The 126840-nt window shown below is 41.9% G+C and overlaps 7 protein-coding genes across 10 annotated transcripts; 1 reads left to right on the forward strand and 6 right to left on the reverse strand.

The window, feature by feature from the left end:
* Positions 1–5311: 5311 nt before the first annotated feature.
* LOC128753938 (alpha-2A adrenergic receptor-like) lies at positions 5312–8722 on the reverse strand. Of its 2 annotated transcripts, none has more exons than XM_053856176.1 (2): positions 8477–8722; positions 5312–8242 (listed from the first exon to the last, which is right to left on the reverse strand). In XM_053856176.1, the coding sequence occupies exon 2, from the start codon at positions 8217–8219 to the stop codon at positions 6975–6977; it is 1245 nt and encodes a 414-aa protein (XP_053712151.1). In that variant the 5' UTR covers positions 8220–8242; positions 8477–8722; the 3' UTR covers positions 5312–6974. The 2 variants fall into 2 exon arrangements, with proteins under 2 accessions (XP_053712151.1, XP_053712150.1); XM_053856175.1 differs by having other exon boundaries at positions 5312–8394.
* A 5306-nt stretch (positions 8723–14028) lies between these two features.
* LOC128754772 (leucine-rich repeat protein SHOC-2) lies at positions 14029–32355 on the reverse strand. Its single transcript, XM_053857634.1, has 9 exons — positions 32270–32355; positions 22570–23593; positions 22063–22200; positions 21870–22000; positions 21592–21780; positions 20195–20317; positions 19894–20031; positions 19693–19810; positions 14029–18163 (listed from the first exon to the last, which is right to left on the reverse strand). Exons 2-9 carry the CDS (start codon positions 23270–23272, stop codon positions 17955–17957), a joined length of 1749 nt encoding a protein of 582 aa, XP_053713609.1. The 5' UTR covers positions 23273–23593; positions 32270–32355; the 3' UTR covers positions 14029–17954.
* A 784-nt stretch (positions 32356–33139) lies between these two features.
* Positions 33140–34410, forward strand: LOC128753794 (BBSome-interacting protein 1). The gene is made up of 3 exons (XM_053855879.1): positions 33140–33239; positions 33752–33822; positions 34046–34410. The coding sequence occupies exons 2-3, from the start codon at positions 33777–33779 to the stop codon at positions 34201–34203; spliced, it is 204 nt and encodes a 67-aa protein (XP_053711854.1). The 5' UTR covers positions 33140–33239; positions 33752–33776; the 3' UTR covers positions 34204–34410.
* Positions 34245–41237, reverse strand: LOC128753793 (programmed cell death protein 4-like). Of its 2 annotated transcripts, none has more exons than XM_053855876.1 (12): positions 41152–41237; positions 40724–40804; positions 39750–40058; positions 38487–38581; positions 37921–38034; positions 37625–37846; positions 36515–36612; positions 36275–36389; positions 35390–35497; positions 35191–35301; positions 34970–35109; positions 34245–34868 (listed from the first exon to the last, which is right to left on the reverse strand). In XM_053855876.1, the coding sequence occupies exons 2-12, from the start codon at positions 40764–40766 to the stop codon at positions 34811–34813; spliced, it is 1413 nt and encodes a 470-aa protein (XP_053711851.1). In that variant the 5' UTR covers positions 40767–40804; positions 41152–41237; the 3' UTR covers positions 34245–34810. The 2 variants fall into 2 exon arrangements, with proteins under 2 accessions (XP_053711851.1, XP_053711852.1); XM_053855877.1 differs by lacking the exon at positions 41152–41237 and adding an exon at positions 41006–41024.
* Positions 41238–41582: 345 nt separating this feature from the next.
* LOC128754309 (RNA-binding protein 20-like) lies at positions 41583–78783 on the reverse strand. 2 transcript variants are annotated; one of them, XM_053856831.1, is made up of 15 exons: positions 78737–78783; positions 78350–78386; positions 53434–54442; positions 53304–53368; positions 52532–52659; positions 52119–52219; positions 47504–47650; positions 46704–46835; positions 46540–46619; positions 45578–46223; positions 45418–45504; positions 44776–45340; positions 44416–44481; positions 42706–42827; positions 41583–42264 (listed from the first exon to the last, which is right to left on the reverse strand). In XM_053856831.1, exons 3-15 carry the CDS (start codon positions 54208–54210, stop codon positions 42196–42198), a joined length of 2985 nt encoding a protein of 994 aa, XP_053712806.1. In that variant the 5' UTR covers positions 54211–54442; positions 78350–78386; positions 78737–78783; the 3' UTR covers positions 41583–42195. The 2 variants fall into 2 exon arrangements, with proteins under 2 accessions (XP_053712806.1, XP_053712807.1); XM_053856832.1 differs by lacking the exons at positions 78350–78386; positions 78737–78783 and adding an exon at positions 59471–59560.
* Positions 78784–82272: 3489 nt separating this feature from the next.
* LOC128753653 (structural maintenance of chromosomes protein 3) lies at positions 82273–96349 on the reverse strand. The gene is made up of 29 exons (XM_053855551.1): positions 96150–96349; positions 95220–95295; positions 94494–94532; positions 94329–94396; positions 94010–94081; positions 93469–93548; positions 93300–93378; positions 93059–93176; positions 92147–92322; positions 91847–91927; positions 91520–91684; positions 90873–90994; positions 90497–90710; positions 90296–90399; positions 89830–89929; positions 89469–89629; positions 88507–88648; positions 88217–88367; positions 87926–88078; positions 86930–87081; positions 86671–86829; positions 85884–85991; positions 85485–85593; positions 84716–84963; positions 83924–84136; positions 83626–83817; positions 83198–83375; positions 83017–83123; positions 82273–82914 (listed from the first exon to the last, which is right to left on the reverse strand). The coding sequence occupies exons 1-29, from the start codon at positions 96162–96164 to the stop codon at positions 82843–82845; spliced, it is 3654 nt and encodes a 1217-aa protein (XP_053711526.1). The 5' UTR covers positions 96165–96349; the 3' UTR covers positions 82273–82842.
* Positions 96350–97109: 760 nt separating this feature from the next.
* On the reverse strand, positions 97110–100562 carry LOC128753927 (dual specificity protein phosphatase 5-like). The gene is made up of 4 exons (XM_053856140.1): positions 100097–100562; positions 99467–99606; positions 99008–99227; positions 97110–97870 (listed from the first exon to the last, which is right to left on the reverse strand). Exons 1-4 carry the CDS (start codon positions 100458–100460, stop codon positions 97458–97460), a joined length of 1137 nt encoding a protein of 378 aa, XP_053712115.1. The 5' UTR covers positions 100461–100562; the 3' UTR covers positions 97110–97457.
* Between the last annotated feature and the right edge of the window lie 26278 nt (positions 100563–126840).

Consider the following 126840-nt stretch of genomic DNA (forward strand, 5'->3'; position numbering starts at 1 on the left):
GCATAAACCTGTCTCCCAGTTTCTCATCTCCGGCACATATTTCTCCAGTCGTCAGAAAGTCTTTGCACAAACAAGTCAGCGCTGCTGTAAACGCCGGCGACATCCGGCTCAGCTGTTTCTTCGACATGCTTAGTTCTCTCTGCAGTCTAAATAATCACATTAGCGAGTCGCGCTCTTGCTCGCCGAGACGCAGACGTCAGTAAACAAACATTTAGGGACGTTCACAAGCAGCTCTCACTCGTGCGAGGACGACACGTCGCTGCTGGAGTCTGTGTTTGGTAAATAGAGACGAGCTGATGCAGATTTGGACGTGACTGACTAACTGGCAGTTACTCGCCGATGTGGAGCGCCGAGCGCTCAGGTGCCACCTCCTTCAAACGCCCACAGCTGTGACCGCTGGTGCAGTCGGAGCAGCATTTTCACACAGAGGAGCGGCCCACTTCACCCCCCTCCACACACTCACAGTGTCATCAACCTCTGAATATTCAACACTGTCCAGTGACACCGCGGCGACCTCTGACCCACGTAGGATCACCACCCTTAAGCACAGGGGATTATTGATTTAAACCCTGTGGTGTCTATGTCGACTTCAGGAATCATTGCGTGGACAAGTTTGTGTTGTTCTGTCATGATGTTACTGGTCACTATGAAGACACCACCAGGGCTCACACATGAGCTCTATGCCATGTAACATGCAGAACCACCGCCGCTCGCCACCAAACTCCACTGCACCTGTGTCAAAACGGCCACACAGCCACCTACCTTTGTGCCTTTGAGCCAATTGTCCAGCAGTTTCTGACGTACGTAATGCCGTTTTCTCCTCTTGTGTCTCGCAGGGTGTCTCCATCTCCGACAAGTCTGGTTCTCACAAGGCTTCTGCCTCAGGTTAACATTCAGTTTCTCTCTCCACAGTTGTCCAGCGTTCATGGTGGAGGAGTCACATGGAAGTGTTTTTAACCTGTCTCTCACCAGTGGAGCCATTAACTCCTTTGACATGTGTCTTATCTCTCTAAAATTTGGTGTAGCTACTTGGTGCGGCGATATTTTAATACACCGTCGAACAAGACACTGCTTTACTGTCCTTCCTAAAACAAGAAGAAAACACGCAGCAGCTGCAGGGGATGGACTTTTCTACTGTGTGTATGTCACTGTATGTTTGTGGGTGTTTGACAAAACACGATTCCGGTGAGGACTGTATGACATTGTGGGGACATTTGGCTGGACTCCACAAGGTTAAGTCTCAATTTGAGGATGAAGACTTCAAAATAACTGGGTCATTGGTCCTGGTTAAGGTCAGCCATTTGTTTTAGATGGTTAGGTTTAGGGGGAGAGGCTGGGGAAAGCATTACGGCAATGCCCCCACAGGGACAGAGAAACAAAGTGTGTGTATGTTCTTGTACTTCTATCTTTGTGAGAACCATTATGCGCTTTCGATCAGCAGAGTGAGGACATTCTTGCAAAGTGAGGACAGTCAAAGTCAGTAATTGGGTTTTAGTTTGGCTCAGAGTCCTGGTTAAGTTTAGCCATTTGTTTTAGATGCTTACGTTTAGATGTGTGTCAATGACAGTCCTCCCTAAGATAGGAAGACAAACGCATGTGTGTGTGTGTGTGTGTTTGACAAAACACTAACGTATGGCATTGTATGGACATTTGGCTGGACTCCATGAGGTTAAGCCTCAGTTCAAGGATGAAGATTTCAAAAAAACAGGTTCCTTACAATTGGGTTTCAGTTTGGTTCAGAGTCCTGGTTAAAGTCAGCCATGTGTGTTTGGATGGTTAGGTTAAGGGTGAGAGGCTGGGGAATGAGAGGTCCCCACAGAGACAGAGATGCAAATGTGTGTGTGTGTGTGTGTGTGTGTGTGTGGACCCATTCCCCACTGGTCAAACTGCAAAGCTTTGTTGTATTTTATTTTATTCATTTGTATTTTTTTCTGAACAAGAGGCAACAGCTCCAAACCCCAGCGACGTCCATCACTCCTGGGTCTAAAAACCACGTGGCATATTGGGAGGCGACGGAGTCATAATGAGCTCCAGGAAAATAGATTTGTCTAGACAAACCATTTTCCGGGGAAGTATTGGATTTCCTGCTTTTTCTTTGGAGTCTTTGATCAAACCCACAGGCACCGCGGCCGGTCTGCAGACACCGGACCCTCCGTTTGGAGGTGTGGACTCCCAGGCTGTGGTTGGTGATTCTGGGATGAATGAAGCCAGTGGAGCAGCAGTGACTCAGCAGCAGCAGCAGCGCCACGTCACGGTGACCCTGCACAGGAGGGGGGTCACGCTGGAAACCAGATGTTCCTTCTGAAATGTGCCTCCTGATATTAACAGTCATCGTCATCGCGACATTTTCACCTGGACACCTACAACACTCCCACACCCTCCATTACAAAAGAGCCTCCTCATCACGGATTTGACTCATGCGACTCGGAGTCAAACGCAGCTTTTACACCTGAATCATCTGCAAAAGAAAAAAACAAATCCATACTGAGTCCTGTGTCCTTGTCTGAATGTTGCTGTTCTGGGGACGGATGTGCGCTTTAACCTCATGGTCCCTGCCCCTGTTCCCAGAGGCACAAATTCATGTGTGTATTTGTTTATGTGTGTGTGTGTGTTGGGCCTTCTGACCTCAGCAGCTGGCTTCCTGCAATACACTGTCAGCCAACACGTCCGCCTGATCGTATCAGTGTGGAGAGACAGGCAGGACAGTCGATCGCTCATGAAACACAAACTTTTATTTTTTTCCCAAGTTTGAATTTGTACAAAAACACAAGCAGATCATCTGGGATGGGAGCGTTGTGCTGCCGGTGATTCTGCTGGAACACGAGGTTCAGCGAACACATGAACTTCCGCCTCAGAATGATGGGATTCGTGAGCAGAACTTAGGGGTCATGTATCACACGTTATTGGAACAAGCCACTGAGACATTTATATGCCTCAGCATCATTTCCCCTAAATATAAAACTGGAAAGTTTATTCATTCCTCTCGCAGGTGCTGGCGCTTTTCAAAGCCAGTGTCGCCATTTGGATCACTATTTTGGTCACTTTGAACCCAGACAGGCTTCATGCTGGATCCAAACCCAAGACCTTCTCCGGGAAATCACAAACTGAAGCTGAACAAACGTTTCTGTTCCGCCGGCTTATCTTGTTTGATAAAACTACTCCATAGATTGAATCTCCAGCAACCAAAGGCAGCATTATGGATCATTCCAGGAAGAAGTCCTGAATGAATCATCCACTCACATCTACATAATTCTGAGAAGAGAAGCGAAAATGACTGTCCCTGTATGTGTTGTTTCGATGTGCACTGCGTGATTCTAAGGTGGAAATATCAGCTCATGTCAAGGGTCGGCTTCCTGACAAGGCTGCGAGCCTGGAACAGAAGTAGATGGGGAACGACTGAGAGTGTTTCTGTGGTTAATGTGTTTGTTTTCAAAGTCGGCTGGCTGAAAAACAAACCTGTGCTCTGAATACAAGTCCGATGTTGAGTAATACAGTCACAACGGGGCACCACAAGCTCTCCATTCCTGTGTATTGCTGCTGTTTTGTGAGAAATAATGACAAAAATCTGCCTCTGCAGGAGCCAACTCAGACATGACTGGCGCTGACGCAAACAGAAGAAATCATCAGGAGATGACTGAGGTATCGTATGCAACCTGGTGAAAAATACGGTGCCACAGACTGCACTAAATCTGCACTAAATACGGCGAACAAAACTTTTAGTGGTTGATAGAGCTATAGATTTTATGATGTTAGTGCAAACCGTTTTTATTTAACCAGTTATTTATTATTTGCATAAGTGTTGCTATTTCATTTTATGAAAATCATATATATATATATATCCATTTATCAAATAGCTGGAATTAATTCATATCCACTTTTTACAGTTTCCCCTCTAGAGTTCATTGATGGCATTATACATTATACATTAAAGAATGCTTGCAACTGGGGAAGATTTCAAGGAACAGCGGTGATGTTTTTGGAATTGTTTCTTGAGCTTATAATGAAAATGAAATCCTTTTTTAATGGTCAGTGTAGACACCATGGTGATTTCCTCTGTAATTCAGAGTGTGAATATGCAACGTCCTTCATCTTCCAGGAACCGCAGGACCAGTGCAAGCGCGTGTCCAGTGGGAGCTCACCCCGACAGCGGGCGCACATTCTCACACACCCTTGCTCTTTCTCACAGACTTGCACTATTTGTAAACGTGCAGGGAGACGCAGCAGTGGAAACACCAGCGCACCACAGGCTCCGGCCAGCGGGGGCATAACGGCGGGGGGTGGGAGACTCCTTCTAGATCTACCAGGCTTCCTGTAGAAGCTCCTGTAAAGATGGCTGCCCCCGGGGAATTGGCGTGGATAGACAGTCTCTGGCGGGGAAACGCTGGACTCTTGTTATTGGTCCGGCTGCCCCGCTTCATTCGCCTATTATTCCGCTCTCAGGAGGAGGGAAGCGTGCAGCTGATACTGGTTTGACAGGTGCCACATCTTTGCTTAATGACGCGTAGACTCTGGCACAGAATAGCAAGTGAGCCATTAAATTTCTCCGCTCTTCCCTTCACATCACATTTGTATTAAGCGGCTTCAGGAGCTGACAGAGGGGAAAGAGCGGAAGGCTTGAAGTTCAGTCTGGTCCTGGACAGAACGAGGGGCTGATACAGGAGGGAGGACAGGGAGGTCGGTTTTAATCATCCTGCCGGGGCCTGAGGAGGGAGAAGAGACAGTGACGGCCCCTAACTGAAGTCATTTCACATGGCCCACCACGTTCATTAATAAGGGAAGTCAATTCCATGCTCAGCGATGGAGGCCTCCATCCATTTTCTTCTGCCTCTATCAGATTTTACTGGCGATTTCCTGGGTCACAGTTCCACACACATAGGGAGCATCCGGATAAGATGCTTGAGTCACCACGACTGGTGACGCTGTGGCGCTGACGTTCTACTTTGAGCCTCTCCTGAACGATGGAGCTCCTCACCTGGTCCCGCTAGAAGAGTCCAGCGACCCAGGTGAGGAACCACTTGCCTTTTGGCTCAGCTCTTTCCTCACTATGACAGAACAATGACAGATCCTCATCTCTCAAGCTCCATCCTTTCCTCACTTGTAAACAAGACCATAAGATACTTTAGAGGACACAGCAGCTGTCATAACATCATCTGCAAGAAGCAACTAGGGGAGCAAGACCACTGAGTCAAGACCAGAGCATAAAGAGACTTTGACCGAGACTGGGTTGAGACCAAAACCGATGAAGGGGCCAAGACCAAGAGCCTTAGGACCTAATACTTAGTTGAGACCAAGACCAATGAGGTGGGAGAGACCAAGGCTGCGTCCCATTTCTCACCCTAACACTAGCACTTGGTTTTGAGTGCCCTCCACTATGAAGTGCCCCCCAACGACGAAGTGAAGTGACTGACGTCCCTAAGAATTGGGACAACACTTCATGACGTCACGCATAAAGACAACATGGATGCCGTGCTAAGTTTCGTTTCCTGCATATCGAGTGTTGGGGACGTTTTGGAAATGCCTGCTCCAATGTTTTTGCAACCTCTTGCATCGGTGCTGATCATCTCACTTGGTTTGGTGTTAGATCTGTTGGAGGTACGAGGATGTTAGCGTTAGCCTGGATGCTAGCCGACTGTTGTTTGTTAAGAAGAAATAACAACATACTGTTGTACGTACAAGTTGTATTCTTCATGTTGTCAGACACAGTAGACCATTTGGGTTGCTAACGTGTGGTACAAGAGAAAGTAAACAAACAGCAGAGTAGTCCCCGTTACTAAAATGTTCCTGTTGTCCTGTCCAACGTTGTTTTTAAATGAAGTACTTTGGTATCCTGGAAATGTATCCACACTTCATATTCCCGCTTTGTTTCAAGTCAGCTCCAGGGCCCACTTGGTTTGAAAAAAGGGGGCCAAAAAACGAGTGCAAAACAGAGTGTTGGGGCCAAAAAAACAAGCGCTAGGGTAAAAAATGATGACCAATGATGGGGCCAAGACCAAGACTGAGACCAACTGAATACATATAGATATCATATAGATACATTCATTTCTTACTGCAGATGAAACTGTTTCATTTCTCTTTCAAAGTAGATGAAGAATTTAAATGCTTTCGTAGGAACAAACAGCTCACTTTGGTCTTGGTCTCACCCTCCTCATTCTTCTTAGTCTCAAACCCTCAAAGTCTTAGCCTCTGTACGCGTGGTCTCGACAACAACCCTCTGCTTTTACTTTTTTATTTATATTTTTAGTTTCACCATTTCACCAATTCAGTTCAAACGGAAACAAAAGGTGTAGCAATCGGCTCTTGAGCAGTATTTCGTGTGTACGGTCCAGAAGTCATTTAAAACACTCTGTAATCAGGTGAGTCAGACTGACGGTGCCAAAGTAGCTTCCTGGTATTGAAGAGCAGCAGTGATCTGTGATCACCAGAGTGAGAACTAAGTGTTACTGAGCCACTAAAGAACAGGTTGTTTATCTTTGGTGTGTCGTTTTGAACCACAAAAAGATTGTTGAAATTGCATTTAATCCGTGAAGATTCAATATTTATTCTGCATGTTTGTCTTCATATATTTGTTTGATTTAATATCTGACTGTTTCCTGGACTCTATGCTACTGAATGTAGGACAAACAAGATGCAGTTTTACAGCCCTCCTCTGACAGACAGGAGTAGAAATGTATTAAAAAAGAATGTACTCTTCCTTTGAATCTCAAACTTTCTCTGAAGTCGCAAAAAACATTCAGACCTGCAACTTTTATACAAGATATTATGATCCAACACGACATAAATCCACAATGTCTGCCTCATTTATAAAAAAACAAGAAGTAATGTTGACAATGGAAACAATGTTTGAACAGTGTTCTGCACCGACAAGACTCCTGACCCAGTAAACACACCGGCTTCGTGTGGTGCTGCCGAGAGTCCAACAAGGAGACGACGATATTGTAAAGCCAGGGAACGTATGTACATGGATTTGAGTTTTGTCATACATATCGGCGGTTGTCCCTCCGGCAGAGAATCTTCTTGAAGGAGCGCCTGAAGTCGTTGTTGAAGATGGTGTAGATGATGGGGTTGAGGGCGCTGTTGCAGTAGCCGAACCAGAAGAAGAACTTGAAGAGGGTGTTGGGCACGGAGCAGGTCTCGCACAGAGTCATCAACATGTAGGTGAAGAAAAAGGGGAACCAGCAGATGACGAAGACGCCGATGACCACGGCCAGGACGAAGGTGAAGCGCTTCTCTCGGTTCTGCCGGCCCTTCCAGCGGCTGCCCTTGTTGCTGTGCGTGCGTTTCGGCGCCTCATCTTCAGGTTTGATCTGGCTCACTTTAGTTTTCCCCTTTGAGGATTTCCTTTTGATGGAGCAGGGGTTGTTGACTTTGTGGTCGGAGGAGGACGATTCTTCGATGTCAACCCCGTTCACGTCACCTTTCTCGCCGTGGCCCCTCCCTTCTTCCTTCCCTATTTCATTAGCCTTCTCTCCGTTCAGCTTCTCCAGGCAGATATGGTCGTCCACCGCCACTTGACCGTTCACCTTTGGGTTGGCGGCTCCAGCGCTTTTGGGGACCACCGGCGGCTTCCGGTCACCAGGCGGAACCCGCGTTCTCTTTTTGGCGATCTGGTAGATCCGAACGTAGACCAGCACCATGATGACACAGGGGAGGAAGAAGGAGCCGATGCAGGAAGAGACCACGTACCACTTGTCGTTGTTGATCTTACACACCGGCTCCTCCACGTTGTTCTCCTTCTCCAAGGTGATGAGCGGTGGGAAGGAGATGACGGCGGCAATGACCCAGACGATGAAGATGATGCTCTTGATGCGGCGAGGAGTCCTTTTCAGGTTGTACTCGATGGCCTGCGTGATGGACCAGTAGCGGTCCAGGCTGATGGCGCAGAGGTGAGCGATGGAGGCGGTGCAGAAGAGCACGTCGAGAGCCAGGTAGATCTCGCACCAAACCTCCCCAAAGTACCAGTATCCCATCAGCTCATTGGCCAAGGAGAAGGGCATCACCAGGGTGGCCACCAGAATGTCCGCTGAGGCCAGAGAAACCAGGAACAGATTCTGAGGGGCTCTGAGGGCCCGGCTGGTGAAGACGGCGATGACCACCAGGACATTGCCGAAGACGATCAGCAGGATCATGAAGCCCACCAGCAGGGTGAGCGGCAGGGAGACCTGGATGCTGAACGGAGCCAGTCTGTGGAGGGTCTGGTTGCTGCTGTTGTCAAACCCCATCAGGGCAGGTGCCCCACGTCCTCCTAGAGTTCACCGGAGGTTAGCAAATATCAAATGGGAAGGGGTGAGAGCGAGCAGCTGACAGCAGGAGGCTTGAATCGCCCCTCTGGGACACATTGGCCGTTCGCCTTGTGTATCACAAGTACAAGCAATTCATTAAGAGAGCTCAGTTCATCTGGAAACAGGACGACAGGAAACAAAATCACCCACAGAGCAGTTGAGGCCAGGCCACTCTTTCACGCCGGGGCTGATCTTACCTGAAGGAGTCAGCGTCTCCAAGTGAGTCCCTCCAGAACTGTCAGTGAGCAACTTCTTCGAAGGCAACCAAACTGAGCCCAGAGGATCGGTGCGGCGCCAGGCGCTGGTCGTGAGAGTTGGCGGTCTCCCCTGGCTGGGTCATGCTGCTGCCACCGCCGCCGCTGCGAGCTGTGAGCGCTATCAGGGCTAATAAAGCGCTAATCATGTTATCCTGGCCGCCGTGCTGCTCTCTGTGTGGCGTGTGAGTCGCTCTGCTCAGTGATACACAGCGCTCCACTCCCTCTCTTTATAACCCGCACGCTGCAAAAAGTGATTGGCTCCGCGCGCGCGCTGGCAGACATGAGGGTCTGGGGAAGAGTCAGGAGGGAGGCGTGGAGGAGAAACCTTTATTGATCTGAGCCCGTGTTTATGAGCGGCGGCGCTGATTTACAGTCACCGAACAGATGAGCGCAGTAAATATTTATATCTTTTCGGTTTATTTTTAGGAGCTCTGCTTTTCAGCACCGTGGATGTGTTTGTCCATAAATCCATCAAGCCTTCATGTGACATTGATACAAAAGTGTCGGTTTCATAGCGAGGTTTCATTTTAAAATCCCACTGGGTCTTGTTCTAGTCCCAGCTTGGGGGTGGTGTGTCGACTGAAGGGTCCGTATCCACCATTCCAAAAGTTGATCTTTCTATTTCCTGGTTTCACTTTAACATTTTGCTACCCATTTAACACTTTTCCTATACACATATTTTTGTATAAAATCAAAGTACAAATGTACATGAAGCTGTAGAAGTACTGACAGACACTGAAAAACAGGTACTTATAGCACAGAAGACAAGCATCGGGACGTGAGAATCAGATACTGGTTCTGATTTAGAACCGTTCCAATATCCCACTTCCATTGGCAACTTTCGCAAAATGACAAAATCATATTGACAGCTTTGAGGTTTCACTCTCAAATATACCATATGGAAAACAAAAAAAATGTATTTTATTTGACAAATAAAGTTAGTTCTACCTGATCTGACATGAAATTCACTGTGGATAAGCAGAATCATGAATACCACACTCGCATCAGGATAAAAAAAAAAGCCCAAGCCATCACAGAGGGACAAACAGATGAAATTAATAATAATAATATTAAAAATAAAAAAATATGCAGTAAAATAAAATAATCCTCCATAGCGCTGTGATTGCTTACTATGTCGGAGAATTGTATTTTTTGTCTGTTTCGAACCAAAATGGCCACATAGTATTTTCATCAGGAGCATCTTTGCCACGCTACATATCAGAAATAGCAGTTCACAGTGTGACTCTTCATCAATCTTCATAAACCAAAACAGTACGTTGGAAAAAGACACCCAGAGGTGTCCGCTATATTTTGAAACTCCTTCCTCCTTCAAGTATTTTAATAAATTATGTGAGTTAAAAGAGATAGCACAACTGTGGAGAACCAGCAAACTATCTTTTTTTCGTTCTGTATAATATAACACGTTTGCTTTATATTGCTTCGTGTACTTGGCAACATTAAAACACAGTCGTCATGTGAGCAACAGACAGACAAGTAAGAAGATCAAAGGAGACTCTGCAGTCTTCCTGAGAGACACATTAATACGAGACACGTTTAGATCCCTCCAGTGGCCACAACAGGTGCTCAACAAGATCAACATCCTGAGACTCATATGAAAAATGTACTATACAATTATGGCTGATGAAGCTTTGCATTTTAACACGCTGTGCTTTGATCTTTTGGCTTTGATAACCGGCTCAAAGGAGAGGAGCGCTTGAAAGGTCAGAGACACACAGGTAATGCCTGACTCTCCATAACACTTGTGTTTTCACTTGAACTGACACCTGCACAGTTGCATCAGCCTGTGACAGTCAGTCCCAGTGTGAGGACTGACATGGGAGACACGAGGAGACTGTAACAGAGCTGCTTCTTGAGTTGGGCTGAAAATCGGCACTTCTCATTTGTACATTTGGGTCGGACGAGACTCACAATTAAAGGAGGACGATTCAAACAAGGGCTACATTTTGGATCAACTGAACAGGAGAAGCCACTCTGCACCAAAGGACCCTCCAGGAAAGAGGGTGAAAAGCCCTCCACGGTGACCTGGATGACTGAGAAACTCGGCACTTTTAACTCACTCAGCTGACTTGGAGGACACTCTGCTTCTGTTGGAGACTTCAGTTATGCAACAAAAAAAAGAAAAGCTGCATGTGAAAGAAGAGCCACGGTCCAGTTTGTTTATGTGTCGCTCGGCGTCTTGTAGCAGGCTTCCTCTTGTCCCGGTGACTTTGTTTGAAGAGTAAACTGCAGGCGTTGGCAGGACTGACATTTTTTACAGCGCAGCAGCTACAGCGGTTGCCAAGCAGCAGCCGGAGCCTCTCCACGTGCACGTCAACATGGACTATTTTGACCCATCTTCGCTCACTATGAGGCAGGAAATGAGAGAGAAGGAAAGTGTGTGTGATCAGAGGGAAACCTGGGCGTTATAGCAGGGGGGTCAAACACAAGGCCCGAGGGCCACGTCCAGCTCAGGTAGATCTGTTATTCAGGCAGAATTTCCTCCACTCATACCATGAATACACTGCAACAATTGGAACTCTTCCTGCTATTTCCCTCACATTCTCACTTCTTGCTTGAGTCACTTAGGTGAAGTGTGTCCCCTGCAGCAACCTGCACCGCCTCCACTGCCTTCTCTCTCACCACAATACGCTTGGTTGTCCCCCATAAACACATCCTTTCATCCAACAGCGGTACAGTTTCTCTTTGGAAAATTTAGAAAATAATCCTGAAAGAGAAAGGAGCTCTTGCTGAGAGCCACACACTGCTTACAACTTCAATGAAAGTCTCGCTATGGGGAGTGTAACTGGGGGTACACAGTGATCGATAACACAAGGAATAATATATGATTTTAAATGTTTAGAGAAGGAAAAGCTATTAAATAGTGAGGTAAATTGGAGAGAGTCAAGAGCTATTTTTCTATTGTTTATTGATAATTGATTATCATGTCAGCTCAACATGCCACCAACAAAATTTATCTGCGTATGAAACAGTTTACCAACGTTTTGTTTAAAAACATTTCCAATACAGTAGAGACATGAATGCAACACTATTACTTTTTTATTATGAATATGTCTTTTTCTCTAAACTGCAGCATCTTCAGGGTTTTTTAAAAACAATATTCTAAAAAATAAACAAGTAAAAATGTAAAAATCTATGAATTTTGAATGAACAGGAAGGTAAAATGGCAGGAAGATAAAATGGAAATAGGAACAAAGTAGTAGGTCTCGACTGAGACCTACTATTTTGTGTTTTGGTTTTCAACAGACAAAACCCATGACATGTGCTCTGCCTTGAAAGAGGTCCTTATTCCTTCTTAGGCAAAGATGAGTGTCATTCATGACTGGCCCAAATGGACTTTCGTCGGGGAAGAAACCACCGTTTCTCTTTCTCAACCTCCTTCACCACGACTGAAGGCCGACCCTCCTCTTGTTGCACAGACGCTTCCCTTGCTTGCTGACCTACATTCATGTCTGCACTGCAACCAGATCGTCCTCAAAGTGAAAGAAAAAAACTGAGTGGTGCCCCTGCTACAAAAAAACTACTTCAGTTCAAAGAAGAGGTGGAATATTCACATGAGAAATAAGACTGTAAACAAAGCTGCTCAGAAAAGAAGGGGTTTATTGAAGACATTTCAATGCACTGTCCTGCCAGCGGGGGGCAGCTGTCGCCATCACCCATACAAGGTGAGTCCACCTGCAGAGCGCCCCGCCTCACTCACACACACTTTCATCGAGGATACATGAAGAAATTCCGAACACAGATGTATATTTTCATTCTAAACGTTGAGTCCTGACAACACACGTTTCGGGCTAAACTGCTGCCACTGGAGATCAGTGTTGTTCCACAGCTGCTGCTATGTGACAACAAACAGAGAAGGGTATCATCCGCCTGTGAGGCAGTGTGTCCCAGACTGTCCAGAAGATTTCACACACTCACGGCTCCGCAGCACCAGTGAGTCATCAGAGGGTTCCAGACAGATCCGAGCCGTCAGGGGAACATCATTTCCCAAACTCTCAGTCTTCCAGAGACCAAAGTCTCCTCTAATTTACCACAGCGGTTTGGACACTCAGACTCCACATTTGCTTCTGCGGTGGGCCTCAAGTCACTTTGGGGGAGGCAGATGGCAGCGAGAGGAGGCGGGCTGCAGCCGTCAACATCACCCTGCGGTCGCTGTGGTCCTCTGGGCCTTCGACGCTCGGTGATTTGGAAACCTTTGTGCCTCTCACATGGTGAACGCGGCAATTAAAAGTTCAACTTTTTATGGTTCCACTTTAGCCTTCGCCTGGAGGAACAGCATTTCTTCGACAGTACATCAAAATAGAAGACATATGAAGCTAAATTCAGTGTATTTCTAGTGTTGTATTGTCGCATCTTGCTGCTTTATAACGACAGCATCTGTGAAAGCGAACATCACGAGACGTAACTGACTGGTTGTAGTCGCTTACACTGAGGATTAGTTGACGGTTGCAAAGCACGTCATGTGCAGACGCTTCGTCGTGGAAGAGCAGACGTAGCTTGACTATCCAGTCCATCTTGTTTAGCGGTAAACATTCCCCGTGGAGAGACGAGTGACGTGGAGGAAGGCGCAAGGAAACCTGGCCAAGTTCCACATGCATAAATCTAAATATGCTCGCAGATCCCCTTCCTCAACAGTCTGTTCCATCAAACATTCCACCAAACAAAAAGCACAAAAATTGCTCTCATTTATATATATATATATATATATATATATATATATATATATATATATATATATATATATATATATATGTATAAGATTTTAAAATGAGAGCAAGCACTTTTTTGTGATATATATATATATACAAAATTTATATGTTTCTGATACTTATATCATCCATCCACATATACCTGTACAGTTATTTGACATTGTAATGGGCGTGTTCATGACATGTATGTTTAATTTTGGGGGAAAAAAAGCCTGGCAAGGCCTGATGACCTGCATCAATCAGGGTGAAAGGTGGTTTCAAGGAGGGAACAACTTCAACCAGTAGAGGGCAGTGTCGCACCAGTTCCAGAGCTCAACGAAGCATCCCATGTATTGATTTAATTCCATGAAAAAAACAACCTATTTTTTATTGTGTCTGTTTTTAATGGTCCGATTATATGTAGGTACGATGGGCAACTTTTAATCGAGTTATTTAATCGGGGTATTCATTCATTCACCAATTTAAGGGGGGAAATAAATTGTATAAGAAGAAAGACAAAAGTGTCATTGAAAAGGATGGAGAGTGATGTGTTCAGTGTTGGTGTGGTGTTCTCAAAAGTGGCCCCTAAAGTGATCCAGCTTCGAGTGAGTGACCATGATAATGCGGTCGTAGATACCAGCTGCAAAAATAACCACAGAAACCTCCACATGGACAGAAGCCAGTTGAGGAAGGTATGTGTGGACGTCTACTGGCTCCCTGGTGACTTCCAAGTTACAGAACAGCCACAACAACTCAGGGTAAAATTTGTAAATATTGATCATTTATTACAGTTAAAAAGATGTATGTACATACAGAACATCAAACCTGGTCACTTTCACCCATTTGCAAAGTAGCACTCTGAAACTAGTTGTCACATGACTTACAATGGGGCGGCATTGATTCAGTATTTACAACAAAGCAGAAGAATCTCTGGATCTGTCCTGCGGTGCAGTTGCAAAATAATACTTGTCATAAAAGGCATGTTTTCCAAAATAAGTACAACTGCTGGTCTCCTGCTGTCGACTTGTGTTGGGTGCACTGGTGCCCTCCGACCGGACGTTGGTCGGTTGGTTGGTCAGAAATGAAGACTCACATCGAGGTAGTCATTTGATCCAACAGGAGACAGGTGACCCCCAACATTCCCGATGTCCACAATGGTGCGGAAACTGAAAGACGTCTGATCACATGGGCATAAAGGTTTGGCTTGGCGTACGTAAGGCAGTCAAGTATACAGATAGTAGTGCAAGAGCCTCAGCGTCCAGCCACCATCCACAGTTCGAGTTCGACTTTTTCTTAGTGATTGGTAAGTAAATCTAATCCTTCCTGTATATAGTCGGGAGTGGAGCTCTGTCCTCTGGCCAAGCCCCCCTTCAGATGTTGTGGACCACCCTCACGTTGGCAAAATCCAGCTGCCATCCTCTAAACTCAGCCTCAACATAATGCAGCACGTGTAGCAACAAGTAAAGGGGCCCTACGCTGCTCCTTGTAGGAGCTTGTGGAGCACTGAAATACTGGCTACAGTTTGGGAGGGATATTGATCGCCATTTTAGATTTAAGCAAAATATCTTTGACGTTAATCTGAAAGATCTGCTGCATGGATGGGATGCTCGGTTTAATGAAAGGTTCTGGGTTTAGACGCGGGAATTCAAAAGACTCGCTGATCTGACTCCAAATTTTGGCCGTAAAATAGATTTTTTTTTTTTAAATTTTCCCGCCACAGCTGTTGCTGTTTCCACTCACCAAGCTCCAGCAACCTTGTTACTTACACTTTTAAGTAGTGTACTTCATAGGGTTTGTTATGAACACAAGTCAATGTGCCGAATTTGTCTTGATCTACTGGAACAAAGACTACAGTGTGTCGGCTCAGACTCTTAGTAGCTACTAATATTACTGGACGTATTACATATGACGCTCAATTCTTCTTGTCGCTCTGCAGGGGGGTGGGCGGAGTCAAACGTTGCGGCACAAATTCATGGAGTTTGTGAAAGTAGCAAGGGTGACGGGAAACTGCCCAAAAATAATGGCAACAACTCAAAACAGAGCGACCTCATGATTTGGCACGACATGTGGAGCAAAACTTCCCACACACACCAGTTGGCAAAGCAGGGTAGGGCCCCTTTAATGGCTAGCTCTGTTCCTCGAAACATTCGCAAGTGTCGCTAAACTCAGCCATTGTCTTCAAAATCCGACTCAAATTTGACACACGACTTGGAAACAGGAACCCCTTCCATCTTTATTTGGGACATTTCAAGAATCCTCCACGGATTATTCAGTGGCCGTCCCGCCCAGAGCTAAACATAAAGTTGTACTGAAATACACAAAGGCTGTAAAATGATGACCAGTCACAACCACCAGGGGGCGCCGGACAGAGAAGACCAGGGTTAATGGATCAGCATGGAGATACGCACCTAGAAGTTATGGTGATGTACAAAACCACGCCGCGGAAATATTAAATAACCACACAAGTGTAGACCTGGCGGAATGGAAAGAGGTTCAGAATCACCACTTTCAATGTGTGATGTATTTAAATGACACAACGTAAAGTGACACCAAAGCAGAGTCATTTTGGATCCAATAAAACAGAAGAGGGGTTCGATAATGGCAGTCTTCTGCACCACTTTCTAAACCGTCACGTGGGGAAAAGAAACGTGTGTGTGTGAATGTAAAAATGGGTCACAGCAGTCACGCTGCATACCTAATGCACATCTTGCTTTTGAGTACATGTTGAAGGCATTTTACAACACAAAGTAAATACACAAAGAAAGTCAAATCTTCCAAAGCTTTTGTAGAAAACCCAGGAATGCAATGCCTCTGACATATCGTTGAGCGAGAACAGAGAAAGCCCTTTTTACAATGTTTTCCGAGTGACTCAACTATATGTCCAAAAACATTTGATCTGCGTGGAAAAGTCGGATCCAACGTGGATCTGACCGCTTTGTGGAACAGCTTTGAGATCAGTCCAGGAAAGAGCAGCCACAGACCTGCTGGTAAAGCAACAGTACAGACCCCCACAGGAGGCTGTCGTGGTCTCTCGACCAGAAGCTGCCACCGCTCGAAACAGACAACACAAACCAGGGAGCGGCAGGTTTGAGGGCAGTGGAGAGGGAGGGGTTAAAAAGGTTTGCTTATTTACCTTTGTTGGGACCTTTAATGTACAATCACTGAAATAATACTAACTGAATACACATTTCATCATCTGAAAAGAACATTCAATGATTCACAATAAACAATTCTGATCTGAACAAGTCACTGGTGAAGAAGAAAAAAAAACAAAAAATAAAAATCAAGATATGAGAATCTTAAAAATATCACAAACCCTTTTACAGTTCAAGAGAGCGAGTGGCGAGGAAGGTCCTCGCCTGCCCCTGCGTTTAGAATCGATCGATACAAATTTACAAGACATTTGTTGAACGGATAAAATACTTCTTTATCAAAACAACATGCCCCCATTCAGACCCCCCCAAAGAGGCGAAACTGTCTCTCTGAACATGGAGAATGCCGATGTCTCGTTTCATTTAAAAAAAAAAAAAAAAGTGCATAACAGCAGCAGCATCAATGCTGGGACAGTGTGGGACAACAGGCATTAAAAAAATTAAATTACAATTGCAAACCACGGGGATATTAAGAGTTAAAGGCAAAACCCTGTCCAAACTTAAAGATGGATATTGACGTAAAAGTATATTATTTGACTTGTGATAATTCCGATATGACGACAGACTGATACCAGCTGCGCAGCCCAACACTGACGATATTACCGAGCGAGGAAACCCCATTACGAAGGCAACAGCCAGGACGTGTGCACACGGAGAAGAACATCCCACCACCCAGGTCTCTGCTTCAAACACGTTTTGTCACGAAAGCAATGTTAGAAACTCACCCATCTTCAGGGAAACAAAGCAACACGTGTGGCGGCCGCGGCCGCTGCGAAACAAAACCCAACGTCGTCCCTTGAGGACAGGAAACCCACGGGTGAAGGACAAAACTGCAGTCATTTAAAAATAAAACCTTTTTTTCTTCGAAACACCACAAAGGATTGTGTTCAGGAATGAACCGGTGGATCACTCTGAACATAGGCACAGTTTAAAAAAAAAGAAAACTTAAAAAAAAAAAGTACTTAAAATGACATACAAGCCACCGTTAGATCTTTGTTCTCTGTGGTTCGGAAAGCAATGAACACATGTTTGGAATTGAAGGGATCATTATGGCAGCAGCAGTAAATGTGGAGTTTTTTTTGTTTTGTTTTTGTTTTTTGCATATAACCTCCTTGTTTCCTCCCTCACAGTAGATGCGTGTAATGACAATATGTTGGCAAAGAGAGGGCGCTCAAATGATTTACAGACCTGCCACACTACCACCCACATATATATATATATATATATATATATATATATATATATATATATATATATATATATATATATGCATTTTGGCAAATAGGTGAAAATATTTCCTATGGTGCGTTTGGAATGAAAGGATAAGCAAGAGTGGGCATGTCCTAAAATGACCCCGATAATAAGAGTCTAGGAAAGTGTCTTAAGCTCATGATGGGTAAGACATGTCCTGTTCCTGAAACTCTTCTTTGCGCCCCGTCGTGGACTCCAGTGAGTCCGATTCCTTTTGAGTGTGTGACACACGCGAACAGGGCAGGCAGGCAACAGGGTGCAGCGCCGCAGAAGTCGGGAGAGTCCGACTGGGACGAAGGAGTTGTGGGCTCAGACCATGGCACGGTAGGGTCCCTGCATCTTGAGGAACTGGATAATATAAGACGGGCCACTTCCCACAATCTGCGGCGGCAGGTGGCTCAGAGGACAGTTCTCGATGCTCATGATGGACAGCTTGCTGCAGAGCGCCAACTCGAACGGCAGGCTGTGCAGGTTGGGGTTGTCGTTGAGGTACAGCTCCTCCAAGTTCTCCAGTGTGCCTGACGACAAACAGCACAATGACATCAACTTCCCAGATCCTCCCATATCTTGAGTATTTAAAATGTTTCGGGTGATGCGCAGCTTAGTGGTTTCCCTCTGTGCCTGTAGTCCAGTATCCATTCATTTCTTTCCCTTTCATGAAAGCCAGGCTCTTTCTAGAATTAAGATTCCTCAGCCCAAAAAAGACACACATCAAAAAATAAAACGAAACACATCAACCTCTCAGACTGGATATACTTAAATGGAATAAAATGGAATAGAAAAATTAAATTAAATGTAAAAAAAAGGCTCGAGTGATCTTCCAGTCCTCCTGACATTTTGCAAATGATATATGATATACCAGACAGGTAAACAAATGCCCTCATGAGAGAACAATAGAATTAATTCAAGTTAAGTCAGTCACACAGTAACACAAAAGTGAGCTGATGCCTACTTAGACTTGGGTTTTGGTTGGTACAAATGCTTACAGAGGCCTGTCTTTGCTTGTGTCTGGTGCTTGAAGCTAAAGGTGAACGGCAGCTATGGGCAGGGCAATATGACAAATAAAATGACAACAATTTTTAGATTATTCTTGATTTTCGTAATGTTGTTTTTTAAATGCCACATTAAGATACGATTTGTCTTATTTATTTATTTTTATTTTAGTTATTTAAAAATCTATTCACATTAAACAAGCTACAAAGCAAATGAAATAAAGAAAACAAATATTTTTCATTCTCCACTCAACAAATGTCAAAAAACAACAAAGCAGGCAAAATAAACTCTACCATCCTCAACGAAAGTTGACCTGAACACCAGTCTCATCGACTAGCTGAATATTTACCCAGTTTTGATTAGAATCACTGTTTATTTGAATATTTCAGAATCAGAATTCTGAATATTTTAATTTTGAATATTTCAAACGTTTGCCATCATTAATCATCCAGCTCTACCTCAATAATAAATCAGATTAGACAGGGTTCAATTTTGAACCCATAAGTCAGTGAGATGTGTGTGTCAAAGCACCAAGTTACCTTTCAGTGAAAAGACAAAGATCTTGGGAAGGAGAAGACATATGAAAGGAAAATGGCATGTGTTGAAGTGAAAACTAGACATACATTATGTAAACTCTCCCCACTGAATTATCATAACAAGGGTCCAGAGGAATCCAACTGTAAATTCTCAGGAAACCACAGCATAATATACAACAGAAAGTTTCAAATAAAACCATTCTCTCATGAGATGCGCTGTGCGGTTGTCTTTGGAACTCAACAAATATAAAGCGAGTCTCAAAACGCCCCTCTGTTGTGAATTCATCTATGCAGGTCAAATTTCTGAAATGTCACTCCTAACCAGAGCCTCATGACTTTGAATGGCGCACCGGTCTCTCTCTGGGTCATCTGACACCAACCTGAATGACTACATTAATGACCTACGAAAACCTATTAAGCACTTCAAACTGGGTTTGATCCAACATCGGAAACAAGGCAGGAGACTGGCTAGTTTACCGTACAAACCTGAAGCACTATTGTTTATGTTTGGTACTTACCAATTTCCTCTGGGAGTTGCTGGAGCAGGTTCTCTCCCAAACCCAGGTGAGTCAGGTTGTTGAGGTGGCCGATGCCTCTGGGTAATGTGGTCAGCTGATTGTTTGTTAACACCAGTTTCTGATGGCAGTGGAAACAATGCGATAAACACATCTGTCCAAACAAGTGCCACGCCGCTGCCAAATCTTCACTGCGAAACTTGCCTGTAGATCTTTAAGATAAGCGATTTCATTTGGTAGACATTCCAACTTGTTCTCCTCCAAGTCAAGCTCCCTCAGTTTTCTTAAATTTCCAATACGATGTGGTAACTTCTTCAGAAGATTATTGGACAATATTAACACCTGCAAAGACGTACCATGTTAGTAAAACTACAATCCACACGGTGAGGTTTCTCGACTATAAATTTGCCATGTGTGATCAGAGTCCTCCAGTCCTTCACCTCTGATACTGTCGTGCAACTCACTGCAGGGAAACAAGAGTGACGGTCAGTGTGTGCTGCTTTACCTCCAGTGACTCTAGACCACACACGTCCTCCGGGATCTTTGTTAGCTGATTGGTGGCCAGATTGAGCTCCACCATACTCGCCCATGTCCCGAAGTCTAGAGGCAGAGATGTTAACTGGTTGTCCTGAGGAGAAGGAACACACAACCAAGACACAACTTAGATTCCACACTTGCTTAGGGTGTCACACCCTCTTCCCTCTTCTTCCCTGGCACGATGTAGTGATCCATTAATGTCGAAATAAAATAACCTGTGATAAGTCACTCACATTGAACTTGTGTTTTTATTGTCCGACCATCCACCTGAGCTAACCTCATAAGACACTGATAGATTAGGATCCGAGCATGGGCACCTCTGATCCAGTGGATGATCAGATCAGTGAGCAGCCAGTGACTGTGTTAACCTGATCGTTGACTTTAGAGGAGCGGAGGTAAACTATATTGACGGTCACATGACAGCATTTGAACAGAGAGAGAGGTTACAGAATCTCATCAACTCATTCAAATATGAAGGCCCAACACCACAGTCAGTTTTATGTCATGAACAGGGCTGGGACCATATGCCTTTGTCCTGATTCAATTTACAATATTTATCATACACATCTAGAAAAAATACATGACTGACAGAACAAAAATGCACATCATGGTTTCCCCCAAAATTTGAGTATTCAAGGCGATGACAGTGTGAGTATTTAAATAAATAATAATATATAAATAAACAAATACACACAGCAATTTATGTGCAGTAACAAGGTGCAGGAACACCTTCTGCCAGTTAACTTTTGGGGCTAAACTGTTGCGGTGATAAGTTGAGAGAGCGAGCGTCCTCACAGACCTAACCAATATCCAACTAATTTCACAAGGATGACAACCACAGAGGGGCGACACTGAGGAGCAACTAGCAGAACGCTAACCATGTTAGCATGATCCTTCAGTGCTTGGTTTGAGTTCTTGTTAGTTTGAAAACAAAGGTTTGCCTCATATATTACATGGAGAGTGTTTTCCACTGGCAGCTCTGTTAGGCAGGTACATGCTTGAGCTTGTCATTCCCGCCCATCAAAACGTTAGAAAATAATTTTGAATCTGGGGGGAAATATTCTATATAATAATGATTAAAAATAGTGCATATATATATTCCCAATATATGGACAGTAGGATAAAGTTGCAATCGTTCATTTTAGTGCATTTATGGTTCAGATGACTATACACAAAGCAGAACTTTGAAACTCTGGAAAGACAATATTGGAAAAGCACTTGAATTAATACTGCACATTTTGACCATAACAGCAGGATTTTCATATCCATTGCCATAACCGACGACTAATAAATCAGTAACAAACGCTGCGAGCTTGGTGACACAGTCCAGATTCCATTAAACATTCCTGTCTCTCCGCCTCTTACCTTCATGTTAAGCTTGCTTAACACTTTGGCCCGAGTGAAGATCCCAAAAGGGATCTTGTTGATTCTATTGTGCTCCATATTGAGAGAGTAGATGGTGGAGAACTGGGATGGTCCTCCAACAGGGTACGACTGGAAGCAGTTCCTCGCCAAAGTCAGACTGGTGAGGTTGACCAAACTGGAGAGGAGACCCTGGTCCAGCCCCACAAGAGAACAGTTATCAGAACTGTGGAGCTTGGGAACGGCAGCACACATGTGAATGACTCATCGCGTCTACTGACCTCCGGCAACACAGAGATATTGTTGTTCTCAAGGTTCAGCTCCTCCAAATCACGACATTTTGCTAATGATCTCGGAATCGCCGACAACCGGTTGTATCTCAAGCCAAGGCGGTTTATGCTGGCAAGGTTGCCTGAAACAACACAGGTGAATTAGGAATCGCTGCTCGCTGGCGAGGCGGCGCGAGCGTCGTACCTATAGTCTCTGGGAGGTCCAGGAGCTCATTGTGCTGCAAATCAAGGTTTGTAATCTGTGTGCAATTTCCAATCTCCTTCGGTAGGTGTTCCAACTGATTATGAGCCACATCCAGAGTAATGAGGCTGCAAAGTTCCCCTGCAGACACAGCAAAGACTCACATTTAGCAGCCAAACAAGCAAGCAATACGTTGCTGCCATGCTAGCAGGAACAGTCCAGACCCATCTTCCCAGAGGCACAGACCAGATCAAGAAGCCAGATCACAGTTAAACCTTGTAAAAGTTGACACAATAAAAACGCACATGCACACAGTAGTTCATGAATGATCTGAGTGAGGTGAGCAAATCCACTTCCTTGGTTTGGGGTCACAACTAGGAATGACAATAGTGTTATTTACCGTACATACAATGTGCCACTTATTCCACCATTAATGATTAAAGAGTCCAGCCGAAGAAAGGTCAGAGCCCGGGGCTTAAAAACGGGGCGACGTCATCAATCGAAACTTACCAATCTCTGCAGGAAGCTGCTTGATCTTGTTCTCGCGGATGCTGAGCATGGTGAGCTTGGAGAGGTTCCGGATGTCCTTCTCCACCGTGGTGATTCGGTTAAATCGAAGGTAGAGGGTGGTGAGGGACGTCAGCCGGTAGACCACTGCGGGAATCTCTCTCAGCTTGTTGTGCCTGAGGTCGAGCATTTTTAGTTTCTTTAGCGAGTCCAGAGATTCGGGTAAGCTGTTCAAGGAGTTCTCGCTCAGCGCCAATGTGACCAGACCTGACAGGCAGCCCACCTCAGCTGGCAGGCTCTGCAGCTTGTTGCTGTACAAGTAGAGTTCAGCCAGCTGCGTCAGTTCCTTGATGGAGGTGGGCAGTATGTGGATGGACCGTTTGGAAAGGTCGAGTCTCATGGAGTTCTCCTCACGGCACTTGTTAAGCTCTTTAATGACCTCAGCATTGCTGGACTTCTTGCGAGTGCCTGGTGCCGGGTTGGGTCGCTTTATTGTATTGTCAACAGAGAAGGCAACACCAAGGGTGGAGCCGCTAGTGTCCTTCTTTCCTTCTTTGGTATCTTTCCCTTTGGTCTTGGTGTCTTTGCCTCCATCTTTCGTTAAACCAGCCAGGGCTTTGGCCTCTTTTTCCCTTTCTTTTCCAGTGGGACCACTTTTTGAGTCCTTTTCTTTTGAATCTTTTTCTTTACCTAAAGTACTACTCATGGCGACGTTATCCAGCCTCCTACAGAGTCACTCATGGGAGTCTCTTGTGAGGAAACTTATTCAGGTAAAAAGGGACAAAGGTAGCCGTAGCGGCTGGGAGAGAAAACGTCCTTGTGAAGGCCCACACATTTATGACTATCTCAAGAGAAGACCTCCAGACACAAATGATACGGTACTTGATCCTTATTCCTTTGTTAACAGGTCATGAGTGGCAGGAAGATGGATTGTGGCATTGATGGACCACATGCTTGAAACAGCACAGAACTCCTGGATATTTGGATTCAATTCCTTGGTGATGCAAACTCCAAAGGTCTATATTTACTGTTGGTGAGACAGAGAGAAAAGGGGTTAGTGGTAGTTGCCATTCCTTTTAAAAACATTGTGTCTATATAGAGACAGACAGAAATTGAAAGACCTTAAATGTCGTTGTTAGTTTGACAAATATGAATGGCATCTCACACACACACACACACACACACACAACTTCACTTGTAAATTAAAAAACAGAGCTAGGTTTTTATATTGGAATCCTACATCGGAATATAAATAGAAAAATCAGCGCCTGATGACAAATATCTTAAAGTATTAAAAAGAGTCAGATCTACAACCTCACTTTTAACACAATACGCAACAGAACAGTAGTGTAGGTAGGTGATATTGCAATAAAATGCAATTCAAAACTAATGACGTCAAAAACGTTTTTTTATTAAAGTAGCAAGTGGTTGTCAATTACTTCAGACTGCGAAAGTGTATAATTCAGTCAATAAAACCTTACATTTTCCTCGCTACATACACTCATGACAGTAAAAAAAAAAGCTTCAAAATCTTCAACAAAAAGAGTGTTCATCTCAATCAGAGTTGATCTGTTGAAAGAAGTAATCGCAATGACAAACATTTCCCAGCAAAACAAGAACGGCTGAGCGGCTGTTGACGTTGCTAAACCTCACGCCCCACCTAAACAAGCAGACAGATAAAAGATTTTCACTATAGCTTGAAGTCCAGAACAAAGTGCAAGCTCTTCAGCCCAGGCGAGTCTCATCGCCTCTTAGCTTATCACTGCATGTTATCAACACTGGCATGTTTCGATGACATCCAGAGAAGAACAAGCTCAAACTTATGCCAGAAATATGCAGTGAGAATGAGTGAGAGCCAAGCAGGAGATGATTTCAAAAAAGGAGGAACAAAATAGAGAGTTATCAGTAGTTATTTTGGTATTAAATCACAATTAATGAAGACAATATCCATTATCTTGTATCATAACTATTGATATTATCAAGTTAGATGTAGTACCACCCATATTTCAGTATTCAGTGATGCAGTGGTAACAGACTGCACGGGGACTACAGATATTCACTTGCTCAGTATTGCCTCACGGACTCATAAAGTTTAATACTGTGTTTAAAATATTGTCACATGCTTCTTGGTTAACTTGGTGGCTACACTTCCTTCTGGTGCAGACTGCGGACAATGGGCATTTGGTTAGGCCAAAAAAATTCGGGTGTTGATGGTGACACTCTCCTTGCTGCAAAGTGTTATAAAACTAAGGTGCATGAAAATGAGAAAACATGGCAGGTCTTCTCTTCTGTGGTAAACAGAATGCTTCTCTTCAGGCTTCTGCTGACCCTCACAGCCAACAGAGACCATAGTGCTTGTGGCTGTTAAGATCTGAAATGCAGCCATCTCTTAATTGCGAACATGTAACTCAACATTCTCACCAGCTCCATTTTAAAAAATGTTTCAGGATGGGATCTTCTGATCCACTGAATGTGAATCGTGAACTTGAAAAATGAAGAAATAAAATCGGTGTGTTATCGCCACATATGCTACATTTCTTTAAACAAACTCTCATTTTTGATGCCATTCTCCACCCGTGACCACCCGCTTTGTAACTGATCAAAGGCAGAGCCTGGATGGAGCTGAATCCCATAAAATAAATGGATTGTGTCACTACAGAACAGTGATTCCTACTGTTTTGAAATGGTTCAAATGAAGCTGCTCCATGGTGCTTTTTACATGCAAGTTGAGGTCCCATGGGCCTAAAAACAGAAGTAAACCTTGCACAATGTGGGCCCTTTTAAGTTAAAACTTAAACTTTTTTTTTGCTTGCCTCACTTCTTCTTGTATATGTGGTAAACGTTCACATGTACATAGTAGGGCTGGGACGACATGCACGTGGCCCGATTCAATACTTTTCCAATGTTTGCGTGCTGATTCAATATACAGTATATCGTGATTGTGATTTATTAAATTAAAAATAAATAAGAAAAATGAGCAAGGTTGTTCACAGAATTTTGGTCAGTCAATGAGGTCAATGATTTGTATGCTTGTTTTCTTTGTTTTATGAGTGATATCTCCAATATGCAGACACCCTCAACTGGTCCCATTTTAATTCCGCCAACAGCAGACGTGCTCCAGTCATTTTTTTGTTAACTGGTCTATGTCAACGTGTCGACCTCAGTGACTGTTGCGATGTTTACACCTCATCTTATTACGTGTCATCATGTGAGATCATTCTAAAGGCATTGGCAGCATTTTTATTTGCGATCGTTTGCATACAGCAAACATCTGAATCACAGAGGACAGAAAACAGACAGCCTTATTTGTTCTCAAAGATGTCCTTAAAGTTGAACAGCCCTCAAGATATTTCTGTGGTCATGGTTACTGTGTTTAGTCGTTACGCATACAGTAATTCCATCAAGATTTTACAACAAAATACCCGGTGGAAAAAAAAGAGTCAAGGGCAGATCAGGATAAAAGCTATGGGAAAAGGTTACCACTGCTAAGAGTGATCTTTAGAAGTGGCTATTAAAGCACTGAGCCCCCAAACAACAGTCATATGACCTTTTGGGTGAATAGCATAGCAGCAGTGGACCTTACATGACAGAATGCGTTATGTAACGTATCGTGAATAAAAGAGCTATGCAACGTGTTTTACACACCTCACTATTAACGGGAAAGATGTCCCACACCAGCTGTATAAGGCATGACTGTTTGAAAAACAGTCACATATTTCAACTGAGGAAAACCAGAACATCCCAACAGCCCAGAATACAGAGACTCCAGCCTTTAAAGGTGACACTCCACAGCCAGTCTGGCTACCTTTGCGGTTCTGAGTGAGGGATACAGTTTAGCTCTTCTCTTCTTTTCACTTGGACCAGTATCTTCACTGGACTAGAACCATTGCATCCTTACTTAACAAGCCAACAGGCTCCATCTGGCCTTGAGTAAATTTCCCAGACACCAACTTCCCATGGTTGTAGGAGTGGACTCCTTTTTACAGTGACTTAGAGACTAGGGGGAGCTTTTACTTTAACAATCCTCTGACCAATCATGGATCCTGATAAGAAGGAAAGGCAGAATGCACCCAACAGATGTTGGTACTATATAGGAACAGCGCCTAGGATTTATAGATGCTGATCGTCATTTGTAGCACTATTAGGCCTGCACGATTCAGAGGAAAATATGAATCACGATTTTCTTTTGGTAAGAACTGATATCACGATTCTCTGCAGCAGCAAACAGATGACGTTTGAGGTGCTGATAAAGATTTGTGGTGTTACCTGGCGGTAACTGCAACGAGTGAAAGTCTTGCAAGTCACTTTCAACTGACCGGTTTGAATCCAAAATACAGCCACACAACCAAATGCGAGCCTTTTTTTGGAACAAGTTTGTTTTGAGACTGATTGGTGGGCTGATTCTCGTAACTAGTCCGCGCTTTGTCATCCATTTTCCTTCAGTTTCTGTCCTGTCGCTGACCTATTCAATCACAACCGCGTTCACGTCACGAGTGAAACAGGTGACTACACGGCGCTTTGTCATTGGCTGAAGCTGAAGCCATGAGCATCGCGGGAACTCAGAAAGTTACACTTGGGCGTGTAACACCCACAAAGGAAAGTCGCATTTGTGATGCGAATCCAGGCGGTTTGGAAATTAAATACAAATAGAAGTTAATCAAAATTGCATTTTTTAAATGAATATTGTGCAGGGCTAAGCACAATACTAAGTGATGGCTGGAGATACCAGAGTGAAGGCTGAACAAACCTTTAAAAAAAACTCCACTCAAAGTCTTCCACCTTCACTAAACGACAAAGTCAGGGCACTATGGAAGAAACTCCTGCCATGCCTGCATGCATATGCAACAGAAAAAAACACGTGCGGGGCTTCGACTTAACACTTCACTCCATATTCAGATGCCCGTTTCTAATAAACTCAAAACTGTTTTTCATTTCAAGCTTCATTTCAAAATTGCTCATCTAGTTTGGCCAAACTAGCCAATATGAAGCAGAAAAGAAAAAGCGGCATGAGTGCTCCTGTGTAAAATGTACAATAGTATAAACATTTTTATTGCACGCATTATAGTCAACTGATTATTTTGATTCATATTATAATCACTATTATTCAATGACTCAAGATATTGCTTTTACTAAATATTTGTCAGCTGTGATTCCACCCCTCAAGCATTTATTGTGTGATTTTTCATGAGCTTCTTTTGAGAAGAAGACACTCCTATGATTACAGAACTGCTGTACTTGAGCTATCTTTCCACATGCAGTGTGAGCGCATGGTTTCACCACCACTGTCTCAGGTTAAGCGCACGTGACTGTTCTTATAAACTTATCCACTTCCAAATCACCACTGGTTTTCAGAACATCTGCAACAAGCAGCATGCAATTTGTAAAAAATATTAATTTATTTTGGGTGGGAGTCTTTCTACGTTCACAAAACGCATCAATACATCATTCTACTGCATGACCATCATACCATACAACATCTGATACGATCAACATAAAAACACCTCTCCCCTGTAAGCCAGTCCTACATATAATGAAATAATATGAAACAATGCATACATTGAAATGAATAACATCTTTATATAACTATTGAGCCGTAAAAAGAAAACTTAAATCACTGTTCAATATTAGTATATATTAGAGTAAAGCCCTGCTGCACATGGAAATAAATAATTTAAACACTGGTCACAGTGTTGAGGGGCATCCTCACATGAGCAGTGACACAATTGTAGTGGTATATGTCATTTTGTAAAATATCGTACTGTTTCAAATCTGATACGGCATTTTACCTGAGTATATCAAGATGGGCATTTAAGGCAATATCACCCAGCAATACGTTGACCTTCAGCTGCATCACATGATGTGTTTACTGGTGTCTGGTGAAAATGAACAATAACTCCATTAGCTCCATTAAAAACACTCCAAACCAAGTATTTCAAAATCCCCTGCGCTACGAATATTGCACTTGCAATCGTGTTTCCATTAGGCACATTTGCCCCATCTAAAAATCCAGCCCATTTAGGTCCTACAGATCCAGCTCACGTGCATTACCACAACTCCTCTCTCAACAATAAGTCCATCCAGCAACCTGTAGACATTGACTTGGTCCCTGCCAGAGTAGCAGAGCTGGACAAATTCAATTTACTGTTTACAACAGAACAACTTGAACGGTGATGTCGTTGCTTGATTTTCCCATATTCCAGATGAACAGCATGAATTGGAAGATGCTACTGTCAAGCTTAACAGGAAATCTAATCACAAACAGAAGGACACTTCTCTCATATCTGGAAAAACATTTTCCTTTTATTCAATCATCAGGTATTGGCAGGGATCAACTTTAATTGCTTCATTGGGTTGTTGAGGTTAGGCTGCTACATGGAAGGTAACTCCTTGGTATTGAGTAAAAGGCCATTCAACCTCTACATTTTCAGAGGGATTAAAAACTGGACTCAAAAGGTTCACTTTTCTGTCTCTCTCCAAGACTTTCTCCTCATGTCAACTGATAGGTGGACATCATGTGGCAGGTTAGTGTTTTCCACATCTAAGATAGTCTGTGAATTATGGCAACCAAATATCAGACAATTTAGTCTACAGTCTGCAAGAAATGCAAACAATAAAACACATTGTCAGGTGTTGAGTTTTCAAGCAATGCATGTAAAAAACGCATCACTTCCTGCAATCCTTAAGAGATACGTTAGATCACTAGATACAACTAGAATCTACAAGACATTAGCTGCTTTCGTTTTATATATATATATGATGACATCAGATATTGATTCCAATTTCTGAAAACACATTGACATGAACATGAGCAGGGGCCATGATGTTATCATCAGCTATTTGCAACAATTGTTTTTCAGCTCATGGGCTGAAAACATACAGCCATTGACTAAATAGAAGTACACTGTCCAAATGAGGTAGTAAAAGCACAGGTTAGCCATGAAGTAGTGATGAGACTTCATGAAACAGTGTCCTAATTTTCAGAGGCCAGCAGATGGGGCTCTTGGTTAAAAACGATGTGAGGTTTCATTGAAAAGGTTGTTTGAATCCAAAGATTTCAGAGCATAGAGTGTGAAGCAAAGAATTACAAAAGCAAAACACCCAGACTGCAGGTGGGATCTGGTTAGAGGTGCAAATAGATTTTGTGGCATGACTCTTCGCAAAATAAAAAATGATGACATAAAATTAAAAAAGAAGGACAAAATAAAATGTATTTTCACAAGGCTTGGTTTACTTATATTTTACTCAATTACTTTGGCCAAACCTCCCACCTTTGCCATGATCTGCGACCCCCGCCGAACACTCAATGGATTCTACCAACTGAGTAAACCCCAGGTCATTGCCAGACGCTGCGATGTGGTTATCTTATTCAACATATTTGCGATGACTTTAAATTTCACAGTCCTTGTGTTTGAAAGTGGTTGAGTCTGATATTCATTTTGAGCAATCTCTCTGCAGTCTCTACGGGAGCTGGAGCCCTGAAGCACCGCTCACTTAAGCAGAAGCCTGTGGTAGCAACAAACCCGAGTGGAGGAAATGTCCAGAAGACCACAACTCGACATCAGTGAAAACAACTCATGTCTTCTTCAGATTTTCTGTTACTTTGCCTGTGTAATTTCGTAATTCACGTAAATCATTCTGTTGGACTCCAGCAATGCTAAACCTTTTAAAGTCAAATTTCATTGGCATTTTATGCAAATTCATCATTTGTCTGTCCAAAATGACAATATATCACCATTAAAAAGGGATTATTGACATTAAATGTGAGTCGAGAGTAATTTTACTGTCCAGTTTCTGATTTAAAAACTGAGACTGTGTAACTTCGATGTTCAACATCTGCCAAATCTAAGATCCTCCATCATAAATCAAGGTAATATCTGTCACGTGAATGACTTTGGAGACATTTTGCTGCATACGTTGATGTTAATTCATTAATCTGTGGGTTACATTAGAGATTAGATAGAACTTTGTTGATCCTTTGGGAAGACTGCCACCAGGAAATGACAATTCCAACAGCACGGAATAGATTTGTATCACATAAAGTATCAAATATGTAAAAGACCACATATAAATCAAAACTATTTGAAAATGGACCTTAAACCTAAAAGTTGGTTAAAAAAAAAAAAAAGGTTTTGTAGTATCATTTTCTGCAGTAAAATTTGGCTAGAACCTCCACTCCCAGCCAGTCAAACCATGCCCATTCATGAAGTATTAATTCTCAAAACGAGTCCTGGATTATAGGTCTAAAATCCAAAAATAAGTCTAAATATAGATGCCCATTTTGCCATTTACTTTTAAGCCTACCTGACTTTGAGGCTTAAGTTTTCTTGACATTTATGTTCAAGAAACAGGTTTGTAAACTAAGAAAGGAATTCCTTCATTTGCAGAGCAAAACACAAGGTCATACTGTGCCTGTTGTTTTTCAGTCAAATTATCATCGAACATGTATGTTGTCGTTGATCAGTCATATTTTTAAACTCAGTTTAATTTTGTGAGAACTTCATATTGTGGTCCTGGTACCATTTTGTGAGGTTACCATTTTGCTACATCCATAGTTCTTGTGAGAACAGGACGAGGCGAGTATCAGTAGCGTAAGAAACTGCATTTAATATCATCAGGGAGCCAGTCCAGCATGTCATATGGAACTGTCAACAGTGAAATATAGGTCATGAAAAAATCCCCAACATTTTAGGGTCAGTAACATCACTCCTGCATGGCAGCCTTCCAAAATGTATCTAATATACATTAAAAAAACAGATATTGCAACCTAAACTGCAGAATATATGTAAGGCAGAGGTATTACACTGTAACTACCAATAGGCTCATGTGGCCAATTCTTCACTTTTATCAAGGGGTTTTACATATAAGCGAGCAATATAACACATTACCTGTCTTCATAATTCATTACCGTGGATTTGCGTTGTTCCTGGTTTGGGTTAGTACTTATTCACACTGTGACGTAAACGTCAAGCAGCTAGAGATTTGAACAGGCGTATTCTTACTATGCATCTTAGAATTAAAGACACAGCAGCGGGCCACTAAACAACAGCGTCGCCATGGCAAAAGCTCCCTGTTACAAGTGAGGTGACAACAAGACATATATATGATAGAAGCTAAGCCAAAGTGCTAATGCTAACGACAGCTAGCCCACTAGCTTCTCCCATTAAACCACTGTAAAACAGCCCAAACAAAAGTCTAGTGGACACATTGCTTTGACGAGACGCTGTAGCACACGCTTTAAAGTGAGATGCAGTGGTTGTCTTGGTTTGGTGTCGGTGTGCTGGTTTATTTTCAGCCTTTGGTGATGCTAACTGAGGAACAGGCCCCACAGAGCAGCTATGGGACGTGGAGCCGACAGGAGAAACCCCTGCTGCGGCCAGCTGAGCAACACAGACACCCTCACTAAACATCACGGACAGAAGGTCGGCCTCGGTGTAACACGCCTTCCTTGAAACGTATCACAACTCGAGGGTGTCCAGGCCGCCTTCTACTGTTGAAGACAGTCACGTCAAAAAAGAAAACACTCCTAAAAACAGCGGCCATTCCGAACAAAAGAGTGCGTCCGTTCTCGCCATTGCACGACGACATTTGACTGGAATACGGGACGTAGCAGGGCGCACGGATGACGGCCTTCAGTGGCCACGCGCGGAGACGCGCTGAACAAGCCCGACAGTCCGCTGGTAGAAGGAGAGAATCAGTGTTTTACCTTCAGAGGTGTGACTCCGCCATCCTAGTCGCTGCTGCTGCTGCTTCCTCCTCTGATCCTACACTGCCGCTCCCCCTCCCCCTGCCGCCAACCTGCGTCATTCTCACGGCCGGCCAATAGGAGCGCGCGACAGAGCTGCTGCAAGCTGAGGAAGTGACCAAAACACCGCACGAATAACGTTTCTGTGGAAGGGGTTCGTCAGCCAGAGGTCACCCCGGAATCACGTCCCCCTCTTTTGTTGCGTGGCCTGTAAATGCACCAACTAAGACCCTTAGCCCTGTTCGTGCTGTCATACAATTACTATTCACAATAATAATCACAGTTTGTCCGTCAACGACGTGAGGACATCAAATATGTCGAAAGCCTAATAAGTAGTTTTTGCTATTCAAAATAGTTGTTGTTTAAGAAGATGACTTAAATGATGGCATAGCAAACCTCCAGGCCAGACTGGTTTCACTGAAGAAAATCGTTTTGTTTTCAAGTATAAAAACAGAAATAAGGTCTCTTTGAAAACGTGTTATGTTTATTGGGTTAGACATACATTTAAACTGGTACTGAATGTGTTTTAATAAGTAGTCACAGCAATTGATGCAAACTCCTAACATCTGGACCAGTTTCACTGGTGTGTCACTGGTGTTTATGAGACAAAGGGAGCGTTTCACCTTCGTGAAAATAACATGAAAACATTTATAAGGCGAAACAACTTTGAATTGCCAAAGGAAAAGAACAGTAAGCATACGGAAACAACACGGAGATATATATATATATATATATATATATATATATATATATATATATATATATATATATATATATATATATATATATATATATATAGCGCTAACACGGAATAAAGTTTCACCACTATTCCATAGTGTAAGAGTCCCAAATGTCTCCACTAGGTGTCAGTAAAACACTGTTTTGAGGCGTAATCCAGTTGGCTTGGCAACGGCTGCTATCCATGCTAAAGGTGGGTGTATTGGAGTATTAAACGCCTTGATCATTAATCGTGACCGTTATAAAAAGCTACTTGTTTGAATGCATTATAGTGTCAACGCCTGTGCTTTACAGGACCACGTCAAACGATGCTGTTTTTGTTGCTCGCGTCTTTAGCTTAGCAGCATGCTAAAGTAATTATCCGTTGACAAACATTAAAATGCCTTGCGACAAATGCTGAAAAAGCGCTTTAATAAGGGCAATTCCTCGAGTTATTTCTTTACCAGTTTACTAGTCCGCCGTCATGAATAAACGTGTATGCATGTTTTATTTTCTTGTTTCAGTTTCCATCTTGTGCGTTTTAATGCCAAGTATCTGCTGGATCAGCGATATATGATAACACGTCATTCATTTGTATTTACACTCATCCTTATAATGTTTTTATCTGGCATGCTGACAATATCTAACCTGTTTGAGTCAAACCTGATTTTACTTTTATGTCTGGTCTTTTTTTAAATGAATCCTAACAAGACCTTTTGTTTTCAGTGCTGCTGAGCTGTAACAAAACACAATGCCAGAAGTGAAATCGACGCTCAGGGAGGTTCTGCCCAAACAAGGTTGGTACTGTTTACCAAGTGTTTTTTCCTCCGCACTTGCATACCATCTCAAAAATGTGCTCACTCCTCAAGAATGGGTCAGTGGGTGTGTTCCCGCTCTTCCCGTGCTTGAATACATTCATTGTGTTGCTCCGGACACCTAAACTTTAAGATTGTTTAACTGCAGTTTAATAATATGTGAATAATAATGTAGTTGATGATATATTTTTGGCTACATAAAAAGGCCAGGTGTCCATGGAAGAGGTCCCAACAATGGTTCTGTGCAAACCGAAGCTGCTCCCACTCAAATCTGTCACCCTGGAGAAACTGGAGAAGATGCAGATGGAAGCACAAGACGCCATTCGACAACAGGAGCTTGCAATGAAGGAGGAGCCCAAGTAGGATTGTTCAGCAAACCAGTTGCACCCAATTGACTTCTCAAACACAAAATGGCAGAATAGGATATTTATTTTGAACATGAACAGAATATTTGTAACATTTAGAAAACAGCCTTCACATGTTTCTTTTTTTTAATAGTATGGATCCGTACACAGTACTTTTTGAACACCTGTTTCTTCCCAGATACAAAAATAAAAGCCAGAAAGACGACTCGGTGGCCCTTACTTCCATCTTGTTCACATTGCACTCTGACATATTTGAATTTCAAAAGTAAAATGAAAAACAAATCACAGCATTGGAAAGAAAGCAGCTTATTAAAGGGGATCTGTGTTGTGTATAAATCACTGAAAAAGGAAAGGTCGGCAGTGAACTCAAGGGGAGCAAGTACAAAACAGCGTGGAATGACTGACATTGGCGGGTGGCACTTTACAGGCTAGCTTATGTAAATATTACAATGGAAACACTGGAGACAGTCAACTACTTGAGCTTCACTCAAAAGTGCATATTTAAGCGCAACTGGCTTTTAAATCACCATCGTGGGGAAAGGTTACCCAAAGGTTTTGAAAAAATATGCAAGTAAAAAAGTTTCTTCTGACATAAAAATAGTCTTTCAGCTTTCAAGTTTAATGACGCCGCCGTCTCCCTCGCTGATGAACCTCTTCCGACCTCTGAGAAGACAGAAATGATTAAAGCAACCATGCATCCATTTTGTACACAGCCCTGAGTGAGTCGTGTGTCTGTGTGTGTTTGAGTGAGCGAGTGAACTCACCGAGAGGGACAGAGATCTCGCAACTTGATGTCCACGACTCCCACACTGAAGCTGCAGTCCACAAACTGCTCCAGGATGAAGTAAGCTCGAGGAACATCAATGTTGATTTCAGCAATATCCAGGTAAACTCGTTCGTATCCCTGAAAAAAAAAATCACAGTGAAAGTCTACTGTCGCTCTGAAGGTGCAGTGCACGAGCTCGAACACTAGGTGGCAGCTTACCCTTCTCATCTGATCCACAGTAATGATGGAGGACTCCGAGAGAGACTTCAGCAGCTGCAGAATCATTTTGGACGTCTTCTCTCCTTTCGATTCCAGCACCATAATAATCGCCTGAACACAACACCAATATTAGTGTTTACGACACTATTTTAATGCGCAGGAAGCTGATCAGTCTGAACATTTGTTGCTTTGTATATACCTCATAGACAAACTCGTGGTGGAAGTGGGGGACCTCCAAGTCTTTCAGGCACCGCTCTGCCTCTTTGACATCTCCAGACAGGACAAACTCCTTCAGTAGCAGGTTCATCTGACAGAAGAGCACGAGACAGGATTTAATAATCAGCCTCATCTGCCACATATATGCCTTTATATATTCAGCACATTGAAATGAGTGAAATGACACTCATTAAACAAGGAAACTGGAAAAAATAAAGTGCTGTAAACATGTTTATTCAGGAAAACTAACTGCAAAATAAGAGGACTCATGCCATTATTGTTATACTACTATGGCGCAACAGCCGCTAAGGCGTATTTATTATGACATATTATTAGGGCTGCACCAATACAGCCAAAATTACGGTCTCATTTTTTAATAAAAATATCTATCACGATTAATAAGCACTTGTTTTTTCTTTCAACAAAACTCGAAATATTGATCACAGATAATTAAAAATATAATTGACTTCATCCCAGCCATTGCTGGTGAACGACATGTTTGCATCAGCCACTCACCGTCCTCAGGTCACCTGCTAATGATTGGCATGTCTCAGTCAGCGCTGCATTGTTATGTTAAATGTGAAACTGTATCAGTCTGTTCAATTTTAGCATCCAAAAATATCCCACAATATTTGCCCAAAATATTACAGATCACAAGGAGCTGTTATTCCACAGCAATACCATATGGACTCCAACTTTGAAGACGTCAGGATTTCTTGTCTCTCACCATTGAGAGATGACATCAGAATCTCAAGTCAAGAAACCTGTAGCTGACGAACCCCAGTCTGGGAAACGCCTCCAGACTGTGGGCTTCACGATCTAAATGCACTTTTCTATCCAAATCCTGTGGTTAAAAAAAATAAATCACCTCCTTGATGAGCTGTGTGACGGGTCTCTGGCCGCCGCCTGCGCCCCACTTGTTGTCCAGACGAAGACCACCCATGCTCATCTTCAACAGCACCGCCGCTCGGTCCAGAGCCGCCCTGCGAGAGGGAAACCAGTCCGCTGAAGAGCCATCCACATTATGCACCGCTGCTGATGTGATGCACACGCAGCAACAGAAAACCATGGCAACAAGTAAACACTTCGGCACTCTTCGATCACATACCTCGTATATTCACAGTCCACTCTGCCTTTGTAGCTTTCAACGAAGCTCTGAGACAATATTTGGTCGCCAACTGCCCGAGCGATGAACTGGCCCACCAGCTGCAACACAAAAGCAGAAAAATGAAACACATTTCATCAGAATACAGACATTGAAACCTTGGGCTCTGAAAACATTACCAGTTACATGAGCTTAGTGCTGCTTTATGGGACGTGTGAGTGGTGAGAGTGCTTTTACAGCAGCCATTAAGAGGAGACATTTTGAAATGCCAGGCCTCCAGTTTGACGCAATGAACCAGGCTTGCAAATGAAGGCAGCCGCAAGCCCCAAAAGTAACTTTTCAATTTCATATAAGCATTAAATACTGAACCGTGGAATGGAAAAAAGTTGGAGTTGGGTGTTGAGAGATTTCAGAGAGACTTTGCTGGCGCTGCAGTTATTACGGACCATTGTTCACGTTCAGACAACTGCCGACTCTCATCTGACCGCAGCACTGCTGGCACACAGGCAAAAAAAGAACAGGGAGCTGAATAGAGAAAGTGAAGGTTGTGGAGGGAAAGTCATGCAGAGAGGGCAGGGTCGTAACCCTCCTCTCAACACACAGATTTGTGAGAAAGAACCAGTGAGGCAGAGAACGAAAGGCGGGCTTTTAGAACGCACTGCTGAGTTTGCAATTTCAGAATGTAGATGTGGCAGAGTGTCTACACAGCACGAGTAGTCAAACGCAAAATTGTCAACATCAGCTCCACAAGTGCAACAAGAAGTACTATTAGGACAAATTCCAAAGAACCTTTGTTGGTGCGGAACTACACACTGTGACTCAAACACGAGGACAAAACTGTTCCCTTCATTTTCTACATATTAATTATGGGTGGGATTCAAATGAAAAAAAAAGGTTTGAGATTTCAAGTCTCAACATAACACTCATCAGTACTTTTTAAGGATCAATTGCTGGCTAATGTGGTGCAAATACACATATGAATGAGTAGTTTATTTAGGGTAATACATTTTCCCAAAAGCGTGACCCACATTTTTTTCTGAAATTAATAAGGTGAAATTGATCTGTTTCACCCTAATTTGAATAGTTGGTGTGAGACTTCTTCTAGCCTCCTACCTGTGGGGCGTCAGGCGTGTCTAGAACCAGGTCAGGGAGCTCCCGTAGGAGCCTGTCGAAGGACTTCTCCAAGTCATTGGGTAACAAAACAGATCCACAGAGGCGAGCCAGCAGCCTGGAGGTCAGTTCCCGATGGCTGGCTTTGGCTTCCAGCGCCAAAGACACTGCCAGTGAGGGGACATCGCTCCTCATAGAGCCAAGGTTCAACTCAGCCAGCATTTCCTGCATGTGCACAAATGCTTTAGACAGAAATGCATAAAGAGAACACTAAGGGGCGCTGGATAAAATATACATACCAAAACTTCATTCGTATCGCCGTGCTCAAAGTACTCTTGTACAATAGGGACAACAGTCCTCTCAAAGTCCCGCTCATCTAGAGGAGGAACCACAGTCTCGTACACACAGTTAACCTGCAGAAAGAGTACATTTTTTACTATACTTGCTGAGGTGCCACTTGCTACACTCCCAAAAAAATAGAGGCCCTTCACTTGCACTTCACTCATATGAAAATTGTTGGATTACTTTTCAACTCCAGTGATTTGAGAAACTGCTAACACTGCTGCACACGAAGTGACACTTCTGTGGTACATCATGTTACTACCCTTCAAGTAGAGGGACTTTTATTTCACTATCACAAATTTTTGTCATCAGCTTATACCCTGTACCTTTTTCTATAGACAATTGCATGCCTTTGAGAAGAGAACCAGTAGTGAAGCCCTTTGAAGAAGAACAATTCAAGGTCACGGATGACTATTTTAATACTTTGTTTTTCTTATTGTCATTGTCGTGGAACTCTACAAGTGCTTGCTCATGAAGATACTCTGACCTTGACTGTGAAACCCGTTATCAGCACATGTCGTACCTGGGCTTCGTCATAGTTGGGGTCTTTCTCGTCCACTTCCTCTGGTTCATAAACTTCCCCTGATTTTCCCCACACACCTTTGCCTCCAGCGCCACCTGTATGCAAGAGAAGTGTCATCACCCCACTGTGTGTGAGGGTATACTAAGCAATGAATGGAAATCCAGACATTAAATAAGGAACCCAAAGGATCAAAAAGCTCTCAGTCCTTTCCACCCATGCAGACATCAACACACACGGAAACATGTGACACGCTCCAAATAATCCTCAGATAGATATGTCAGAAATAAAGTCACGCAGGATCTGCACGACTCACTGCTGCTATTTATCACTCAGAGCTCCAGCATGGGTCCAAGTCACTTCTGCTTTCACTTCGCCGTGTCAGGTGTCTCAAGCTCATCTTTTGGAACGTTGCTTTAGAGTCACAGACGAAACCTCAGAGGCTATTGGTCATAACACTGTTTTGACAAGCATGGAGTCAGATTATTAGAAGACCAATAACAGCAATACCCCCTTTAATAGTTCTGCTTAGCCACATCATACAATTGGAGTCATAATCTCCATCCATTTGAAGAACGTTGCACTTGTCATACAGACCAGCACCAGCTGGTTGAAGCCCCGAACAGATTGTAGACAGTCTAAGAAGCCAAACAGCAAAGCTGCTTGTGCGACAACCTTAACCCTCCATTAGTCCAACTAAATATGTGACATACGACACCCGTCCTTGTGGGTGCTCCGTGATGACATGGCAGTTATTACCAGAGGTCATCGAGGGATATCATGTAATTGCCTTTCAAAACAACCAGGCATGGGTTTCTTTTGCAGTCATTTTAATAGCTATGAAACCTGGCAACCTTGGGAGGGAGGCCCAGCAGTCTGAAAGGGCAACTTGCTGAACTGAAGAGAACTATATCCAATATCCTCGACGAGACAGCAGGGACGGAAACTGAGGAAGGCATCACACGCCTCAACACTTGAGCATCACTTGGAAGTTCAGTTATATTATCACTCGATCACTCACTCATACACGTCACTGAATATCACATGACATCAGCTTTTCCAAAAGACGCAACACCTCATTGTTGAGAACCAAAAGCTTAAAAGCTTATAATTTTCTCTCAGCTTGATTTTACTATTGCTGTTGAAACTATTAAAAAGCATCATTCATGTTACTGCCTAGCAGCAAAACTCGTAGGCAGAATCATTTCAGTGCCCCCTCTATTGGTGTACCATTGATACGAAAACAGTCAACAATGAAGAGCGTACCTTTCTTTGGCAGACCTCTGCCTTTGCCTGGTCGAGATCGTCTGTCCAGCAGTTTGCTCTTGGGACTGTTCGGTACCGTGGCCGTCCACCTGATCACATCCCCATTATCACTGAGGGAGTCACCTCTTCCCGAGTCCCTGGAGGAGTTCTTCCTCAGCCGACGCTTGGCTTTCGCCTTGAGCCGTGCCTCTTGGATGCTACTGCAAGACGAGGACATCCAGTTGCCATTAATCTCATTGATGTTCTTGTTGAGAGACTTTCCATTGTCTTCATCATCGGACTGAAAGGAGTCACTGAGGTCATCAGCTTCTGCATGGGGAGAAGAACACAGAGTACAAAGGTGATGACGCGGCAAAGATTTGCACAGTTTTCAATTCACTGGCTAAAATAACAAATTCAATACAATCCAAACAATGAGACAAGACTAGACTTTTACACTCAAGCTACACTTTCTATCAGCAGAAGAAACATAGACATATTAAATTAAAATTCAAAACTAATAAAATACTTAATGGGAGGTAAACAAATATTCTTAAACCTGGTAAAGTTTATTCCTTGAGACTTGAGTTGCATTGTCATCACTTTTACACTTATTATCAGATACCATCTCTTGTTTACCGCTTTCTTTATAATAGTATATATGTTCGCAATACATAATACAGTTTACTTGTGACCCTAGACTGTGTGTCTGTGTATCACGGCACTGAATTTCCTCAGGAAATAACGCAGATTCTGTTGTATCTATAAAGCTCGACCTTTAAATGTCAGTCACTAGACACCTATATATACAGTTGTGTATAACGTTATACACGTCTGTCACCGTGTTTCACACCGTGCTGCATCATTATTCGATGGCACTTTAAACCCATTTGCTTCAGCAGTAATTCCGAAAGCGAGAACATGACTACGGGTCCATCATCTCCCCTCGACAAGCGCCCCAGTGACACACATTCGTCCCCGACAGACGAACTCACCGACTGGGTTCGAGTTCAGCCAGGCCTCGCAGTCAGTAGCCATTTCGACGGTACTTAATAGCAAACGAAAAACACTCGGACCTGCAACATGAAAAAGCGTTGAATGAATGATAAAAAAGGACAAACGTCATACGCAGCTCGCGACACCACCTCCCATTCGAGCTAGTGTTGATAAACAATGACGTCGCGCTAGCCTGGATGCTAACTGCTAAATAATGAGTGCGACACAATCCATAACTGCACAATGTGTAAATTCAAATCGAACACAACTGTAAACACTACCTCATATTAATCGCACAGTTGTTGCTTTCAACAGAAAAACGACAATTACTTAGATTTCGCTCCTACGTTTTTGATTTGCAAGTTCGAAGTAACAAACTGCATTTCATTCAAACGAGTTTCGTAAAAAATATTCAAGTTTAACTCACACTTAAATCTTCTTCCGTCTGGAGAGCGCAGCTCCGAACACTGAAGATACTTGTGACTTCTACCCAGCAACTAAAAATCGCAGGCCTTTGTTTTGTTAATCTGATTGGTCTATGAGTTGGGGGCTTTAAAGCCACAGCCAATCAGAATCCAGAGTGGCAGCTTCTTCTGGTACATTCTGTGGTTCCATTTGCAAATCCGTGTCCTAGCGGCGGTATTTGGAACAGCGCGTTTTGCATCGAAGTAAGTTTTGCTTTCATGTCAAATGCATTAGTTCCACAGCACACATTAAAAAAAAATATCGTAATACAAATGAGCTGTCTTTCAGTTTAGCAGCAAGAAAGAGGCAATCGACGCCAACTTGTTTTTGAAATGTTTATTCACATTGCAAGACAAAAATCAACAATATTCACAGTATATCAAAAGTCAGTTATTCAGCATCTCTTCAAAAAGGAACAGCAAAGAAACCCTTCATGTTACAAAATGTGGTCCAGCTGGAGGTCTCCAAATTAAGGTATTACATGTGCTGGCAAATAATTGAGATGATTTGTGAATGACCCTCAACTTCTGTATCAGTCGATGAAATGAATTTACCTGACTTTGAATTGAATGCAGTGCAAACAGTCACAGGGTCGTGTGAATGTAAAAACACAGAATAGTTTAAATACTCATCAATAAATAGTTCAATCTGCTAGAGAAACACGTATTTCCTGAGAATCAGCTCAGCCATTTTTACTGAGAAATAAAATCAATAAAAACCCACACTAATTCATTAAATTAACCTTTGCATTTAGGCGTATTGACTTAATGGGTATTTCAGTAATTATGAAACATTGAAAATCACCCTTAAATTGAAATGACAGCTTTATTCTGACAGTTGTAATTAAAAGAAGAAATGCTTTTATACAGCATCAAAGTACTTCACAGAGACGTCAGCATTTCTTTACTTAAAAAAACTAAATGCAAAAAGTCAAGTTTTGACACGTCACATTATTTGTTCCTGTGGACGATCACGCACACTTTTTGGTAACATCAAAGGGAGGAGGTCAATGTGTCACCGCAGGTTTGCTCAGTTCCATCATCAGACTTTGCTGAGCCAGCTGGGACAAGTATTTCTGAGAAGAGAGTCGGAGAAAAATACACGTTACAGACACAGTCACAGCTTGATGGATAAACAGACTGAAACAATGACAAATGCATTCACAGTTGTCCAAATTAATGCACAGCTTTGACAGACAGCACAACTGCTTTGGGCATTTTGTCAGAGTGGAATGTAATATGTGAAATGTTGGTCTTCTCCCAGCTGAGCAGCTGGTCCAGAAAGAAACGCAAGATGGCCTGATGCTGAGTGGCCAATAATCAGAAACCAAATACACATCAAGTGTGTTCGCTATGTGTGCGCACATTTTACACATTGTTCGTCAAGTGCACCTGTGACATGCTCGGCTGGTCCGCTGCACTTACAACAAACTTACACACGCCTGGAAAAGTCGGAGTTTGTCTTTGAACAAAAGAAATGCTTCCATTCAGCAGCAGCGTCACTGAGGGTTGTGTACCTGTAAGTTCATGTAGTGTATGGTGCTGCGGCAGTGAGCCGACTTCGCCGTCTCTTCGCTGGTGTAGAAGAGCCCACAGAGTTTGCAGTAGAATCCAGAACTTGGGACCACAAACTCCACTCCTGTTTTCGGCACATTAAAACCAAATGTCACAAATTTAGAGAGTGCAGTAACAACACTGCAATACTGTCATTTTCTCTTTTTTATATCTTAAAAATACATTTTACTTCAAAATAGTTGTGTTTGTAAGATGATATATACATAAGTTCTACAACACTGAATAGTTTAGTAAATACTGTGTATTTCAGCAGCTAAAATGAAAACAGCAATATTTGAATACAATTTAATAGCTGGTTGTCATTAATTGACTTCCCCATCACTGGTTAAACAGCGATGAGAATACAATAAATCTAGTAGCAGAAGTTAAAACTACAACCTACAGCAAAGGCCTATGCTGATCAAAATCATGAATTTGATCCCTAAGGTTGTTTCAGTATTAAAGAGCTGCTGCTCGTCCCCTAAACCATTACTTCAGTGATATGGAGGACTTGACAAAACTTTACACTAAGCCTCTTCACAAAATATGGTTAAAAAGTTGTTTATGTTGTAACCTTAGCTCTCATCCTAACATAAAATATACTGTCCAAGTGGTAATAAATTGTTTAGTAATTGAGCATCCCTGAGGCAACAACACCTTTTTTCACCCTTTTGTGTGACACACCCGGTCAAAGGAAGCAGCGCTTTCAACAAGCAAATTCACACATCCATGTAACAGAAAACTGTTCTCTTCAAACCTTTTACATCCTCTGGAAACAGGTGTTCTCCTCTCTGTGACTTGACTAGGGAGTTTTTGTATGAGATAGAACTGCAAGCCTGGACATTGTGTTTTGACCTCCACAAGAGGGGACTTTAAGGCAACAGCCAATCAGATGCTGAACGATACTTGAGTCGTACTGTAAATCCTCAGTAGCTAACACTTTAAACCTCATGCCATATTTAAATACAGAGCAATGGCAACACACAGGTGTTTTACAGAACACAGAACTTTTTTTTTCCGTCCCAGTCGGAAACATCCAGATGATTGAGACCTTCTAGACCAAATAGGAATGAAATGGTAACAAGCTTCTTCTTTTCCTTTCGGCTTCTCCCTTCAGGGGTGGCCACAGCGGATCATCTTCCTCCATCTCACCCTGTCCTCTGCTCCCTCTTCTCTCAAACCTACAGACCTCATGTGCTTTGAACTTTCAATGTATGAATCCACAGCCATCAGCAATAGCCAGATGCACTGACGTAAGGTCGACGGTTTCCCAGCTCTGCTCTGCTTCTTACATAAGGCCCCATGCAACAGGTCCCGCACCATGTGCTGGGTCACATGATTCCAGCTCTAATGATAATATAAATACTCTCCTCTCTGGGGTGCGTTTCACAACCTGCTCATAGATATAGGTCAGCATGTGGCAGAGCATTTCAGCCAATTACCACGCTAATGCATCAGACTGTCAGTGTCCTTATTAGTGGGGCTCTTAATAACACCTTGTCCTTAGTGCTCAGATCACAGGTCCCGGGCCCCTGACATCTCGTCTGTTGGGTTACCACAACATCTGGAGGGAGCTTAGTGTTGCCGGGATACACAGTGAATCATCGTGAATGGCTGCATAACAACAATGATAATACAGAACCTAACTAACAGTCCGCAGGAACAGAGCTTACCCAGGGGGATGCTGAGCTCACTCACAGCCTTGTCTTGCTCATTGGATGAGGTGTGAGCCTCTATATCTGAAAAAACAGGAGAAAATGGAAATGTTGATCCACATTTTAATACTGAACAAAGGAGGAACAAAGGTGTACAAGTCATTTGGAGTGACCTTTATGTTTAGTGTCACACTGAGCAACATGCTACAGCAATACATTTTCACAGTGAAGGTTTGTCAACAGTGCTAAAATATTGTCACCTTAATCTGATGGAACATGACACTGTTATGAACTCCATGATCGGCAATAGAGTATTGCATGGCAAGACACTAGTTAGGTGTCTTCATTTAGCAGTAGCCTATAGCGTACAGAACTTACCTTGTGTAATAACTAGCTCCTTGTGTTGTGTCCCATTAGGGACAGGCTCAGTGACTTGCTCAGCACTGGGTGTCTTGATGTCTTCTGGTGCACTCCGCTTTTCGGTCGTCTCCTCCAGTGACTCACAGTCGGTCACTTTATCAGGAAGACAAGTTTCCTCCAGTGCTGTCTTGAACTCATCACCGGGGAAGTTACTGAGGTTCGTATTTGATGGTTCATGAATGACTTTTTCTTCTGCACACGTTGCCTCAGACAGAACTCCGACAATGTTCTCAGGCATGTCCGTCTGATTTGGAGAATCCACACATGGCTCCTCGGTCTCAAGCTTTTGACTGGACACGTCTTGCATCTCAGAATTGGACGTGGGAGGGATTGGCGGCTCGGTGACAATGTTTTCCTCAGCGGACTCCTTGGGGCAGCAGGCTAGCTCGTCCAGCTCGGGCAGGTCTGGTTCAATTATGGAATCCTCTTCTCCCCCCACTTCATCCACGGTGACCAGTTCCTCCATGTTTTTAGGATACCAACATTCTTCATCTGTGTTCTCTCCACTGTCCTGCTCCTTCTCCTGGTGGGTTTAAAATTTGACAATATAAAAATGGTTCTATCCGCCCTGTTGATACTCATTTTCATGTTTTCACTTACCACAACTTTTTGCTTAGCAGAGTCACTCATCCCACTTATCTTATTGTTCTTATGAGGCGAAGTGGATTTCTCTTTTGACTGTCGATCCTGAAAGAAAACTTGCTTAGCAACTAAACATGGATATAAACACCAGCATGAAGATAGAGGATTTGTCACTCACATTCTTTCCAGTGTCATGCTTCTCTGAGGGGCTGAGCTTCCTGCCTGATCTTTTGCTTCGACTTCTGCTGGGCGAGCTCTTCTCTTCAGGCGACAGGCCAAGGTTCTCATCAGTCGTCTCAAACTGCCTGGACCTGGAGCTGTGGTGGTCATCCTTCCTGCGTGACTTGCTGTCATGTCTCTGGTAGGACTGCCTGCTTGGCTTGTCTGACTTGTACATCGGTTCCTTCAATGGGAAACCATCATCCATTCTCCTGTATGAGTAATCCTGAGGGCTGCTTCGTGGATACCAGTCTCTGTTCCCTCTCACCCCGTCATCTCCCCCACGTTCATCAGCAGTTCTTGTAAACTCAGAGTACGCCTTCCTACGTTCACTCGCTCGTCCGTTCGGCCGATCATCATCCACACCGCTGCCGTTCCTCCAGGGCTCAACCCTCTCCTTGTCCTCATCTGCCCGTCTCATGTGCACAGATCGATCCCAGGAGTTTCTGCCAGGGCCTGTACCATTGCTGCATCTTTCCTGACCCCTGGGTGGCACCCCCTGAGGGCTGTGCACGGAACTACATGAGGTAAAACTGGGGCTATGTGAATGAGGACTCAAGGAGCGGCAAACTGGGCTTCGGGAACGAGCTCTTTCTGGCATGTAGCTGGAGAAAGAACACACGAGAGTTACATCACGACCTTTAAAGAAACACACTTCACATCCAAGGGAAGAACAACTTAACACCCACTGATTCAGTCTTTGCTGACCCTCAAGTGGTGTGACATCTTACCTGGTTTAAATGTCGAACAGGTTTACTCCAAAAGGGCAAGCATACCCACAGCGGTTTGAGTGTATCACAGCACAAATGAGACCACAATTTGTGCTTAACCAGAGAGGGCAGCAAAACACCGCAGATCAGCCTGGTGTTAAGTTACTCTTATGAGTCACTTCCCATTGTGGAGCTATTAAATTTGTCTTACTGCTCAAGTTCTTGCATTTCCTCTCTATCCCGCTGGGAGGCAATGTCCTGTATAATGGTCTGAACATCCTTTCCTGGTTTCTAGAGGAGAGAAATTCAAGTTTTTTGGATGAAAGAGTAAAAGAAAACCAGACTCTCTCTCTCTCTTTTCTGTCTCCACCTTACCTTCAGCTGCAGCTCTTTGTACCTTTTAGACATTCGGATCAGAAGTTTCTGATTGTTTATCATGGCTGGGGTGAGTTGGTAGTACTGAACCATGGCCTGCGCTGCTTCAACGTAGGACAGCTCCAGGAACGCCTATTGGAAATACAGAGTTAACGAAACCACTGGTCACGTCAAGCTCAACAATATGGCTAAATTAATTATCATTATTATGAATTACTAAACATCACAGTGCTGATTTAAACAGATTTACATAAACTCATCTGAAGTAGGCCTTTCAAATAGAGTTGAGAGATTTTCAAGATCTCTAAATAATAATATGGGAATGGATCTTAGATGGATTTAGACCCACAACATGCACAGTTTGACAATCCAAAGCATCGTAGTAGTAGTAGTAGTAGTAGTAGTAGTAGTGACTGATTTCTTGGGAGTCAGAGAGACATGGAAGCTCTTATAGAGCTGTCCTATTTCTCTCTATTTGATTCAGCTATATGGCCTTGTGAAACATCACATTCTATATATGTGACAGTTGAATCCCAACCAAAGATGTTCAGCCATTAAGAAGCAAATCCATATGAAAAGTATGGCCTGGCTTCCACTGTAAACTCTTGAGACCCTCCCTTGTTTTGTATTTCACTTTCCTTATTTTGCTAGCCCTTTCAGGTTTTAAAAATAATATTTTCCCATCATAATTTTCTGCAACACCTAACTAGACACGAGTAAAAGGCTCTAGAAAAAAATGTTTGACAACAGTTTTGTATAGTTGTTTATGTGTATGGGAAATAACAGCCACTGTGCTCTACCTGATGCGTGGATCGCATTAGGATGTATTTGGTGACTTTTCCAAAAGGGAGTCCCAAGTTAATGACATCGTTTTCCGTACAGCTTCCTTCAGGGAGGTTGCAGATGTGAACGACCCGCCCTGCTGTAGCTTTTCTGGGTGGAAATACCTGTTGGAATACAATAAAATAAACAGTATAACAAACATAAAGACAGACATTCACGCAACACATGAACATACTGTGACTGTGTTTATACTGGATACCATGAAGAACACAACCAGCTGATGAGTATCACTTATGACTATGGTTATAAAAATAGAAACATCAGTCTTGTTATTAATGTGAAGCGTTTTATCAATTTGGCCAGAAGTCAGAGTAGGAGACTTGTCTGCAGGACATCAGTGTGACACCACCACACATAGCTCTTGCTGGCTATTAATAGCAGCCTGGCAGCGGTGCACTGGTGATCATGAAAGTTTCTTTTTCGGATTTGCAGACTTGTTAACTGGCAACCCACAGACACGAGTGACGCTTTACCCAGGTCCCAGTGAAGTACTGAGTGCACAGTGTTGTATTTAGAAATAAGGTCGAGTGGGCTCATTTTTCAACATACAAGAAAGACTCTCCTTTACTTTTATACTGGATTAGTTTAAATTTCTAGTTGCTGATATCTTGAGTTGTCCTTAGTTTTTTTATCACTACGGATTTTTTGTATTTTTGTTTGTTAGCGGTTTATGTTTTGTTGTGTCTCCTTTTGTGTGTGTTTTTTTGTGGGGATCATTTTGTTAATATGTTTTGTTTTATTTTAGGGGAGAAAAATGTAAGATTTTTTTTCCCATTTGTATATTGCTCTCGTATATGTTGAATAAAAAAAAGTGAGAAAAAAAAGAAATAAGGTTGAGGTGCTAGGAGTCCAGTAAGGAGCCAGTCACCCCAGATGAGAGAGTGAAGAGAGGCGTCCATCTGGTCCCAGCTTTGCCTCAAGGTCCTTCTTTAGCTAAGAAACCGGCTGGAAGATTCATATAGTGCCAGAACTGGCCCCTTATCATGTCGGGTGACTGCTATTGGCCCCTATTTTGTTCTTGTTTTTTTTTACAGTATTTTATTTTTATGAAGATCAGAGTTCACTTATAAGATGGCAAAGTGCGAACCTCCTGAACTCCTGAAGAAGGAGAACCTGCATAATCAAAGGAATACGAACATCCATGAGGAGTAATGACTGTCTGGACAAAACAGTGCATCAACATGATCAAAATCACAAATGAATTCACTCATATTTTTCAAGTTATCAGCAGTTGTGCGCTGGCTGTCTCTAACAATCTTCACTTAAGTTCACTTGAAGGACTCTGGAAATAAAAATGGACTGGATTAACTGTCTGGGAAAAGACAACAAATAAGAATATTTATACTTCTCCCTTCCATTATAATTGTTGCTGTACATCTGACGTGAGAATGAAATAAACTGATTTTACGAATTAGGATAGTGAGGTATGTGCATAAATGTGTTGGAAAAACAGGGAACAAGCCCCTGCTTTAAGTGCCATGATTTCAACTCAAGTGCAGAAGAATTCTCATATTATTGTATTACAAGTCATGCATTCAGTGTCTGTCCTCTTTAAGTCTTTGAGACAGATAAGCTTGACAGACAGTTCCATGTGTGCCACTGACTACAGCCCAAGTTGATCTTGACCCAGCAGGCAACGTCTTTGTTTTATTAATCAGTAACTTCCTTATAAACCGCAACGCTAACATTCACAGCCAGGCTAGTAGCTGTAAAGTTGCTACAGTAGTACGCTGTAATCCATTTGTACGTACTAATGGCGTAAAAGATCAATATTGATTAAACCTGACGGAAACCTCATATCTTGACAGAGCATCCCGGAATATTTGTTGCGACAGCTAAATGGTTTCTGGCAGGCAAACCGAAATAAACAGCCACAGACGCAGAAGTGATAATTCTATCTAACAGCATGATGCCACTGCATGTGCCACCACCAGAATATATGAAGGTCAATCCAGGTTGGGCTCAATAAACAGATCCAAGAATAGGCTGTTTATGTTCTTGGAGTATCAGGCAGAACAGAATTGTTTGCTTGTCACTCCCCTCACTCACTGCTGTCTGACCTGTGAATTGTCTTCTATTTCTAACACACTTTGCACGAGGCTTGATGTGCGGCAACTGAAAAGAAAAGAGCATGTCTTGCTCCTAAAAAAATGCCCATATGTTCAAAGCGTACACATGAAGAACTGAGTACCGAGCATCCACAAGTCTGCAGCCATGCTGTTGAGACTGCACAATACACAAATATATTCCAGATTATTTCTTTAAGTCCCTGAAAAGAACTATGGACTCTGACTCCATTCAGCATGACACATCTAAAGCATGCAGGGTTTGATGGTACTGAACCAAGACTGATGACTAGGAGATGGAGTTGAAAGAAACTTCGAAGAGTCCCTAAACAGGAAGCGCCAAACAGCAATTCAGTAGCAGTGTCAGTGAATCAAAAGCAGGGGTGTGAACACGGACACATCAGGTCAAGACACAAACAAAAGGAGCCAAAAGACTGGTCCCTGCATTCATAAGCTGTTTCCAGAAGGGATCAAAGAGTGTGCATTTGTTACCAAGTAGGTGCAAGTTAGCACCTCGCCGGAGCCTTCACTGCCACGTTTTTGACTTTCCCATCTCCCTTTACACGGCCGGCATAAGCTGGGTTCAGATTTATGAGGTTGCAACGTGTTCTGATAAACGACGTTTCAACATGTGTGAATTGAAAGAGCGATGTCACTACAAAGTTGTAAATGACGCAGAAACCACTTTGTTTGTTACATAGAGTTATAACATGACTGACGGCTAAACACAGCAGCGTAAAACTCTCAATAATCACATTTGTAGTCACAGAGACTCTGGATCAGTGTTGGTTCTCTTAGATAAGTAGTCAAAATCTGTTTTCTCATGTGGGTGTCCATAAATCAGACCAACACATGCAGCTCTGTTGCCTTGGAAAAAATGCTGCCTGCCGCACTACATTCTTCCAAAAAAAAGTCTCACAACAGCAGCAACAGATGTTGATCTCACTAGATGCATTCACACAACATCTCAGCTGGTCCTATCATTGACTGGCAGGCAACAAAGCAGGCTCACTGACCTTCATAAAGACCAATACATGATTTTGACTTACAGAAGAACTTTTTCCAAATTTCAGTTGGGTTTCTTGTAGGTGTCATCATTGTTCAATTACAACTGGGAGCCTCTTGTATACCATTTATATATGAAACAAAAAGTTCCACTGCCTCTCTGCATTCAAAGAAGTGGTGGCATTGTGCCACATGTTCAGTTCAGACGAAAGCTTCATACACCAGTTCACTAGCTGCACTGGTATCAAGTGGTTAACTGGAAAAGAAATATTTCAAACCACACTTTCTTGTTTTCACTGACACGCTATAGACTCACACCTCCAAAGAACGTGTCTGTTTATTTGTACAAAGCAGGATCCATGTTGGTGGATCCAGGGAGATGGCAAGTCTGGTTTCACAGTCTCCCTCTACGTTCCTAAACAGATACTCACACTCAGATCATTTTACCAGCCTCTAACCAGTCTGAAATTTTAGACTGCTGTAGTCTCGGCCTCCGTTATACTGGTCCTTATGTTAGTGCTTCTGACGGCATTAAGCAATAATCTGGTGTTTATATGTGAGGGCTGTTTTCTCACCGAGCTACCGTGAAACTGTCTACCGTTTTGTTGGGCATTATTGACACCATTCTCTGAAATAATGGCAAGTACATACTATTCGTCCCACATTTCAATTGAAGTCCTCTTAGACATTCACTGGAACTGTAATAAAATTCTATTACTTCCTTGTTTGATGTAATGCAGTCATATTAGATTCTCTGTTCATTTGGCTGGAAATACTCCTTAACTGGTTGTCAACACTTGTGCAACGTAATATCACTCGCAAGAAAAAAACATTACACGTCCGTGTGAGTGAGCGTGATCTTTGGCCAACTGACGGCATCTAAACTGTAGTAAAAAATCCCACACCTGTTATGCTTCAACAGGCGTGTCTGGTAAATAAATAACATTAAGCTGACGTAAACAAAGATTGAAATGAAATGAGTTTAGACTTTAATAAAAACTAAGCGAGGCGGTGCCATATAACACCCCCGGCACACAGGCACTTACAGTAGTAGCACCTAGTTGTGCTGAATAAAGCAGTGATTTTCAGAAACATAGTGCTGCGGCAGCACGTCTGGAGCTGTACAGAAACTGTTGAAAGCTGGTGCAGCACAAGCTTTCCTTAGCTTTGCAGGGGCTAATTCCATTTCACCTCCCTCATCATTAACACTATGCTACTTTCCCAGACACTTGTCGTAGCTTGGGAGGTCCATCAGCAGCTGCTGTTTTTCAAACTCCAGTCAGCAACCAACAAATTTGGTCAGGTATTCCAACCGAGGCAGCAGTTCAAGTAGCAAACCCCCCATTGAATGAAAAGGAACTAAATGAATGAGCTGCCATACCGCAATACTTCACTATTACTGACTATTTAACAGATAATAATAAGGATGTTTATATATTCAGATAGATGCTGAGTCTATTGTACCTCGAAATGCGTAACTCAAAAACAATGTTAGCCTGACCTTTGACTCTGGCTGGTGTGCTGCAAATCCTGTGTTTGACAGTGGATATGTGTTCATGGCTGCTGCTGGCAAATATGCAGCGCTGGCTCCTGAGGATGCATCTGTGAAGGCAGACCGTTGACGACTAACGTTAAAGAGTCAATAGCTCTGAAGAAAAACACTCGAGTCATTAGCACAGCATTGGTCAAACTGCCAACTGCGTGGCAACATAATCTTTACAGATGCAGAGAAGTTCAAACATGCCAGGAGTAAATCAAATTATGACAAAATAACTAATGAATTTATTTATGACATTGAATTATTGATTGAGACATTAAATATCAATAATAGATAAAAAATACATAAACAATTACTAATAATTCAGCTAAAACAAATTCAGCATATTATATGAAAAACCGATGAATTTTTCCTACCTTGACTTGACAGAGTGACTTGACTTGCAGCAGAGTAGATCATGGAGTTAGTTCCGCCCGTGCAGTGACTGACATCGGAGGTCCGGCCAACTGTGAAGTGAGTAGCTCCGGCTGATGACACCGACGAGCTGCAACAATCACAGAAGTCTGATTTTAGCTGCAGCTCACTTCAATATCTTGTGACAGAGATTATATTCATACAAGCCAGCTGTATATAGAGCAAGTGAAAAGCAAGATAAACTTCTTTCAACCACTTTAACAGGCTACCGATTAACGGCGTATTCTGGTGAGCGCATCATACCACATATAATGCAAGGGCAGGAAGATATGGGTCATCGCAAATGTAAATAACACACTGTCTTGACAAGAAAGCAGCTCTTTAAGATCCTTGAAACCATTTGATGATTTCAGCAGCAAAGAAACTAGCATCATGGTGGAAATCCGGACCTCCCATGATGAAAGAACGCTGAGATAGAATTACAGGTGCATGACAGAAGTGGAAAACACATTTGTCAAAGCAGAAATGACCTACTAAAAAGTCTGCCTCTGATAACCCGCTTAGCTTTTTCACATTACTGTAAGGGAAAAGAACTACTTCACTGAATGACGGGTGCATGGAGAGCAACCGCTTCAGGAAGCTAAACCAAAGCTCACACACAATTATAATGTCAAATGCACTCTACGGATTTTTCAGTCCGTGCACAAAGCACAGCCCACCTCAGTTTTAATGACTTCTTGAAGATGTGGCGAAAAAGCAATGTGAGAATCTCACCTTTCGCTCGTGTACAGGAGCTGGTTCTGAAGGTGAAGCTTTCCCTTCACATGCTGGTCCCAATCCTAAAAACAAAAATCTAAATGACTGCAGTTCAGGTTGGTGTGAATTATTTGAACTTGTTATTCACCTTGAGGTTGTAAACTTTTTTGTCACAGATGCTACATTGGTGTGGGAGTTGAGTGGGGATGACCGCATGGTAGTCGTTGACTTGGTGAGGCAGAAGCGTCTTACTACCTGAACACATGGTTTCTTCACCTCCATGTATGGGCTGGTAGCTGCTAAAACCGGGTCTGCTGATTGAGCTAAAAGAAGGAACCCCACCCTTGGGATTAAACTTGAGGTCAGAGGTTGGTTCCTCTGGGTTATACAAATCAGCTCTGGGCCGCAAAGGCTGTCCAGCTGCCTTCCACACAGATGCTGCTTCAGGCACCATGTCCATCGCTCCAGACTGAGCAGGTTCTTTCCACTGCTCGGCTTGTGCCACTGAGTTGTAGAGATTTGTGTTCTGCTCACCGACACGGAAACCAGTCTGCGGTCTGGTAAAGTCTTGGCCGTAGAAATCTTGTTTAAATCCCACACTGTTCAAGTGTTTTGCCTGATTGTTAGACGCTGAGAGGAGTCCATCCTTTGCAGCCGGAGCTTCATACTGGAGGCGCCGGTCTGTGTCAGAGTTGTAAGTCAGCCCTGATTTTTTGGGAAAATCTGCTACCTGTTGACTGACTTGTGTCCCTCCACCATTGTGGTTCAGTCTGACGTTCCCAGGGCTTTGGTTAAATCCTCCAGATCCCAAGGCTCCTAAAGCTGAATTCGAAGAGGGAAACCCCAGCACTCCAGTTGGGAGGGCACCTTGATGGTTCCCAAGCATTGTGGAAGTCCGGAGGTGATTGAACAGCGGCTGAGACATGGCCACATTGGAGAGAACCTGATTGAGAACGTTGGCAGCGGCTGCAGTGTTGCCCCCCTGCGCCAGTTTAAGGCGATGGAGTGTAAGTTGTGCCTGGAGTTGAGCAAGCTGGAGGCTGGCGGGAGTCAGAAGTAGCTGCTGGTTCTGCTGCTGAGGCCCCAACGGAACACCAGCGGACAGCTGGCCACCAACCTGGAGCCCCTTTTTATTGATGCCGTCAGATGGGAGCCCACTGAATTGGAAGGAAAGGAGAGAGGGAAACCGATCAGTAATCTAATACACTATATATTCTGCTGAAAGAGATAATGATGAGCATTGAAAACTGCACAGATCAAAAGTACTCTAGTATTTCAACACAACCTTGTTCGAGTACATACGTTTGACCTACAACTATTGTGTTTAGTATATTTGCAGATTAAATGATCACGACAATAGTTAGTTATCAGCATACATGTTTAGATTTACATAGTTGGATTACTGCTGTGAGAGATTACTAACATATTGGGAGAAGAATGTGGCGGCTGCGTCTTTTTTGTGAACAGGTGTTGAGGCATAATTCAAAAATTGTCAAGGAAGAATTAATGTATGTGAGGCAGCTGTTGGGAATTATGTTCTTCCCATTAAGTATGACATCATTCATGTGACTCCATTATTCTAGCAAAGGGTTTAACTTGTGGATGTAAAGAGGACAGAGCCATAACTCCAGCAAAGGCAGGTATTCTGTAGATAAGCTTTATCTTCGTCACTGAATTATTACTTGTCAGCTTACACGATGTACATGGAACAGGACGTACATGCTTTCATTAAATATATCTTGTCTGGTTCAAGTATCAAGCGGTTAGCAGCGTAAGCGCTCTTTCCAAAGGTTCTGCTTTGCTGAGGATCAGCTCCTGTAACCAACAGGGTGTCGCAGTGCTGTAACCTCATTTGACTGGCCAATCCTTTCAATTTCTGATGAATGCTCTCACATGCCATCTAAACTTAGTCCAACTCAACTATTCATCATATCAACTATGTGAAGCACCTGACAGCGCCCTATCGTGCCACAGCTCCCGCTTGCTAACTGCAAAATGATTTGCCAATTAGACTGGACCAACAGACCCAGTGGCTGTCTGTCGACAGTGTTATGTTTAAAGGGTCTTTAGCGCTCATGTGTGCAGGGCTGAGAATGACTTCTAACGTCTTCGTTCCTGAATGATTTAGGTTGCAACATTTATGCACTAAAATCCTGTGTCAAATGGTCACTCCCTTGTTCAACGCTGCTGGCTCTCAGAAAGGTGCGTTGCCTTGCTAAGAGAGTGTCACATCAAGTAGTATAACACCAATTTCAACTAGGGATGGCTTGCTAAGGACATTCTGGCTTGTGTTAAATGGGAATTAATAGCAAAGCTTTCAGTTCTATTGCAACCTCCGCTAGAACCTAAGAGGTAAAGTTCTTAAGACCCAAGCCTCTCTTGAGTTTTGATTTTTTCAATGTAAGATAGGAATTGCAAAGAAGGAGTCAAGTAGTTTTGGCAAAGAAAAATGTCCTTTGTGGACAATTATTATTCATAATGCTGTTATCAAGAATAATTCTTAATATATGCCAGATTTCCAAGTCACATGAAGTTGGACAGTTAATTATAAATATTGTATGCACAAAAGATTAATTGTCAAAACTTGAACAGAAAATTCTATCCTTGTCTGTTTTCATTCAGGAGTTGGTGCCCGAGTGTCTTTGTATGTGTTTGCGTTCCTTCCTTGTTTTTTTCTCACTGAAACGGCTCTGATGTTGTTGCATCACAACAAGCTGATGTCCCTAAATGTGGCGAGTTGATCAACATTAAAAACATATTATGGCAGGGTAAGACAAAAATGTAATCTGCACATATGTGGACACGGGGACCGAAGAGGTTAATATGAGCCCAAGCTTATCTAAACGTCCTTCTTTGTGGCTTCATTATTTTTATGAGCAACATAACGCTTCTCTTAAGTGCCCCATGATGTCCATATGAATCAACACCCAACATTTCCTATTAAGTCAAGAGCATTCCAACAAACAACAAATTTCAACATTCAACTTTTTTTTTCTTTTGGGCAGAACCACAACTTTGTTATCTGACTCAATCTGCTACATTTTTTAACGCAGCATTTTTTCTACAAAACATACAATTACTGACATAAAAAAATGCAAAGCAAATGGTAGCAAGAAGAGTAGTGTAGTTTTGAGAACAAAGAAAAAGTTTTGATGAGCCAGAAATAGACTGTGACTGTAGATTGTGGACACTTTAGCTGAGGAAACATGTTAACTATTAAACCAATTACAAGCTTGTTTAGAGTTAATGGTCTGTAATAATTTTTTAACCTTCGGTGACCATTCCAGTGCAAACTGTAGACAACATTAAGTAGTGTTTGGTAATATATGTTCCCTAATCTGATGTGTAGCCATGCCACTTAAAGCTAGATCATGTGGAGTTGAGTTTTGTTGTGTTTCTTTGTTCACAACGTTAAAAAGCCTCTAAATTTCACACGTCTCCATAAACAAGGTAAGGAAAGTGAAAAACAGCTCCAGCAGTAAGTGACAGCTGTGGCTAAAATATTGAGCGCCATTCTCAGTAATCAGGTTTCACTCCATGTATTTTGAGTTTTTCAGCAAAGGACAAGAATACATGCAACTTATTTCATCCACTGTGCAAAGAAACAAATGTAATTGTATAAGCAATCCTTTATATATTACTCTTGCATTTTCAATGAAAGGATTCAAGTCTTTCCTGTTTTAGATAACATTAATTTAGACTTAAACACAATCACTGAGACGTGCAGGTCGGATCAGAGCCGATCCTTCTCATTATTTATTTTAAAGTTGATTCTGAAAACACTCGTACAGTTGCCAGTCATTTTTGTATAATATTTGCATTGTGCTGTGGGTGGAAGAAGCGCTGGACACATGCAAATGCATTGGGAATAAATGGAATTAAAGGGATTAAGGGTTCCTCCTGCATATCAGTTTTTCGTTTCAGTTCACTGGACAACGGTTGACCATGAGCTAGAGCAATTTTTTTGGTTTAAAATAATATCTTTATTCAACTGAAATGGATCGTGCAAAACATGAAGGACACATTTTTATCTCATCTATAAAAGAACATGAGAAAAATATGTTGACATGATGAGTAAGTAATGCCCAATATCTGCGCAAAGACCAAATCAAAGTGTTTGACTTTGGACAATTGTCGAACAGCAGCATGCATGCAGATGGGTAGATATACACTTTCACCATCCCAGCTCATGACTCAAAGCTATAAATACAGGAGTCGCCCTCTCCCATCACCTCGGTGTTCTGACCTGACTGACTAATAAGGGCTCAGCAACACTTCAGATCTTCCTGTAAGGACACACGTTCTATTGTGTGTGTTAACAGCAAACAGGTGTTGACATGAAGTCACATTAAGAGTGTTTGTGACCACGTGTCACTCTAATGACTCCTGGTGAGTGTAGAGTACATTCAGATATTTTTAAATTAGAATTATTATTTTGACAGTGAATTGAAATTAAGCAGTAATTGTCATGAACTAACCTTTTTCGCAACGCAAGCTACACTAACTACAATTCAAATTCCGCAACAGCAATTCATCTGTAGCAACCACGGAACATTTCACAAATACATCAAAAAACATCCACTCCGTGTCAGTTCCCAGGGTTAAAAACCGGCAGCGCGCCATGACAAAACCGACTTATGGTAGACGCTAATATCAAGATTCTACAGTCTGGTGGCAACAAATGAGTTTTCCGTGTGACCCGACCCGCTAGCATCAGTTTAGCACACACTTCTGCAGTAGCAAAATACATATTATGGATGATAAATGATATTCCCCCAAGTCACTTATCACATGACTGATTATTCACAATAATGAACAATGGTGAAACAAGAAAGACACAAAATCAAACACAATAACATGTTCATTATTTTTTAAAGCACTACAATGGTGACCTCTGCTATAAAATACAAATATAAATTTATTTCTGCTTTAGCAGTGGCCATATGCACGCGATTGTCAGTGAAATTAGAAATAAAACAAAAGAAGTTTACTGCCAACAGCTATTACGTATTTCTGCCCTGGGATAACAGCTTTATCTACCACTAGTTTAACATGGCATGTAAAATGTGTGTACAATAGTTTTTAGCCACCAAGTACTGTGAACATTGTAACATCTAATATGAAAAACAAAGTTGCATTTTTGTCTATCAGAAAATACACAAATGCTCTAAATGAGCAAGAGTGAAACAAATATTAAAATGCTAAAATAAAAATAAATGATAAGTAGCAAAAAGATCAAGTTTAAGGCAGTATATAAAAGACTCAAGTGAAGTGTAGCTTTCATCTGAAAGAACTAAGTATTTAGCAAATAATGCAAATGCTTATTAGAATTTCATTTTACTCAAAACAATGGGTAAGGGATTGAAGCGCTAACGCTCTTCAAACGAGGCAAAATCACTTAATGTTTTTATATACTTTATTTATATACTATGTTTTTTATTTATATGAACAATTTTTCAAACATTTGTAACAACCGGTAGTTACTCACCGTTTGTTAAATTTCTCAAACTCTGAAGAAGTGAATAATAGAAATAGTTATATAAAAACATACTATTGATATATTGAATTACATTATCGCAATATTAACGGAGATGCAATCGCAACAACTACATTTCTGCGATTTTATTTACACAGCTAAGAATCTATTTACAGGCAGAACCAGCTGAACAGTGTTTCACCACCTTTTTTTAGCATTGATTCCCAACACATTATATTATACAGTATGTTACTTAACGTTTATTAAAACATTAAAACAACTACCATAAATGTTTACATGTTCACCAAACAAAACAAGTCTTTACATAACTAAAATGTATGTTACAAGTAGACCTATTATTAATAAATTCACACAGTTTTGGGTTTTTTTCAGAATATGTAGAACATTAGTGTGTTGCGACTTCAATTAGGCACCATTTGTTCATAACAAACAGCTTGCCAGTCCAAACACAAGCCCAAATGGTCCACTCAGTCAGTCCATTGAGCCTCGCAGGAGGAAGCAACAAATTAGCGGAAGAATTCCAGCCCGGCCACAGAACCGTCTTGCACTAAATATCCCACAACATCCACACTCGGCACCTTCACAGTCACAGCTGTAAATCCTCCCTCATAATACATGCGAACAGCAGATAAACGTCTTGAGTCTTTGTAAGGAGTCGACAATCGTCGACAGTCGACAGCAAACCAACCTTCAGTGGAAGTCCCGGCTAAATCCCAACGGGTGAGGCTTGACCTCTGCTCAGGAGCCGAGGCTGTCGCGAGACGCAGCAGTCTAAGAGCTCTAGCAGATGTACACTGACATAACATAACCGCGAGTGGTCTTCACCCTACGTGAGTGACGCAGCGACCCTCTGTTATTAGGAGACAGGCAGTGGAGACACATGTGATGAAAAGCCACAAGTGGCTAGTGTGTGTGTGTGTGTGTGTGTGGGGACGGGGCCACATCGACACAAAGGGAGGACGTCAGTGTCGGACAAGGGAGGCCCTTTAGAGGGTTTGATGACAAACAGGTCAAAAGAGAAGAAATAAAAGGCAAAATAAAATCTTCATAAAGTATGGATTTGAGGCGGAAAAATGACTTGTTTGAGTAGTTGTTATTTATATTGTACTTGTAATGCAGTGAGTTCACTAACAAAACAAAGTGGATCTTCATTAGCATTTTAGTTTAGCCAGAATAGTGCAATATGGATGTGTGGCGGTATTATTAAAACATATTTTAAGTCTTTTCTTTAAATAACGAAATTTGTAAAAATCAAATAAAAACAATGTCTAGTAAATAAATAAACCGCTTCACAGAGGAAATCTCAATTAAAGCATTTCTCTGGATACACCGATGAACTGACTCACAGACAAATCATTGTGAGAGCTTAACAACGATTATGTTAGTATCACTTACCAGTGAGAAAAAGGAACGGTCCATCGAAAAACAAAAACACTGTCCAAATTCTGAAATCCTTATAAATGTACTAACAAACATGGCAACACGCATCTGCAAGCATCAAATGTTATTTAAAATTGGAAACTCTTAACAGTCATTTCGCTGATCCTCAACACGACTGAGTAAGCGTGGTCAGGAAGGAGTTTTCAGAAAAGCGAACGTTGAAGAAGGCAGACTGAGACCTAAGAGATCTATTAAAATAAACTTTGTATTGTGACCCACTAGGATCCAACAACATTTCAAAAGCCCTTAAAATGAGCTGGATATTTCATTATTTAATTTATACCATGAATTTACATTTATGAGTCAATAGTAGCTTCATCGGGCAATAAGTGTGAGGACAACTGCACCATGTCTCATCTGTGTCAATAGGTTTATTGTTTTTATGTTTAAGTTTTTATTTTTGACACTTTTTATCTAACTCAAATTGATCTCGAATACATTAAGCAAACAATAGTGATAGACAAATAGTTATAATCATCAACATGCTGAGGACTGCTTGTGTTTCGTGTTCTGTTTTTAAATGATCTTAACTAGTCAATTAATAGTTGCGGCGTATGTTCGTTGCCGCACCAGTAGGTGGTGCTATACTACCAAAGCTTGCACGGAGCAGGTCAGGGATTTAAAATCTACCGTTTGAGGCCGCTGCACACTTACTGCTCAAGTGTTCCTTCATGGAACTGAGACAATTTAAACTCCGGGTATTTTTTTTCTCGTCACATTCATATGATGAGAGAGAAAGCGCAGAGTTGGTCATTTAATATTTAATTTTCTCTTCCATAATTCTCTTTTTCAACATGGCGGTCACAGAACTTATCCAACAAACCTATGAGCGACCGCGTCATGTGAGGGTGAGGAGCAGAGTCAGGTTGTCTTGCACCACATTTGGCCCAGTCACAACAGGAGTTTGAAGGCTCTTTCTGATTTACGGGACTCTGATGGGGCGAGGTATCTGCGCCTCTAAGAAATAGTTTCTGTCCCCTGACGACCCCCATCAGGCTGGCGCTACTTGTCACGGGAATAATTTTGATTCATGGGTACATCTGATGATGCTTGTAAAGTTGCATGGTTTATGCAGGGGATCAGTCACAATGTTTTATGGGGCCATCAAACGATAACCTTTGGTCTGCAGGGTTATGAGACGCTGAGAGAAGTGAATCTAGCACAGAGTGACTCCCAGAATGAAAATGATAACTCCCAACAAGAGCAATGACAAACATCTCTCCAACAAAATGAAATGTATGATAAATCAACTTCATAAACTGTTTCAACAAAGTCCATAAAAATAAATGAAAGACACAGTTCACATAAGTTAGAGGTCGATGACGATAAATGGTTGTTCAAATTCAAATTGTAAGATACTGAAATGAGGCCAAGTAATAACCTCAAAGCTGTTTTAATATAATATTGTAGTTGAAGAAACGCTGATTCATTTCTAAGATTGGCTCCTGTGAGGCCGCATAATACAACAAGGTGAAAATATAGAAGACATTTTATATTATTTCAAATAGACGAATGGCATGGCATCATTTACAGTTGTGACACAGCGTCGCTCTTTGTGCCAGCGGTGTAAAAGATCTCAAACATTTTGTGATTTCACCGACCATGTATGCCATTCCCTGCCCCCTGCAGGTTGAAGTGACCCTCACCCCCGCACCATGTGAATGGTATAATCCTGGATGCTGGGGTCAACGAAAAACACGCAGGTCAAATGAAACTTCTGACTTGACAGCTGCCTTCCAACTGTGGAACTTAAAGAGCATTCCAACAAATTCTTCCACGATTAGAGAAACTGCAATGGGTCTTCAGAGAAGTGCTGACCCAGGAGCCGAAGCCGGACGGCAGACTGACACCTGTTGAACGGAATTCTGAAAGATTGATATGTGAATTATTCTGAATAGTTTAATGTAAACAAACAACCTTAATATCAGCGTAGTAATATGACCGTATTCAACTGGTGAATTACTGTCTTCACTGCAATGCTTCACAGGAGTGAGTACAATATATAGCAGTGGCAGGTTTAACAGCTTATATGCACAGCAACAGAGAATGTCTTCATTTGGAGTTTCTAGTCTCGTGTTTAGGCTCCGTCAAGTGATATTACAGTCCACAAGTGCAACAAATAACAGTGACAGAAGGTTAAGTGGAAGCGATTGAACGACCCGAGTAAATCAAGATAATGATCAAGTATCAATAAAGGACTGCTTCCTCATGGCACACAGTCGGTCCAGAGTCTTCAATACAGTCATGTATTGTATTGTATTAGGTCAAAACCAACTTGGGACAAACTTTATTTAAAGCGGCAAACCTGACTTGTCTATATCTTTAAAGTGCTTATTAAAGTGGAACTCCTATCTCATGAAGTAAGTGTGTGTTTAAGTTAACCCTCAGAAATAGTCTGGCCACATGACATTCGATTTCGAGAACATCTGCCGCCACAACCTCAGGAAGCACATGAACTGCAAATTGGCAGGTCTCCAGCGTGCTGTTCTGCACAGCACAGATATTCTATCTGTTCAAAAAAATGACTGTCACCTAGGCTCTCAATTGCTAACAAATATTCAAAGAAACATTGTTGCTCGAACTTTACATGACAAAATGAGTACAAAGTCAGACTACATTGTTCAGAATAGAGACTTTTCAGGTTTTTATCACATTGATCACAAGATGAATTAATGAGTTTACACTTCCTCAAGTCTAAACTGGCATGGACAGAGAATAGAAAACAAAATATTACCAAAGAAAATGAATGTGGGTCTCTGTCATGCATTTGTTTCCCCTCATCGTCTGTTTTTTTTTTCTTTGTTTTGAGCACAGTCACCCTCACACACGTAATCCTTGACATTCTGGAACTGATCCTCAACACGACTGAGCAAGCGTGGTCAGGAAGGAGTTTTCAGAAAAGCGAACGTGGAAGAAGGCAGACTGAGACCAAAGAGATCTATTAAAATAAATAATAAATAAAATTAAAATTTTTTTTACGATTTATACCATGAATTTACATTTATGAGTCAATACCAGCTTCATCGGGCGATAAGTGTCACCCCAAAACCACCAATGGAACTTGGAGTTGCCGACAAATCTGTTCATTTTTTTAACAGTGACAAAGCACAGAGAATCAATATGGACTCCACACAGAAAGGAAGGCATAGTTGACTAAGTTCATACTTGTGCCATACCTGAGGTCATCAATACTAAATTGAACAATCATTCTCTTCTTTATGGGCTCTGGAGTGTTGTGACACGAGGTGTGCGAAAAGCCTCCAGTTCCTTCTAACTAAGTGCTGAGAGCCAAATGTCTCGATACAGCTTACTAAGATAACAGACAAAGTTGCATTCAGCATTATTTGGGAAGTCAGATGTTCTGCTGGCAAAAAGAGCGATGGCAACCACACAGATGGCACAGATATTTTCAACCAAAGTTTTAGGCCACAAGTAAAAATAACAAAGTGGTCGGTGGCAATGATATATAAAGACAAAACCTGATACAGCGAAAACTTCAGCACACTGAAAACATGTCATGTCTGGAGAATGAATGTTAGCTTTGACAACTGACTCTTAACAGCCATATTTCCCTGCTGCCCTGAAATACTTATTTATAGATTTTGCTGCGCCGTAGACAGATAATTTCTTTTTCACCGGCCTCTGTTGAGGAGTCCACTATCAAAATCATAAACAAGATTCCGATGGATTACATGGTTTCCCAGACAAACACAGCAAAGAGCTTGGACCATTTTTCAAAGGAGAGTTTTCAGTCAAGATTAGAGTGCAGTTAAAGTCTTCCCTAACTGTGGTCAGCAACATCAGAGCTATATTAGTACAGAAGGTGACGTCGCCCCATTTCCCACAACCCCTCCCTCAGTCCATCCATCCTTCCTCACATTTCACACTTTCTCTCTGTTCTTACCTCACTCCCACTCTGCTTCGTCTCTGTCCAAATCAAGCGAAGCATTTTACCATCTGTCACAGCTCTCGTGCTCACTGATAGCAGTCACACCCCGCGACATCGTCCCTCTTTAACCTCCCAGCCAATAGAAGGTCTGGTTCCACCTCACCTCCCCATCATTGTTTAAATTTCAGCCGTGCATTGGAGGCAATTTTAGAGAGACTAACATTGCTAGAAGTCAACGGAACGGCAAGTTGTTGAGCCAAATACATGAAACATGGAAACAGACTTATTATCGTATGACACCAAACAAAAATCTATTTAAGTTAGCAGTTTTGCAGCAGGACTTCCAGTTCAACATGGTACACAGTTCTCTCTTTACACCGGACATACCAACTGTGACAATAAGTATAATCTTACAAACCTGAGATAATACATGTTCTGTCTATCTGAATGATAGTGCTGCATTTATAAGCCCCATGTTTAAGGCTGGCTGTGAACAACTTCTTAGCCTATATCATTGATTATGCCACCATGAATGGTTGTCTTGGAAACACAAGAGGAACAATGAGGGAACATATGAACATCAAATGTTTAGAAAAAAATACATATAATCTAGAAACCTTGCATTTGTCCTTCGCCCTGTAATATTTTCTCAAAAGCTTGAAAAATGTCGGTCATTTCTATTTCGATCTCTCAACATTTTATCACTGTGGTAGTTGTTTGTTTTAAGAGATTACACTGGCTTAAGCTTCAATTTGTGGATAGTGTCCCCATCATTCCATTATCTTATTAATCCCTATTGAAGCTTGTCTAAGTTGGTCAATGAATGACTTCATGGAAATGTTGACTATGTGACACACTTCTAAATGTGAAAGAGCTTACCATCATTTCGCCTGAGGAAACTGGTTTTATTTTCTTAACCTTTATTTTACCTGCGTAGAGTACTCACTCTGGTTCTCTTGACTGTTCACGTGGACACACTGACACCTACGTTCTGGAGAGTGTTGCTCATCTCCACCTGGGAATTCTGCAGTCATCATCAAGGTCTTTTGGTGTTGAGGAGCTCAACAATCTGTTCTTTATATTTCTGTTCCAGCTAGCTGCCTAGTTGTTCAAAATATTGGAAGTGATTACTCAGCATATCTAAACATACTATTGAATGTTTCTTTGGAGGGTCGGGGGAGAGTTTATATAGCCCTGCTTTAGATCAACACAGATCATTTCACATCCCTTTCCTCGACACATGAAAAAGAATTCCGGCCAGATGGTCCAGCACTTCTCCCGTCAGGAGGCATCCCAGGCTGCTATAATCATTAACACTAATTCGTCTTCACCAAAAAGGTGCGAGCTACTTCCCCACAGCTGCTTCAGGACTCTAAAGTGACAGGGATTTCAAGTGAAAGTTGGAAGTCCAACTCAAGTGAAAGTGAGAAACTTTAGTCAGCAGCCACGTCCCACTGTTCACAGTAATGAATGCAGACTCATTTATAGTTTGTTGGAACTCATATTTCCACCAGCAGCGAGTACAATTATGAACCATTAGAAATAATACTGATGGATCACGTCCAACTTTTGTCAACAGTACAGTTCAGCACATGATCATTGATACGCACATTTATTCACGGTGTATTAGACAGATAACAGACGCCTGCAAGAATTAATCTTCCACATCTGTCAATGACCATTAAAACAGATTTGCAGCATCTAAAGTTACACACAGAGATAAACAGTGGATATGACTGTATGACTGTAGTGTGATCTATTAAAGCGCTTGTCTGGCATCAACTGACAATGTCAGAAGAGCTTTTTCAACGTTTTCTTCAGTTGAATTATGCCTTATGGCGGTAGAGCAACCAATAAAGTGAGACACGTTTCGCTGGAGCCACTCAAATGAGTAATGTGACTTGTCGTAATGTCGAGAGGATTCTAGACATAGACTGTGCCAGTGGAGATTGGAGAAATAGTGAACTCTTGATGGGTTGGAACAAAATCGGGCAGTGACCCCAGTAAGTTCTGCAAGATAGTTGCCCTTTAAGAGGGAGATAGCTCATCAATATAGCTACAGGCTGCTACAAATAAAAACCACTTGCATCAGCATCAATGCCACAAATAGGATTAAAATATGAAGGCAGAAAGATTGTTGCTCGGTGAGTTGTTGCTCACAAAAAGTGCAACCAGCACTTCATATGTTATCTTTAACATCTTTTGCCGCAGTTCTGAGGTTGCACTAGTTGCATCTTTCCCCTTTATTTATTTATTCACGCAAATATTCTTTACATTTAAACAGCTAAATAAACTGAGATGAAAGTCAAGAGAGAGTAGAGACAGTATGTAGTGTATTTAAATAAATAAGTGAATGTGTTGTACGACATTAAGCAATTAAATTCATTCACAATTGAAGCTTCAGTCGACAAAAAGAGTTATTGTGAGATTTAAAAAAAAGAATAGGATCAAGTTCTCAGTGAGTGATAGAATTACTCAAAGACTTTTCGAAGACAAGGAAATACTAAATTAAAAAAAACAATATGTCTGCAAAAGTTGAGTCTTCCTAATTAATGCAGTGAAACAATTTTAACAAGTGTTGATATACCTGTCAACAGACATCAAGGGTTATTGAAAAGTACATTTTTTCAGAGAATGGTTGTTCATCAGAATGAATACAAATAAATAATTGGCAGACAAGACACACAGACAAGACTGTTGATGACTGCGAGCTGGAGGTAACCAATAAATCCACATGCTGCTGCCGAGCAGGAACAACACTGCCTTCTATTTTCACGCTCATGACTCAGTGACAGCTGGGACGCTGCAGATACACAAAAGCATGAATGTGCCTTTGTTTTAAGACAAACATTGTCTCTGCAGATTAAAGTTATGACTGTACGATTGACACCATTCTTCTTCATACGCGCATCTAGAGCTAGACCCCATGTGCTGCCCTCCCTGAGGTCCAATAGATCAGCAGCAAAGTTAATCAGTAGGAAATGCACTGAAAGCGTTTAGCACTGCGCTGACAAACAGAAAACCTCCAGGCGCTCCAGAAGGTATTTTGGTTGGAGCAGCATGTCTGATTCTAATCTGTTTCACAAACTGTCACAGCATGAAGACACCCGTCTAACATCCCCTCCTTCTGTTTATTTACACAGCCCCCTGTCACTGCTGCTTTAGCTGTGACCCCCGCGCTCTGTCCAGCCGTGACACCCCTGATAGTGGCATAAGAGGTTGATAGCAGCTGCCAAAAATAAAGGAAGCAGTTGTCCTCTCCTTGAGTCCAGAATCCTACGAGGTTGGAAGCTTAGATTCATTTTGTTAAATGTATATGCACGCATTATCTGGCAGCGGAAAATCAATGATGACGCACTTCTGCCACAATCAAATAGACGTATTGCTTAAGGTCCCTAATGACAGACGTAGGACTGAGTCATTTCAGACAAAGGAGTACGTGAATGAATCATAATGTAAATGCTTTTCACTAAAACACAATGGTGAAACTCAAGTAGAGTAGGCAAGTAAGAAAGATGCTGCGGGAACTAAGCCTCACTACAAACAGACTTGGCCTTTACCCAAGCACATTTTACGCACGTAACATGATTTTACACATAAAAATGGTCTTGTAAATTATATATACCTTCAAATGAATTTGTAATGGATTATATTTATTAATACAATGAGTGACGGGTGAAAGCGTTGCTATACATTTTACATAACACATTGTCAACAAGTTGAGAATCATAGTGCAGTTGATATATTTAGTTCAGTAAAACTTGACTGCAATGGTGAGGAACCAGTATGGCACTTCAGCAACTGCTGGCTAATTCTATTTTTTCCATGGAAAGTAAGGGACAAACACATTTATACACTGCCACTCACTCTGAGCAATTGATGGGGCAGTGACTAAAAAAATCTTCTCCTCAGAGAGCGCCGTCGCCATGCTCAAATTGAATTAATCGATTTGGCAGCCACATTTTGACTGAAGAACTAGCCAGCGAGTAACAAGATAGCAAAAGTGTAAACTAAAAGTCACGATATAATGTGCTAATGCAAGTGCATGCCAGTTCAAGCTAGAAGAAAATGCTGTCTGTTGAGAGATGACTGAATCCGAGGGCAGGTCTCCTGAGACTGCCTCTTCCTGCAGTCATGGTTTTGTGCTTACATGTAGTGATACTGTAAATCTGGTCAAACATTCTGTTGAATTCCACTCGTGTGAAATCTCAGACGCAAGCATAACACATATTTCGAGCTAAGAGAGATGCAGATGTACAGTTTGTGAAATGGCAGCTGCAATGTTTCAGCAATGAAGAAATGTGAACACCACCCTGGGGATTGAAGCTCATACTGCTGTACAATCTCCACAGCGTCATCATCATTTATTGCACCATTTCTGTACTGAAAAGTGACAACTTCATCCAGCTTCTGAACTGTCAACAAGGCTGCGGCAGACATCTAACATTTCTGTTCATAAACACAGGCATGCACTTCAAAATCTGTTGAGTTTTAAGGTGAAAGCTTAACACCAAATGCCATTCGCGGAGCACTTGTGAATGGCACCTCGTCCCTGATGTTGTCATCTCATAACCCTGGCAAGAATTTTCGAGAACGTGTGATAGTGACCACGCAGCTCCACTGCATTCGTAGGGAGAAAACAAACAGGAATGAGGGACGTCAGCAACATGATCCTCAGCCCCCGCCATATAATACGTCTAACTATAACTTAATGTTGCCACAAATCATCACGCTTTTCCACAGTGACACTTACTGCCACATACGGTCACGATCAAACAACCATTAGCAATTCGGAATACAAATTGTTCACCCCAGAAACAATTGTATTACTTATTATTATACATTAATTATTTAGAACAAAATTACTACTGTAAGTACAAAAAAGCATATAAAATACATATAAAATACATACTCATGAAGGTCCAAACTTTAAATTGTTACATTTTCAATTTATTACTTTATTAATAATTTATGAGAGCAACTGTAACCACCAGAAATGAAACAGAAACTAATAATAAATATCAATAAACTTTCCTTTAATAGACAATACACCCTAAAATAAAATGGATTTATATTAACAACTGTGTTGGAATAATAAAAGCAAAGATCATTATCTTTTATGGGTGTTTATTCAGTGATAATGGATAAATGTTCAATAACAAAAAATAGATAAATCAACCAGTTCAACATTCTATTTGTATTTGGTGATTTAATAACTTCACACCACAATTTGAAACAGAGAGAGGAAAGTCAACACTCGACTGGTTCTTAGCACACAGTCCATTACAACGCATTGGACATCTTAGCACATGATACAGTCATCAGAAGACTTGACACAGCATTATTGAATTAATAACGCTAAAGCCTTCACCAGCTGACAGTCACAGATTTGGAAAGGAGTCAATGGAGACCAGATACTTAACAATGCCGGAGCAAAGGAGCACACAAAGTGAATTATCACCACAGAGGTGTGGTTCTGAAGTTGACCCCCACTTTCTGCTTTTACATGGCACAAAAAGCGGTCGGAGCATCTGTGTTATTATGGACCTATACATAGCAAGATTCAAGCTCAGAGGGCAGACTGGCTCATCCTTCCAGTGACAGTGAAAGAATTCTTGTTATAACTCGATAATCACCAGCAGTGTACTTTGACTTAAGAGCCAAACAACTGTCAAATACCACATTTAAAAAGGGATTTAAATATAACCTATGTTGAGAAATTCCTTCTTTTGCCTTAATGGATGTTTAAAAGAAAATGTTTGAACACAATTATGACAGATTATCACAAGGAAGGAATGCATATTCGATCGCTAACACAATGTCATTGATGTCACCAGAAAACTTTGAGACAAGCCTTCATATAAACAAATTTTTATCTGATCTGAGGAAAATTATTTTGATCCATACAGCCAGTGCTGAGTGCAATGTTTGTGGATATGTCCACAGCGCTGTAAAGATGATTTAACATTACGGTTACACTATGCGTGCACACACCCACAAACAACATACAGTACAAGATCATGTAAGGAGATGCCAACATGACCGTGGTAACTATTAGCCATAGGTGACCTTTGGCCTGTGCCACGCAACTGTCAGCCATTTAACATCAAGCTTCAACACAGTTGTTTCCCCATGTCAACGGGGCAGTGGACATGTGGTTCAGGTGGTAGGTCTGGAGATGTATTTATTTCATTTATACGGTGCACAATATACATGCATATGATGCAGAAAAGTTTCAAAAACGTTTTACCAATTAAATTTAACAAAACTTTTTTTTTAACAATTAAGTAACTTAATTCACAATTGTATGCTATGTCACAAAACTTTTCTCAAAGTGATTGTTTGTGTTTATAAATAAGGTCTCACTTTAGTTTAGGGACCATATATTAACAAAAAACAAAATACAGATTCCTATGTACATATTCATATACATTCACTAGCTATCAATAGGATGACATTAGCCATTAATATTATAAATAAATAAAAAATACCTCACAAGGAATCTCAATATCAGTATGAATATTTACAAATACATCAGAACTACTGAAGTCACAGAGTAAATATACTTTTCTTTGTTTGGTTGAATAGATAAGTAAATTATCATAACAGCATAACAGGTAAATGACAAGGCAACACATTTCAGCATTGAACTTGAGCCCTCGATAATTTCCTGACCCCTGGTGTTGCCTTGCATTATTACATATTAATTTATGCCTAGAAAATAATCATGCAGGCATTTGATAAAAACTCAATTATAACTAAACCTGCCTTTCAGTTGACAATAATCACGACTGTACTGTTGTCCAAAGAATGCCAAATGAAAATGTGTCACATTACATACAATGGTAAAAGCATTTTGAAAAAAAAAAAAAGCTACAGTATTGACAAACAAATTCAACAGCATAAAGAGGCAGTAGACAACAGAACTGAATTACCTTTCCCGAGACATTCTCTCTGGCCTATGTATTAGAAGACGCTGCGCGGCGTAAAACAGGCTGTAAATTGTGATCAGACGCTGAACTGGTGTGAAGACTGAGCTATATTGAAGCCATGTGTGAAGTCTGGTAGGAAGTCAGGAGCAACTTTCTCCTGTGTGACACGCTGCCAGAGTGATATAGGGCCGGCAGGTGGATCGGGGGTAAGACGAGGAAAGTGAAACATGAAAAAGGTTAAAATAATGAGACAAACCATGTTAGCCATGCTCAGCCTATCCCTCCATCATAAATCTGTACACCCTTCCAAAGATAGTGTTCCACAAACAATTAGAAACCTTAGGATTGTTGAGCCTTGACATAACAGCTTCAGATTGTGTGTTGCGACAGAGAAATACATTAAACAGCTTACTTACAGTACTTAAGTTTACTTAAGTCAAGATAATTTGGTTACCAGTGTAAGTCCTATGTATTCCTTTATTTTATTTTACTTAAAAAAATTAAATGCATATTTAAATGTTATTTTTTTCTATTAAACATCATCAATTGAATCATTAGAATGTATACATTAGGGTTGACGGAGGGAGCAAAGTTTCACATCTCAATATTCATGCCTAAAAGCTCAATACTGATTCAATATGGCTATGGGTTTAGTGGTTGTTGTTTTTTGCATCAGCTGTGGATCAACCGCAAGCATGAAATGACATTGGAGTTTGTCTGGTTCAAGCAGGATATTGAAGATTTTGTGACATATATAATATATAATACAATTTCCATATCACGGTATAGATATGATAATGACATATCATTCAACCTTAGTATGAATATTTATTGTTTAAAATGGCTGGCAGTGAATTATTTAAATTGAATACACATGAATTATTTTGTTAAAAGTTGTCACACGCACATGACGTGCCTTCCTATATGAAATCCCTCCACCACACGTGGTATAATAAAGATTTACATTCCTGCATCAACTGAAATCCGTGGAACAAATTGGTCATCCAGCCATCCAGCAGTAAACAACATGTGTGCAGTCAATAAACGTCCGACTCTGCGCAAATTCCTCTTACCTTTGAAAGAGTTCACTGCTTGTCTCTGATGGGGATCCACCATTTTGTCCTTTTCCAAGCATTTTTCTTTAGCTTTGGGAACACTTCCTGTTCAGTCCGGCCGCTCATAAGTTAAGTTGAAGGCGAAGCGAACTCCCTAGCACCACCTAACTCACCCCTCCCTCGGAAATAAGTGCCACAAATCTGAAGCAAGCAGATCCTGATGGAGCAACTTTCCCTCTCTTTCACAGCCTGGAGAGGACTGAGAAGCCAGTGCAGAAGCGAGAACTATTCTTTGGGCACTGAACCCTCAGCTACTCCTCATCCACAGCAGCCGAGAGAGGCAACCCCCGCACCCGAGCTTTATCTCTCCTCAACAGCCTCTCCAACAAACTACGTTCCCCCAAAACTAGAATGATGCCCAACTGGAGCGTCCTCAAAAGGTACACATGAGGTAGACTGGCTGGGTATCCGAGGGAAGAACTGAGTAGGTGGACTCAGGAAACAGAAGACCAGGGAAGCTGAGCGGAGCAGGACTAAGTGGGGGTCCCTGCCCTGGACAGAGCCACAAGCAGAACAGCGGGAGAAGAGAGTCTCCTAATTATCACCTCAGTAGTCGCTCGCCAGCGCACAGACTGCCTCAGAGGCTGGATTGGGGGACTCTGGGAAAGCCATCAGTCACACGGAAGGTGTCAAGATCACTTGATCTGCTGAATCATTGGAAGGCTCCTCTCCCCAGCAGTGTCAGATTATTCACATTTTCAAATGGTCTGGCCGTCTGAGGTTTCACATCTGTGAGCCAAAAGGTGGGGCGACCATATATCATCATGAAAGGAAAAAAACTGAGTGAGATCACACCAGCAAGTCTCACGGAAAAGATGGCACCTCCGTGACAGCTCTGAGAAGAGCCAATTCAGTTTTCAGTCAAGTTTTAATGTAAATAGTACCTGCTGGTCGAAAGTCCTATGAACAGATCAGAATCAAGACTGTTTATTGGAAAGAGAGGAGGTCTTAAACCATTTGCTGTGGACTCAGGTCCCATTAAAAAGACCCAGTCTCAGTGGGGGGTTAAGGATAGAGTTTATTAGGCGGTAAAGAGCTGTTTTCGGACCAGGAGGCTTTGGCACTTGGTGGGCATCAGTTCATGCATCACTGAAAGACGATCATCCTCACAGTAGGACTAACAACTCAATGTGTTCCAGTCAGTGACAGTTGCAGCAGAATACTGTGCAGATATGAGAAAGAGGGTGATATTGAATGTAATGATCAAGAGTAACATCGTGAGTAGTATTATCTATGAAACATACAAAAAATGATTGTAATTGTAATTCTAAACAACATTCTAGACAGGTATCTGATGAGGTATTTGAATGAATTTGGTATATTAGTGAAACTAATGATGGACCCATACATAGATTTACACAACAAAATATTGTTTATTTTGCATCAGTTTGACAATGGCACAATAAATCACGGTTCAAGTTTTTATATCACCTTATTTAAACTAAAGCTCTTCTAATGTCTTGAAGTATTTGTATCAGAAAGTCAAATTTATAAGAATTTCAAGTCCATTCAGAGTAGTGGAAACCCTGGCCATTGTGTAGTGAAAAACCTCCCTGAACAAAAGCAAACAGATGCTTTTGTTTGCTTTTGTTCAGGGATTCCTCCACGTTCGTTGGTGTTGTTATCATCCTAGCTGCCGCGTGTCTTGTGCATCAGTGGGATCAGTGGAGCAGGAACTCCTGCACTTACAAAGGTTCCATGTTGTCTGCAGAGCAAACTATTAAATTAAATTAAATTTAAGTAAAACGATTAAATGTGATTAAAATATTTTAACGTGATTTTTCGTTGTAATAATTAATTGTAATTAACTCCTTAAAGTCTCACCACTGATATATATATTATATATATATGAATGTATAGAAGATTGAAGAGTGACTTTCCAACACTTGAAACACAATAAAAAGAACCTGATGCCATCGACCACTTAGGTAGGAGACGACATGCGATGAGCAATTCCTAGTGTTGTGCCATCTTATTTGAGCGCTATGCTCGCTTACATGTTGATCCCTGCACGCTGGAGGACGACTAAGACTGGTATGTTGTAAACATAGATTAATGGCTGTCAGTCCTTAACTCTGCCAACTCTTGACTAGCCCAGCAGCACTTAAGAACCTGGCTAATGAGTCGCACACACTCTCAATGAGATCTGAACCTTCTTAAATGATCTGGGTGGAGATGAACTGGATTGAATGTGAAAGTCCGGTATGACAGCTACACGGATAATAAGGATTTGTGAGACGACAACTTAGTACAATCATGTGACTAGACTCCATAAGAATCTCTACATGTATTTTTGTCCCCGTGAGACGCATATATCACTGGGGGAGGGCACGGCGAGGCTTGTGCCAGGGGGTATGCCAGAATAACTTAATGTGTGAAGTGTGACAGCAGAGTTGTAATGCTGGACTGAATCCTTTGACAACCTTACCACAACGTTTATTGGGATTTTAGCAGGAACATTAAGTCTAGCAGGTCATTCCTGCTAGAAAGTTCGCACTGGGAAGTTCGTAGGTTGAATTGAAGAGATATTTTGCAGATTACGCTATTGGTATTACAGCATCATGATCAAACTGAGGAGGGTCCAAGACGGTCCAATAGAAAACTGATCCATGCGGACAGAGGAATTCATATTTCTGGATATTTGTGCTGACCTAATGTCATTTATGTCGAATCTATGATCTTAGACGACTTAAGTTTTATTGTTTTACCCACTTTTCTAGAAGTAAACCACATTTTCAAATTTGACAAGATCAACTCCCAAGATTTAAAATAAATATTATGCACGTAACCACAGGGCAGCCTCATGGTTAGCGCTCTTGAGAGTACAAGGAGATAGGTTTTTCTCTGGCTGCTCCGGTTTCCTCCCACAGCCCAAAGACATGCTCAGTAGGTTATTTGGACGGTCTAAAATTGCCCCGAGGCGTGTGTGTTAATGGTTTGTGTGCGCCCTGCGGTGGAGTGGTGACCTGTCCAGGGTGTATTCCTGCCTCACGCCCAGTGACCGCTGGGATAGGCTCCAGCACTCCCCGCAACCCCGAACAGGACTAAGCAAATTTGAGTTCTTAAAAGATGACAATGAAGTTGAATGTCAGAAGCCAGATTGTTGAGTGATGCAAGTTCAGAAAAAAAGAAATATGTAATTATATGTAATTGCTATATCTTCTTTGAATCTACTCAGACAGTCACTATGGCAGGGAGGGTAAAATTATATCCATCAATTTCAATGATCAATACACGGGTGCAGGAAGAAATTTTGATACAATTCAGTAAAATTACTGGGGTAAAAAGTTTTATGCAAACCTGTATGATGGTATTAAAAAGGTAAATAAACCTAACTTCATAATTCAACATTAGGCAGGCGTGTGAGCAAAAAGACCACAGGGAAGGTCAATTCTTGGAAATAACAGCCTTACTTCACTGCTTCAGCATCACCGTTGAGGTGCATTACACAACTATTCAGACAACAAAGCGATCAATAGATTTCAAGCAACCATTTGTCAAATTCCAAACTAAGTCCACGCTTAGTAATAAGCAACTCCCCTTCCAGACGATCAGTTTTCCAGAAAAAGTCCATGGTGCAGCTGAGAATTCCAGTCCGGAGCAGAGCATTACCATGAGGCAGGGAATGTTTATCTTGCAGTGGATGTGGGCGGACATGAGTGAAGCCTTTAAAACAGCTCAGTGCGTTAATTGAAACCTTTTGATATTCTACCTATCGCCTCTTTATTGCAAGTTGAAGGCATATCAGGCTGCAGAATGTTACAAGACAAAGTACGGAAATTCAAACATGTGACACCCACACACACGCCAAGCACCCCCACACACACTGAAGGTCAACTGTGGCTATGGTCATCGCATGAGATGAAGGTATCCATTTCACCAAGCCGCTTTTGTTTAGCACACATGCCCGCAAATGACACAAATACTGTTGAGTGGGTTTACTTCTTTGTTATATTTCTCAAGCTGTGAATATAGCCTTTATAGGGTAATGTATGTATTTAATTCATATATCAGGAATACAAGATAAATTAGTTAAAATAAGGTATAAAGCCACATATAAGCAGAGCAAAGCAATGTGATAAACCAACTCGTAACAGATGTTTATTATTAATGTAATATGATAACTATAATATAGTCAGTACAATCTTCTGACTAAAGACACAAATTGTGATCATCACTACCGCAGTTTGACTTCCTTTAGTTGCATTCACCAAAAAGTAGTTACACCTTTCACCCTATACACACGTGTTAGATAAATACATACCAACTATATTCATGATTTCATTATGCTCCGAGTACAATTGTGTTCAAGCAGCAGATAAGTAACTGCTAATCCAAAGACTGCTGTACGTGAATATTTTTGAAATGTCTTTGACACAGAATAACACTGGACTTCTTCTACAGGTTCATCTTGTAAGCCACGTTCTCACAAGGCAACTGTCGGAAGACCGTTTGCAGTATACGCTGGTACACCGGTGCCTACACATCAGAGGGTTCGGGACGAGGCGTCTGCCTTTGGCCCAAGATCTAAAGAGCATATGACCTCATAAAACCAAGATAAAAAGGAACGAGGCACCAGCAATCGCTGACAACAGCTTGTAAATTCCACTGTTCACAACAGGACAGCAGTTGCATTTTCTTTATTGCTGCAACTAAAATTAAACGGTGACACACAAGAGAAGCCTGTGATCCAATCATGAGAAAATGTCAGGTTTTAAAATTGGAAGTGACGAAACCCAAGCCAGCATGAAACCTGCGTTTGACCACCATAAAGGTGCATGTTGTTAACCCTTTAACAGCCACGAATTTGTTTTATAGACTTCCAAACACAAGCATCAATTCAATTACAGACATGTGTTGGAGTAAACATGGGTGTTAATGCGTGTTAAATGTTTACCACATTAATAGAATTATCGCTACTTTTGTCAACATCAAAATAGCTTGATAGAGTTAATGATAACTTCACATTTTTACACATTAGAGCTTCAGTACTATTACAATTACAAGTAGCTTCAGAGACTCACTCATTTGAAGCCCCAGCGCATCGAACTGGATTTAACTGTGGCCTCTTTAAATATCCTCAGACATGTGCCAAAATAAAACATTATCAAGATGAGAAAATTGTTTAGTGGTAAGTCCACAATAAAGGACAGAAGACATAAGGTGAAGTGCAAACTTGAGCGAGAATCTGGTACTGGGCAGTCATTCATAAACTTTCAATTCAAATGTGGTGTGTGTCTACCAGGGATGCTATGCTAATGGTTAAACATACAATATATCAGATTGAAAAATCAAATTTTGCATAGTGGCAACAAAAATTGCTTAAAATGTTGAATACATTTTTAAAAAACATGAATTTAAGAGTGTAGAACCCTAACCTTAACCCTAAAGTAAGAAGGAATCGATTGTAGTAAATCTATGAGCAACTATGGGTTCTGTCTTTTGAACAAGAAGACAGAACCCATAACATGCTCCAGTCACAGAAGCTAAGACAAGATCAGGTGTGGAGGTCACGACTGGATGTTTCACTCACTGTCGAAGTCAATTTAAGAGATGCGGCATCAATGCCAGCAGCAACGCTTAACAGCATTACTTCCTGAATTGATTTCCTCTCCTGACAGCAGAAAAGCTGCAGACTACAACAGACACAGTGCTGAAAGTGGAGTACAATTTATAAGCAAGACACACAATCACAGACTCTCACAGCGTACCACACCTGAACAGAATTCAGGAGCATATAGCTGTAAACTTTCATACCTTTGAAAGCGTCAACATGCTGTGACATACAACTGACAAGGTCACACGTTATCCTTGTTTCAGAGGCTTTCTAACTTCTACCAGAACCAGATGGAGCACTAGACTAAAGTACAACGGATAAAATACTAGAAGATTTTCACTAATATGACCTTGTGCTGTGCGCCCTTCTCTCTGCACCTAAGCTCAGACTGGTCTGATCTAGAATGCTGTGGCATCACAACTGGACTGACAAGGAAAACCTACCAAGAAACTAAATAGGTTATGTCAAAATTCTCGCCAGGTTGCTTGCAGAAAACTCAACAAAGTGTTGACGACTGCATTTCCTATTTGACATGTGCTGTGGCACCAAAGACCCAATATTAACGACTCAAAAAACTGTGCATAACATAGGTCATTGACTATTATAACTGCGTTTTCAATTCAGTCATGCTTACCTCTGTCAAGACTCGTGGTTTCCCAGTATTCGGTGTCCTGTAAAAGTGAAAAAGCAACAGGTGGAGAAATCATAGTTAATGCCTCAACCAAAGACGCTAGCAATGCTAATACCTGAAACACCTGTTTTCTAGCTTTTTCAGCGGGTTTTACAGTTACACAGACGAATAAAAGAATGAAAAATAACACTACTTTGTACAACATTAATTTCTGATGTAGACACACCACAACATTGATTTACATAAATTCGTTTTAAACAATTCCAGTTGGTAACACATGGTATATTACAGATATCATTATAGCCGCGAGCTATAAATACAAAAATATATAAAATATTAATAGCAGTATTTGGGTCAACGAGCATAACGAAACACAGTTTTGGAACGTACTGTTATTTTGTTGATGAGAGTCACGTCGTGTTATGGTGGTTTTCAACGGGACGTGTGCTGCCTTCAATGTCGGTGGGACATTTCAGTAGATTTCAATGGCGAGCTTAATGTGTCATTTCGCCATGAATAAGTTAAGGTTTTGCACCACGCAAACAATCTGACATTTATCTGTGGTGTTACCAACTCCTTTTTATTAAAAGTGTTGTTGGGTAGGCGACATTGTTCGTAAAAAAATGGATAAGTGGAACATGGTTTACATCCATCCATCCATCGTCGCCCACTTATCCGTTGCTGGGTTGCGGGGGCAGCAGCTTCAGGAGGTCACGCCAAATGCCCTCCATCCATCAGCTCCGACTGGGGGATCCCGAGACGCTCCCAGGCCAGCGTAGAGATACAATCTCTCCACCTGGTCCTGGGTCGACCCCTTGGTCTCCTCCCAGCTGGACGAGTCTGGAACACCTCCAAAGGGAGGCGTCCAGAGGGAAACTTGATGAGGTGCCCGAACCACCTCAGCTTTGTGGGGAAAATATAAAGATTTATTTATTTTTACTTATTTGTTTTTTATTTATTTTTCATTTTAACATGAGTAGTTGTGTTGATTAGAGGACAATAAAAAACTTTTTTCATTTTAGTTTGTTCCCCATGTGACAGACTAGAGACCTTTTTATTGACTTTTTTTAATCCAAACTTGATCGTGAGGACAAGCATGAGAGGCCAAACAGGAAAGACATGCATCTCTTCTTTAACAGTCATTGTACCCCTGAGTGAATAAGACTTCTGTTCGAAAGCAACTGCTCCACTTCCGTTGTAGCTGTACGAACACAATATGTTTCCACTCCCGGAGTACAAACTCCAGCTCACAACTGTGGCAGCGAGACAGGCAATGACAGATGACGGCCCCGACACTGGCGGACATGGAAATGACTGTGGGCAGCAGCGAGAGTGGAACCTTGAGTCGGTCCGGCCCCACTGGCAGATGGACCACCATGAAGTGCAAGGACAGGGCCCGCCACTTCAGGGAGCTCATCGCTCCTCCTCCTCCTCCTCACACCCTCCACTGCAGTCGTACGCACCTGTTAGAAAACAAATTAACTTGTTGGCTGTAAAAAGCAGGACAGCTTTATGTTTGTTTTTATGATAAGGAGCTTGATCGCAGGAGCCGGTGTTACATGTTGCTCATCTTGTGACAATGAGAGCAGAGCAAGAGGGCTGGCAGGTTGAGATGTTTATGCCCACAGAGACCATGCCAGGAGTGCCACCGGTGGACGGGTGAGGAGAAAACAGCTGTGAAAAACTGTTGATGAATACGCTAGTGCACAAGGGAGGGCAGTCACAGGAGTCATTGAATAGAGCGGCAATATCATATGGAAGGCAGTTGTGCCTTTGACTGGAAGCGAGCTGAGCCAGAAGCCAGGAATATCATTTCATATCATAGTGAAAAGCAGTAAAATATAAAAATTACAACTGAATTCTTGGGCACATCCTTCTGAAGATAAGTGAGGTGCACCTCGGTTGTTACCTCATAATAACAGTAGAAAACATGAGACCATAAAAAGAGCAGATATTCACATTGGTGAATTTATGGTAGCCTTCGTTCAGAGGAATTGAAAGCCATTTAAACAAATATATTGCTTCAAATACTATGGCAGAACAGGGTGCAAAGTTGAAACTAGATTCTGAGTCTATTCCAGGTGTGTAGTTTTTATTTGTGACATCATCATGCTTCCACATTAAGGGATTTTTTTCCTTCACTCAATGAACTTCGATATGCTGTAGTCGCTCCACTTTGCTTTTCAGTTGAGAAACAAAAACAACCATTAACTTTTATTAACTTCTCTGCTCTCTGTGAAGATGATGTATTACAAAGTTTTAAGGTGAAATAAATGGAATTTGGTGGGTGTCACTTATAAACTTGAAACCAAAAGTTGTGTTTATCCTACCTAGACTTATGTGCTGCATGTCAAACTACAATTTGATCATTAGCTACAAGAGTTAGAACTACGTGCTTCTATAAAGCACATGCGTCAAATGACCGGATTATTGTGGTTAAAATAAGTTTGGATCAGTTAGGATAACTTTGAGCAAGAACAATTTTGTATTTTTACGAAGTTGCAGAGCGTGGTTTTGCTTTTGTTGTTTTTTAAAAAATTAAAACAAAAGATCTTACGTGGAACCAGAAGCTTGATAAAAAAAAAACGGTGGATACTGAAGGTTTGTCTAAGATTTCAGCTGAAAAGCTTAAGCTGTAAATCCGATACTTGACAGCAACTGGCTCAAAGGCGAGCGGCAGCAACTGCAACCGCCTCCAGTTTAGTTACAGCCGTGACTCAAAGACATTTCCAGCAGATTTGTCAGCAGATAAGCGACTTGAAAGAGTGAATGTGCTGCAAGGGGAATTGCAGTTTTAATTTGGTCCTACACCACCATGAGCTATCTTTACGTTGAGCGATTGCTCCACTGAGAGGCTGTGCATTGCTGCTTCCAAATTACTTTTAACACTTGAATTTGGTAAGATTCCACTGCTTCATGAGTTTAACTCACTTTTAAAGGTGTAATACTGTACAAATCTTATTTTCTTTCTGGAAAACAATTTTTAAGATTTCATTGTAGCCTTTTTTTTCCAGCACTTTTTTTGCCTTAGAATGAAATGAAACTAATTTTGGCCTGAATTTAGTAAATTCAGTCCAATGACATGAATAGATATGAACTTTTCTGATCATAGATGTATTACAAATACTCAAATCACAAAGATTTTTCAGATGAAGTAGCCGTTTGCCAATTCTCCTTCTCAGTGGAAAGCACAACCCTTGACATCCGACCAGCGAAGATGATAATGTTGTGAAGATTTAGGATGACCCCAGGCAGGCTGTGATATAGGGCAGCAGAGTTGTTGATGTGTGGCAGGCAAAGCCACAAATCTGCTGGCATCAGAGAATGATGAGGTGCGCTGTCAATATCACACCAGGCTTACTGACACGTTGGCATCTGCACCCTAATCCCCCTTGACCAAACGGACTGTGAGGCCAGCACTGTTCACATCGCAGCCGTCCGCTTGGAGAACTAGTCGAAAAATTTAATGGGCTGAATTTCGGTGGGGGAAGAGAAATCAATAAGGCTCTTTACTCTGTCTTGTTGAAGAACCATGAATGGCATTAGAACAGTCCAGAAAAACAGTGCGCCCAGTGGTGGTAGGCAAAGATCATACAGCAAAGGCTAAAGTTAACTGAAGAAGTATTAAGTTACTGGTAACTGTTAGGACTACAGGCAATGCAACTGAATATCGAGGGAAATTTCATGTACAATGATGCAAGTAAAAACAAGCGAATAAAAACTGGCAGGACAATCAAAGAACATTAGCCTATCATGATACTTGCTGCATGTCACACGACTTATTTCATCGTTCATGAGTGATTGCTATTGGAGATGTGTTACTGTACTGTCATTCAGAGCATTGTGGTTTTTCGCAATACCGAGTCTTGGTATCATCTCCGAGTGTTAGCTTAGCGCCACCTAAAGGCCAAAAGTGGTAAACAAAAGACAGGATTATTTATTTGTTTATTCTACTATGAAAAAAAAGGAACATGTAGTACAGTTGAACGTTTGAGACTCGGTACAAGAGTCACATGACACAAGCAACACATTAAGAGTAGAACTGTACTGCAAGATAGGAGACATCATGTTGGGTCAATGAAGGAGCCCAAAACAAGTCAACACCATGGGAGAACTTTCAAATGGTGAAATTACAAACGACTTAATGTGATACAGTGTTATGGAAATGCTTACGTTATAAAAATGTCTTGAGGAAACAGCACTGTTACAAAAAAGTTAACACTATAAAAAGTACAGAATTAGAAACCTCTTCCACGGAGCTCTGAAGCTTCACGACCAAAGCACTTCATTAAGTATAGGTGAACTATATATACAAGTGTTTAAGTAACTCGAACTGTCAAACCAGGCCACAGCAACAAGAGGAAATAGTGAGCAAATTACATTTTTCTGCACCATTAAAAGCAACTTAAACCTTTAACAAAATGGAACGATGACTGTGGCAGACACTGGACTTGGTAGTCCCAACAGATGTGGAGCAGGTGAGGAGCTCTGTGGTCTCAGCCATGGGTGGTGTCGTCCTCCACGAAGTCTTTGGCCTGCTCCGCCGTGATCACATCAATGTGACTCACCTGGAGTGAAACGTACAAACATTGAGCATTTCATGTGCTTTTGAGACATTTCTGGAGTCACGTGTTCCACGTCTACATCAGCAGACCGAGTCAAATGCTCACCTTGTTCCTGAATTTGACACCATAGAACTTGTCTGCAGACTCCAGCAGCTCGGGTCTGAAAGTGGTGGTGATGAACTGAGCGTGTCCAGCCAGCTCAACAATCATGTCTGAAACAGTCGGGAGATGGAAGGTGAGAAGGCTGGGGTTGAATCCACCTCATCAACACACCACTGCTTCTTACCAGAAACAGCCTTCCTGTGCTGCGCATCCAGCGCCTGGTCGATCTCATCAAAGAGGTAGAAGGGAGCCGGATCACACTTCTGGATGGCAAAGATCAGAGCCAGAGCCACCAGAGACTTCTGTCCTCCAGACAGCTGCTGCATCTCCCTCATCTCACCTTGTTTGCCAGTGAAGGACACCTGCGGAGATGGAGGTGGACCCAGTTAGCTGCAGCCAGAACACCAGCAGAGATGCAGTAGCGGCAAGATTGTCTGGGTCAATAAAAAACAAAACCCTTGCTTCTTGAGTGAAGTCAACTGATTTAGCAGAGTATATCCAGCACATCCCTGCTGTCTGACCGACACAACAGAGACCTTGCTACAGTCAAATGGAAGAACTGCACGAAGGCCTCGTCCCTCTGCAACACATCAATAATGAAAGGGTGCTCACTCTGATTCCTACTCCAGTGAACTGGTCGACTGAAGGAACACTGCTCTGCGATCCGGAGCCTTTCTCGCTGTCGGTGCCCCCCTCGCTCTCATCCTGAGACTGACTGCCCTCTGCATCACCTTTCTTCATCACCAACGTGGCTTTCCCTCCCGGGACCAGCTTCTGAAACACCTCGCTGAAGTTCTTTGACACCTGACACAAGGATATTTAGAAACAACATCAGTCAGATGGATTGAATATAAGACTTTACAAAGCAATGATGCGTTTTTTTTGTCTCAAGGTCCTTGGTGGCACCGACCTGTTTAAAAGTCAGCTGGATGGCTTCATACTTGCGCAGCTCCAGGACATTCATGAGCTCCATGATGGATTTGTAGCCGCGGTCCAGCTCGTCCTGACGCTTGATGAGCTTTTCTTTTTGCTCAGAGAAGTTAACAAACTGGTCCAGAGCCTTCTTGTTAACATGGCTGTACTTCTTTAGCTCTGTGTTGCACTGCTCCAATTTACGGAACAACTAGTGGATGGACAAAAAAAAAAAAAAAGAGACATTTAGTAGTTGAAACCAAAGACGGTTCCTGAAAAGCATGCTTTCCTCAGAACTATTGAGTTGTCGAAAATGGCAAACACAATGGCAAAGACATAGAAGAATGACCCACACGTGAAGAAACTGAAGTGATCAATTCATTCAACCTAATCTGAATTCAAGGAGAATTGGAATGTGAAGTGAGCTTTAGCCGTGCAGCCAACTGAACCTGGTGGCAGTGTCATAACTGCATGATTTACTGCTCACAAGGTTTGCACAAATAAAACTCTTACTGGATTGAGGCAGCTTCTGAACAAGGAGAAAGACACTACCTGTGACAACACTAAAATCCCAGAATATAGGAAAGAAAAGGTGTGCAGTTAATAATAATCTTCATTTAAGGCACTCTCGTCCCTTAAGCCCATACATTTGCTAAACAGCTAAATATCTATTTGTATTCACCATATTCACACAAAGGACTAACTGTTTTGAGCAAAGCAGGTCTACATGAGAATGTTGTATGTGCAACAAAGTGATGTGGAACCTTTCGCTTTTGGAAGACAAGTATACCTGTTTGAGTGTGAGAGTCTGGTATTTCTCAAAAGCCTCCTGAGGCAGCGAGCCCAACTCCCGGATCTTCTTCATGCACTCCTCCTTCTTCTTCAGCAGCATGCCCTGTCTGTTGGTCATCTTCTCCAGCTCCTTGGTGTCATGGTTGATGGCATCATTCTGTTCCTTCTCGATGTTCTTCCAGCGCTCCATGCTCTTGATGTGGTCCTTGATCTCACCCTCCGTCTTGTCGATAAGTGCATCCAAATCTGGGAAAGAAAAAAAAAAAGAATGTCCATTCATCCTGCGCTTCTAATTTAGACTGGCCTCACTCAAACCATCAAATCAGCTAACATTTTACTGCTCTCCTGATTAGACGGAGAAGAAAAAGACTTGATGAAGATATGCTCTTTGTCCAGTTCAAAATGCAGTTTGATCAAAGGCAACGAGACACCATTTATTCCTCAAAGAGAGGATTTCAGTAAAAATCTATAGGTATCTCTCACAAACTACGCTAAACAGTTGGAAAATGTGATTGGCTGCAAACACATTTAGGAGGGACGTACAGACACTGAAAAGATCATTTGTTGGTTCAGTACAGAAGGATTTGTCCAGCAGATGGATCTATTTACACAGCTTTTCAGAATTAATAGAAAGGAAGAAAGGCTCTGTCTTCCTTCATCAAGTTCAGTTTGTACTTCAGCATACAAAATGTCATCATGTATTTACAAGCTGATTTTCTAAATCTGAAGCATCACCAAGCTTGACGTTTCTGAGTGAGTTTACCTACCTTCTGATCGTGACAACGTGTCTTTGACACGTTTGTTGATGCCATCCAGCTCTGACGTGGTGGCTGTCAGAACTGTTCCCCCTTCAGTCTCACGCAGTTCATTGAGCTCCTGTGTTGCAAAACAAGAGCAGTTATGTTCATCAATGTCTTCTGACAGATAATGTGCATAATTCAGAACATTTGAATGATGACGTCTCAAACAGACATACAGTTGCTTCAGTGTATTCTGATCGAATGTGTGACGAAACTATAGCATGCACAACATCTTTATCCAAACTGATATGTTCTAGGAAACCTCATTACTTGTAGATTAAAGTATTGTTCACCAGACTTCTTTTAATTCGTACACCAGGAAATCAAGAGAGACTTGTTTTACAGCAGATCAGAATAATAGTTTACCTGCTCGACTTGGTCGAGTCTTTTCCTTAAATTCTCATTAAGGTACGTCTCCACTCTGGTCATGATTCCCTCCAACTTGATCCTCTCGTTTAACAACTGCCTGTTGTCCTGTAGGAAGAAAGGAAGACGTTTTCAAAACATGCCAACTTAAAAGACTGCTGTGGTTTATGATTATCATGAATAAAAGGATAGAGAACAACTGGTTGCAGGTCATGGGGTATTTGGTGCACCTATTATTATTACTCCAAAAGACAGAGACAGACGCGATGAAAATAGCGGAGTGAATGCATGTAATAGATCTGATGCTTGTACTGAAGACGTTTGTTTTGTAGTGTCATCCCACTCAAACGCAGCTGCGCGTGGACATGAAGGCATGAATGTTGTGGGGGTGGAGTTGTTGTGCAGGACAGGGAACAAGAGGGAATTAATTCAGAGTGCACCTGCTTAATTAGACGAGTACAACTCCCACAATCAGCTGCTGTTTTTACCTGACAAGTTTGTTTCACATCATCCAAAACAAGGGCGACGCCTGGAGCAGGTTTCCACGAATAAACACTCAGGCCAGTGCATAAATAACAGAGTATCGATTTGTCAACCGATCACAGATGTGATCAGTTTCACATATTGTTATCAAACGATAATTCACTTTACTTAATTAGAAATAGTTTGTTACATTTGAGGTTTGACAAAATGTGTGAGGCGAATTTTCCCACATCTTTGTTGTTCAACACAATTTCAATGACTTACTAATAAACACCCGCTAGTGTGTTTTTTTAATGTTTCTGACCTGCTGAAGCTGACGGATCTCATCATTCAGGTCGTCCACACGCCTCTGATCCTCCAGGCTCAGCTGAGAAAGCAGATCCGTTCCAAGCTCAGCCTTGAGAGACTCCCGAGTGGACTCCATGGCATGGAGGCTGGCCTCTAGACTTTGAAGACTTCGTTGCTAGTTGGCAGCACAGAAGAAAAATATCTAAGCATCTTGCTTGAACAGGTAATGAAGCAACAGCTATATAATTCTGATAAACAGAGTCGGGAAAACTTACTTTGGGCATGAATGTCTTCTCTGACTGCTGCCTTTTCTCTTTTAGCATTTTCATCTCTGACAGGATACTATCCCGAGATGCCTTGAACTTTCTCTGCTGCGTCTCGATCTGCTGCATCTGGTTCATCAGTTGGTCAATCTCATTGTTGATGCGTGAAAGCAAGGTCAAGGACTATTGCTATTGCTCATAACAGGATATTACTGTCACAAGAAAATGCTAAGAGAAGACAATAAGGACCTACGGTCTACCACAAATAGTGTGTAATAAACAAAACATTTGGTATGTGAAACCAGTTGGAAAATATGTAAAATGAAAGTAGAAATGACACATAAAAATATCAGTGATGGATTTACATTAGTAACTTTTTCTCAACCATAATGATCATCAAGACGAAAGGAAACTGAGTCATGAATTTCATCAGCAATCACCTTTCTTTTGACCTTCCCTATTTTAAGCAATGTTTTTTGCCTCAGGTAAAATGAAGTCAAGAACTAGAAAAAGAAGTGACGCGTGAGACCCATGACGGAAATCTCAGGTGTGTTGACAGGGCAGCGCTCCAGGGTGAAAAACAGCCTTTAAATAATTGATTGGGCCGGTGACTCATCGCTGCCTGAGTGACGGATTGGACCAAACCATCCGCTCAGTCATCTGTCTCTGCCTACTCACACACGTAACGACTCACCAGGTGTTCACATTACCCCGCACCAATAGATTAGATTCACAGGCGGCGTATCAGAAACAAAATGTATCAATAGATAAGGACAGACTTTCATTAGTTTCCCTGTTTTCCATCTTTAAATAAACTAGCAGTTGCGACTACAGGATCATCGTAATTTTTTCTCTATCATCAGGTCACAATTATTTAAATAAAAAATATGAGTAAAAATATGGAAAAACACGGCTGTAACAGTAGTCAGTTACAGCTAATCCAAACAATTTAATCAAAGGGAGACTACCTAGCCAACTTCAAAAACAACACGCTTCACAAAAGGATATGTTCAATGTTTCTGCGCAAATTCTCGTTGAGCTTGGCCTCCAGCTCGCCCAACTCCTCCTCTGCTTTTCTCATGTCCTTTTGCAGCTCCAGACGAGATTTTCTGGTATCATAATAACCTCCAGTCAGAGCTCCTCGATGGCTCACCTGGTCACCTTAAACAGTGAAACACATTGTCTGAAGAATCACCGACACTAACAGTCAAGTCATCAAACAGATCAAAACTGTTTCCATTATCAATGATGATTAATGTTTGCTTTTAATCACCAAGTAATTGCACTGCATATATTTACCTTCGAGCGTGATACAGTCCATTGTGAAGGCTCTGGCCAGCTGAGTTGAAACCTCCATGCTGCGGCAAATCAGAGTCTTTCCAAAGACGTGCTTGAAGGCCTTGTCAAAGTTCTGACTGTAGCGGAGCTTGCTGATCATAGGTATAGCATCCTGTAGGGACAGAAAAGATACTGATGTCAAGTTCAAAGCAAATACCATGCTACCTGTTATCATAAAACAGACTTGTAATTTGCTTGTAAATTGGATTACATATTCTTGTACAAAACTCCTTGTCGTGTTGGAGGCTTACATTGGTCTCAGGGTAGGCAGTGTCTCTGACATCCAGCTTACTGAGAGGCAGGAATGTAACTTCTCCTGGGAGGTTCATTTTGTTGAACTCCATCAGTATTTTTGTGCTGACTTCATCGGTCTCCACAATGTGGTAGAACAACCTAGAGGACACCAAAGAAAAAGGCAACAAAATCACCCCTTTGTAACAAATACAAAAATAGGGCTTCATATACATTAAATAAAAAAGCAACAACTATGGCAACACATGGACCTACTGTACGACACTTTTTGTGACAGCCTGGATATTAAATTAATATTAACTCGCAACATTAATAAATTAAATCATGATAAAAATAACCTCTTTTTAGGACCCTAGCCAGCAAATAATCGAGACGGGAATCATGTTTTCCATTTAAACATTTATCTAGCACATGATGCAAATATTAATGTTAAATCACGCCCAGCTGCTGGCATTTCCACCTTATTTTAAACAGCCTTTCAAAAGCATTTCTCCATCATGTTCCCCAGGCTGGATTTTCAGAAATTCTTTTGACTATTTTAGGCTTTTCTTAATAGCATGACCTCTGCAATGACTAGGATAGCACAGGCCTCTCACATAAGCCAACAAAGGATTTTCCCCGCTGAGTGGATAGAATCAGAGCCAAACCCCAGTAAGACAAAAGACTGCATCTGTCCAAACAACAACGGCTGAAATAAACACGGAAGCAGTTGGCTCCAGTCATGTTTTTATCTGTTAAATACATTTAAGGCCACCAGATCTCAAACTTGGAATGCAAGTTTCTTTGTTTCACCCTGAACCAGCTGTACCTCTAAAACTAGCCAGCAAGACACAGCAGAAGCAAGAAGCTTGCCTCTTTATTATGTCCTCAAAGCCAAACGGAGCTACACAACATCACTTCAAAGAAAGTAATTTCCAACCAACCTGAAAGTTACACTGAGAAATAAAAGGAGGAGCCGTACCTGGTACCAGCTGTCACCTCCACACAAGTGTAAAAAGCAGGTTCACATTCAAAGTTATTCATGACGATGCCATGGTAACCATTGATGACATGCTGGTTTATCCCTTTGCGGCGGAAATGCTCCAGGACTTTGTTGATGCTATCGATACCGTTTAGAATGGCCTGAAGGGGGAGAAAAAAGAAACATGAAGCATGCTGGAATTGTACCCAAATAATCAGATTCATTAGATCAATTCTGTTCCTGAGAAAATCATTATGTTTGTGCGGGACTACAGAGAATAATACTTATCTATTAAATAATAAATCATGGTTAACCCAGATGTGCTTGCTGTTTAACTAGATATTGATAACAAACTACTTACCTTTCCTGTTGCAGCTCGAAGAAGCTGCTGTTTCTTTTCCAGGTCCTCACGTTTGGCAGCCAGGGCTTGTTGCTCAGCGTTTTCTTCACGCCACAAGTAGCTGCACAGTCACAAAAATACAGGCCATTATTTAAAAAAACTCTATTATAAAACTTGATGTGATTAGACATTTTCATTTATTGGTGGCTGTATCAAAACAAAAATGGTAGTAGCATATAGTGTTAAGCAACTCAACTTCAAGACGAGTGGTAGACATTTAAAAATACATAATAGATGATCAGACAGCAAACATCTAAGAAGTAGAAGGCTAAACGCCATTTTCAAGGGACAATAGTATAAGGTGAATAAATAAAAATAAAGGTGAAGCAACAGAAAAAGAAATCAACCTTTTACTGTGTTGTTATGTGTGTTATGAAGTGTAAGAAACTGGACATTCAAGCAAAAGAAGTAGGGAAATCAGTCTTACTTTCTTTCACTCTGTAGTTCATCCTTCTTGTTCTTGACCTCATAGTACTTTTTATCCAGCTCCTCAACACGGGTCTTGACTTCATTAAGGTCTTGATCAAGTTTCTGTAATTTAAGAAATAAACAGAAATAATGATCAAAATGTGTATCGAAGACAAACTACAAAAATACAGATGTATAACTTTTGTTTGCTTTTTCTTACACTGTACTGCTCAAGGTTCCTCTCCTTGTTGGTTTCTGTGTCCTCTAGGTCTTTGTTGATCGCTGCTATCTGCCTTTTTTTATCGTTGATCGCTTGGTCCAACGATTTCAACTCTTTCTTGATCCACTTGTCTCTCTCCTCTTTGGAGGTGAACTGACTCCCACGTCCCTGCTTGGCATACAAGTCTGTTCTCTCTTGGGTTGCCTGTGCCAGTCTGTCAAGATAATAGGAAAAAAAATGTTAGTACTTGAGCTCACTCTCTTGGAGATATTGTTTACTCTCTTGTATGTGACATGACTACTGCAATCTCTATATAATTAGCATGCACACACAGTAGTGTGTATCTAGTCAGTCAATCTGAGTGAGTCATTGCTACCTGGAGATGCCACGCTCCTCTTTCTCTTTCACCATGTTGAATTTGGGTTCTGTCTCTTGAAGTTCCTTTTGCTTCTCTTCAATTTTCTCTAGCAGTTTTTGGCGTTCTTTGAGCAGTCGTTTCTGTGGGGTAGAAATCAAAGTTAAGAGGTTACTACGCTGAATGGCTTCATGCATGTTGGCTTCATGAAAAAAACATTTTTGATCACCATGCATGTTCAAACACATAAAAGACTACACGTGATCAGTGAGCCACACCGGAGCACAGCCTGGAATTACATACATACAATGTCACAATACATTTAAGTAAGGTACAAGGTTCTACAAAGTTACAGCAAAGAATAACAAAAATTTTTAAAAAATCTAGGGAGACGCTGGCAAGTTCGACTGTCTGAATCATTGTAAAGGACATTAAATGATTTTATGCATATATTTTAAATGTAAATAGTTGAGTGGTGACTTGAGAACTGAATTTTCGGGTGCAGAGTATGAGTAATTATATCAGTCTCTAATATATTACAAATACAAATTAATGGAAATCAAAAAATATTACACACAAATGTCAGATGTCACAAGCAGGGTGGTGCAGGGCAGGGAGGTGTTCTGTGCACAGACGTCAGCGGTGACACAAACGGAACAGTCACATACCCTCTGTTCGCTGTTCCCTGCCAACTCATCTTGGAGGTCCTTCGCCTTCAGTTCCAGTTTGGTCCTCTGCTTGATCTGCTCCTGACGCTCGGCTGATAGTTGCTCCCTTTCCTCCTTCATGGCTGAGATCTTAGATTTCAGCTCCCTCACGACACGTTCCGTCTCCTAAACAAAATTGATTCAGAGAAAAAAACTAGCTTCGATCAGGATTGCAACAACAAGTCAAACGAAATTCCCCATTCTCTTTTTATCCTACCAAGTCTGACTAACTGCTGTTTGGTGGGAAATTGCAAATATATTGGCCAAGGAAAAAAATAAAGAACTTACCTCCACTTTGTCTCTAGCATCTTGCTGAGCATCCCGTAGTTGTCTGGACTTGTCCCCACAGGTCTCTCTTTTGCTGGACAGCTGAAAAATACATATACATAAAACTTTGGCCCCTCTGGTGAAAATGAAGTCTGTATTATACAATATAAGAATTTATGATATACATTTACAATTGATCAAAGACAAAAAAATGAAATTGAAATTATCAAACATGAACATGAAACCACCATTCTTGAGTCTTGACCTATGTCAAGTCAAAAAAATACTTCAACAGAAAATGATAAAGATGGTTTTCAATACCTCATCCAGTTTGGCACGGGTTTCATTCAGTTCCTGGTTGTAGATTGTATACTCCAGGGCTCTTCTCATCTTGTCCCACTTCTGATACTGAGCCAGCTCCTCCTTCTCATCCTCCAGGGTGTGCAGCCGCTCCTCGATGTATTTCAACAACTCATTGATCTTCTCTCTCTTTCCCTCTGATTAACACACAAATGGTTTTAAAATACAGAACTCATGAAAACACTGTCAGGCGAACATTGATTTGGGAAGAAAAAGTGCTGACAGTCTGATACAAACTTTTGAGAGTTGAAATTCCATTCATGAAAATTACTTTTTAACAGTATTGTTTTGACAAGGTAATTTATTGAAGGAAATCAAATTGTGATTCACAATTTTATTGCAGGTAGTGGACATGACACAAGAGGTGCCTATCCATTAACAGGGGAAGAGTATATAACAAAAAGTAAAAAATGAAGACCCTTGGTTTAATGGAGAGTTGAAATGTCTTGATTAGAAGCTTGCACTGCATTTCAGTTTTATTGACATTTCATCTGTTGAGTAACCACATAGGGAGTTACATTTTAAATGTTGTGAGGGAAAACAATTAAATGGCAACAGACTTCTCATACAGAGCTCATTTATTTGTTATTATTTCCATTCAGTTAGCATTACTTTAGTGCGTAACATACATCTCATTCTCAAAAAGCCAATGGTGGTGTGTTGGTGAACTGCTGGGTACAGGATTTTTTTTTTTAATCTTTCTTTTTTCCTTATGTTTCTTGCTTAAGTTGCTAATGATGACAAAACAAAACTGACTGTAATATAGATAGTAGATCACAGACACCAAACCAGAGAACAGGAATTCTAAAATGTAAACAGCATGGAGGAGAAACATCTTGCATCACACTTCTTACTTAACCTTTCATGGATTACCTGTCTCTTTCATAAGAGAAATGCTCTCCTCCTTTCTTTCATCATACACTCGTGTCCCAGCCACTTCCCTCAACAACTTCAGACGCTGGGAGTCCGGGGCTGTGGCCATTTGGTTGATCTACAGAGAAAAAGCAAGATGACGTAAATGATAATGCCAACACTACACCAACAAGACAACAACAGGCCCCTTAGGAAAAGAAATAAGGTCACATTAGTACATAAGACAATGTTGGTGGCTTACCTTTCCTTGTTTTACAATATAGTATGGGTTGCTGCGGGAGAAGCCAGCACTTTCCAGAAGGTTCATGACATCATTTTTCCTACATATTTCACATAATCAAAAAGGTAAGTTGAATTAGTTATTAATTCCAGTAAAGCCAGAGGCTGCAACCAGCCAGTGTGATACTTACGTCACCATCTTTTTGTCCAAGAAATACTGGTCTTTCTTGGCACCAATTACACGGCGAAGAGAGACTTCTTCTTTGTCAATCTGAAGCAAGAAACATTAACCACTGTTCATAAGAAAAGCTATGATGTCAAACTCATTTCTGGAGCAGCAGAGACGCCATGCCTTCCCGGTCAGAATTATCTGAACATTGTGTACTCCAGGTACCTGGAGTGCGACCATTGTAGAAATTGAATTTTCACAGTCAGCGCTGCGGTTGGCAAAAAAAGTTATTTAATCATTTTCTCTCCAAAACCCTTTATATTAATAATATCTGCACTGAATCAATGTTATATATCCGACTAGACAATGCAAAATAAGAAGTATGAACACAGGCGTCTATTAATAATGAGCTGGAATGTTACTCTCCAGTATGTGAAAACAAAAGTCACACAAATTTAGTGATGTGTCTGAACGAAAGTGCCTTACATAAAGAGGAACCTTTTAAAAAAGCAGCTATGCAATGTGAAGAAAATGCAGATTTTGGCATATGAGTCAGTTCTTACTGGAAGACGGTTGTCAGAGTTGTCAAATATGATCTCCACAAAGGCTGAAATGACACGAGGACCAGTTCCCTCCTGCAGATGACAAAAGCAACATGTTGTATGCAAAGGAAACCCTTAGTGCATGGTGGTCTGTGATGAGATTTTAATGGTATTTACTACTCAGAATAATGCACTTAACTTGATTTATTTTTAACATAGAGTGACAAATCTGCACATAAACATCCATCATATGTAATATTGTATGTAAAAATTTTTAGCTGTGCTATTACAAACCAACATCTAAATGAGATTGTTTTGCAGGACACATTCTAGTACTTACATGGAGCAAAGCGAGTCGCTGTTCAGGCCGAAGATGGCTAAACTCATCGCTGAGCACAAACTGAATGGCTGAGGAAGAGTTAAAAATAAAGAAATCAATCCAAATAAATCATACAATTCCCATGTTATACTGCAGAATACTATAAGGTAAAAACAAATGACTCACCATAGAAGAAGTTACTTTTTCCAGATCCATTTCTTCCAACTATAGAAAGAGAAACATACCGATTATGTATCCTAGAAAACACCTTCATATTACATATTATGTACGATGAGTTGTAATTATTTTACAAAACCATGCATGGAGTGGTAACATCACAAAGGTCCTAACACAGTCATTCGTATATATCGCTTCTGTCCTGAACTGAACTGTGACTTGGAATGAAACACAGTCAAGAAGCGCACCAACTGATATAGGATAGGAAGCAAAAGAGGGCATTTTTGTAGTAGCTTTTAACCAAGAGAAGTAAATAAATATCACTCATATGCAACAGCTCTCAACCGGTATGTTCCTTGATTTGTCCGGGCTGTATACACAAACTTGTGTTCTGTGTGGAGTGCTAGCGTTAGTTATTATAATGTTTCTCTCTGGATATTTTTTCCAGATTAACCAGTGCCATTGATATGTGTTGTGCTTTCATATCGTTGTGACGCTTAATAACAAGTGACCATGTGTCGTCTGGCATGGAGCAGCCCTTCTCGATTGACTGATGTCGGTCAGTGTGAAATAACAAAAGTAAAGTAAAGTAAATCCAATACATAGCTTCTGTTTTTGATACTAAATACAATAATAAATAACTTAACAACAATAAGTAACTAGCTTCACCCAAGTGACAGAAAGCTGAACTTCTAACAATGAAGTCAACTTATATTTTATTTTACCGATGCTTACCAATAACATTGTGCTTTGGACTAAAAGGGTCCACGACCGTCTGGTCCCTGTAACTTCGGAATCCTTGGATGATGACCTATATTAAAAAAAAAAAAAAGATAATTAAAAAAAGGAAAAATAAAATGTCTGTATATGGGACTTGATCACAGCCCAAATGTATAGTCCAGTTGTATTTTTCAAATCCCATAGGCACAATGTTTCGTACAAACACGTTTACCATTACATAAATGGTGACAGGCAGGCGTCACAATAGCCAATACATAATCATTGGAAATAGTCGAATCAGACGAGTTAAAAATATGACAAGAATGGGATGGCACTTAACTAAAATCATGTGTTTTAGTCCAAGGATGAACAGTGAAAATGGATGTGATTTGCCCAATATATTCGGTAAAAGGGTCATGTGTACCATTACTTGTTTTTTGTTTTTTTTAAAATGTTTTTTAAACAGCTATCACGTAGTATCTATAAAAATATTAATAACTTGGTGCTACATTTGCTCCAATTAATGTGTGTGCACGTGTATAATGCAAATTTAGCAAATGTCACCACACTGTCAGTGGGTCAATGTGGATCAAAAAACTGAAATGAGTACAGAGCTTGAACACTGGACCGTTTGCAGAATTGTTTCAAAATAGCCTACAGCTACATGTACACTCAAAACAGCATGACAACACTAGTGTACAACGCTTTCTATGCAACTGCACAAACCCAGGCTTGTTCTTAGCATTAGCTTAGCATTGCTACTGGGGGGCGGGTTATTCGCGCCTGCTAATATGAAATATGGGGATTATCTGTCGTGCACTCGTCATTTGGTAGATGAAAACAAACTTCCCCGTTAAGCTGTGTACGAGGTGACCGGTATGCGCTTTCATTTGAGACTTAACCTACTTTAGCAATGATGACCATCGGCGACCATCGCTAGCTTACCTGTTTGATGTACATGGCGGCCTAAAACGTAGTCCCTGGCTGAACAGAGAGAATTGCAGCCACTCCAAAAATTGGAGGCGACAAATATGTAATGACCAAAACTGATTACTACCCAGACAAATTAATTCATTCAAATCTGACAAAATACAGTACGCTACAGAAAAATAACATCGAAAATGGCGGCGGGGGCGGGCTGGAACGGACCGTACCATAATGCGGATAAAGTGCACTGCTTTTTTGTAGATTAAACATGATTCAGATATATTTTCAGGACACGTACAACCATACAAAAAACTCAGTTGTAATATAACCCACATCCACGACATTTAATTCAGTTACACGATCGAAACCATTCATATGTGTAAGAGTCAACGCCTTTAACCCCCTCCCGAAGTTAATAGTACAACCCAGTGTCTCTCTTCTGGGCGCCAAAGAGCAGAAAATGAAAAACCCATGTGCATGTGTTCTGCAGAAACAATAAGTGAATCGTCATTATTTTGGATGTTTGTTGACTAGCTCACCAACTATATCTTTCAGTTTTTTTTTGTTTCCTTGCGCCAAAAAAAACATTACTTCACGTAATTCAACGACACTGTAGAGGTCGCTGTTGCATGCTTTTTGAAGTACAGAGGTGCTGAAAAAGGTCGTCCCCAAAAAATTCCATGAGCGCTGAATCCTCCTCCATAATAAGTCCGGTGCATATTAAGAAAACAGTGAAGAAGATAACCAAAATATATATGTGATATAATATTAATATCTGACAAGTAAATCAACCTTAAAGGATCGGATAACAAAAAGCCCATCACCAGGTTGGTATTGTATAATGGTGAAAAGTCGAAGAGCCAAAGCCAAGATGACATTTTAATTCATGTTTTTATGCCTCATTTTGGATGGCTATAAACAAAATTCTACAACTTAACCAATAAACATGCTGAAATAATGACATGAGAAGATGTTTTATTTTCAATGTGAAAACATTTAATAAACACATATTACATCAACATGATTGGTAAAAATCACAACGACACATTTTTAATAAATTAAGTCCAAAATGCCTGACTGCATTGGAGTGAAAGTTTAAATCACAATGTCAACCTAAGGCTTGTATATTGCAGTTCATCACTGTGCTGTGTTTTTTGGTCTCTGCAGTTCAGATGACAGAAAACAGCTTCACAGAATTCATAGACTACTTTGAATAAATACTACGAAGACCTGTGCTTCTGCCGATCTCTATTTGCTCTGATGGTTGAACACCAGGCACAGATTGAATCTTTTTTTTTTTTTCAAGTAAAAACTACAGGACTAGTTTTAAGGCAGTGCAGTTATTGGGCTCAGGTTCAACTGATGGTGCACTGGAGACTTCAGGCAAGAGGTAGGGAAGGTGAACACAGATGGGTCAAAGTTTTTGGTGTTCAGTGTGGTGGTGGTGGCGAAGTCATTGGCAAAAAAGGAAGCAGATTCTGGGATGCAGGGAGTGACCGGTTCCGGTGTGGCTGCATGAGCTGGAGCGCTGGAGAGAACCTCTGATTCAAACTGCAGCAGTTGACCCATAAAACTAAAGTTGGGTGAGATGACGGCCCGGCGCTGCTTGATGATGTCGAAAGCTGCATCCAGCTTTATCCTCTGCGTCTTCATGATGTAGGCCATGCAGATGGTTGGGGAACGTGAGATGCCAGCCTCACAGTGGACCAGGACCTTTCCTCCTGATTGCTTGACATGATCTGGAAGAGGACAGAGCGTCGACGTCAGCCACATCTATGAGACACGCTACATTTTTGCATCCAGTGTTGCTTCTAATTCTTCAGAATGTGAGTCTTCACATTCACACCACTGAAGTAGAGTTCTCAATGCCACACTGTAGGTGTAATATACCGATGTATGTTCTAATTAAGGAGTGCTGCACCCCCGCTCACAATCTAAAAAAGCACAGACGCCTGCACAGTGACGTGGTTCCGGTCACCAATGTAGCACCCATGACATTCATGCTCCTGAAACACGGAAACCGCAACATAAACACCCCTGCTCCCTGTATGCAGTCTCATATATGCTGCTCCTCCTATACACCAATGTTAATGGTAAATATCAAGCACGCTATTTATTGGCTTTATTTTCTATGAAAAGAAAAAAAGAAAAAAACAAGCTAAATGCATAATGTAGAGAATATGGAACACCCCTAAATAGTGACCATATGGGGTGAGTTCCGTCTTTGCCTCTGCCTCACCATTAATAGCCAACAGCTCATCCTTTGGTACACCTGCTTTAGTCTGACAATGCTCTCCCTTCCCTCGCACTCTCTGTTCCACATTCCCTGCCCTCGGGACATCATCGATTCCCACCTGCCAGCTACCAGACATTGAGCTTTTATTTTCCACTCAGCGGTCATGCGCGTATCAGTCATCCCACGTCCTCCTCCACCCGGCTATTACTAAACATAGACAGCTCACCGAGTTGTCATCCTCGATGACCACACCCGGCAGAGCAAGTTGCTGAGTATCTGCCTGCAAGGGTCTTTTCAAGTTAAGACCAGGCGATGGAAAAGGAGGAGGGAAGGGGGAGGGAGAAAATCCTGAATGGAAGCAGAATGGCCAGGATGTGAGGGGGGTTGTAGAAAGGCGATCAAGTTAAACTGATTAGACCTGAGTTTCCTAATGACTTCTACTTGGCAGGAGGTGAGAGCCAGTGATGACGGGTGCTTATTTGTAGCCGCGGCGCTAAAATACACATCTATGTATAGTTGTCTTTTTTGCCTTCGCATGCGCAAGCCTTGGTATTTTTGCAACCTTTGGTGAACTGGTATTCAAGGCCCTTTATTTCACGTCATCGCCGGTGTTAGAACGTAGATTCAAACCGATACTCACCGATAAACTCTATGGCTTCCTGAAAGTGAGAGCTAATGTCCGCCATGTGGTTGTCCTCAACTGGGATCCACTTGTAATCGAAGCCGCCTTTGGTGGGCTGCAGGTCCCTGCGAGACACGTTGAGCAAGGCTGTGATGTGAAGGTCACTGAGATAGTCTTGTCTGGAGGCATGGTAGGCACTGCCGAGGTAGAGGAAAGGCAGGATCTCCACAGGTGTACCCTGAAATTTAAGGACGATAAGAAGGTAAACAAAAACGCACAAGACATAACACATGATCAGAAGCAATGTCGCTGTCGGTTTTGGGAAGACCAAGACCGGACAGTCTTAAAGGATGAGTATGAGAGAACACAACAGGAAACAATGATCCTCTGTCAGGTAAAAGTACCATGATGATCAATACACATTGTCAGTCGGGTTTGCGAGTGTCAACACAGAGGGGTGGTGGGGGGGTTTCATACCTGATCGTAATCTGGTTTGTTGCGTGAAAGCTTCCCGTTGTGGTTGATGACTCTTCTGTCAGTTTCACTTCCACTTTGGTCGACGCTTTTCACCTCAGTGCAAAGTTCAGGGTATTGAGAGTGGAAGTTCTCATATCCACCTGAAAGAAGGAAACACGGGCTTAGAACAACTCTCTCTCCCCCCCAGCCGAGACTTGTGAAATATCCAGCGTTTATGAAACAGTTTTATCTCCGGATTATGAACCTTTAGAACCTGATTATGAGCGAGTATTTATGAACAAGGTTCCGCTGTTGACGGGCCGCTAATCCTTTAAGACAGGATGCAGAGGTGACGGACGGAAGAGTTTGACGCTTCGCCTCAACCTTTTGATGTGTATTTGGTCAGGGCAGGAGTTGTTGATTCACTCGATGAACCATCGTCCACCTTTGTCTCCCACTGACTCATTCGCTCCGTTTGACGCAGACATACATCCCCCGAAACAACATACGTATATATATATATATATATATATATATATATATATATATATATATGTATATATATATATATATATATATATATATATATATATATATATATATATATATATATATATATATGATTTGAAATTGAGGACGCAGTCATCTCACCTTTCAAGAAGCAGATGTTGGTCCCGCTCCCCAGATGTGACAGGGTGTTTATAACCATTTGTGCTACACTGTCCTTCTTCAGTTTTTGCCAGTGGGACGTCCGGTCATCCAGAGCTACAACTGCCGAAATGCTGCCCTCCTTCAGTCTGAACAAGGCGTTCTCATCCGGGATGATGAACTGCAGCGGCACGGGTCCTCCCCGGGACCTCCGGACCACCACGGAGTTGAGGTTGACGTTGACAGAACCTCGGATGTTGGAGTTCGTGAATGAGAAATACGACCGGCAGTCCACAATAAGGCAGTTCCCGTACTCTTTCCTGATGATCTTCCTCAAACGGCGGGAGTCGATGCTGGACACCTTCATGTTGAGGATAGTTATTGCCTTCAAATACGAAAGAGATGGCTCCCTGAACGGAGGGAAGTGAAGCGCCCCGAGAACGTCTGAGCCTACATTTCCTTCAAGGGGAATCCTACCCAGCAGTTTTATGTGAATGGCACCTCCGGTGAGTGACGCCACGGACCATATTTGGGCATGAGAGAGGCGTGATAGCGAGACGGGAACACGCCCACAACGATGACTGTGGCGCGTGTTTCTCCGCCCCCGGTCTGTGAAACACACATCATGACCGCAGTCAGAGCACATTCACAGCTTCTCATCCAAACACAGACCAGTGATTCAAGTAGATCGGTTACCTCCTTGTCAGGTTACTGTTGACTAGGAAAATGTGAGCTGTCCCTTGTGGTTCTTAGATAGATAGATAGATAGATAGATAGATAGATAGATAGATAGATTGATAGACAGACAGATAGATAGATAGGTAGATAGATATATATATATACAGACAGACAGACAGACAGACAGACAGACAGACAGATAGATAGGCAGACAGACAGACAGACAGACAGACAGATAGATAGACAGATAGACAGACAGACAGACAGATAGATAGATAGATAGATAGACAGACAGACAGACAGACAGACAGACAGCTAGACAGACAGACAGCTAGACAGAGACAGATAGATAGATAGATAGACAGACAGACAGATAGATAGATAGATAGATAGACAGCTAGACAGACAGACAGCTAGACAGACAGACAGATAGACAGACAGCTAGACAGACAGACAGATAGATAGATAGATAGATAGATAGACAGACAGCTAGACAGACAGACAGATAGATAAATAGATAGATTACTCTGTTTTCATTTGTCACAAATTTCACCAGTGTTTTAATAGGTACATGTCCACTAACAGTATTTCTATTCATGCGATGAAGGTATTCTTGATGTTGCTATTTATTTCTGCCAAGGAGGATTTTTTTGGGGCAGTGAAAGACAGAAAAATCTGCTTTTTGATTACCGACCTAAATGCATCAGGTTAGCATCTTCATGGCAGACGTCAGGACCCACATAGCACCCAGTCAGAGCATAATGGAACAAGGTGTTAAAACTCAGATCTCCCTCAGACCACCTCTGTAATTTGATTGTCTTGGCCGTCAAGCAGGCGTGTTTGCTGCTGTTAGAGGTGACAGGTTTTTAAGTCTTTTATGAGTATTGATTTAACTAACCGAGTTACTAATAAAATCAGTTGTTTATTTATACATCTGTTTCATTTTGTTATGCCTTTAGGCAGCTCACAGAGCTGGCAGTTAGTGCTGCAGGCAGCACCAAGTGGGTTCCAGCTCGATGGAGTGCAGCTCTTAAGAGTCGGAGCTAACCCTGTCCACGGTACACCATCACAAACATAATCTTACTTACAGTACATTAGTAATCTGCCCTTGAAAAGTGCATAACACAGTTGCACGATGCCAGTTATCATGACTAATTGATACTATTTGCTTGAGAAATAGGATTCAACTGCGGGTGAATAACCCTGATGTTGAAATAGATAGACTCCCTCCTGGTTTGATGATTCTGGGAATCAGATGGACAGAAAAACACCAGCTAGAGGAAAAAAATAACTGACAGGGTTTATTTTGTGTTCAAATTATGAGGGATTGTCAGACTTAAAACTGAGAGTGCCGGGTTGGAGGAAATAACCATATAAGGAAGTCAGTACGTCAAACTCCTCCTGAGCTGAAGAAAATGACAGTTGATGTTCATAACATATAAACACGACAACGAGAAGAATAAAATTAACTTTTTCTGTTGACTTCCTGGTTAATGTTTTGGATTGTGGAAAAAGGTCAAAGGTTTTTGTGTCAACTTGATTACTTTTATTACTCTGTAGTAATAAATAAATGTACTAAGTGTTTTATAGCTGGGCAGATCCCTGCATACAACAACAACAAAACAAAAAAACAGCTCCATTTTCATCAAAATTTATCCATCACACACAAACAAAACACTGATAATGTCAATATAAACATTTTTATGAAACTTGGATGGAAGGATTTAAATATGAAAAAAAGACTTCATAAATTCCCTTTTAATACTGTATTTTTCGCGGGATTTGGCAATTTACAAATTGTAATTACACTTTAAAGTGACGCAGAGATGTTGGAAACCATTCAAGTTAAATCTTAGATTGCGCCTGTCATAGCTTACACAGTAGAATGGCAAGTTTGGATGGTGCACGGAGCCAACTTATTATATAATAAATCTTGAGCCGCATGCCTGAAAACCTAGTAGTTGGATGGCTTTTGCTTGTGTCTACAAGAATGATGTATGCTGAACCATATCAGTACATATTCAAAAGTCAAATCATGTTTACATCAAATCGCTTAAATTGAATTAGAAAGAAAAAAAGAAGTCTTCACTGTCCACACTTTCCGTTAAAATGACCACCACAGAGACTGTTCAGCACCTCCATTTTAGCAAAGATGATGTGCACTGATGAAAAAAACATATTTTGCTTAAGGCCCATTTACACTGCGTCAAATCCAACTGGATCAGGCGTCGCTTCGGTGCAGATGCAGCGCCTCCTTTTCACTGCTGTCGCTGAAACCATCTGGGCACACTTGCTTATACAGGCGAAAATTTCAGAAAGTGCTGAAAAAAGACCTGTAACATTGCTCCCAGGGTTCCTAACTTAATAACAAAATTATTGAATTTGAGTTTTGTCCTCGCAGGAACATGCTAAATTACTTGTTTTGGAAATTTCCCAAATTAAATATTACCTGGAGCAACAACTGGCCCTCTGAAATAAACAAACTGCGGTGTACTCTCTTGAAAGATCACTTTTAGCTAGCGCCCCCTAAACGTAAAATAAAAGTTCTTCTTTTGAGTGATTTATTTTACATATTTGTATATAGGATGATCAATTGATCATTACCTCCAGAACTCTCATTATTGTTTCAGCTTAAAATAACTAATTAACTAATTAAAATTATTATCTAGATTTAAAGTAACTCAAAAAACAAATCGGAATATGGCATTATCCATCTATTTACAGCAACAAACGCAGCAGTGTCTGTTACTAAAAAGCCTTTTCGTACTGTAGCTTGACTTAATCTGACACCTAGTACTCTGGATTGTAAGTCATTTGGTGGTAATGCTGGAGTGGACAAAGCTGCTGAGCGAAGCAGCCCTCTAACTTCCGCCTGCTCCAGTGGATGTAGCACAGTGAACCTGCTTTAGATCCTCGGGTATGTCTGTCTAATCCGCCAAATGAATTAACAGGTTTAAATGTCACCCTGCGTGCACTCACAGGACGCGCATTCAGTCCTTAGCTGAAAGGTTCTCTTGTTTTTGTGGACCATTGTGTATTAAATCACATGTGCTGAGTCAGTGTGGACACCAGGTTTGCTTCTGTTTTAACACAGTATCAACCCGCAGCTTTAACATTTGCAGTAAACATCAGCTGCTCTAGTACGTGTTGGTGATATCAGTGGTCTTATGGTTAATAAGAGAACACCATCTATTTCCTTAGGTTAGAAACTTTGCATATCTATATTTGTCACAGCTGGTTGATCTGTGGTTCAGTGAAAACATGACTGAAAGAAACACGTTTGAGTCGCAGTAATGAATTAAAAATAAAAACATAAGACATATTTTCAAACACCATTGGACTTCCCAGCAAGCACAGTGTTCTTTTATGAATGGGATGTAAGACGATGGCAGAGAGTGGATGGGGATGAGGCTTGTCTGGGGATTAGAAGGACAGCAGGCAGTGCGTCATCTGGCCTGGTTTAATCTGGGTTTGTGACATCACGACGAGCCGGGAGGCCCACCATCCGCTCTCCAGCCCTCATTTAATTATTGGCTTTGCAAGTGCCAATTGTAAATAACAGTAGTCACAAGATGTTGTCTCATCACAAAGTCAACTCTGCATCACATCTCCTGGATGTTTGTGTCGCAGACTGTCATTGACTATCAGCAGATATAAAGTCACAGGGTGACCGGCTTGACATGAACAGTTTTGTGTCGCTGCACTCGCAGTCAGGCTGCAACCAAAACAGCTTATCAGTTATGAGCTCCATGGTGCTTTCTCAAGTGTGTCATCTGTTGACTGATGTCATCAGGTCAGAAGTCAGTGTCTCGCATGATTACGCTGGATTTGCCTGGTTAAATATTTGTCTCCAAAGGTGATGTTTCAGATGCAAATGGATTTGTTCTTGCAATTATTTCCCCTGTACGTTCCTTAATATTTAACCCTGGAAAGTTAATGTCAGGTGACGAGCAGCCACGTCACGGTGGTCACAGGATTTTCATTGTGTTGCTGTCACTTTTCATATGTTTTTGGGTGACTTCCTCTCTGATGTTATTGTTGTTCTCCTGCTCCCATCCTTCATTGTACAACAGTCACATGGTCATGTGACTTCACTAGTGGTTCCATAATAAATCAGACCATCTTCCCCTGTGAGTACAACATAGGTTAAGTTAAGTTAAGTATTAAACTGAGGCCATAGGATCACTCCGTAAATGGGAATGGTCCGGGCATTCCATTGATATGATACATGGCATAAAGAGAAACTCCTCAAGAGTGGTGCCGCTTCAAGACTTCAGACTGTCAACATTCTCCCTGTGAGTAATTTTACACTTTGAAAGCAGCAGTGCCAAAATGTGACAACTGTGATGAGAACTAATAGACTCTCAGGTGCTGAACAAAACTGGATTTGGGCCGGCGCTAGCCTTCGATGTTTAAGCCGACAGAAGAGACACAAAACCTCCAAAACTGCGAACACAAATTCAGCCAGTGCCACCGTGATATAAGGAAAAGAACGAAAGAAGTCAGTCAAGAACGTGGAGAATCGATTTACGCTTGTGGTTTGATTTCATCTGTTCATTGTTTTGTTTTGTGTTTTGGATTCTCACTCACGGACTCTCGGCCATAATAGATCGGTATGTGCATGTGTCAAGGCGCTTCCTGCTCGGAATGTTCTTTTTTTCCTTGTTACTTATAAAAAGCACCCAAACACAATAGCTTCGTCTCTGTGGGATGTGAGCTCCTCCCACCTCCTCTTCACCCTCCTCTGCCTCGGCAGCACAGGTGCTTCCTGCTGACGCGGGCCTCGAGATGCTGATGCTGTTTCCCGATTTGGCCCAATTACTCATCTATCGCTCATCTAGCCTATACTCTTCTGTATTTCACGAGAAATAATGCCTCAAAGCCGCATCTGAAGCAGCACCTGCAAAGAAAGGAGTCACGAGCGCCCGTTATGGCACTTAAGCCCGTTGAATATTTGATTTTAAATCTCATTTTCCAACTTCTTATTTTCAAAAAAATGCTTTCTGTTTCTTCTGTAAATGAACTACGTGTACTTTCTACTTTCTCTGCCACCCTCTTTATTCAGATGAGATTCCCACAACACATCTTTAAAACATGAGGCTCTATAACTGTATTGTACAAATATTTAAAAAAAAACCTTAATAAAATAATATTTTTTCACTATAGTTCACTATAGAGTGGTAGAAGAACTGGGGAACTGTGGGTAACTGTAGTTTGATATGAATAACACAGAGTCTATTTATTTGTTTGTTGTTGTCAAAATATCAACATTTTTAGTTGCTGTAGAATGAACTAGAGTAGAAGCAGATCGGATCCGCATTATTATGTTGCTGCACACCCGCCCTTCCCTTCCATTCCTCACGTTTTGCTCCCATCAGAGACAGAGAGAATCAAAGCGCTTCATTAACGTGTGACGTATTTTCACCAGCACACCTCAGGAATGTTTGGCATTCTGAAGATCAGGTCACGATGCGACGTCACAGATGACACATGCAGAACACGTACTCGCACACACTCACACTTGAAAGGCTTGACTCACCCTTCGTTCCACCCACTGATAGCCGCCCTGACTCTTTCCAGACAGGCAAACCTGAGGGAAGGAGAATCAAAGTGACAGGGACAAAGAAGGACAAAGGACGACAAAAGGAGAGTGTGTGCCGCTCTAATAGGACATGTTCACACGCGCTGATTTTTGGACATAAAAATAGACTATTATGCCATAGTGTGAAGCAACACATTATGTCCAGAATGGGTCACACATCAACACAGCATTTTATTTTTAGATACCTGTCTTAAAGCAAGGTGAAACTATTAACATAAAGGAAAATGGAAAAGCTAAAAAAAAAACATCTTTAAAAAGTAAATTAATATTCGTTTTCAGTGGTTTAAAAACCAGAATGTTTTTATTATATTCATCAGGGAATCACATCTTCTGCCAGCCACATGACTTCTCTTTGCTTCCTCCTCTTCAGCCCAGAGATTCGTGGTCCTATTTCTCATCGTTCCCATTATATTAAGGCTATCTTGAAACCCAGGCAGATCACACAATTGCACATCATGTACCGTTGCTAAATTCAGATTTTTGGCTCATGCCAAACAAACCAGAGGTGACAGGGTTCAGCGACAGCATTGCATCATGAATTCTGAACTTACGTTTTTGTGTCCGCGCTGTATTGCAATCCAATTGCTTCCAGAGAACCACTTGAAAGCTGAACGCTCTACGCCGCTTTAAGTGAGTCGCCATTAAAATGGAAGCTCAATTCAGGAACAATCACGTCTTACTCAGATTTGAGACAGAAATCTTCAAAAGCAATTAGCGGAGTGGATGAAAGGCTTGTCATCACATACCAGGAGGCCGCAGCAAAAAAGAAGGAGAAAGAAAGAATAATGATTCAGCTTCAATTACAACTCTAATTTCTGTATTTCAATGAGCTGATATCCTTCCAGCTATATATAACTCGAGAGCCTGATCATGAAAAATAACACGCCTTCTCTCTCTTAGTCTTCGTGGTAGATATTCCATTACACTGACTGGTCAGAATATTTGGAAATCTATAGATACTAAAACTGGATTGGCCTCTATAGGTCTGTTACAAAAAGGAATCAAGCACCTACTTGGGCTCAACAGGTTCCCATGTGTTTACTTGTCGCCGCCCTGTTGATGCTGTCACTCACAGCTGTCCAATGCCAGACTAATACAACGCACTACGAATGATTAGTACGAAGATTCCAAAACTGACTAGAGTTGTCAAAGCTGCTGATTTGAGGATGACCATCCACATCACAGCACAGGTGGGCGATGAGTCTCCTAAAGTCGGGGTAACATTTCTTACTACGGAGAAGGCACCAGCAAACGTCACCTGTAGCTCGAATCCTGCGAGCTGTGGACAAAATTGATCACAAAATCAGAACTCATTCTAAAACTTTTCCAGCTTGACTATATTTATGTATGCTGGAAAAAAGCAGGGTGACCTGTGGAGCAGCTGCTTCGGATGTTATGTCTTGGTTTAGCTAATATCTGAAGGCTGCTACACGATAATGCTGGTGTATCTGCTGGAGAGTGTGTGTGTATGTGTGTATTTAAGCATATCTATCCCAGTGTGTGTTTGTATAGCTATCTATGTGGGGACTAGTTCTTGGAAACCCACCTACTTCTGGTGAAATCTTTCATTGTGGAGACATTTTTGCTGGTCCCCACAAGTGTAAGCCACAATTTCAAGGAAACAGGGTCATGTAATTGTTGAATATAGTTCAGAGTCCTGGTTAAGGTTAGTCATTTGTTTTGGATGGTTAGGTTTAGGGAGTAAAGCACCTCTCAATGTCCCCACAAGGACAGAGCACAGCACGACAGGAGCAAAGAAGGAAGCGCTCCAGCTCAGTCAACATCTGTCCCTAGCCTTACTGTCAACATTTCTTGAAAATTTCACTGAAACACATTTTCTTTCTTTCAATATTTGAGTTATTTTGCCGAGTTAGATGAACACGAATGATAACTTCACCTCCATGGAGGCATTTATTTGAGGACAATGTGCATTTAATGCCAACATAAAGAGAATGATGTGTTTACTGTTCAAGCATTATCCATCCATTCATTTTCGCTTTCTAGTGTTGTAGTCTACACACTCGGGTAAACAGGGCATCTTAGACTTTCCTGCCCTTCCTCAATTATCTGACACACATTCTGTTTGCATGCACACACACACACACACATGCATCACACTCTCCCACTCAGGCGGGCGGAAACTCATGCAGAGGCTGCAATGGAAAGATGAAATAGATTGCAGCAAAGGATGGCGACAAGGTGGCTACCCATGTCAGAGGAAGCAGGTACAGCTGCCGCACAATCACGATGACACACACCACACGCGCACACTATCTCACGATCGACTCATTGATATACAAGTCACCTTTGCACCACATTTATTGAGTCGGCATGTGTTATACTTGTCACTTCTGGCGTCCATCCCCTCTTACAGCTTGTACATTCTTGTCCGATTTACTGTGAACGGGGAAAAACATATATTGACCTTTATGGAGTTCTTGTCCCTAAGTATTGCTTCGCAAACCGTAATGGAGTCCGGTATTTCGTCGTGCTTGGATACCAGCGGTCTGACAGGTTTTGACATCCTCCCTCTAAATGCTTCATTAAGAGTTTCTCAGAGGAGTTGAGGAAGGGGACCGGCTGGTGACTCATACCCTCCATCCTACCTCCCTCAATTTAGAAAGACAGGAGGGAACAATGTGGGAGGTTTTGCTCTCAATTTCTTGTCTAATTTCTTTTGCTCTTCACAGCCTCAACTCTCCAGGCTGCCAAGATAATAAAGTGGCTCGGCTTGGAAGATCAGCCAGATTGATTGAATGGAAGGACGAACGTCGTAGGTTGTAGAAGACTTCACTGTTCTTCAATCCATTCCCTCAGAGAATGTGCATCTGGATGTGGAGGGAGCAATTTCTTTTATCTGAATTGCTAACCGAGTTTAATACAAGCACAATGGAGGTGCCAATAAAAGAGGTTATTCAATTATAGTAATGGTATAAAGAAGAGTGTTAAAGGATACTGTTGCAGTTCAAGGTCAGAGTCGGGTTAAATCATGGGTCAGCTGTCCTTCTTTATCATAGTGATGTAAAGGTGATTCATAGCGACAGAAATTTGAGCTGGAAGTCCAAGCTGGAAGACAAGACGCAACGAGAAGCTGGTGGAAGAGTATAGATGAGTGAGCAGAGGAAGTGAAAACAGATGAGTTCTGTATTTGGGATCAGTCATCCTGACTAATTCTGCCATTCAGAGAAGTGAGGACGAGGCACGGTGGGATGTATGGTGAAGACTGGAACGGAGGTCTGCGACTGAAGAGCACATGGTGCGGAGGGACGGGGGACATGTCGGTTCATGGATGTGGCAATGGAGGACATGAAGAAGATAGGTGTGACCTGGGAGGTCGATGGAGAAAGGTTCGGATGCTGGAGGTTGAATTGATGAAATGATGAAAGGAACCTGTGGACATTCACCCTCATTATTGCCCTGGATCCGGTTCTCCCTGCGCTGGGTCATGTGCCCATGAGAGAGCACGTTTGGTTGTGCATCCTCATCGAGGTTTCAGCTTGTCTTCACTTGCTCTTTTATGTACTGAGTGAAAAAATGCTCTGTAATTAAATATCCATTTGAGTCACATTTTTTTTTAGCAATAACTCACAAGTGACAGCGCAGGGTCAAATATAACTGCTCTCAGTATTGTAAAACGGGTCGCAATTTTTTTGATGGCTTCATGTGTGCCACTCCATAAACAGAAATCCTTGAAGTGTATCGATGGTCCATCTGACATGTCACGCTGCCCAGCGTCCACATTGACGGGACAAGTCAAGGACCGATCAATCCTTCCCTGCCTGCGCCCCTCCTCAAGGTGCCAATCCTGATGGTCCGACAGCATTGATGTTCCAGTTCATCAGTCAGACACTATCAATCTTATTTCAACCAGTTATCTCCGTCTGTTGCTGGTGCAGGGCCTTGCTCTGAATAGCAGAGAAGGGGTTTTTCAAAGATCTGGCTTTGGATCTCAGATGATTCACTCACACAATAAACAAGAAGATTATTCTGCTGGTGAAGCCACTGCACGTTGAGGACTGTGAACGGTGCTGCGATGACTCACCAGGGTGAAAAATGAAGCACAGTTTTAGTGGGAAAAAATGATGAACGCTAAATCTGTGAAAGAAGCCCACACACACACAAACACACTCAGAGATATATTCAGACAGATGAGATAATCACATGGGAATATAAACGCAGAATATTTTCTACCACCAACAGCAGTTGAATAGAAAGTCGGGGAAGCCTAACCATCAACCTATTGTGATCCACAACCGGGAGTTCCCTTTCTCATAAACAGGAACCATTAAACCAAATTTCAATCGCTCACGTTATGACACACATTTCTTAGAATAGAAACCTTTTCACAGCAAACAGTTTGGAAACCCCTGGCCAGTGTTGCAGTTCACTCAGAGAAAACTACAGAATGTTTTGACTGTGACTTCAATAATGGCAGTTAACTCCATTCAGGTTTAAGACACACAAACTCAGACCCTTCAAATGACAAGATGGTTGATGAGTCATTGCAGTCCCTGCTGACTAGACTTCCCCCAACATCATACGTTGGGACGTCCGGATGTTGCATTGGCGCAGTGTATTGCATAAACGGATATATCTCAAGAACACTTTGAAGACTTCTTAGTCATTGCGTTCTACAAGGCATTTTACACCTAGTAAATATGCCCTTTGTCTTGGAAAGTCACTTTTTCTCATTCTTTCTCCATGCTGACATGACATGAATGGACTCAACGACCGCCTTTTGTTACACTTTTGGTGTCATTCTGTTCAGGTCAGTCCATGAAATTGTGAACGATGCATGGACTATAATGTTACTGCATGGGCTTCAAGTAAATTCTTGCTCACTGTAATCCATTGACTGGACCCTGCATACCGTGACATCATCACAGTGGATATGAATGTTTCATGTGTAGTAAAATTGCTTTTGAATTTTTAATTTGATGTGTCATTTTCTGATGAATACATTCAACAAAAATGTGCATAACAGAGTAACATCATCAGAACATGGCAACCTGGATACATACTGTCATTGTGTATCGTATCGTAATTGAAAAGCGATAAGAAGTAGTTGCAGAGAAAATATGAGTGTGAGTCTCATAGTTGCATGATGATTCCCACTTCGTGTTTGTTATAATGTTTTATTATGCGATGACACTGTTTTGACCCACAGACTCGCATATCGTTTCAGCGACAGTGGGCAATGTAAACTTTCGGAGTGGCCTTGACGGTCTTGAGAAGACGCGAGACAACTCACTCCCCATGCGTCTGAATAGCTGTGACTCAAGTCACAAGACAGGAAGCTGGTGAGACATGTGGAGCGACCACATGTGCGTGGGTCAGTGAAACTAGAGTGTCGAACAATCCTTCCCACGACTCGGGGCCACTTACACACTAAAGCAGAGTCACCTACTTTGCAACCTCTACACATGGTATGAATTGGCAACGTCAGGTTAAATATTGAAAAAGGATTTCATAAGAAATGTGATGACCAATAATACACATTTATATGTATTTTAAGGGAATTCACACATCAGGTGATTTGGTGTTTTATAGAGACAAGGAAGTGTCAACCTAAAACCTGAAATGGCAAGGAAGTGTTCAAAATTAAATTTTAAAAATTTAAATTCAGAAGTGAAGTCATGACTCTTGACGCTATTCATACATTTAGAATGTGCAGACATGGAGACTCAGAGAGCAGCTGCTGAATTGCATGCATTTTCATCTCCCAGAAAATGAAAAATTGGGTTTGAAATTGCATATTCATTGTAGCAAACTTAGCTTGGGAAGTGACAGTTTGGAAGATGCAAACCAGCACGTTCTCTTCATTCCTTGCTTTTCCTTGTTTTTTTTTTTTAGCATTACTAAAGTAGCTTTGTCCTCAACTAGCAATACCATCAATAACAGCAGAGTAATTATTGCAGTAATAAGTACAAACACGCCCTCAACAGCAACAGCAAAGGTGATCTCATAAGTGAACCACAGCTCAACAACAACAAACGGCTGAGACGTTGCTTGCTGTCAGTCAGCATGCAGCAACAATTTTATTTTCAGGTTATTCACTCATAGGTATCTGAATCAGTGTGAAAAAAATGGAGCAACACTTTGAAGGCATTGTGAGATTGTTGTCAAGGAGATGATGAAATTTGGCCTTTTTTTCTCGATTTTCTTTCAGCCCAGAAATGAACTGGAGTTCGATCATTTGAAACTATTTACGGGGATAAAAGGCGCTATAAAGGTTACAAGGCAATTTTCTCTCTCCACCCAGGAAACGGTGACGTAACAGCGGCTGGCTTTTAACATGTTTTCTCTTTGGATTTGTAAACAACAATGCTGCTTCTGGAGCTCACTCCTCTTTATTGCTGTTTGTCTTGATTTTATCAGCAGCGGCGCGAGCTCAATGTCCCCACATCAGTCCACTCAGGGCTGCAGCCGGCAGAAGTAAAAGAGGTCTAACTTGATTTGATGCGAAGGCTCCTGGATGTCTGTTGGTTTAGGAAGCGATCAATGGAGTGGAAATCAGCCGCCCTACCTGAATTCAATCAGTGATGCAGGTTGAGCCTATCATTTAGTTCCTCAGGCCTGATGAAAGAGGAGGATGGAGGCAGACGTCTCCGGCTCTCTGGAGTTGGGCGGGGCCTGAGAGGCATTTCCCTCCTGAGAGGAATTCCTAGAGAGACTAAGTCTACATTCCACTTGGCTTAATCTGTGAACACTAGCCAAACAAACCTAGAATAAACAATATGGAGATCAGCCTCACATTCTTCCTCACCCCACACAGCTTCATTCATACCTCTGAAGTACTGCTTGGATCATTTGTTATTTTAAAGTATCTCACTTGTTATACAGCACAAAACAGAGTGACAACATGAAGGAACACACGGCCATAAATAAACTACTTGTTCAAGCGTGTACTAACCAGTAAATAATATTTGCAATGTACAGATTAGCTGCTTGTTATTTTACTGGATATTTATCATAAATAAGTGAGTAATTCATTTATAAATGGTTAATATGTGTTTCCCTAGTGTCACCAAAGTTTTCTATTAATTTATTAACACAGTAGCCGCACTCCAAAAAAGTCAACAAAATTTCATTTCATGGCGATTCCTCCCACTGTGACCTTTATGTCTTTGTCACTCATACACGGTTCCACAAATATCAGTTTTGATTTAGTTTCACACACTTGTTCAGTGTCCAGAAAGAAACCAAATATTGAATAAATATTCATGTTGTACCAAATTTTTATTTTCATTTATAAACACAGTAGCCGCACTCCAAAAAAGTCAACAAAATTTCATTTCATGGCGATACTTCACACACACACTTGTTCAGTGTCCAGAAAGAAAGCAAATATTGAATAAATATTCATGTTGTGCAATAGAAAATGAATCCAAAATGCCTCATCTGTGATTTTCCAAGCTATTTCTTGCCAATTGTCCAGTCATGAAACCAGACAAGTGAACAAGAACAAGAAGTCTGTTGAAGTGAAAGCCTTTTAGGGAACTTCCACTCCAGCTTTGACCCAACTCATTCAAAGTTTTTCATTTAAGACCGAAACTAAATAGTGAAAATAAAAGCTTTGACTTCCAGTTTATGATCTCATTAAAATATGCCTGCTCACAGACTTGCTGAGGTTTGCTGCTTCAGTTTTCATTCCAAGATAACGTCAGTAGAAAAGCACTGAGAGAGAGCAGACCTCCGCCAAGCAGCTTGTTCCCATGTTTTTTTTCATTTAAAGTCCATTCTTCCACCATATGCCCAAATTGGCACTTACTACCTTACTACCCAGAGATGAACTAAGGATGCAGTCTGTCGGCCAAATCCAATGCAATTCAGTTCAGTCATACAGACCACAAAGGCTTTTTATTTTTAACCAAACAACAAACAGGAACAGTCATTCTGTCAAATTTGGCTTGACGGAGGGTCACAGGGTCGACTTTCACAAGACACCTTGAACAAAAACACAAAGGCAAGCTCCGCATGACTTCACCACTCGCCACAGAGCTTCTTCCAAGACCGACAAAACAAGTTTACTGAGAGTTTAGCAAACATTTTTTTCTTACTGTAGCAGCTACTCCCTTCCCGTACTCAATGGAGATTGTTTTTTGATAGCATCTTTCACGTCCATCATACAAAAATAACATATGAGACAGACAATAAGTTCTGTTATTAACAACTGAGCTCCATGTCATCTGTTAGCGCAGTGTTGACTTTTGAACCCAGAGGTCATGGGTTTAATACCCCGTAGAGACCATGAGTTCTAATCTAAACGAAAAGTTTCAAAGGAATATGTATTTTGCTCACACAAAATTGTTCCAATATCTTCCATCCATATGGACTCCAGATATGAATATGCATATTATTTCTATTTTGCATTTAATAAACAACACTTATTTGTCAATATTGTTGCAGTTATTGGAAAAGAGTCTTTCAACGTAAATACATTACATAATTGACCACTGAAAAATGTCTGCATGTCGACCTGTTTTATTGAGCATGAAGCCCTAACCACCATGCAACTGGAACACAGTTGATCAGCGAAGGGGATGAGGTCACACACAAGAAATATACTGTCACTGTCTTGATGTTCTGCTGTGGAAAAAATAGTCACATACTGTGCAGTTCAAACCAGTATGATACTTATGTTGTAAAATGCCAAGCTGTGTCATGTTATTTTATTTTTTGTCAGCCTCTGTGTCGATCTCCGTAAGCCACCAAGTCTAGCTGCAGCATGTTGGGATTGTTGCTGCATTCAAGTGCTGTTGGAACATCCAACTTCCAGACTTGGTAAGTCTCCATTGGCTATCCAACAACTATTGCCACTATGGCCATGCGGAAGTTTGACTGATCTGAAGTCTTGTTTTTGTCTTGAACTCAGGACGATGCTCGGCAGAGTCCAAACAAGTCACTGATGAATCCCTCAAAAAAAAGTCCCTTGTTCCGGGATCTTCAGAACACCTCCAATATTGAAGCATAAGTTCTCTGTACTGCAACCATTTTCCAGAAAATGTTTTTCAGAAAAAGCTATTTTTCAGACAGATAAACATAACCACGCCCTGCATCTCTGACAGCGGCTGATGCTGATATGACTCCCACCCGGCCTCAAACCCTCCTCTGGGATAACATTAAAAAAAACTACAATGGCTTTCACTCAAAAGGTTATAATTTATCCTGCGTATCCTCCACAGGCTACTTCCTCACATGCAGTCAAACTCTGGAGTCAGTGCCGCTTCACTCCCACAGTAATTACAGCAATACATTTGGATAGTAACCCTGCTATTTAAACTCACACCTGTCATTTCTGTCCAGAAATGTTTGACCCGTTCTGTCTGTTGCTGCGATGCATCTGCGCTAACTCTTATTAGCAGCTGCCATCATCACCTTGTTAGTGACGCTGCTGACCTCAGCGCCGATGAGTCACATACGGTCGTGTCATTTAGATCACTCGCTGTTCGCCACGTACGTACACACTGCGCTGTGAAGTTGAAGATGACATTTCCATTTTATGACTTCTGTTCGATGTGGGATGACTTCCGTATAATAGCAGGAGCAAACTACTCCTCACGGTGTTCCTACGCCAGAGTGCTTTATTGTGCTATAGTGCTCCATCTTGGCCTTGTGTGTTGACCGGTCCCTTTGAACAAAGTTCAAAAGTGCAGAATCAGCACATGATGAGGACCCTGTGGAAAGGTTGTTCAAATATTTGCCCCAGTCAGTTTGACAAGCTGAAGGAAAGACTTCCTGTTGGCGACCACGTCTTCCTGTTCCTCTTCACACGAGCAAAACACAAGCAGCTTTGTATTTCCTGGAACACAGGAAAGTGTGTTTGTGTGTGTGTGAGACTGAGGCAGCGCTGTGAAAATACAATCTACTCACCGAAAGCAAAAGCAAACACACACACACACACAAATAAATAATATCAGTTCATTTAGGCACTGAATAAGTCAGGCGCAGCAGTGTCACCAACAGGATATCTGAGGTTTGCTGGGAGAAAGCTAAACCATTCTGTGTATGTTTTGCTGTCCTTTGTTGAAGGGACTTTTCAGCAGGATATCCTGTGGGAGTTGGAGTACGGTGAGCTAAACCAGCTAACACAGGCTATTTGCTTCCTCACACCGTAAGCAAAGGGGACGACTGCTGATAAACGCTTCTCCTTCGTAGCAAAGCTTCTCAGTGAAGCCAGAGTGGAGAGGACCTTGGTTTGGAGGCCTACGGAAACCACTTTTTGCTGATGATGTTAACCATTTGTGACCTACTTCTTGAGGAGTGAGCAGCAGGGTTCAGACAAAACAAGAAGCTAAAATTATTATTTTAAAATGTATCTTTGTCCTACAACCCAGAACAGACGTGGGCAAAGTGTGGCTCGGGGGCCACGTGCAGTCCTTTGGTTTTTATTATGTGTCCCACATGAGGTCAGAGCAAAACTGCCCCAAATATTTTAGTTCTTGACGTATCTCATCAGTTATTTCTCGGTCTTGGGAAATTTTTACATTTTAACAGTGTCTCTTAACCCCCTGAATACCTATATTTATATGTATTTTATGTTTATAGTAGTGTGCTCTAAACGCAGTTCTCTCACCAAGATATTCAAAAGATCTTCCCGTATTTATGATTTATATGGATATAAGCTGAAATGATATAGAATCAAGTAATACTTTTTCAGCATATAATGTCATGGCATAATTCATTTCCCCAAAATTTCCCTCTTTTTGTACCTTCTTTTACTAACAAAATTTAAAATTTGTCTGGCATGACGGCCCCTCACAGACACACTACATAATGTGGCCCCTAAGGAAATTTACTTGGCCACCCCGGATCTACAACAAGACAGTTTGGAGTCACCATGTCTGACAACAACAAGGGTTAACTACATCTAATCCTGGGTGCTACACTAAGAAGAATGGACATCCCCAATCCCAATTTCCTGGTCTTATCATTTGACTTCAAAACAGCAGTCACACACCTCGTATCGCTATTTGTATGTCACCTTGCACGCAAATCAGTAGGGCAACTTTAACACCACAACAAATTGGAATTACACGGAAGTTGACAGGTTGACATGACTGGCCTTCAGTCACCCATCTCCCGAGGCAGTTGAGTTTGTGTTGGGGGGGTGGACGACGTTGAGGGAAGATGGAGCCACGGTTCAGCATGCTCCCACTGCCTTTGAATGTAAATAATATATGGACATAATGTGAATCGATGCGTGAGAGAGAGCGACTCCTGGGACTTTCATGGCTTTTTCTCCGACTCCTGCTGGACTTCTTAGACCACTTGTGTGGGGGCAGCATGGATGTCCCTCTTCTCAGAAACCCGCCTGTTTTATATCGTGGAGCAGCCCAGAGTACCACCTAAGGTGCCACCTAAACTGTCAGCACAGGTGAGTGTTGGACCGTGGATCAATTTGGAAGGCAAAAGTGCCGAGTTGACTCGATCAGAGCTGGAAAGACGCCGTCTATTACACGCATTTTAGCATGTTTTTCTTTTATAGCCATGTATATTTTCTGTTTACTTCCACTGCATTGTCAGTAACACCTGTTAGCGAGTAAATTTACTACAAAAATAGAAGTCATAGTTCCTCTTCTGGATGGAAGCTCCACAGAACGGTGTCATCATTTCAGGTTTGTTGTTGCCCTCGGGTTTTTCTGAAGAGGAAACACTCCTTCCCCTGCGGTGCCACGGCGCGCAGGTGTGTGTTTGTTCCTCAAATTCGCTGCCGTCAGAAGTACAAGCGCATTGTTCTGCCGCCGCGTGTGTGTGGATGGTTCTCGGGCTCGGTGTCGGGGTGCTTCCCAGAACTGGATGCTGCACACACATTTCATTGTGCAGGCGCCAGAGACAAACACGTTGTTGTTGTTGATCAATAATCAGGAAGGAAGTACTTTCTTAAGGCACATCCTGTTCCTTTTAAAGAAGCCTCTTGCTTGTCTACAGACCGTGAAATCATTTGTGTATGCAAATATTAAAACCGATGACCCCGAGAGTCAAGTCATGAGAGTCGTCTCATGGAGTGGTGAATGAAGGCTTTCAGCAGGATCATCGCCTGGAGCTGTCCGATGAGTCCCTCTCCTGCTGCTCGATTCACTTTATTGCTTCTTAAAATTTGGTTTCTAAGCTGCAACTTTGTAACTCTTGAACAGCACAAGTGGACTTTTGTTCCGTTATCTACATGTGGGATCCAAGGAATTTGGCGTTTCATTGGAGCAGATAAAGACATTTGTAAAACATTGTACTAAAGATTGTGAAAGCTTGTTAAAGTTACTTGTTTGTATGTCTGCAATATGCGAGACATACAAAGAAGTGATGAATGACACCACTATAGCTCTATTATTCTTTACTAAGAATTATTTTCTGAGTGAATTTGAATTTGACATGGACCAGCTATTGTGGGGTGTCAGCATTTTCTATGTGTTTCCTCCCAAAGCCTGGAAGTGTATGTCGGGCCGCCTTCTTCTGTCAAATTTAGTTCGGCTAAGTGATGCTGAGCACATGTCTTCGTCCTCCATGAGATCAGCCCATGGGCCATTTGTGTCAGGAGACAGATTTATTGGCCCCCTGCAGGACGCTTCGATGTTCTGGATCCTGAGGGGAAGGAAGCAGACGAGCTGGCCCGGATCTGGGCCCCGCATTCTGCCTGTTTACAGACCAACATCCTGCCCAAACAACCGTGCCTCGGAAGCAGACAGGCGTCTGCCCCTTCCCTTCTGCCATCTCTAGTCGTGACGCAGCAGAGCTCCAGAGGGTGAGGAACTGGATGATATGGCTGAGCTCTTCACTCTTCCACAGGTGCAAATGGGAGTCCATCTGGAAGGAGTCTCTGAAGAAGTCTGAGCGTCAACATGCACTATGTTATGGCTGATGTGTGTTTATTTACGACGAATTAAAGTGAAGGAAGGCTTCTGCTGAATGTTTAAATAAAGTCAGGAAGGCTCGAGGGAACAACAGACTTGAGGTTACTTAAGGATTTGTTGTCGTTGATGCTAATGAAAGAGTGATTATATCCATGCGATGGTATTTAAGGGCACAGAGGAGTTCTTCATCATCTCACTATAGAGTTTTAAATTCCCCTTATTCTCTTCTAAAGTGAATGATTTTAAGCTGTTTTTTTAATTCTGGAATGACAGGCTCTCTCCATGTCTGCATCTAAGCGCAGCAATGCCTCATCTATCATGGGCTTACATTGCACTCCCCTCCAGAAAAGTGAAAATCTGTGATCTAGCATCTGGAAGGAGTCGACACAGCCAGCATGATCTGTCTGCTTAAAATGTAACAAAAATAAGGAGGTTGGTTGAGCCTGCAAGTAACATTGGTTTGAACCAGGTGAAGCCAAATACAGGGTTAAGGGGATCGAGGTATAACTAAAGAATGGATGTTGTGAGTATGCTGAATTTATCTTTAAAATGCTGCTCACATTTTAAGGCCAATAATAATATTTGCAATATAAACAATAAGAATAAGAATAAGAATAAGAATAAGAATAAGAATAAGAATAAGAATAAGAATAAGAATAAGAATAAGAATAAGAATAAGAATAAGAATAAGAATAAGAATAAGAATAAGAATAAGAATAAGAATAAGAATACAAACATCTTCAGAATATATTGGGGTTATAAAGGGGGCCAGCATATCAACCAGCATTAGCAAGAGGAAATGTCACCTTAACAATACTTAAATACAGGAGAACAAGGTTCATCCATTTCCCGGTTATTGGTTTTGGAAAATAGGTTGTTGACATGATGGAGGCTCAGTGGAATAAGCTTGATTTTCAAGACGGCAGTCGTAGCTGGGTTGTACCAAACTGACATGAGCTGCTATAATGGCATCCCACAGGAAACTTCTCCTGCTGAATTCAAGGGCTTCTTCTCTGGGATCTGAACTATTATGTACATAACAATTTGTGATTCCATCTTCACTGGTGCTGCTGCTGCTGCTGCTGCTGAAGTGAAAATGACATGTGAGTCACTTTTGTTTTTATTTTTCACCAGTTGAAATTCGAATGGAGCCACTACATGTCTACACAACATTGTCGGAATCCATGGAAAACCGCATCGGCCATATTTGTAGTCCTTTTCTTATAGCCTTTTAGGGCAGTCATTATATAAACTAAACTAAACTAAACTAAAAATACAGACATTTTCTATGTTGTTTTGATGCATGGCTACTTGATACGGATGTGACATTTGGTTACAAAAGACCATAAAAAATAAAATAGAGCAGGGCTCATTCATAGACAATGAAACCGCCTTAGCGTGTCTTCCACCTCAATGTGCTTATAGTCATGTGGAATTAGTCAAAACAGGTTTGGCTGACTAATATATGCGCAGTGGTTAAGTAGTGACACATCAGATTGACATGCAAATGTTGAGGGTGCGAACCTGCACCTTCTGTGTGTTAGCAACTAGATAGAGGGACAGACAGACAGACAACCACGATAACATCTGAAAAGTGAGGTTACGTCTTGATATGTAATGTATGTAATGTTCCAGTAACACTGAAAAACACAGAGACACTGCTTGTTGCAGGAAGGCGTGTGTTCCTCGAATACTAATTTTGGCAATCCCTGAAAGTGTTTGTGTCTCAGAGTGACTCATAGGTGTTGTGTGTTATTTCCGTGAGTTAATAGTTTGGCCCAGCAGTATTAGTTTCGATTTATTTGTCATCACAAAGCAGGAGATATTATCTGGATTTTTTCATGTGATTAATTCGAAACATCTTTCAAAGACTCATTTCCCTCAGCCTATCCCAGCTACGTGGGACGAGAGGCGTGGCGACACCCTGGACAGGTCACGTCCAGATTCTCCCCACTGCTGAAAATCTTGAGTCAGCCACCTGTTTTGGAGAAGAATGTGGATTTTCTATGGAGCACAGAGGGACGATACAAACTTCCGGAAGAGTTGCCTTGAGCGGGATTTGAACACGCAACCTTCTTGCCCCACCTTCCTACCTGAAACTCGCTGTTGTTGTTGAAATGAAGACAGGCCACGGCATGTACATGATTCCACCAAATACGAAACCCATTTCTTTTTGTTCCACTGAAATGTGTAACAACTTTATTTTCCAAGAAAGACTCAGTTAAAAACCGCAAAGTTGAGCTGTTCATTGTGTAGTGGAGAAACGCCTGATGTTGACCAAATAAAAAGAAGACGACAAACAGCGAGGATCTATCCAGAGGAGCGTCCTCATATTTCCTACTTTATTGTGAGTCACTTTGTTCACACCTTCATCGAGGCAAGATAAATGAGGAGGACTTGTTGCCTGTGATTAACCCCTGTAGGTGTATGAATATGTGCAAAAATATGTGTGAAGCAGATGTGAACAAATCTAGGGTGTGCGTCCTTGTATGATGCAGACCCGACAAGCACAGGCGGGGAGAAGGGAACTGCGTTCTTTTTGTCACGACAGTGAGATGAGTTCACATCAACTTCATAGTTGATGTCTGATCATAGCTTACAGTCGCTATTGTTATGTTGTTTTTGTTTTCGCTGGGCCTTCAGATGATGATGATGACAAAATAACAGCGTGCACACTCGCATTACACACGCTGATGTTGTGTCACTGTGAGTAAACCAACAATGTAGTAATTACACAAGAAGCTCGGTAAACAAAGAGGGAACGACATGAATCACAAATGGCCCCGGACAATGTTCAAGGCGTAGTATTTTGCATAGATGCGTTGCTGAAACACGGAGCGCCACCCTGGAGGTGTGACCAAGGTGTGGCTGCATTTCTCTGAGTATGGACTGAAGGATTGCTCATGTCTATAGTCTATCACTCATACAGACACACGTTTATTTTCTGCTGCAAAAGAAAGTCATGCTGTTCTGTATTCAGCTTCATCTTAAGTGGTCTTGACTTGGTCTCTGTGTCACATTAGACCTGTTTAGTTTGGGCTTGTGTTTGTGATTCCCTCTGCATCACACAGCCAAAAATCATCAAGCGATTCCTTCCATGTATTTATACATCGCTCTCTGTGAGAGAAAGAACATGGAGAGAAACAAAAGCGAGGAGGAAAGTTCACCCGCCGAGGCTGCAGAAGTATATTTTAGAGCGATGACTCATGCACTTTTGTCACTCGCACACGCGCACGGCTGTATCACTTGGTTTTTTTGTGTTCCATCACCTTGAGAGCGGGGCGTCCTCCAGCAGCTGGGACGGCAGGGTGATGTAAGCGCACTTGACCTGCTCACTCCCCAATGAACCGCCGGAGGAAACTCACACAAACACGACAATCCAGCCCCACAGTGCAGACATGGGTTTCTCCCCGGACCCAAGTTTGGCTGTGGCTGGCCCGATGAAGGCGTCTGCTGGACGTGAGGGCATAACGAAAACACGCTCACTCCATCTGGACACTTTTTACCGAAACAAGTCCCAGTTTAAGTGAGAAGTAGAAGCAAATAATGCTAATGCTACAATGCCAAACAATTTTCAAAACCATATCAGATCGTAGCATGAGCCAAATTTTTACTTATTTTTTATGAGTAGTTTTAGGGTTTATTTTCCGTTTATTTTGCATTGGGTCATGTATACTCTCTCATAACTATCCTGTGTTTCATCTTTAAGGACAAGTTGAGTTCTGAGGTCAGAGCAGCAAAGAAAGCAACCACTAAGAGTTCCCAACTCTGACTCGGCTCAGACGACTTGCTTTAGCATTTGACCTGTGCCAGGAGGATGTAGAATGTTCAGGTGAGGGCAGAGGGAGGAGACAAACCCAACTTCCATCTGTCGAGGTTCCTATGACATTTATCAGAAGCTGAACAGATGCGGTCCCTCAGGAGCCGGCCCTCTGTCCTGAATAATGAATGTGTGTGTGTCACCACTGGAGAGGCTCCTCGCGCCGGCTCAGGATGATATTTATCCTCACTCGAAGATAATGAAAAGTCCCTCCTCGGCCGGAGACTTCATTCCCGAGATCTCATGAAGATGGGCGCAGGCGATAGGAGCGGCCCGACTCTCATTTCCTGTGGCTCCGCAGAGACCAAGCTGGACAAAGACCGAGACGGAAGCCTGGGACGCGTCACAGCAGCTGTTCTCATTAGTGTCGCTGCATGTGATGCTGAGGTGTGAGTGACGCGGCGCGCGTGCACGTGTGTGTGTGTCAGGCGTAACTGGCCCGACTCTCCCGTCTAATTGGAGCGGTGGCAGCTTTCTCATCCTGTAAGAGGACGGAGCTCGGTTTAGTCCGCTCATTATGATGAAAAACTGACTTTCGCACACGTGACGCGGTAGAGGAGTCACACACTTGTGATGGATGCAGCACTTCATTTGAATTCCACTCACACGGCTGATCATCCTCCGCTGGTGTAAGTGACAAACCAGCGCAACAATGAGCATCATCTAAGCTGCTTCTCCGCAGGAGACCAACCTTTCAAGTGACTCACTGTCTAAGTCAGAATGCCTGTACGCTCCTGTCAAACAAGATGGCAGCTGCCGGAGTCATGACACACCAACGGCTCACCATCGCCACGCGTGTATCTGCGACACAATGTTCCTCGGGATTCTGCGGATGAAGATTCCAAGGATCTGCTACGGCTGAAAGTGAGAATCAGAAGACCAGTGTCAGGCATGTTAATGTCAGGAGTGACTCATCTTCCTCATATCACTGGTCATTTCTCACCTCGCACTCAGACACAGGCTGTGGCGCGTTCCGCTTTCTCCCTCCCTCAACACACAGCAACACAAAAAATATCTCACCTCAGAAACTGTGAATCAACCTAACAAACCCAGAAGTTAAACACATTAACTAGCCAGGAAAAAAACAATGACATCAATATTTAGCACCAAATAAATACATAAAAAACATTTAAAGAAACACAAAAAAAGGATCCTCGTGCTTTCTAAGCCATGATCAAGTCAGTACATTAAATAAAACAGTGTTTGAAATAGCATTTCATTCTGTGAAAACACATGGTCTCTGCTAACCGCGTCTGTCGATAATTGCGTGTTTGAATGGAAATTAGGAGTCACACTATCAGCAAACTGTCATTTCCCATGTCGCAACAAACGCCTTGAAGCACTTCGGCAAACAGGGAGGAGGGGACGTCGCTGATAAGCAACACAAGGTTCATCGTGACTGACCCTCTGTCACAGTCTGAGTGTGGCAGGAAGGAAACACTGAGTTATCAGTCACATGCCGACCTCTTTGTCTGCAGGTTGAACCCACTCCTGCTGGTCATGTGACTCCAATGCTAAGCATCAGATTACTTTCACCCTCTGTCTCTCCAGTTTCCTCCCTAAGTCTAGAAACATATGAATGTTTCTAGACTGGCCTGGCTTTATGTAGCGTCTGGTGGCTCTGCGGCCATCTTCCCTCCCAAATAGCAGGCCCCTGTAACTGTACAAGGCATGAGTGAAACGTCAGGCCCGGGGGCCGTTTTATGTGGCCTTGCAAGAGCTATAAATACACCAACATTAGGTACCAAAGGTGATTCTGGGAGAATGGAATTCAAAGAAAGAAACATTATACCGTGGTGGTGAAGAAAACATGTATGCTTTGAGATGCTAATGCTAAAATTAGCCACTGATAATTTGGAGAGCATTAGATGTACCGTTCCATCAGAATAGCCAACACTTTATCCTCCCCTCACTTGAGAACCAAAGTACTTATTGCAAGTGGCAAGTGAAATTTGCAGTGGGTCTGCCCCAGGGCTTCCTCCCAGGCAGGAGCTAAAAGGTGGCTACTGTCTTTAAGTCATTGAAAATTGAAATTGAATTGAAAAAAAAAAGAAATAAAATAGTCTCAACGTTCATTAAAATATTTTGGGATTCAGCTCTTGTTCGGCGCTGAAATACCACATGAACCCGGATGAAAGCAAATCCCACCCTGAGTGACAGAAAAAGAGTCTTGTTGACTTTTGAGCTCCATTGTGCGGAACGTTTCCTCCGGGGAGGGATTCCAAAAGCTGGTCTTGTTTACTGCCCACCTGCCTCCTCCTGCTGTTCCATCTGCTCCACAGCAAATGTGCTATTACTGAGCTATCGTCCTCCACCTTCTCACAGATGAGGAATCTACATATTTAGGTAATAAGGAGGAAAAAAATCTCTTGTCTGATGCCAAGAGAATAAATAGGAGAAATGGTGTGAAAATAAATGAACTATGACGATAATAACCATCGCTAAACCAAATGAACAGCTAGGAAGTCCATGAAGCTTCGTGGAAACTGCAGGACCAGGAGGCTAAATTCAGGTCTCATCCTCTACGTCCATCACACTCATGATGCTCCACAATCCCAGCAGCAGAATTGGGTGAGTGTGCGTCCCCACGCGCCGTCATCAGAAGGACATTTGTGGGGAGTTTCTCTCATCTGATGAAGCCGTTGGTGATGTCAGAGCGCTGAGGGCTCGGGGAGCGATGACTCACTCCCATCATGGGAGGAACCCTCCCCCCCTGCTGGCACATCCCCACCCCTCCCTCCCCCTCCTCCACACGGCCCCTGTAGACTCCAGCCGTGGACCAGCCTCCTCTTAATTTTCCACGTCTGCGCAGGGGGAGGACAAACAACAACTGGAGATAAGAGAATATGAGTCATGAAGGGAGCGAGGGGGAAGAGACACTGACTGCCCAGAACCATTTCCCACAAGTCCAAACCAGGCAGGTGGATTTTAGAGTCCACTTCCCAGCAATACGTGATGGAGCAGCGCATGAAAGTCCACTTTTACAATTTTCATGACATTTCGGAGTCAGAGGCGTCATCTTCCATGGAAAGAGCAAAGAAAAATATTTGAAAATAAATAAATGATCAAATATTGAAGCAGAAAAATAATGGAATAATGAATATCAGTGAGCTAAAGGAAGGCAAAGCAACACAATAATTCCTGTGGGAAATAAAAAATAAAAATATTTTCATTTAAATAGAGTCTTATAGACAACTCAGAGTCAGACAGTGCCCTCTGCACCACAAAAAAAAGCAGTTGCTAGTATGTGAATCTGTGAATGAAGAGAAACATCTTACGTCTACTTTTACTGTATTTCATTATCATTTTACAAAATACCAAAAACTGTGGAAATAAAAATGAAAATGCTGTGATCCATTGATATAACCCATGTTATTGAACAAAAGGGCAAAAGCATATCACAGATTCATCATTATATCCACAGACTCCACAGCCTACATACAAGTGTTGCATTTACGAGCATGGACTACCAGAGCTAGTTTGTCTTCAGGCCAGACAAAATGTACACAAAATAAAAATAATAATAAAATATAAATATATAAAATAATAAAAAAAATATATATATAATATAAAATAATAATAAAAAAATATGTTTTCCATTGTAATTTATCTATGTATTATATTTATTTATTTCTGCTCATATTTCCGTTTTGCCATTTTTTATGCGGCATGTGAAGCAGCCAGGGCAAGTTAAATAGAGGTAAGTCATTGCATATGTTTATGCATGTACAACATTTCAGGGATTATGCTCGGCACAACCGCTTCCAGGTTCAACGTCAGCGCACATATATTTGCCTTG

Source organism: Synchiropus splendidus, chromosome 2, assembly GCF_027744825.2.
Source record: "Synchiropus splendidus isolate RoL2022-P1 chromosome 2, RoL_Sspl_1.0, whole genome shotgun sequence".
Classification (NCBI taxonomy): domain Eukaryota; kingdom Metazoa; phylum Chordata; class Actinopteri; order Syngnathiformes; family Callionymidae; genus Synchiropus; species Synchiropus splendidus.

Excerpts from the sequence above, each read along its gene's own strand:
- LOC128753793 (XM_053855876.1), bottom strand. The coding sequence starts at position 40,766 with ATGGCTACTGACTGCGAGGCCTGGCTGAACTCGAACCCAGTCG. Across the intron at positions 40,059-40,723 it reads GCTGAACTCGAACCCAGTCG|AAGCTGATGACCTCAGTGAC; the intron begins GTGAGTTCGTCT and ends CTCCCCATGCAG. Across the intron at positions 36,613-37,624 it reads ACACGCCTGACGCCCCACAG|CTGGTGGGCCAGTTCATCGC; the intron begins GTAGGAGGCTAG and ends TTTGTGTTGCAG.
- LOC128753794 (XM_053855879.1), top strand. The coding sequence starts at position 33,777 with ATGCCAGAAGTGAAATCGACGCTCAGGGAGGTTCTGCCCAAACAAG. Across the intron at positions 33,823-34,045 it reads GGAGGTTCTGCCCAAACAAG|GCCAGGTGTCCATGGAAGAG; the intron begins GTTGGTACTGTT and ends CTACATAAAAAG.
- LOC128753938 (XM_053856176.1), bottom strand. The coding sequence starts at position 8,219 with ATGGGGTTTGACAACAGCAGCAACCAGACCCTCCACAGACTGGCTCCG.
- LOC128753653 (XM_053855551.1), bottom strand. Across the intron at positions 90,400-90,496 it reads GGAACCTTGAGCAGTACAGT|AAACTTGATCAAGACCTTAA; the intron begins GTAAGAAAAAGC and ends CTTAAATTACAG. Across the intron at positions 82,915-83,016 it reads GTGTCAAATTCAGGAACAAG|GTGAGTCACATTGATGTGAT; the intron begins GTGAGCATTTGA and ends GTTTCACTCCAG.
- LOC128753927 (XM_053856140.1), bottom strand. The coding sequence starts at position 100,460 with ATGAAGGTGTCCAGCATCGACTCCCGCCGTTTGAGGAAGATCATCAGG. Across the intron at positions 99,607-100,096 it reads CAACATCTGCTTCTTGAAAG|GTGGATATGAGAACTTCCAC; the intron begins GTGAGATGACTG and ends TCCTTCTTTCAG. Across the intron at positions 97,871-99,007 it reads GGAAGCCATAGAGTTTATCG|ATCATGTCAAGCAATCAGGA; the intron begins GTGAGTATCGGT and ends GTCCTCTTCCAG.
- LOC128754309 (XM_053856831.1), bottom strand. The coding sequence starts at position 54,210 with ATGTCTCAGCCGCTGTTCAATCACCTCCGGACTTCCACAATGCTTGGG. Across the intron at positions 53,369-53,433 it reads AAAAAGTTTACAACCTCAAG|GATTGGGACCAGCATGTGAA; the intron begins GTGAATAACAAG and ends TTTTGTTTTTAG. Across the intron at positions 52,660-53,303 it reads CTCCTGTACACGAGCGAAAG|CTCGTCGGTGTCATCAGCCG; the intron begins GTGAGATTCTCA and ends TGATTGTTGCAG.
- LOC128754772 (XM_053857634.1), bottom strand. The coding sequence starts at position 23,272 with ATGAGTAGTACTTTAGGTAAAGAAAAAGATTCAAAAGAAAAGGACTCA. Across the intron at positions 21,781-21,869 it reads ATATCTCTGTGTTGCCGGAG|GGTCTCCTCTCCAGTTTGGT; the intron begins GTCAGTAGACGC and ends GGGCTGGACCAG. Across the intron at positions 18,164-19,692 it reads GCAACTCCCAGAGGAAATTG|GCACACTGGAGAACTTGGAG; the intron begins GTAAGTACCAAA and ends GTTTGTCGTCAG.